Source organism: Corythoichthys intestinalis, chromosome 14 (genome assembly GCF_030265065.1).
Source record: "Corythoichthys intestinalis isolate RoL2023-P3 chromosome 14, ASM3026506v1, whole genome shotgun sequence".
NCBI lineage: Eukaryota > Metazoa > Chordata > Actinopteri > Syngnathiformes > Syngnathidae > Corythoichthys > Corythoichthys intestinalis.
This window is the reverse complement of record NC_080408.1, coordinates 44,360,499-44,473,916: the sequence shown is the minus strand read 5'-3', so window position 1 is coordinate 44,473,916 and position 113,418 is coordinate 44,360,499. Positions and strand designations below refer to the sequence as shown.

The following is a 113,418-nucleotide window of genomic DNA, read 5'->3' as shown; positions in this document are numbered from 1 at the left end:
ACACAATATTAACTGGTAAAGAGAGTGGTACAGTCCTTTACCTAGAAACAGAGGTTGCGCTAGACCTTTTCGTTGTCTGTCATTTTGACTGACAGGGTCATAAGAATCCGGTCATAATCTATTTTTACCCGTCACTTAAATTTTTTAAATGATGATAATGACATTGTGGTGACCCTTTGTTTGGCATAATTCACCTTCCGTACTTGTGTGTCCATTTGGCCGAGCGCGTTAGCGGCTACGACACAGTCACGTGACAGAGACACTTAAGAGCCGCGCGCGTTCCGGCTTGAATAGAGAGTTCACAGAGAGCAGCAGAGCAACAGCAGCTGGACACAGCAATTCCAGCTAACAAGACTCTTAACATTGCATCAGGGGTCGCGTTAACCGAATATTTTCCGTCTTTGACCGATTTTTTAAAACGGTGTCGGGAAAAACTGAAGTCCACCTGTCATTTTGACAGGTTGCAATTCACACCCCAGACCACAGGGTGGCGAGTGCGCATATTAATTAGCTATTGTCTCTCTTGATGCATGACGTCGTTGGCCTTACTCTGAAAAATGTCAAGGCAACTGAGTGTCCGAAGTTTCTTCAAAAAGCCCCAAAACGACGATGGTGTTGATAAAAGAGGTGAAAAAACAGGGACTGCACAAGCGCACACGCAATTCAAGTCCATGCGCACCAGGAGGAAGGTGTAAGACTCCGTTCAGGCCACAGCAGGTGAACTGTTAATTTCATTGTTCCATAATGTAGCCTACCTACTGGGGCCACAGTCAGCTGTTTTTGTCACTGCGGAGAAAAAGTTACATATTCATCTGCTTGATGTGTGATGGCACGGTGTGAATTCTCTGTTAAGCTTGTTCGGACAGAATATTAATTTAAAATGAATGAATGTTGAAGCGGTATGCAATGCAGAGGTTGCGCTAGACCTTTTCGTTGTCTGTCATTTTGACTGACAGGGTCATAAAAATCCGGTCATAATCTATTTTTAAAGCGACCCCTGCCTAGGAATCTAATTTGTTCTGTGACAAAGCCCGTATCTCACTTGAGTCAGACTTGAGCCAGTCAAATTTTCCCCTGAGAAATGAATTGAACTGCCAATTAACTCATACTAACCCAATAGTAATTTTTTTCAATTATCTTTTTTTTTTTTTTTTTTTTTAAGTTACACGCTTTTAGCAATAAAAATGCATTGCATTGTAATGTACAGGGTGACCCCAAAAAAAGTTTACACTGCCATAATACAACTTAAACGCAATGTTTATTCAGCTTAGAATTAGAATTGAATCACAAATTATACATTATTGTAAAGAACATGTACAGTACACTCTATTTTTCAATGTGTCCTCCCTTAAGTGTCACAACAGCCTCCAGGCGCCAGCGGAACGCTTGACAGGTCTTCTTTATGTAGGATGCTGTCATCTTTTCCCAAGATCTAACAATAGACCTCACCAAGGCTGCCACAGAAGTTTGTGGCTTCTTACAGGCACTGTCCTCCACAGTTGCCCATATGCTATAATCCAGGAGATTGAGATCTGGACTCTGGGGTGGCCACATATCACCTTGTCAATCAACTTTTGGTCCGCACAGATCGTCACTTCCAGACCCAGGTTTTCGTGAGGCTGTTCCAGTATCTTTCAGCTTCTTTTTAACTTTGTAGACTGCACATCTGGATATTTTCAGATTTGCTGAAATCTCAGTAGGTGTCAGACCGGCACGCAGCAATTCAGGTACAGCTAAAGTTTTCTTCATTTTCAGCAGAAGCACAGGAATTGTAGAGACGAGAGATTACCAGCTGCATTGAGTGACCTTAATGTATCACTTAACCATGACAACCTATTTAGATATGTTTCAATGGCTTTTAAACAAGCAGTCAACTCAGTGTAAACTTTTTTTTGGGTCACCCTGTATTGGTACCTCGAGATACGAAAGCTTCAGTACATAAAAAATTCATTTCACGAAAAGTTTTTCTATGCTTCTTTTTACTTCATAATACGAAAAAATTATTCATCATACAATATATACAATGTAATAATGTAACTACGTTTGACTATGAATATATATTAAATCAAGGGCGTAGGTTTGGTCCCAATTTTGGTAGGGACGATATAACAGCATAACCTGCATGTACACTTTTTGCTGGGGACGGGACATTAATAAGGTCAAACAGATTGGGTGAACAGGGGTCAGGGCTACATTTCTCACCACTATGAACCTAATTAATTGATAGGCTAAATCATTAATGCAGAATAAATCTGTATTGATTTATACAAACTTTCATACTGCAAATTTACAGTATGACATCTTATTCTGATATTTTTTCTTAAATCTAGTCGAATAAATTTCTCCATCTTGTTTTGAGTGTTAAAGGCTAGTTAACAGATTAATGCGTCAGATTCTTCCACTTACATTGAGTAAATATTACTATAGTATTTGTTCTTATTAACCACATACATCTAGAAGTTGATCATTTTTCACCTAAATCAAGAAAAAAATGCTTCCAAATAATGTTTTCAACACTATCTATTCTTGATTTAAGAACATTTCTGACATACAAGTTTTTTCAATTATTAAATCTACATACGTTTTGCTTAAAATAAGTCTGTTAAGCTTACTTTCAGCAAGCTATTTTATTTCAACAAATCTAAGTGAGTAAAAATTTTTGAAGCACTGGAAGATTGGGGGGGGGTTGCAGTGCGTATGTATTGTTTAGGTGGTACACCGTTCGATTCAAACCTTTGTTTTCAAAAACTACTGAAGAAACATTTTGAAAACTTCCAGAATAAGTGTCTGGATTTTATAAGTAAATTTAATACACAACTTACAAACTTGTTTATCATCTCTTAACTGTCCAGGAATTGAAAAAAAATAAGCGGTTCTGTACATGCGCATAATGTTAAAAAATGGCCGCGAATGCAGCAGCTCCAAAGCCGGCACTACAAACTTTTGATAAAGGAATATTTACTTAGGTTTGATCATGGATGGACATGTTGAAAATTCCTCAGACACATCCTGCCATGTGGCTGCACACAAGCCACCGGCACGTCGCTCTTTCACCGTTAACGTCTTCGTCGTGTCTTTAAGCATTTATTTCTGCCATATTCATGCTACACCTATATGTTTATGACGTAACTTGTGTATTTAGCACCTTTGGATAACATTGAGAATCCAAAGTCAAAGTCAAAAAGGGGTCAATATACTGGACTGTCTCAGAAAATTAGAATACACAATATTCTAATTTTTTGAGACAGTCCTGTGTATATATACAGGACTGTCTCAGGAAATTAGAATACACAATATTCTAATTTCCTGAGACAGTCAGGAAATTAGAATATTGTGTATTCTAATTTCCTGAGACAGTCAGGAAATTAGAATATTGTGTATTCTAATTTCCTGAGACAGTCCTGTACTGGACTGTCTCCGAAAATTAGAATACACAATATTCTAATTTTTTGAGACAGTCCTGTACAGTAAATGCAAACATGAAATTTGTCAAATTCTCGGATCGTCACCGTGTAAACGACCCCGTAGTTTGTCACTCACTAGACGAACACTACTGGTCTCCTACAATTCCTTCTACGCTGCGAGACGTCCAATGCATGAGCACATTGGTCAAAAGCAGCGAGTACTTTCTATTTGTGTTTTGATTGAGTCTTTTATTACCTTTTCATTGCGTCAAAATGCATTTTGCACGTGTTTCCCTCTAATATTGTGTTGTCTTGTGGTAGCTTTAAATCATATTGTTGATCTGTTGACTCTGTAAGCAGCAAAACAAAACAAGCTGAAAGCGCACGGCAGTACTTTGGATGTCAAATTCGCCTCTTGTAGGACATTTCGCCAGTATAGTGTGTGTGTTTTTTTTTCCTACTCTGGTCTCGTGACTCTCGTCCCATCCCGTCTTTCCTGTTCATTTTGCTTTTGCTCCTCGTTTTGTGAAATATCGACAGTGCTGTCATTCTCATTAACGTTCCTGTCGGGTTCAAATTTAAAGGGTTGAACAGATGAAATGTTGACGTCGCTAGAGTCAGACTCTGGAAGCCCGACAGCGTAACCATATGGCGTCACCACCCTGTGACATCAACAACAATGGCGACCTACTAGTTAAACTAATTTTACAAATTGTATAAGAAAACGAAAATATCAAGAGGGGTTTCCGTATCAAATTATTTTAACTCATAACGTTTATCTTTTAAGAACTACAAGTCTTTCTATCCGTGGATCTCTTTAAGACTACAAGTGCCGATCTTAAATAAAGTCTTAGAGGGAAAATAATAAATGTCACGGTTGTTTAAAAGCCTCAGCTCAATTCCTTTAGCGTACTATTTTCCAAATGCATAAATAAAGGTAATAGTACTCACGGTTTCATGGCGCCAGGGCTGCTGCCCAAATGTTCCTTTTTAAAACGCATCCACGTTGCTTCTAGGCATTGACACAGCCCTTGCTTCCAAGTCGTCCTTGTTTATAGAGCAAAAAAATAATAATTTCATGGTCTGATGGTCTGATAATAATGACTGCATAAAGTCAGACAATCATTCAGTATTGCACTTGTTTGTATCAGTGTAGCTAAAAATTTTGCAGCTGGGTTTTAAGAAGTGCTGTTGATGAAATCTGCTTTTCCTTAGTGTGTCAAAATGAATTTTATCGTGAAAAGGACGCTTGTGCAATACTCCAGTTTTTAAGCAAGCAAGAATAAGTCGTTCAAAGTCATTAAAAGCACATCATTTCAAATGAACATACCTCTGGAAAGGCACGTCATTCCAAATGAATAGACCTCTAGAAAGGAATGTCGTTTTACACTAAATAAATGTGTTAGTGCTGTGGGCCAAGAGCACGGTGAGACATCTTTATCTTCAGGTTTTATGTGAGTGTGTTAAATCTCTGACATTGGATTTTAAATGGGCCTTTGTTGGTTTCCACAGCAGCGGAGTGGAGCCACAGTGTGCTGCCAAATTCAGACCGCAACATACAGTATATGTACATAACGCATACAGTACATTCAAATGTGTGAGGCCACTTTTGGACACGTCGGTAATGTTGAACCTCACACACACATACACACACACCCCCACAAGTCACACTGTTGCTTCAGCTATGTACTCTGTCTGGGTGGTCTGTGCTGAAAATGTTTATGATCTAAAGAGAGCTAATCCAACTGGCTTGTTTCGCTGAATTGAGAATGATTTACTGGATGCTGCAGCTGAGGAGGAGCCCTAAGGAAATTTTAAGGCTCCATTTCAAGTCATTCTGCATCCAGACGTTCACACTTGTGACCCCCTCCCATTCCCCACCCACTTCTCACTGCAATGTGTTTTTGTATTTTGGTCTGGTGTTTGGACGGCCATCTTTAACTGTCAAATTAGCTGCACTTTGACAACAGACAAAAAGCTCCTTTTCCGCACTCATGGAAATGGGAAATCTACTAAAGATGTCCCGATCGATCGGCATGGATCGGGTCCGATCACGTCATTTTCAAAGTATCGGAATCGGCCAAAAAATATCGGACATGCCTTTTTTTAATATATATTTTTCATTTAAATCGTTTTGTAATTGTATTTAACGTTACAGAAAAAATGTAGGGTTATCAAGTTTATTGCATTAACGGCGTTAATTTTTTTTTTTTTTTTATTAATCACGTTAAATAATTAATGCATGCGCTGCACGACCCACTCACGCATTCTCGCATTCAATCTATAAAGGCGCCATTTTACCTATATATAGAACTAATGGGCGCAGCATAATGAGTAGAGACAATTTTGACAGCCTTTGGAGCCTTTTTTTATTTGGCTAAAGCCGTACAATCCCCCTCTTAGCAATTAAAAATATCATGGGAGGTAATGTGGGGAAGAAAGGTAGTAGTTGATCATTTTCTTAACACCCTATTTTCTTTTTCAACGCAGAAAAGATATATCAATTGGTGCCCCTACGCACAGTCATGGTTGCACTTCCCATCATGCATTTGGGCAGAACAGTTAAATGGCTGCAGTATAATTAACTGAAAGCTCAACAAATACACTAGATGGCAATATTTAGTCACAATATACAAAGTCACATTTATCCTATAAGAATTACAAGTCTTTCTATCTGTGGATCCCTCTCACAGAAAGAATGTTAATAATGTAATAATTTATTGTCATAATAAACAAATACAGTACTTACTGCACTGTACTGTATGTTGAATGTATATATTCGTCCGAGTTTTATTCATTTTTTTCTTAATGCATTGCCAAAATGTATATGATCGGGAAAAATTATCGGGAATGATTGGAATTGAATCGGAAGCAAAAAAAAAAAAGCAATCGGATCGGGAAATATCGGGATCGGCAGATACTCAAACTAAAACGATCAGGATCGAATCGGGAGCAAAAAACATGAACGGAACAACCCTAAAATCTACATCATGATATAAATCATGTTTTTCATACACTTTGCAATTCCAATGGCATTGAGTGTTGAAAGTTGTATTTTCAAAAATGTGTATCAGAAGCCCGAAGTTTTTAAATTCCAATGATCCATTATTTTCTATACTGCTTAACCTGATCAGGCTGATCAAGGACTATACCCTGGATTGGTTGCCAATCAACCAAAGAGTAACATTGCAAGTGCTGTGTGGTTGTAGTGAGCTCACATAAATTCAATTCAGAACAGCAACCTAGTTGACAAATTGTGAACAGTTATCAAAAAATTAAATTAAACTAGAAACAGCAATTTCTGGAGAAATTACGATGGGGCTTTGCTGTGGTACATACAGATCTATGAGGTCACTTCCTGTGGATTTGGGGACATTTCGGGGAAACTTCCTGTTGATGTAAGGTCACTCTTCCTGTTGACATTTTGACATACATGTCCGTCAATGGCATGGACATAGCATTTCTGTCAATGGCATCGACATAGTTGGGGGCCAGTTGAATGTCAGTGGGCTGTAATAGTCAGTGTATGGCCAAAAATCAAAACCACTCGTTTTTATGCCATTGAAAATGAGTGGGGAACTTGGACGTACATTGCTGTCAATGACCTGGATGTGCATGGCTGTTAGTGGCATCAACTTACTTGTGCGCCAGTTTAATGTCAATGGACTGTAATACTAAGTTTACAGTCAAAAATCAAAACCATACATGTTTTTCTGCCATTGAAAATGAATGGGAATTTTGGACGTACATGGCAGTCAATGGCATGGACATGCATTTCTGTCAATGGCATTGACATAGTTGGGGGCCAGTTGAATGTCAGTGGGCTGTAATAGTAAGTGTATGGCCAAAAATCAAAACCTTTCGTTTTTATGCCGTTGAAAATGAATGGGAAATTTGGATGTACATTGCTGTCAATGACATGGACATGCATGGCTGTTGGTGGCATTAACTTACTTGTGCGCCAGTTTAATGTCAATGGACTGTAATGGTAAGTGTACAGTCAAAAATCAAAACCTTCCATGTTTTTCTGCCATTTAAAATGAAAGGGAAATTTGGACGTACATGGCCGTCAATGGCATGGAAATGCATTTCTGTCAATGGCATCGACATAGTTGGGGACTAGTTGAATGTCAGTGGGCTGTAATAGTAAGAGTATGGCCAAAAATCAAAACCACTCGTTTTTATGCCGTTGAAAATGAATGGGAAATTTGGACGTACATTGCTGTCAATGACATGGACATGCATGGCTGTTGGTGGCATCAACTTACTTGTGCGCCAGTTTAATGTCAATGGACTGTAATGCTAAATGTACAGTCAAAAATCAAAATCATACATGTTTTTCTGCCATTGAAAATGAATGGGAAATTTGGACATACATGGCCATCAATGGCATGGACATGCATTTCTGTCAATGGCATCGACATAGTTGGGGACCAGTTGAATTTCAGTGGGCTGTAATAGTAAGTGTATGGCCAAAAATCTAAACCACTCGTTTTTATGTCATTGAAAATGAATGGGAAATTTGGACGTACATTGCTGTCAATGACATGGATGTGCCTGGCTGATGGTGGCATCAACTTACTTGTGCGCCAGTTTAATGTCAATGGACTGTAATGCTAAGTGTACAGTCAAAAATCAAAACCATACATGTTTTTCTGCCATTGAAAATGAATGGGAAATTTGGACGTACGTGGTCGTCATTAGCATGGACGTGCATGGCTGTGAATGGCATAGACTTACTCGGGCGCCAGTTAGATGCCAATGGGCTGTAATGGTAAGTTTTTGGTCAAAAATCACAACCACAAAGGTTTTTCTGCCATTGAAAATGAATGGTGAATTTGGACGTACTGTACATGGCCATCAATGGCATCCCCATTAGAAATGAATGGGCAAGTTTTTGGAAAAGTTTGGAAAATTGAGGGAACTGTAAATATTTGGCAAATTCTGTATACAACGATTATGCCCCTTACTGTCCTGGAATTTTTAATGTGTAAATTATGCGATTTGGTCAAAAATTTTAGGACTCGATATAGTATTTTGAAAGAATTTTTTTTTAAAAACGTGTGTACGGGCAAATGGAAAATTTTGAGGGGTCATTCAAAAAAATTCCCAGCATCACCCAAAAATTCTGGTCATCTTGATATTCGAACACTAAATGTCGGTCAAACGGTTTGTGCTGTGTGGCGTGCCGAAGAAACACCACTCAAAAAGAAAAAGGGATTTTTCTATGTGGACCTTTGCTTTGCAAAGCCCCATGTAATTAATAAATTTTTCATTGGGGGAAAAAGACTGTTGGAACAACTTGAACTTAAGTGTCATGCAATGAACGAAGAGAAATGCATGCTAAAAAGTTGAAGACTGCATAACAAACTCAACTTTTTTTTGGTTTATTTGTTTTCTGGGTTGTTTGTTAAAATTGCACCTTTTGGGGAAATGATATTTGTCCCTTAAAAGCCGCTATGTTTTTCAGTTTTGCATCATTGGGTGCTACTTTTGCAAGATTGCAAAATGTCTACAGACTCTGCGTTTGGGATAGTACATATTAGCAAAAAACATTAATTGTAATGTGTGTTTTCATTTATGTTATTAAATTACTTTTGACCTTGGGTCCAGATTCCAAAGGTGCAACACGACTTCCACGATGAGTAAAGACTTCCCAAGGAGAAACTTTGCACTACTAATAGGGTGTAATAATTGGACATGTGACCGAAAATTCGGCGCCCAAAAAATTGGCCGAAAATAGCTAAAATTGCATTTTCGGTTTTCGGTTAAATGACTGAAGGTTTACCACCGAATAGTGTGAAGAACTGTAATCCTCTTGTGATGATGCATTCACAGCACGGCGAGAAGCAATGTTGCTTTTTGTCCCGCATCACAACGAGTACTACAGTGCATTTGAACCCGTGTGTTAGTAGTTTGGATTTTAATCAAGCGAGCAGTATACAAGTAAAGTATTATTTGAATGCATACATGTGCGTCTGCAGTGGTTTAGTATAATCATTTTATGGCACGACAGCTTCCTCTTTTTGTCACATTTTTTCTGCGACTTCCAAACCCCCTCTGCCAGTCGCTGTTTAATCTGGCCAGGAGCGACTTCGCTCAGCTTCGTCGCCGTTAGGACTCGGCCCACTCTCAATGGATTCCACTTGCACAAGAAAACAGTGAATCTTATTTTAAGAAGTAAGAGAGATTGTAATAGCCTTGGAAAGAGCTGTACTAGTTTCGGCGAGAACAGATGTTTTTTGTTGTTGCTGTGAACTACAGTTCTACACAAACGTACATTGAGATCTCATTTAGCTTAGCAACTGGAGGCGTGAGACCCATTTTTCAAGTGTCTCAAACTTCCAAGAAAGCACATTTATCAAGGTTTCATCGGCTGTGAAGTCCACCGAACAGAACACTATGACGCCTTCTGCACCTCTGCTATAGGACTCATTCAGAGTTTGCCACAAAATGCTCACTGCCTCTGGGAATTCACCTTCCCAAAGGCACCTTTCCATCAAAATTTCTCGAGACTCGGGGGTCGTACAATATTTTGGAAGACGTTTGCGTACTTGTGAGAAGGGACCATGTTTTATTTCCCCCTGATTGTAGAAAAAAGAACTCCAAGGCAAAGGGCAATAATCAGAAAATAATTAAATAAAATGATATTAATTTTAAAAATGAACTAAAAAATGAATTGTAAACATATCTATTATTCGGCCTTTCAGGTTTTCGGTTTTTCGGCCAAGTGTTTCCAATACAGTATTCAGTTTCGGCCAAGGAATTTGCTTTCAGTACATCCCTAGCAAAAGGGCGTATGCTTGGTCTTAATATCGGTAGGGACGATATAACAGTATAACCTGCATGTACATTTTTTTGCTGGAGACGGGACATTAATAAGACCAAACATATTTGGTGAATGGGGGTCAGGGCTACATTTTTCACCAATATGAACCTAATTAATTGATAGGCTAAATTATTAATGCAAAATAAATCTGTATTGACCTATATTAACTTTCACACTACAAATTTATAACGTTTTAATCTGATAATTTTTGTTAAATCTAGTCAAATAATTTTCTCCATCTTTTTTGAGTGTTAAAGGCTAGTTAACAGATTAATGTGTTGGATTCTTCCACTTACTTTAAGTAATCATTACTATTTGTTCATATTAAGCCCATATATCTAAAAGTTGGTCATTTTTACCTAAATCATGAAAAAACATATTTTAAATAATGTTTTGAACAATATTCTTAATTAAGAACCGCTCTGACAAAAAAGTTTTTCTTTTAAGATTAAATATACAAACCTTTTGCTTAAAATAAGTCTGTTAAGCTTATTTTCAGCTAGCTGTTTTTCTTATTTCAAGAAATCAAACTGAGTAAAATCGACTTGAAGCACTGTAACAGTAGCAAAATTAGTGGAGTATCCCCCACCTCCACAACATTGAGGTCTTTTTACATTTCTTACAGTGGCTGCTGCTGGCGGAAAAAAAAACTTCTAATATCCCTAATCTTTGAAGGGCGGAAGGGAGGCGGCATCTGTCGGGCTGTGAATGCGTGTGTGTGTGTGCGGGGGGGGAGGGGGGGGTCAAGTCATCAGCCAATCAAACGTGCGTTTGAGGGGGGGGAAATGGACTGGCACATTCAGCGAGTGAAACGGGATCATTGTAAGTCTGAACATAATGAAAGTATTGTAATTCACTTAATAATAGTAGGATCAATTCTATCCTTACACCACATATAGGTCATTTAGATTGTCTTCCTGTAACTGAAGTCATTAAATATTGCAAATAAGGCTGCTTAAAAGTTGGTGGGGATAATTTGAATATCCTGAAAAGTTGCTAGTGTTATGTCCCTACCGTCCCTATACGTACAAACCTACGCCCTTGATCCCTAGTAATAATGCATCCTGGGCCTTGCAGTACGAATGGGCAACAATGCTGTACTCATACACTAAAACATTTTTGCAAGATAAAAGTGGCCCACACGTCATTCTTTAAGGGTACAAATATATTACTAATACTAATATAATAATATTAAAGTAAATATAATTAATATAAATTATGAATGAATTAATTCATTATAATCATGTTGTTCATTCATTGATGGAGCAGTCACCTTTTTCCCCTGGTAAGAGGAAACACAACTGAACGTCACATTCTCTCGAAATAGGAGTTGTCAAGCTTGATGTAAAGAGGAGCTGTGTTACTTGTGGCTGGCAAACTGTTCGCAAAGCTTTGTATGAATAAAGTGATAGTTAAGGAAGAAAGCAGAGTCATTTTTTAACAGAGTGGACACTAACAGAGGGGACATTTTGTGCCAAAGTTTGCCTTCAGCCTAGCTTTGCTAGCATAACAGCTAACTTTGGATACTTGATAAAAAAATCTATAATTTTACAGGTAAGCCTTTTAAAATGATTCATTTCAATTAATTTATTTGCTATATAGCTTTAATAGAGTGGACACGTTATGATTACCCACACTGAACATACTTTATAAAATTGTAAAATATGATTTGTAATTTAATTTTTTATTTTATAAAAAAAAATACAATTGCTTGCCACAGTTTAATTTCCCACCACTGGTTTTATGTTATCATAGAATTCTGATCTCATTAATAAATGTCGAATTTTCAGAAAGGGACAAACAGAAAACCTGTTTTTTTTTTTCTTCCCTTTTTTCAATGAAATAAAATATTTTCATGAATAAAAACACACTCACACATGTAGATAGTTTATCCAGGATAATAAAATCATAACAGTTGTTTAGATTTTTTTTTTTTTTTTTTTTTTTTTTTTTTTTGTATATTGGCAAAAAATAAATAAGTTGAATAAGTATTTGTCAAAGTTTAGTGAAAATACAGCTTAATTCATACTGGGGACACAAATGGTACCTTATTAAAAAAATGACCAAGCAATGAAAACATTTGGTAGCAGTGAAGTAACCAAAAGAAATTATTTTTGCTGTTGTTGAGTACAGTATTTTCAGCCGGAACGTTGTTTTCCGTGGGATTGTTTTCCGGTCGGACAAGTTACGGTGAGACACCTACAGCATCATGCAACACTTGTTGTGTTTTATCGCTTCATTGTTCTAATCATAAATCGGTTGTTTAAATACCCCAGGGTTAGTTTTTAACTGAGACAGTAACATCTCGCTTCTTGTCTAATTGCAACTGCTCGTCACTCGTCGACTAAGGAGCAGTCCCGTACATACATGCTATGTTTTAGCCGAGTGCTAACAACTTTGACAGCAGTCCATTCAACTTATGTGTCCACTAGGAAGAGCTCAACGGGGATTCAGGAGTCATTGAGAGGTATATGTTTGCAGAAATTACATTTCATTTGACTGGCTTGTCTTTTTGTGCTGTTCATGGATTAAACGTTCTGCCTGAGGTTGTCAGAAGTCTTGTTTTCCTGATTAAATGAAAATTTTATCATGTTAAATAATAATATTTAAAGGACCACAGTGCAGTAGTTGTGTTTAACACGTCTGTCTAACAAACAGGTGGTCCTGGATAACTGGTTATACAGTTTTGAGGTAATTGTAGTGGAAAAAATGTGGTCGTAAATGTCTTAACGTATTCTTTTTATACTCTTCATGTGATTTAAATAAGTTAATCTCTCTCGCAGTCATTGCTAGCAAACGACATGGAGCTGCAGGCGGTGTTGATGGCGGCCGGCGGGGGCTCTCGGATGACCGACCTGACGTACAACACCCCCAAAGCGATGCTGCCGGTTGGGAACCGACCCCTGATATGGTACCCTCTAAACCTGCTGGAGAGGGTGGGCTTTGATGGTGAGAAGTGGGTTCTTATATTGTACACTTGCTTGTATGAATATGATTTATCTTTGATATAATCTACATTTGTCATTGTCTAAATTAGGGCAAATTTATATCAGTATTTTTATAAATTGGTCAGTCGGCATGTATGTTCGTTTTAGGATGTTCCGATCGCGTGTTTTTGCACCCAAGTCCGAGTCACCTGATTTTGAGAATCTGCCGATACAGAGTCCTGATCCGATACCAAAAAAAGGGGTTTCTTGTTTTTATTCCGATCCTCTGAAAAATTAAGTGATCGGCCTGATTTCCGATCACGAGATCGGATCTGGACGTCCCTTTAAATAAATAATGGTGACCCTTTTTGGGTGATGCTTCAAATAAATTACACTCTGAATAATGAATTTAAACATAAATAAAATAATTGTTACAATTATAAAATCTTAAAATTATGAATAAACAAGCAAAACTGTAAGCTTTGAATCCTTTGCAGCAAGATCCTGAAAGTGAGAAATGTAATTCAAAAGTTTTTAAAAAAATTTACGAGCGAGATTTTCTGCAGAAAGCACATATTTAGTTGCAGATTTCTTGTGTGTAGATTCAACATTAATTGTTGGATTGTGCCGTATTAAGTGGGTTAAAATATCCGTGCAGCAGTGTCAATTTAACTTTGGATTTATTCACCTGCCTTTGTCCGTTGGTAAGTTTAAGCGGGAAGCCAAAAAGTATTGCTCGCTTTGCCACCAGTTGTAGCGCTTAACTTGCACTAATACTAAATTTTATGAAGAAAAAAAAATGCGTAAAACAAAACAGTTCAATACAGCAACGTAAACAGTTAGACACTTAATACATAAGGAGATAAAATAACATAAAATTCACTTATTATGCAGTAGGCATGTGCCAGTTACCGGTTTCACGGTTTACCATGGTGTGAAAACGTCGCGGTTTCAAAACCACAAAATTTTCCGTCAGACCGTAGTACGGTATTAGCTATTTTTAATGTTTTAAAAATGCAGCCAGAAGTGGCTTGGCGCGGCAGCGCTCACGCCCTCCCGTTTGTTGCTGTGTGTGAAAGTGACGCTATCAGCTAGACTGCCAGTGAACCCAAAAACAAATACTCCAAACATAAGGCGTACTTTTCTTCAATTTATTGAGCTCTCAAATTGTGGTAAGTGGAATATACAAAATGAATACATTTAAAACATTGTACAATTGTGTTTTTCCATGTGTGAGTAGCTTCAGCAGATTAGCACCATGAAAAAGTTCGCCAAAAACAAAACACACATTTTCCTTTCAAATTCAATATACAAACTAACTAAAAGCTTTCAAAGACGAATGTTAGCCTAGGCTTAGCTGGGAGAGCAACTTCGTCGAGTGTTACAGCCGCAAAGTGAGAAAACAAGCTTGATTCGCTTGAATGAAGGGGAAAAGGGGATAGCATCAAAGATCGCTAACTGCGAAAGATGCTCTTGCCCTAAGCACAAATCCACGTTTGCTGAATCAAGGAGAGGTCTCACTCCCAATGTTTTTTTTTTGTTTGCTTAGATGAAACCTTTCCACAACAATATTTACACTTTAAACTAACTTATACATTTTTAACTAACTTCTTAACTTATGAATTCTTTGTTTTTTAACACATAGGCATGACATCATGTAGACTAGAGCTGACACAGTGGCTGAAAATGGCGAAACTTCACTTGAGCTTTTCCACCCTCAAAAAAAGTCATACAGTAGAGTTTAAAAAAAAAAATTCAGAAGTGTTTTTACCTTTTTATAGAAATTATTTTGTTTTTGCTCTAATCTTGAGAAACTTGAGCTGTGGCTGTGGGTATAGTCTATAAGTTGTATTTATTTTAATTTTATTAAAATATATATATATATATATATATATTTTATTGATAATTTATTTTAACAATATATTCATGTTCCAATTTGCAAATATGTTCTGAAAAATAAAAAAAATCCTGTTCAATGAAAAAAAAAAATTTTTTTTTAACCCATACATCTCAAAATAACACATTTTGGAACTATAATTGCAATACCGTGAAACCGCGGTATTTTTGCCCACGGTTATCGTACAGTCAAAATCTCATACAGGCACATGCCTATTATGCAGTCACCAACCCTACAGGCCGAATATCTATCTACACTGCTGGTCAAAAGTATTGGCACCCCTGCAATTTTGTCAGATAATGCTCAATTTCTCCCAGAAAATGATTGCAATTACAAAGGCTTTGATAGTAATATCTTCATTTATTTTGCTTTCAATGAAAAAAACTCAAAAGAGAATGAAAAAAAAATTTAATCATTTTACACAAAACTCCAAAAATGGACCGGATATAAGTATTGGCACTCTCAGCCTCATACTTGATAGCACAACCTTTAGACAAAATAACTGCAAACAACCGGTTCCGGTATCCATCAATGAGTTTCCTACAATGCTCTGCTGGAATTTTAGACCAATCTTTTTTGGCCAACTGCTCCAGGTCTCTGAGATTTGAAGGGTGCCTTCTCCAAACTGCCATTTTCAGATCTATCCACAAGTGTTCTATGGGATTCAGGTCTGGACTCATTGCTGGCCACTAGAGCTGAAACGAATACTTGAGCAAATCGAGTTACTCGAGTTTAAAAACTTATCCGAGTAATTTTATTCACCTCGAGGAATCGTTTAATTTTGCCAGCTCTATGCATCACGTTTTGCCCGGACTACTTTTAATGTGGGACAACGCGCTGAGGTCACGTGCGTAGAGGAAGAAGCAATAAATTTAAAAAAAAAAAAACTTACTGCAGCCGACAGCCACTACAAACTACGCCGACGTTGCTAAAAACTACGCCCGCATGATGCTAGTGTGGTAGCAGGTAATATCCGAGGCGTCTCATAGATATAGAATGCATTTAGAACTAGATGCGAAATGACAGACTCGGCCGCGTCTGGGCAACGTTAGTAAACAGCCGCCATCTTTATGCTGTAGACTTCTCAACACTAATAAATATAACGTTACTGTCACTCGCTCACGTAACGTTAGCCCTTCGGAGGGCTAGGTTTCTACTGATTATGACCACTGTCGATGCGTGGCTAACGTGTCTTACATACAGGCTTTATTTAATCTGTAAAAACACTATACTTACAGTTTAGACTAATTTAAAACTTAACTAGAACTTAAAAAATAGCTTGACACAAATGGAAATTCAATTAACAGGTGGGAAAAACACGTAGCTTTCAAGTGATGTGTGTTATCAAGCGTAATTACATTATTAGGTAAGATATATGTTTGTTTTTTTATAAGATCTAGAAGTTTTTGGAGTGAAAGCAGTGATTTTTTTTTTTTCTAGTCACATCTGAGATGCAATTCTTGGCTGTTTTCGGCAATGTACATCGAAAATAAAGACGTTGATTGACTGAAAATGGTTCAATATTGGATTAAATGTCTTTTTTCTCATGTAAATTTATAATTGCTCTTTACCTAAGAAAAAAAATGTTTTATCCGATTACTCGATTAATTGAATTTTCAGTCGATTACTCGATTACTAAAATATTTGATAGCTGCAGCCCTACTGGCCACTCTAGAAGTCTCCATTGCTTTCTCTCAAACCATTTTGTAGTGCTTTTTGAGGTGTGTTTTGGGTCATTGTCCTGCTGGAAACCCATGACCTCTGAGGGAGACCCAGCTTTCTCACACTGGGCCCTACATTATGCTGCAAAATTTGTTGGTAGTCTTCAGACTTCATAATGCCATGCACACGGTTAAGCAGCCCAGTGCCACGGGTAGCAAAGCTACCCCAAAACATCAGGGAACCTCCGCCATGTTTGACTGTGGGGACCGTGTTCTTTCCTTTGAAGGCCTCTTATTTTTTCCCCCTGTAAACTCTGTTGATCCATTTTCCCAAAAAGCTCTTCTTTTGTCTTATCTGACCAGAGAACATGCTTCCAAAATGTTTTTGGCTTTCTCAAGTAAGTTTTGGCAAATTCAGCCTGGCTTTTTTTATGTCTCTGGGAAGTGGGTTCTCATAGAGTCCCTTTTCATTCAGACGCTGACTGATAGTACAGGTTGACACTTGTATCCTCGGACTGCAGGACAGCTTGAACTTGTTTGGATGTTAGTCAAGTTCTTTATCCACCATCCGCACAATCTTTCATTGAAATCGCTCGTCAAGTTATCTTTTCCGTCCACATCAAGGGAGGTTAGCCACAGTGCCATGGACTTTACACTTATTGATGACACTGCGCATGGTAGACACAGGAACATTCAAGTCTTTGGAGATGGACTTGCAGCCTTGAGATTTGCCCATGCTTCCTCACAATTTTGCTTCTCAAGTCCTGAGTCAGTTCTTTGGTCTTCTTTCTTTTCTCAATGCTCAATTTGGTTCACACAAGGACACAGGACAGAGGTTAAGTCAACATTAATCCATTTTAACCGACTGTAAGTGTGATTTAGTGTTTGCCACCACCTGTTCTGTGTCAGAGGTAAGAAACAGGTGCTGTTAATTCCCGGTACACAAATTAGAGAAGCATCACATGGGTTTTCAAAGGGTGCCAATACTTTTGTCCCGCCCATTTTCGTAGTTTTGTTTAAAATGATGATTAGAAAAAAAAAAATCCAATTTCTTTTGTGTTTTTTTTTTCCATTGCAAGCCAAATAAATGAAGGTATTACTACCAAAGCATTTGTAATTGCAATCGTTTTCTGTGAGATATTGAGCATTATCTGACAGAATCGCAGGGGTGCCAATACTTTTGGCCAGCAGTGTAGCTATACCAGTATCTACTTAGTAGCGTTATGTCATGTGTTCTGTCAGATTTTGCTGCCAAATCTTTTGTGGCGATGAATAAACAGTCTTTTACATTCAGTCGGATTTTCAATATTATCCAGATGTTCTAAAAAATAACTTGTATCATAAACATACATATGCAATATGAATTTGACATAAATAAATTGTCAACGCTGAGACAGCAGCGTGTATTCGAGTTGACCGCAGCCAAATGCTAGGTGTGTGCAGTGCGGTGTGAGGAGAACTTTCCTTCGTGTGCGTCCGTGACTTAAGTACATCTTCCTTTTTTATATGTATGTATATATATATATACACACAGGGGTGCACATAAGTGGCGCACATGCGTACTGGACGTAGACAAACGCGCTGGCCCTCGACGGCTTCCATACGCTTTTGCGTACCGATGGCTGATCACTGTATTTGCGGCGGACACGAGAAAATCACTTCTGAAAATGTCAGAGGCAGACCCCACTGAGTAATTATTTCCGTGTTCCCCCACCCCCGTCACAGACGACAGAGACGTCACCGGAGCTACCGAAAAAAAGGACTTTTGCTGAAAAGTGGCTGCAGGAGGTACCATGGCTAGAAGCTAATGATGCTCGCACGGAAATGTGGTACAAAATTTGTCGTGACAATCCCAATTTCGCTGATAAGAGCAGCGCATTTTATGTAGGGTCAAAGAATTTCAGCCATTCAAACTTTGAAAAGCACGAAAAAAAACAAAGAGTATTTGGCAATTAAGCAAACTATCGATGTCGGACAGGACTCCACTCGCCCTATGGACAAGTGGCGGAATAAAGTTTAATGAACAGCGCCATGCACTGACAAACGTGTTTTTGCTCGCATTTCACAAAGCTAAACATGCACGTTCAATGAGCTCTTATGAGGAGGACATCCCACTTTTACAAAGGCTTGGAGTTAATGTGGGAGCCGCATTCTGTCCTTTATGTTTATTTCTTTACATTTCACTTCAGAGTAATGGCAATTTTGTTGTGCCAGTTGATGTTAATCAAGCAATAATTGTTAATATAATTATTTAAAGGTAATTGGCTCTAAGTAAAGCTTGTCATAATTTTATCGCATCAGGTGGGTCGGCTCTCAAGCTCAATGAGGACCAAGTCACATCTCCAGGTCCTCTTCTGAGAACCTGGGCAAAAAAATTATGTGCACCCCTGTGTGTATATATATATATATATATATATACATAGAAGGCTTGTGGTGGTTACGTTGAACTTTCAGTGCTGGGGTCTTGACAGATTTGTTTTATTTTATATTATATTTATATTATATTTTATATTATATTTTATTCTTTTTGTGTTGTGACAGGCTCGTAAAGAAGTAGACAGTCAAATGTTCGCAAACTAATGTTAATAGTTAAGTCTAAGTTTTTACTGCATGCTATCAAATATATATATATTTTTTTCAAATTAATCATTAACTTACCTCTGAGCAAACATAAGTGTCCTTGGGTGACTGTCTTGACATTCAGTTATTTATGTGGTCGATGACAGAGCTTTATCCACAGTGTGCATTTGGCGAGCCTTCTTTTTAGGCTTTGAAAAAGGCACAAATAAAATTCCTTTCCCCAATCTTTCAGGGTAACTGGTGTCGGAATTACATGACCCCACACACAATATTAAACCATCGGGTTTTTACTATTTTAAAGTTCGAAAAAAGATGTTTTAAGTCATGACCACAAAGTATTCCTAAGCAACTCTATGGCTAGGTGTCTGGCTTTTGTGATTTGGGGGAATGGTTTTGCGATACGTCCATTCCACAAACTTGGGTATGCACTTCTTACAAAAATTTTGTGTTGTCTGTCTTTGCTTTATCTCATGTTTTTTTTTTTTTTTTTTTTTTGCTTGTTGAAGTACAGACTGGGCTACTACATTCTATCAGACTGCTTGTTTTGTATCGTGAGGTTTACAATGACGCTGATTTTCCAGTCATATTTTCACCAACATGTCAGTACTTCAACAGCAGTTGTCAGGTGTGTGTCCCAACTCATTTTACATTGCAGCGTTTTGGCCTCTCGTGCTTTCTACATGCGGTCAGTCCAGAAACGCTTGGCTTATAAAGGGATTTGTTGCAGTGTGCTGTTCTTGCCAGTAAACAGGGCTGTTCATTGTAAAAAAAGCCCGTTGCTCCTCACTGCCCTTAATAAAACTACATTTCTATATATAATCACCATGTGTGGCCGGCACTTTTTTTTACTGTTTGCAGCCAGCTAGCCAAAGGCCTGCAATTTACTTTTACTAGGCTGACACAGCGAGTGAGCCAATGCATTACACAAAGCATTTTATACAGATAAGGCAGCAATTCTCAGACACCGTAAAGAAGTCTGCTCATGTTATTATCTACTTAAAGGTAGGCTCAATTTTAGGGGTTGGAATGTGCCATTGTCAAGTGAACACCTAATGTGACTTTAGGAGTTGGTTTAGTGATTAAATTGAGACCTGTTACAGCTAAGCAGTGCGCTACGTTTTGTGTCAATCGCTTCAAAAAAACAATTAATTTACAGTCAATTCCACGTATTCATTAGTTATCAATTGATCAATTATCATACCTTATTATGTTAATATTTGAATAAAAGCAAAGACTCAAACACAGTGTGATTATATATATATTTGACATTTTTATTGTTACTTCAGTGGGATGCCAGAGGTACAATATATCATATAAACTGCAAGATTTACTGTTTTACCAGTTCAAGCATATCAACATGAACATAATTACGAAAACATGTTTTCCTTGTTTTGCTTTGACTTTCAGAGGTGATCGTGATAACCACTAAGGAGGTCCAAAAGATGATGAGCACAGACCTCAAACTGAAGATGGACGTGAAGATGAAACTCGACTTTGTTTGCATCCCGGAAGATGAAGACATGGGCACAGCCGACGCTCTACGACATATCCAGCCGAAGATCAAGGTGTGACCCACATTATAATGTGTTCTCATACAAACTCAAAACACTAGCGCAGCGTCCCTCATCACCTCATTATTCAAGAGATTACAATTTGAATGTTTGTGGTATGAAACCATCCACCCCCACCCTCTGTACAATTTCCTCCTGTCGCAGTCTCTGGTACAGCTTTTCAGCACCTGAGGTTGCCACTTCTTCCCAGCTGCTTAGTGTTAGTCATTTTAACAGAGGATAAAGAAAATAAGCCTGTGAATAATATGATCCTGCACCATCTTTGTTTAAACATCTATCCATTAGGTGGTAAAACACTTCAATAGCAAAAGCACTTTTGATAAGCCCCTCTTTGTCAATAACATTTTGTGTTAGCATTAAAGTGGGTCTCATGTTTTGTTATTATGATATACTGTATATATTTTTTACACTATCTTTATAACCTTAGATGCAGTGTTGTTTTCGGTAGCCCTTTTAATTTGTGTCTTAATATTATTCTTTTGCAAGATAATACTTATTAGCCTTAGTCATCTCAAAATGTGTTTGTCTTCAATGTTTTTGTTGACGAAGACTCAAGACTAATTTTGTCTAGTTTCAGTCGACGTTTACCAAAAACGTTTTCGTCTCTAAGATTGAAAAAAATTACTCCAAAAATGAATAAATAAATAAAGGTTTCCAACTATTTCGAATGAACATTGACAGACGAGCACATATTGTAGCGTCTACAAGGACAACGCCAACTTGGTGATAATACACACTCAGCATGAAAACAGTACATTATTTTTAATTCCTTATACCCAAGTGGAAGCCACAAACTAGATGTTAAAGTTGTCCGAAAGTTTAAGAGGACGTTTGCTGTTAGCATTAGCCTAATGCTACGCAAATGCTACGAGTTACAATTAGTGTGTGATTATCAGTCAGCACAGACCTTTAAAGTGCCTGTGACACGAAAAAGCATGTTTATTTCATAATACACGCGGTATTTTATGCTCCTGAATGATATGGACCGCTTGGACGTGTGTGGAAGCAATCGCTATATTTATTTAGTTTTTTGAATCCCGCGCCAGGAAAATGAGTGACTTCCGGCTTCGGTCTCGCATTGAGGAGGAGGGCGCTGTGACGTGTACGGTAGAAGACGTCGTCTTCACGCTACAGTGTACTGTTGTGTATGAGGACGAAGGATTCAGCTGATTTTGCGGATTAATACGTTTATTTTTCGCATCACGCCAGCCAAACGGCTGCAGAAAAATCATTCTGTATGAGGGAGAGGCGTATGCGCCTTTTTGGAGTTTCAAAAGGTTCCCATTCACCGTGGATATTTACTGTGGGACCATTGGACTTACGAGGAAGTGAGTAAACATCTTGTTTTGTATTATGTCAAATACGAATACAGCGATTACAAAGTAAACACTACAAACTTCCTTTAAATGAAGGACTACTTACGTTTGATCATTGATAGGCATGTAAAAAGCTCTCCTAATGCATTAGCAGCAGCACTGTTAGCTGCACAACAACTCCAGCCACCCTCCTCCGGGGAACGAACTGTAAATTGCTCTCTGCCGGGCGGTTTGCCGATCCGCTAAGACATTCGACAACCGGGTCGTCATGTCAAATAATCCAGGATAGCTATGTGTGATTTTCCGCTTTGAAGACTTTGAAACATCACTCGGTTCGGGTTAGCATGTCGGCTAGCTATCACGCCTTCTGGTTTGTTTACATTCTCCGAAGCCGGGGAAGGGAAATGACATATGTCCGATTTAGGTGTCATAAAATATCGTTCGGGAGGTGCGACAGTAAAGGTGAAGTCGACAGTTTTGACCATTATGGAGTAATTTTGCCATGTCGTCCTTAATAAATGCATTTTTATTATTTCATATTCCATTCAGCACAAGACTGTTATTTGTCATGACCATGCCATTTATTTAGCAATTGGGGAAATACTTGGATAAAAAGAGTATCCTGTAAAAATATTGAAGTAAAGAGACAGAAACAATGACATTTTGCCGCTCTCTTCGTCGCGTTTTCCTCGTTGTGAATAGTTCCCCCTCAACGGGCTGACTGGTCCTTCTCAAACCAATTATATAGCTAGTGGGGAAAAATACTTGGGTAAAAAGAATATCCTGTAAAAATATTGGAGTAGAGAGACTGAAACAATGACATTTTGCGGCTTTCTTCGTTCTGAATAATTTCCCCTCAATGGGCTGAATAGTAAAATCGATGAGCCAAGTCTACCGCTGACGTCATCCACCTGTTGGGGACGTTAAAGCCCTATTATGGTAGGCGTGGCTAACCGGCAGATTAAAAGACTAATTTCTCGTCATCTGTGCTTTGCTAAATTGTTGTATATAGTCGAATCGTCTCAAAATATGATTCTAATTCACATAATAATGCCATTTAAGACTTTTTTTTCTCGTGTCATATGCTCTTTAAAGGATAAAGCAATGTCTCATATTCTCTCTAGCCAAGATAGAAAACAAATCTTACCGTGTGTGACTGTGTCCAATCTTTGAGACTGGAGAGAAGCAGCACGTCATGTTGAGTGACACAACCAGACACTGCTACGATGCAGGCTATGATGCTAACTACACGTAAAATTTCACACATTGTGAACATGTGACGGAAACTTTTGCGCATTTTTGTCTCGTTCTCGTCACGTTAGACGAAAACTGGCATTAGGCTTGTTATGTTTTAGTCTCTCAAAACTCATCTTTAGCTCGTTATCATCTCTAAGGGCTTCACAGGTCCACAGTTGACAGACAATTCCGACATACACTGATCTGAACCTCTTATGGAAAACCCATAAATCCTGTGTTTTTTACCGGGTTTGCTTGACAATTTGCGTTGAAAGTGCCCGGAATGTCATTTTTCAAGTCAATTTAGTTGGCCATTTTTGAGCTCCTCTGCAGACATATGCAGCTTACTGGATCAAATTTGAATATTTAAATTACAATTCTTTGCACTGATTGGCAGTGGTGTGTGCTTGGGAAGCTCGTGGGCGTTGGCAATTTGCGTGGTGACTGTGGAGAGGCAGATTACATTCGTTACTAAATGACACCAAGCTTCGCTATTTCATTCATTCATTCATTTTCCATGCCGCTTTTCCTCACGAGGGTCACGGAGGTGCTGGAGCCTATCCCAGCTAACTACGGGCAGTAGGCAGGGGACACCCTGAACTGGTTGCCAGCCAATCGCAGGGCACAAGGAGACATACAACCATTCACGCACACACCTACGGACAATTTAGAGTGTTCAATCAGCCTACTGCATGTTTTTGGGATGTGGGAGGAAAACCGGAGTTCCCGGAGGAAACCCACGCAGGCACGGGAAGAACATGCAAACTCCACACAGGAAGGCCGAAGCCCGGGATTGAACCCTTGATCTCAGAACTGTGAGGCAGACGTGCTAACCACTCAGCCACCGTGCCGCCCGCTATTTCACTGTTATACAAAAATAACATTTTCATTCACTTGACACAGACTTATTTCAGTCAGGAGGCAAGCTTTTGCTTGGACTATCTTTTTTCCAAAATGTTTCGATCTTCCTTATTCTGACTAAAATAAAACATTCGCTCACTTGACACCAACACACACACGGTCAATCAGAGGCCAACTTTTGGTGGTGAGCAAGCCGAGCAAAGTGCCTCTCGACCAGCTGGATGGCTCGCGGAAAAAAAGGTCGTTTGAGAACCAGGCGAAGAGGTAGAATTTTGACACCGAGCAAGGCACACCATGTCCAATTTCAAAATCTGCGGTTTGCAGAAAGAATTCAATTGCAGTCGAATATAAACCCACACAGATAGCACACTTCAGCCAGGGCACACTCCCATCTTGTGCACGAAACATTTTAAAATTATTGGAAAATGGCTTTATTAGCAGGCATGCTACCAGACAGTATTTTGGTGTTTGCTTTTATACCTGTGATTCTTTTGATTTGAATCACTGTGGCGTGTTCCAACTTCTGCACTTGGTTTTCATCACCAAAATTAGAATGAAACTTTGTCATACAGTAAACCGAGGACATCCCTCTTCACACACATGCTGACATGTTATCCCTGACTACCGATCTCAGTTTCTAACCCAAGCACCATTGCATCCTGCCTGCTGATCCCTGTACCCATCACCTTATTCAATAGTTTTTGTTTTTTTCCCCAGACAAATGAGGTCACAGTTTAGACGTGCTGCTCTGCCAGCTCACCCATTATTCTCATGTTGTTGCACATCTGTGGACCACTTGGTAATGGCTACTTTGGGGCCTCCAGTGGCAATAGGTTTGTGATTGCATTGCTGAAGCAGATGAAATTTTCTTTGATGATTAGAAATATCTGAATGTCAGTTTTGTTTTAAATGCTACGAAAAGCACAAGTTTGCAGTTTTAGATGCATGTCTTCACAATCTTACCAACATTTAAGAGGTTTTTTTTTTTTTTTTTTGTGGGTGATTTAAAGAGTCTCTTAATAGCCAATAATCTTTATGTACACATATTTCTTGTCTTGACAAAATTAGCTCAGTTTCGTTTCAAGTGAACCAGCAGTCACCCTGCTCTCTAATCCTCTGAGCCCAAAGTGTGGAAGCAGCAACACCTTAAAAGCTTTAAAGTTGTGGAGATAGACCTTTTATTCAGTACCACTGTATTTTTCTGGCATATTGACACATCCCCAAATAAAAAGCCACCTGACCTAGCATCACTTTGACAACTTCACTGACTAATTAAGTAGGTGCCATTCATCGGTTCATTAAATCTCATCTATGGAGCCAATTAAATCCAACGCAACTCTTTATCCAGTGGGGCACATAAGTATTTAGTCAACCACTAATTCTGCAAGTTCTCCCACTTGAAAATATTAGAGAGGCCTATAATTGTCAACATGTGTAAACCACAACCATGAGAGACAGAATGTGGGAAAAAAACAAAATCACATTGTTTGATTTTTAAATAATTTATTTGCAAATCATGGTGGAAAATAAGTATTTGGTCAGTACCAATAGTTCATCTCAATACTTTGTTATGTACCCTTTGTTGGCAATATCGGAGGCCAAATGTTTTCTGTAACTCTTCACAAGCGTTTCACACACTGTTGCTGGTATTTTGGCCCATTCCTCCATGCAGATCTCCTCTGGAGCAGTGATGTTTTGGGGCTGTCGTTGGGCAACACGGACTTTCAACTCCCTCCCCACCCCGTGGCGTCAAAATGATAACAAGAACGGTGAGCAAAAATCCCAGAACCACACGGGGGGACCTAGTGAATGACCTACAGAGAGCTGGGACCACAGTAACAAAGGCTACTATCAGTAACACAATGCGCCGCCAGGGACTCAAATCCTGCACTGCCAGACGTTTCCCCCTGCTGAAGAAAGTACACGTTCAGGCCCTTCTGCGGTTCGCTAGAGAGCATTTGGATGATCCAGAAGAGGATTGGGAGAATGTGTTATGGTCAGATGAAACCAAAATAGAACATTTTGGTAGAAACACAGGTTCTCCTGTTTGGAGGAGAAAGAGTACTGAATTGCACCATAACCGGTAAAGGCGTGCGAAATTTCCGATTCTTAGATTATTCGCGATTCGGCCGTGGAAGATTCGAGAACGATTCACAAACATCCAAATTCCGACTATTGAATTATACCAGCTAAAGTGGAAATAAAACACAGGCAGCGCGGTCTTCAGGACGCAATGAGGAACGGACCGAGAGTAAATATCATGTTCAACTCATCCCGCTAAATAAAAAAAAAACAATAATACCTGACTGCGGCCGTCAGCCGTTACAGCTGCCCAGTTGCTAGTTGCTACAAACATACGGCAACATACGGCTATGGTAGATATCACATATATCTAGAACTACAGTAGATGTGAAATGACAGACTACGGCCATGTTAGATCATATACCAAGAACTAGATGCGAAATGACACTTTCCCGCGTTACTAAACAGGCGCCATCTTAAAGCAGTATACTTCTCTAGACGGCTCTGTTGTAGTGAACCAATTAACTTTTTATCTAAAATACTCCTAAATCGGCAAAATCTTGACTTGAATCTATCTTTAAATGATGAAACAGTTTTAAAACTTTCACGTCGAAAGTAGACAGAAGGGAAATTATGGAATAACGGGAGCAATTTTAACAACTTTAACGGTTGAGTCACAACATTAAATTAATTGAATGATTGAACAGAATGGGGGACTTGATGCAAAGGGACCCGGACGACTGATCTGTGTAAAGGAAAGAATGATTGGGGCCATGTATTGAGAGATTTTGAATGAAAATCTCCTTCCATCAGCAAGGGCATTGAAGATGAGACGTGGCTGGGTCTTTCAGCATGACAATGATCCCAAACACACAGCCAGGGCAACAAAGCAGTGGCTTCGTAAGAAGCATTTCAAGGTCCTGGAGTGGCCTAGACAGTCTCCAGATCTTAACCCCATAGAAAATCTGTGGAGGGAGTTGAAAGTCCGTGTTGCGCAACGACAGCCCCAAAACATCACTGCTCTAGAGGAGATCTGCATGGAGGAATGGGCCAAAATACCAGCAACAGTGTGTGACAAGCTTGTGAAGAGTTACAGAAAACGTTCGGCCTCCGTTATTGCCAACAAAGGGTACATAACAAAGTATTGAGATGAACTATTAGTATTGACCAAATACTTATTTTCCACCATGATTTGCAAATAAATTCTTTAAAACTCAAACAATGTGATTTTCTGTTTTTTTTTTTTTTCCACATTCTGTCTCTCATGGTTGAGGTTTACCCATGTTGACAATTACAGGCCTCTCTAATATTTTCAAGTGGGAGAACTTGCACAATTAGTGGTTGACTAAATACTTATTTGCCCCACTGTATAGCCTTGTAAGCAAGATGGTACTTCCTGATTCATTGGTTCATCATGCAGTACCATCTTGCCAATCTTAACTGTCCAACCACTTCCGCGTTCAGCTGATATTCGAACCAATCAAGAGAAAGAGGCGGAGCTGCAGATATGACCAGGAAGCAACTATCTGTTGCAAAGCGGTTCTTGTAGATAATTCAATTTCTGAAGTTTTGTCGGAGAAGCCTTTTGTCATGTAAAAAAATTAGGACACCCTATGGAAGCATGTGTGTTTTCTAACATATTTGGTGATACAGATATTATTATTTATTATAAATTTTAACAATCTTGAGGGATTCAAGTAATAGAACTAAACAAAACTGAAAAAAAGATTTTTTTTAAACTGTAAATTGTAATTTTAAATAAATGCAATTTCTGTTGAGGAATAAATTAGGACACCCCCACATTCAATTCCATTTAAAATGGCTAAATTCACACACATATGTATCACATCCGGTGCACATGATTAGAACATCATTACCCAGCTTTTTGAAGGAGGCTTACCTTATCTATACCTCACATTTGGTTTGGTGTGCCCCTGACTGTTTAAGTGAGACAAAACACAATGGTGAGATCAAAGGAGCTGAATGAGGCCTTCAGAAAGAAGACTGTAGACGCTTATGAGTCTGGTAAGGGATTTCAAAAGATCTCAAAAGAATATAAAATTAGCCATTCCACTGTCCGGAAAATACTCTACAAATGGAGGACATTCAAAACAACTGCCAACATGCCCAGGTCTGGCCGTCCAAGCAAGTTCACCCTGAGAGCAGACAGCAAGATGCTAAAAGAAGTCTCCAAAAACCCTAAAATGTCATCACAGGACCTACAGCAGACTCTTGCTACTGTTGGTGTGAAAGTGCATGCCTCTACAATCGGAAAGAGACTTCACAAGTTGAACCCTCACGGGAGGTGTGCAAGGAGGAAACCTTTGCTCTCCAAAAAGAACATGAAGGTCAGACTGAAGTTTGCCAGAGTGAATGTAGACAAAGACCAGAACTTCTGGAATAATGTTCTTTGGACAGATGAATCTAACATTGAATTATTTGGACACCAGAACAGAGGACATGTTTGGTGTAAACCCAATACAGCATTCCACGAAAAAAACCTCATACAAACTGTGAAGCATGGAGTTGAAACTGTCATGGTTCGGGGATGCTTTTCTGCAGCAGGACCTGGCCAGCTCACCATCATAGAATCCACCATGAATTCTATCGTGTATCAGAGGGTGCTTGAGGAGCGTGTGAGATCATCTGGGGAAAAATTCAAGCTCAAGCGAAACTGGACCCTGCAACATGACAATGACTTAAAACATATCAATAAATCCACCAAGGACTGGCTGAAATGGAGAGTCATGGAATGGCCGAGTCACAGCCCAGATCTTAATTCCATTAAGATGCTGTGGGGTGACTTGAAACGGACTGTACATGACAGAAACCCCTCAAACATCTCACAGCTAAAAGTATTCTTCGTTGAGGAGTGGGGCAAACTTTCTTCGGACCGATGTCAAACACTGGTAGATGGCTACAAAAAGAGTCTCACTGAAGTTATTATAGCCAAAGAGGATAAGACTAGCTCTTAGGTGGTAGGTGTCCTAACTTTTTCCTCAGTTAGAATATGCAATTTTGTTGATATTTCATTTAATGAGTAAAACAATGGTAATTTTTGTTGTGTACCTGCAATTAAATCACTTTCTTTTCCAGAGATAAAGAAAAACAAGATCAGACATTGATATGTGAACATTTGTTAATAAAGAACTGAATATTTAGTGGAGTGTCCTATTTTTTTCACATGACTGTTAGTGTAATTCCCCTCATTAAAAGAGGAGAAAAAACGTCACTAAAAACTTTTTTGACAGGAAACGATGTTTTCGCGAGTGTGACGAGAAGAGCCATCATCCAATCTGCAGCCGTTTTTTTTTTTAAGGTTCCTTCCATGATACTGGTCTGGATTGGATCTTTTCAAGATTGAACAATCAATCTGGCGAGCCAGGTTGCACCTTATTTTTTGCTGCAAAGGTAAAACAGGGCAATTTAAGTAGCAAGAGGATTGGAAATGAGTTCTTTGCGTCCTCTGCTGGTTACTATATGGCAGTGACAGTTTAACTACCTTGTCTGCACAACATAATCCCACTGGTACAAATTTGAGATCAGTCAAATTCTGTATGATTGACAAATTTTGTATTGAGAACTCTGTCTCGAGTAGTAACTGTCTCATAGCTGTCTTAGTTGTGCTGTGTATAAAGATGAGTTTTGACAGGTCTAATGTTTCCCCCCCCCTCTGGCATTTGTATGAAATCATATCGTTTCTTATTCCCGCTCACCCAGGTCTACTTTATTTAACCCGTAGTGTAACCGCACACAAGCACACTCCAATGGGACAAGTTCCCTCACGCTCCCGTTGAGGATATTGGAGTCCGTAATCCTTTGAGCAGCCAGCTAGATTAGAGGCATTGAGTTACACACACTCACACTGGAGGGTGATGAGTGAGGGACCATAACCATGGCCTGCCAAATCCCAGCAGCGGAATCATTCAAACTGTCAGTCTGGTACAAGAATACAGAATAGACATACACACTAGCCCATCTCTTTATACTTGAAGGTTGCTTCTATGAGGGGATTTTGTGTTACCGATCAAACAAAATACTTAGAATAATCTCTCGGGAAGTAGAGAAACCGTGCGGTCTGACAAGAGAGATTACAAGCGGCATATTTTATTTTGTTTAGTGAAGCTGCACAAAAGATGAATGCCTTTGCCCGATTGTTGCCAAAGTCTTTTCAATGAGTGAAATGTGTACTTAACATGCTTTGTTTTTTCTCAAGATTTTTTTTTTATCCCCCACTTTTATTCACCTGGCTGATCCAGGATGACTCAGCTTGTTGTTTGCAAAAGGCTTGTTGACCTTCAAGACACACACAAAAGGTGGAGAGAGAGTCAAAAGGTTGAGATGGAGAATGATGCCTCGATGTCTAGTCCCGAACAAACCTTGAGTGATTTCTTTGTCACAGGCCGCATTTTAGTTATGATTCCCCTCGAAGTACCATGATAACTAGGAAGTAATATAATTTATGATTCTCTATTACATATACTGTACACAAAAATTTAAATGTTTTGAACTGAGAAGCCAGTAAAAATCTTTTGGCAATAATTTACATTTTAAAGGGGTGGTGCATTCAATTTTAGTAATTTATGTAATAACTAGGGATGTCCCAATCCGATCACGAGATCGGAAATCAGACCTAACGCGCCATTTTTCCGAAGATTGAAATCGGGTGAAAATAATCAGGTTTTTATTTAAAAATATAAATTATGTTTTTCTGCTTCATGCTTGTACAACGCCACAGCCTCTCACCCTCCCTCCTGCTAAGCTATGCTCCAGCACCCCCGCGACACCTGTGAGGAAAAGCGGCATGGAAAAGGCGGCACGGTGACCCAGTAGTTAGCACGTCCGCCTCACAGTTCTGAGATCAAGGGTTCAATCCAGGGCTCTGGCCTTCCTGTGTGGAGTTTGCATGTTCTCCCCGTGCCTGCGTGGGTTTTCTCCGGGGAATCGGGTTTCCTCCCACACCCCAAAAACATGCGTGGTAGGCTGTATGTCTCATTGTGCCCTGTGATTGGCTAGCAAACAATTCAGGGTGTACCCTGCCTACTGCCCAGAGTTAACTGGGATAGGCTCCAGCACCCCGCGACCTTCGTGAGGAAAGCGGCATGGAAAATTAATGAATGAATTAGGGCTGTCAAAATTATGGCGTTAACAGGCGTTAATTAATTTTTTAATTAATCACGTTAAAATATTTGACGCAATTAACGCAGATGACCCGCTCAGACAGATTTAAATGACGGTACAGTGAAACGCTCACTTATTGTGTTTTATGGAGTTTTGCCGCCCTCTGCAGGCGCTTGGGTGCGACTGATTTTATAGGCTTCAGCACCCATGAGCATTGTGTAATAGGGTGTGTCAAGAAATAAAAAGTTGAGAAATGAGAGGGGGCCCTTTGTTTTCAAGTTGTCTTATGATATACTTGATCATAATCAAAAGCAAAAAAATAGTTTTGACTTTATTTACCTACCCCCTTTTTTGATTGAAAAAACAGCATTGTTTTGGCCGTTTTTGCATTTTGTGACCATTTCCGCCTAAACCCTGTTTTTTCAGATATGTAATTTTTTATGCAATATTTATCATCTCCATTTAAAACCAGATATTTACTACAGTTGAAAATGGTCCCTTTAAAAATAAAAAAATGGTCCTTTTAAAAATTAAACTTATTTAGTTTCCAATAAAACTTTTACTCTTCTAACATACCAAGACATGCTGCCAGCCATCACAGATCATTAAGAGAACACTTTGTACCCGAACATATTTGAATTGAACTGTTGAACCTTTTTATTGATAACTCCTATTGAGATGGGTCCCAAGACCAGGCATGAGGCTGGTACTAGTCTGGCTGATGCGACAGGTCCAGGAGAACCGATGATACAACCTGAGCTCCCTACCCTCCGAGGTGTCCTGAGGCATGGCATCTACCTGCAGTAAAAGAGGCTGTTGGAGGATGGGGTGGATAGGAGGAACTACAGCATCAACCAGCTGGTCAAGGATGTCAGTGTGGAGTTGGTGGGCTGTTGGCAGAGGGCAAATGCTCAATTCAGTCCCCCGGTCACCATAACAGACAAGTCCATAGAACGGAAAATCCAGGTGGCCTGGACTGCTCTGGAAAACTTCGCCTGGAACAGAGGGGGCATGAATTGGTCACCAGCATTGCCTCAGAGTGAGCAAACCATGCAGAGGACCGGACAGTCGGCATGACGGTCAACTGCACCACCTTGGGCTGGGTGCGGAGGCAGGACAGCTCAAACAGGACATTCCTTAGACCATCCACCCAGCTGTTGTTGACCTTTACTTTGAACCAGCAGGGGAAGTACACATTAATTATGAAGGAGACAATCTCCTTCAGTCTCGCCAGGAGCTTGCCCTAAAGGAGTAAAGGTTTTATTGGAAACTAAATAAGTTTAATTTTTAAAAGGACCATTTTTGTATTTTTAAAGGGACCATTTTCAACTGTAGTAAATATCTGTTTTTTAATGGAGATGATAAATATTGCATAAAAAATTACATATATGAAAAACAGGGTTTAGGCGGAAATGGTCAAAAAATGCAAAAACGGCCAAAAAATGCTGTTTTTTTTTCAATCAAAAAAGGGGGTAGGTAAATAAAGTAAAAACTATTTTTTTGCTTTTGATTATGATCAAGTATATCATAAGACAACTTGAAAACATAGGGCCCCCTCTCATTTCTCAACTTTTTATTTCTTGACACACCCTATTGTGTAAGTAATTATTGACATCAACAATGGCGGGCTACTAGTATAGTTTTTAATTGAAAATTTTACAAATTTTATTAAAACGAAAACATTAAGAGGGGTTTTAATATAAAATGTCTATAACTTGTACTAACATTTTTCTTTTAAGAACTACAAGTCTTTCTATCCATGGATCGCTTTAACAGAATGTTAATAATGTTAATGCCATCTTGTTGATTTATTGTTATAATAAACAAATACAGTCCTTATGTAACGTATGTTGAATGTATATATCCATCTTGTGTCTTATCTTTCCATTCCAACAATAATTTACAGAAAAGTATGGCATATTTTATAGATGGTTTGAATTGCGATTTATTACGATTAATTAATTTTTAAGCTGTAATTAACTCGATTAAAAATTTTAATCGTTTGACAGCCCTAGAATGAATCAATGCTTCATGCTCATACAACGCCACAGCCTCTCACCCTCCTTCCTGCTAAGCAGTGAAGCCAAACTGGCCAGCTTGTTTGGTACTTAAAGTTAACGATGACTGAAAGGTTTGTAACTTTGATCTTGCCAGAGAAGCTTGGTAGCTCTACGATCAAAGGCCCAAATTTGTCAATCATAGTTTAGCTTGTTAAACACTAGCGGTTGTGGGCTGTGGCAGTTCATTTTTTAAGTGAGAGGCTGTTCTCAGCAGCGTGAGCGGATTTGAGTGGACTCACTCAATGACGCAGTTAATAAAGGCAAGCATTTTTCTACCTTATTCTTGTTTAAAAATAATTCACATTATGTAGGCGGCAGAGGTTGCGCTAGACTTTTTCGTTGTATGTCATTTTGACTGACAGGGTCATAAAAATCCGGTCATAATCTATTTTTACCTGTCACTTAAATTTTTAAAATGATGATAATGACATTGTGGTGACCCTTTGTTTGGCATAATTCACCTTCCGTACTTGTGTGTCCATTTGGCCGAGCGCGTTACCGGCTACGACACAGTCACGTGACAGAGACACTTAAGGGCCGCGCGCGTTCCGGCTTGAATAGAGAGTCACAGAGAGCAGCAGAGCTACAGCGGCTGGACACAGCAATTCGAGCTAACAAGACTCTTAACATTGCATACCGCTTCAACATATTCAATAGTATTTAGTTTTCATTCATTTTAAATTAATATTCTGTCCGAACAAGCTTAACAGAGAATCCACACCGTGCCATCACACATCAAGCAGATGAATATGTAACTTTTTTCTCCGCAGTGACAAAAACAGCTGACTGTGGCCCCAGTTCACCTCTTTTATCAACACCATCGTCGTTTTGGGGCTTTTTGAAGAAACTTCGGACACTCAGTTGCCTTGACATTTTTCAGAGTAAGGCCAACGACGTCATGCATCAAGAGAGACAATAGCTAACTAATATGCTCACTCGCCACCCTGTGGTCTGGGGTGTGAATTGCAACCTGTTGGACTTCAGTTTTTTCCGTCACCGTTTTAAAAAATCGGTCAACGACGGAAAATATTCGGTTAACGCGACCCCTGGTAGGCGGCACGGTGGGGCAGTAACATGTTTGGTTTTGTTTTGGTTTTTAACAAAAAACTTTTTTCGGTATCGGATCGGGACTCTGTATGGGCAGATTCTTAAAATCAGGTGACCCAGACTCTGATGTAAAAATATGCGATCGAGACATATCGAGAAATAACGTTGAGGGCCGTTAGAAGTTAAAACAGTAGGAAGGTTGTTCATGTGTTTAAAACAGTAGGAAGATTGTTCATGTGTTTAAAGTGTTGTAAATGTTAATATACCAAAGGTACTGTGTGGTGAATGTAAAAACTGTTCATTTCTAGAGCAACTAAGTTTCGTATATCACTGTCAATGGTAGCCACAAATTAACAGTAGGCAGGTGTTCAATGCAATCGGCTAGGCCCACTGATGTACTGTATGTTCATTGTTTGACAGTCCTCACTTCCATGGGCACCATGAATAAATTGATCGAACACAAATCCAACCTGATCTCGAACAAGAGCATAATTCTGCTTTAGTGTTATTACACACACTTCAGCGCAATTGGTGGGCTCTACATCAGAATCTAGTAACCAAGCTCATAATTTTTGGTGTTTAAGAAAGGCTTTCCTAAAGGAAGCTAAAAAAAGAAAGACACTGTGACTGTGTGTGGTAGCATGTGTGTGGTCCTGACCTGTCCAGAGATTTTGGCTGTTGAAAGGCCAAAGTGTCTCTCTCTCCAGCTGACTCCACTCTGCCGTCGCCTTTGAGTGTCCATGTGTGTGTTCTGTCTAAGGGCATGTGTACCAGCCTTCGTATGCGTTTGTGTGTTAAGATGGAGAGGAGAGTTGAAAGGTCTTTGGGTCGCCGTGTCAGTAGATCTCCTGCAGACGCCGCAACCTCGCTGTGGCAGCTTCCTGTCGCCAAGTCCAGACCAGGCATTGCTATAAGTTGCCACCGGGTCAACTACATGACCCTTGAACCTAATCTTACACTCCCAATGCTTCAGTGCACATCAAAAAAGTATTTTGAGGGGGCTAAATTTGAGTGGCATTTCAGTTAACATTGATTAGCAATATTGTTTTGATGTCTGTGGAAATTGAGCTCAGTCACGGAACAAATTATACTTGCATGTAAAGGTGCCTCTGCAGTTAAAACTAGGGATGGGAATTGATAGGATTTTTACGATTCCGATTCCTTTATTGGTATTGCTTAACGACTCTATTCTCTTTTCTATTCTAATTTGGGGGGAAAAGAAGAACAAACATTTTGATTGGCATCTAGTTTGTTTAATCAGAAGTCAAAACCTTACAAACTCACAGCAAGGTCAAAAGAGGCCCAAAGCATCAGATGTTAACCGTGGCAATATGTAACTGTGGACAATAGACAAGAATGTGTAACATTTTATTGAAACATTTTTTTAATAGAAATAAAAAACCCTCCTTTTTAAAAGGACATATGAGCTGATAGCACTAAAAAATAATAGTAATAAAAACTGATACTGTCAAATACAACAGAACACTGCATAGTGCCAATGTGCAAAATTAACAGATTATCTCTTTTGTTGTCCAAAATATTAACAAGTTTATAATTAGGTTGGTGTAATTACATAAGGACAGTTGGCTCTCATACAGTATAAGAGGAATTTTAGCACAATCATCCTTTAACCTAGATTTGTTAACTTCCTAGACATAGTTGGCAGTGTTTCCCCTAGGATTTTTTGAAGCTGTGGTGGTGGGCTGCATCGGAGTCGGACAGCCTCACCATGTCGTGCCACAGCGAATTTTTTTTTCTTCATTTTTTCCCCCAAGAAGAACCATAACAAAGATATATTTGAAATATTTCATTGGCCAGGCTAATGTTGTACCTCTCAGCTACAGTACATGTATGTAAAATGCGTAGCTGATTACAGCTACGTTACCCGATGTACTAATGCAACTTTTTTTCTCGTGGCAATAGTACGACTTACATCTCGTAGTGACTCAGGGTTGGCAACCCAAACTGTTGAAAGAGCCATATTTGACCCCCAAAAAAACACACAAAAAAACTGATACAGTATGTCTGGAGCCACAACAAATTAAAAGCCTTTTACAAGCCTTATAATTATCGATACTAGCTATATTAGCCTACTATAGAAATACGTAATTAGCCTTCATGATTAAATGTTTGTTTTCCCTGCAGTGGATCCTATAGAGAATGACGCACCACGTGACTACTCTGTTGTACTATGCCACCACAAGTTTAACTTCATTACAATATTAATGAATTGAAAGAATGTTTGTGTCATGTTTGTCCTCCTAGAAATCCTATTAAAACAAAAAAATATATTTCCCTCCCCCATCTTTTTCCATTTAAAAAAAAAAAAAAAAGCTCCGAAGCATCGCTAAAGAGCCGCATGCGGCCCGAGAGCCGCGGGTTGCAGACCACCGTCGTAGTCCTCCTTTTTCCTTTTATTTGACCCTCATAAGTACTACATTACCACAACAATAACAGTCCTTCTGTCAACTGACCCATTTAGAGCACTGGGGGAATTCTAATAGCCGTGTAAAGAGTTTTACTTGATTCGGTGAGAAGGTGAATAGTTTTTTCCCCGTTGTTCGTAAACTAAATTTCCACACAAAGGCACGTCGAGGTACCATTAACTTAGCAAGGAGAGGTATGAGAGTCATTTTTCGAGTGTCCCAGAGCTCGCGAAATTTGGGTGGGGGGGCGCATTTATCAAAGTTTCGTCAGCCGTAATTGTCTGAAGTTGGCGCGCCGGTGTTGTGCCGAAAAATAGCCACTCCACGTGAAATGTCCCCCCTGACGGGAGCGCCCACACGTCACTCGTACAAACAGCCTTTTCTTACCAATCGATGGACACAGAAACGACGTTCTTGTACCGTGAATATGTATCATTTTACTCTGCTTGAACTGATAAATCGTTTACTGTGACCAACGCTCTGAAAATAGAGCAAGGCTTTATTTTGGGCCCTGCCTCTCCGCAGTCTCTCAGCGCAAGTTAGTCAAAGTTTGCTTTCCGTCCAAGACGGCCGTTCACCGCTCACTTTCGCCGAAAAGTCCGATCCAAATTATTGTAATGCCCCGGATATGGGCAAGAAGGAGAGAAGTCTGTATTTGCTTACCCACTTTATTGTGGTAACAATAATAAAGAAAAACAATAACAAAATAACAGCGGGCTGCTACAACATGCGACCGCTATCTCTCGCTATCTCGCTCGTTCTCCCATTCTTCCTACTCGTTCCCCTTGCGTCTCTTAAGGGGGGGCCTGCATAGTTACGAACATTAGGCTACAATACACAATGAATAGGTGTCCGCTGAACTCCTCCCACTCGGCTGCCGCTAGTTTGAAGCGGCCTTAAATTTTTTTTTTTATTTAAATAAATGAATAAAATACATCTCATTTGCCAGGCGTGGCGGCTTACATTTTAGTGTGGCGGTGCGCCACAATCTGTTGAATATAGGGGAATCCCTGGTTGGGGTACCCTATGGAAAGGCCTTCTGATACTGAGTAGAATAAAAGTGGTTTGGGACTAATGGGACCATCCTATTTCGAATTACGGGCGAAAATAAGCTAATGGCGTACCGCAAGCAACACGTCACTTCCGCTCATTAATATTCATGACATTAGCTACTGTTGCTAAGTAGGGAAAAGCCACCGTTTGTCCCTAATAGGAAATGAATGGAAATCGTGTACGAAAGAGATGTTTACAGAGCTAAACCTTCCAATTCTCTCCGAAAATGATGTGCCTGGTGCCAAACTCACTGGCAAAGATGTGGAAGAACATAAAAATGTTCAGTTAAAGAGCTCTAACTGAGAGCTTCAGTGTCCAAGGCTGAAAAAGCCGAAAAAAAACAAGCCGACTTAAGCATAGCCTTAGCTTTTTTATCGACGCAACTGACAATGACATTCTCCTGTTTCAACAAGCTATCCTTTACCATCAGCCCTTTCTTTCTTATATATCCTCTGGTTGTCCTACGTCTCTGACCGTTCTTGGGGGTAATTTAGTTAGCTTTGTGTAGCGATCGCAAATACTACTCTTTATTCTATAATTTTTTTACACTTCCCCCTTACTAAAGTTGTTTTATATAACAGAAACGGTAACAGTGGCAGTCAGATACCATTGTAATTCTTTTCAGGTCATTCATTGTCAGACAGAAGCAGTACGGCACAACGTTACGCTGAAAAAATAAGTAATAAAAATATAAAAATGGCTTACCTCTCTGTCCTCTGAAAGACCATGCCAACCCAACAAAATGTGTAATGCATATGAAATGTGAATGGATTCACCGAGTTGGTGTTAAAGTCCGCGCAAGTTGATCCATCCGACCGACCGACTGACCTAACCACCCACCCACCCACCCACCCACCGACCCACCTACCTACCTACCCACCTACCCACCTACCTACCCACCTACCCACCCACCCACCTACCTACCTACCCACCTACCTAAGCCCACACCCTCAAGACCCACAGCTTGTGACCATAGGTGAGGGTAGGAACGTAGATCGACCGGTAAATCGAGAGCTTCGCCTTTTGGCTCAGCTCCTTCATCACCACAACGGACCGGTGCAGAGTCCGCATCACTGCAGGAATACGATAGGCTTTTGGGGAGAAATCACCATTTCTTTAAGTAGTGATAATGAATAATGACCTGGCCTGTGAAATTTGACACAAAATCACTTGGGGATGACTCCTCAGATTAAAATTGGTGAGTGGTCACTCTTTGAATAATGATGTGGTTGTGCTTGCTTTATTGAGTGTATGTGACATGTGAAAATTACGTGATGTAATTCGTGCTGCTTGGAACCTATAAGAGAAGCATTAGATAAACTGCCAAACAATTCCATGGAAATGAAATGCAAGGAACCGCTCTAGGAACCGATTCTCGATTCTCATCTCTAGTTAAGATGTCCTCACTTACCTTCCTAGCCTCCCTCCGCGTTGCCCAATCAGAGATATCTCTGTCAATAAGGCGGCGGGTACTAATGGTAGGATTAGTCCTCATGCTGACAGCCCGCATCACTGAGCAGACAAATGGCTACTGTGAACGGAGGCACAAGTTAAAACGCATACACACATACCCACGCACATAAACACCAGTGATGTAAGTGAAGGCCTGTTAAAATGACTGATATTGCTTGTGCTCCTATGTGGTGTAAGTGATATCTTAATGGAGTTCACAAGCAGTGTATTGACTTGGGTGTTACTAAGTACCTGAGATCCAATAGTCAAAAATCCCCTTTCCTCATAGTCACTTTGGTCCGAAATAATTTTCAAACCTCTTTTGTGTTAGTTCATCTTTTTATTTGCGTAATTTAATACAATAATATCAGAAAAAACTGTTGCTTTTTCAGTGGATCAGAATAGGTCAATTTGTTAATACTGAGTGGGAACTTCATTTTTAGTGTGCTTTACATAAAAAAAAACAAAAAAAAACATAGCAGATCCCTTATTTTTTATTTTATATTTTATTTTTTTTACAAAAAGAAATTTTGTTGTTGTTCTCTCGTCTCTTTAGACGGACATCTTGATCTTGAGTTGTGATGTGATAACAGATGTAGCACTTCATGAGGTGGTCGATCTTTTCCGGGCCCATGATGCAACACTGGCCATGCTGATGAGCAAAGGCCATGAATTCACAGAGACGGTGCCAGGCCAAAAGGGCAAAAAGAAAACGGGTACGTAAAAAGGCATACCATTTTCTATATGATACTAGACATGTGTCTGTTAACTGTTTCAAGGTATACCCTGGTATGAAGGTATCACAGTTTCAAAAATTTTTCGTTTTGAATTTTTAAATTTCCGTTTTTAAATTTTCCGTCATACCGTTACTACGGTATTAGCTATTTTTGTGTCCAAAAGTGATAAATCCCTTGCTTGCAGCTGCAGGCCTTACCTCTCCCCCTCTGGTTGTCGGTCAATGACTCAGAGAGTCAGTTGTGCTACGTGATGGCTGGAGGAGGTGAAACACCTGAACTTTTCCCCCATCAAAGAAACCAAAGTCATTGGTATTTGTATTTGTATTTATTTTGATCTCCATTAGTTGTAACAGGTACATCTACTCTTCCTGGAGTCAATTCAGCCTGCTCCGTTCAAACATTTACACCAGTGCTTGCCTCACCAACCAAAATGCATACAGAAAAAAATAACAATAAATAAAAACCCACCCCCTCCCCTCCCTCCCTATCCATACACTCACACACACACTCCTACATATAAATGCACATATAGTACAGACATACACATTACATATATCTCTATACATATCTATATATTACATGCATGTACATGTACACATGTACATGTACAGAAAAGACCTAGTTTTTGTTTTCCTGACGTTCATTGAAATGATCTGGCTCATGGCGGTTAGTTATTTCGATTCAAAATTCATTACTAATAAAATGTCTCTTCAGAAGGAACTTAAACTGGTTTTTACTGTTTGCAGAAATAATTTCAATTGGCAAAGTGTTCCAGCCCAACATCGCTCTATACATGACTGAACTTTTTCCATGGTTTGTTTTGACATGAGGTTATATGAATCTACCCCCCATGGCATGACGGGTTTCATGTTTATGTTCATCAGAACTTTGACATAATTTATGGAAAAGTACCTTTGGAATTTTAGTCGTAACAATATTTCTAGTAAAAGTAAGCAATGAGGCCGTAAATATGTCTTTAACTTTTAGCCAAGACAATGTGTTGTGCATCCAGTTTACATTAGTTCTGAGTGGACAACGAAGCACACATCGAGCTGCTCTAGTTTGGACAGTTTGTAAAGTCTTTATATGTGTTATAGCAGCACATGACCAAATCTCAGAGCAGTAATCTAAGTGCGACAACACAAGTGTCTTTATCACATCTGCTGTCATGTTGAGAGGCAGCATCTGAGAACATCTTCTTACCATTGAGAGACTTTGACCCATTCTGCGAAGTACTTTACGAATATGTTCTGACCATGATAGTTTATTGTCAATCTCAACACCAAGAAGTTTTGTCACCTGTAACTGTTCAACACTAATGTTTTTGACAACCAGATGTAGTTTGGGTTAAGTTAACAGCATATGTTTGGTTCCAAAGACCGTACTTTTTGTCTTGTCAACATTTAGGACTAGTTTGTTATTCATAACCCAATCAGAAACAGATTTTAACTCTTCCATCAAAACATTTTGAATTTCTTCGACTGTAGCTTGTGATGAATAAATGGTTGAGTCATCAGTGTACATGGCTATTTTTGCTTTTTTTAACACCAATGGCAGGTCATATATAGAAAACAGGAGTGGTCCTAGGCAGCTTCCCTGTGGTATACCACAGTGAACATTTTTCCAATCCGATAAGCTCCCTTTAAAAAAGACAGCTTGCCTCCTGTTTTCAAGATAACTCTTAAGCCAGAGTAGTGCTGCTTGACCAAAGCCAAAACATTGCATTTTTTTAACAGGAGGTTGTGATCAATAAGATCAAAAGCTGAGCTAAAATCCAGCAGTACCGCTCCTGCCAGCCTTCTGTTATCTAATGCCGTCAGCCAATCATTTGTCATCTGTGCCAACGCTGTAGCAGTTGAATGCCCTGCTCTGTACGCATGTTGGAAATCTGTGTTTAAATTATTACCTGAGAAATATTCTTGAATTTGGTCAAAAACAATCCTTTCCATAATTTTACTCAGAGCAGGTAACAGACTGACCGGTCTACTGTTAGGACCACAGAAAGGTATGGCTGCACTTTTTGGTAATGGTAATTGGTAATACTTCGGGTACAGAAAAGTTAGAGATGGCCAAGGCTGAGAGGAAGAGGGCCAACAAACATGTAAAGCATATTTGCGGAGGGTGGCTGCCAGAGGAGGTAATACCTCCAATATGATTTTGCTTTATTCAAAATTAAAGGTCAGTATGAATGAATGAATGAATTTATTGTCATTTATGTCAGTAAATGCTGGTACGAACATTTCCCACCTGCTAAGACCGTTAACTCCAGCGTGTTTGGTGTGTCTAGCGGTGGTAAAACAAAAACAGAAATTGGACAATAATTCAATTATTTTGTTCTGATAATAATAATTTTGAGCTGTGGCTGAGGGTTTAGGCTCACCTGAAGGACTGCATTTATTTTATTTAGAATATTTCATTAAACTTATGTTCCAATTTGCTAATATGTTGTTTTGAAAAACAAACATCCTGATCAATGGTAAATAAGTTGTTTTTTTTTTTAATCCAGACATCTCAAATTAACACGTTAGAGCTGTAATTGCAATACCGTGATACCGTGATATTTTTGCTTAAGGTTATCATAACTTCAGAATGGCACATGCCAAAATGATACATTTTGTCTATTCGTATCGTAGTCGAATTCACTTTTTTCTAATTTGCAGGTGAGCAGCGAGATTTTGTAGGTGTGGACCAAACAGGCCAAAGGGTTTTGTTTATGGCCAATGAGGTGGATCTGGAGGACGGTCTATCAATTAGAAAGTCCATCTTGACCAGGTAAGTAACATAAATCATCTTAATGCTGTCAATTTAATACTGAAATTGGCGTCTACATTAATAGATAGGTGAACTTGTCCAGTATACAATATAAGCAGTTTAAAATTATTGCGCGCACACACACACGCACACACACACCTACACACACACACACACACAAACCTACATTACTGTATTCCTTTTTATTAGGAGACCAGATGTTTTGGTTTCTAATCAGGATTTCTGTAGCTGGTGTGTGGGATATTTGTTACAGGAAGGGAACGTGAGGTAGGCTTTCATTTCCTCGTCCTAAAATGCTCGAATGTGCAAGAGCGGCGTTTTGGGAGCTCGTAAATACTTCATGGAGCCAAAGCCACTGTAAATTCTGGAAAATGAGAGGAGGGTCTAGAGCAGCTGCTTTCAAGCGTTCCTTGCACAGGGAAGTCCTCAGCCACTGACCTCACACACACGCACGCATATTTTGCTCATGCACATGATCGTCGTAGAAGAATGCTTCTGAAGAACACATGAATATAACCAAGACATTCATATTATGATGGAAACTGATGGAAAGAGCATTCATTTGGTATGTTGTCATGTGTGTGATCCCACAGCTAAACTTTTTGGGCTTCCATTACAGGTCTTAAAACCTCCATCTATTATGCATAAATGTCAAAGAATTATAAAAGAGCAACATATAAAAATCAAACAGCACAAAGTATTTCTTTGTCAGGAAATCAGAGACTAATTTCCGGAGTTTGGGATTTCTACTAGCCACTTGTGGGTTGTTTAAATGTAGTGAGACTGTTTTACACATCAGTTCCCTTCCAGCACATACACGTTTTTATCATCCCCCACCTCCTTTTTTTAATGTTCACGTATAGTTTGTCTGACATTTGCAATGTTAATGAGTTTTAATTTTATGTCCTTGATTAAAATTAGACCTAATAGGATCAACAAACACAAAAAGTGTTATTGTGACATTAGTAAAAATACATTCATACATACATTACGTTCACTTCTCCAGGCATCCTTATTCCTATAAAAATAGCCCTACAATTAGACAGAAAAATAAGATATTTTTTATACTGTTTTTTTTTTTTTTTTTTTTTTTTTAATGTATTGTTTCATAAGCCCTAAATCTTGGTCCATTGATGTCTAATTAATACAATCTTAAATTATTTGCTCATGTTATTCTCATGATTAGAAATGGTTGGCTTTGTTTGAGAATATCATAGCATCATGGCAGTGACTGTTAAAAATGTTGGACCAGTTAGATTTTTTTTCATCTGTTTCCAATGATGGCACAAAAACTTAATTAACTCACAGCCTGCACCTTTCAGTAACGGAGCGATTGCGTCAGTGCAATAACTACATTCGTAGGCAACCTGTTATCTCAGTTATATATAGTGTTTGTTAGGTCACCTTTTTTGTATACAGTATGTATGTGTACAGTATATTCTGTGTAGTTTTGTGTATTTTAATCTTATCACCGAATTAAAAAAATTAAATTGGATAACATGGCATTTAGGAGATGTGATGGCTAAAATCTTAGATTTGGCAAACATGACGGCCCGGCTGCCATTTCTTATTTTCCTCACTTGGCACTGAACCTTTTTGTACATGTTTGTTTCATTATGTAACACAGGCAAGGATCTAGCTCAGTTTCCGGATCATCAGTTTGCCAGACTATGCTAGTTCCACCAGCAGTAGACCATGTGTGAGTTTAAGCGGATTCAAAATGAGAATAAAAATAAAATGCATTAGACTATCTCGGAATTAGGGGAATCATAGGCATTTTTATTAAGCAGGCTATGACCAAATATCCTAACTAAGCCCCTCAGCCGTGTTGGGGCAGCCAAGGAAACTTGACCAATGAAGGCATTTGCAGTCATTCTTCAACATCTGACTCACCGTGGAGGTCTTCTTGCGAATAAACTATACGACATACCGTACAATTTAGAGCAAGAAATGGCGACCTGTGGCTCTTCTCATCACCCGAGGTTCTTAGAAGAACTTCAGTAGTTGTCATCAGTCCAATAATTGTGTCATGCTTGCCTGCCGAGGGACAAAATATCTGTTTCTTCCCGCCAGCAACTTCAGTTGCACTTGATGCGACCACAAGACATGTAGGTGCTTGTTATAATGTGAAACCCCTATAATATTGCCCTTAGTTTACCCACCCGCTGTATCGCAACTGGAGTAATAGGTCTGGTTCCTTTGACCGTTTGGTATTTAGATATACAGTGTTGGTGATGTTTTTTTTTTTTAGTTTTACAGTAAAGTTCAGCCAGGAGCGACAGACGGTATAAAGCAAACACCCTTCGATACAACAGTTATTGATACACTGGTCAGGAAATCAATCTGCGATATTCTGCCATGCAGCTATTAAAGAGAGAACCAAGATATTTCGTAATGGAAAAATAACCATTTTTATTTTGAGCTAACTTTTGTCTTCCTCACAGACTAGGACAATATTTCAGTGCAAAATGTCTGTAAATGTATACAGCAACACTTTATTATTCCAACATTCTTGTATACAAACGAGTGTCTGTCTTACATCATCGCCTGCCATTGGCAACGATAGATGTCCAATTCATTTAAACTTGGAGGAATGACTGAATGCTCATTTTTGCGTGCCATGGTCGAAGTTAATTGGATGTCTAGCGTCTTAACTGACATCCAATGTGTTGAAATGGACACTTCTCTAGTGTAAAATTGTAGTAGCAACCTGTTGGTTCCTATATTAAACAATGACACATTTTGCATATCGATAACCTATTGGGATACACTGTATCATGTCAATAGATTGCCACACCCCTAGTCTAAACTGGGGTTCACTTATTATTTTACTTTATTTGAATCTTTATGTTGGACTGTCGGGAGTTTGTTATGAGCTTCATTCCCCCTCACTAATTTGGGTGTTAAAATTTAAAATTTAATTTTATACACATCCATTTCATGAGCCCTTTGTGTCAGCATATCGTCGTACAGAAGCACCTGTTCTTGGTATCATCCTCCACCTTTACTCCCACATGTCGGTGATGAACAGCGATATCACAAGCGCAGAGTCCAATTTCCAAGAGAAGCCCACAACACACCTGTGTAATATCTTATGAATAAATACATTGAAAACACACACAGAGCCGGCCTTTGTGTTTGCTCGCGCACATGTGGTTTAATGCTTTTGAAAATGGCATCACACAGAGAAGGAACGCACACAGTTTGATGGATGGCATTTGGTTGTAAACGTGTGTGACCAAGCAATCCTCTTGAGTCACACTTGTCAAACTGCATGGAAGTTCTGTTTTAATATCAATGTTAATTTCCCTGGACAAGTTATGATTAAGTTGTTCTTCTTCCATTGAACCAGTTCAACTTCCTCAATGATGATATTCCCTCAGAAATTGCATGCAAATGGAAGATTGATATTGTTAAGGTGAAATCTCAAAGTGAAGAATTAACAAAGAACTGTAAGGATGGTTAATCCATTAAAATATAGTATAACATAATAAATTTTGGATTTTTTTTGTGAGAACTATTATGAAAGGCGTACTCAGCCCAAGATCATGAAAAAAGTATTGATTCATGGAGTTGATTTTTGGTGTAAACTTTCCTAACAATAAAATTGCTTGGTTTTGTATAATTATGCCTGTAGTGAATGTAAATGCGTGTTAAACCGTATATTTATTTCCCATCTTAATCCAACCAGGCCATTTTCAGAGGTGTGTGTATTGACCCTCATGACACGACCATTTCACCTTATGTGTTTTTTACAATTAGAGCAAAATCCAGAAAAGCCTCTCTCTCTCTCGCTTGGCGTGTTCGAGTACTTCGGCATCCCGCAAGGGAGAATACGATCATCTCGCATCAGCAGAATCTCCGTTTGCCCACCTGCCTCTCATCCTCGTTGTCTAATTTTGTATCGAAATGCGTCCGAATCTCTTGTGCTTACAAGTGAACATTAACCATTTCCCCCAGGAAAGTGGCAACAAATTATTTATTATTTCTCTGTGGCACGGCAGCATATGCGCCACGGACTGGTACCGGTCCCCGACCCGATGGTTGGGAATCCCTGCTGATTGCTATTACAGGACTGTATTATGCTAAAAATATCCAAAAATCTTTGAATTTAGATCAGAACACTACGACCTATTACCCGTCCAAAAAGCATGAGTGCCCTCTAGTGGAGAAAAAAACATTGTTACCACTGTATGGTATAATGGAGTCATGTGCCGGCATCTCCGGCAAAAATAAAGTTAATATGTAGAATAAAGTAAAAAGTATTGTGTGGTAAAATTACTCTAAGAAGTACATTTTTCTCTAAAAGATACTCAAGTAAATGTAACGGAGTAAATGCAACGTGTTACTACCCCTTCCGCAAATAGTTGCAGACCTTCTGTCTCAATTAATAGTCATGCTCAGATCTCAGACAAGCAGTCAGGCTCACGGACATGGCGCATTAGTCATTTTAAAGTAGTGGGACTTGCCAGACATTCTTCGGTTCTGTTTTGGAAATGAAAATCAAGGTTTTCGTGTCAAAGCTTCACCGTGCATAGTGAACCGCCATGTCTGCTTTTCATTTTGTCAAAGCTGCGTGATTGTTCTGTGGTAATGAGACACAGACCTTTCAAATCAATAGCTTCCAACCAAATACAATCTAAATAACTAAATAGAGTGTGTGTTGGAAAATGTATTACAGCCGTGGTCTCTGTGTATAACAACAGTTTGCCGTCTTCTGTTTTTGGGAAGGGGGACCCCACCCTGCCGTTTTTTACGATCGAATAATAAACGGGGGGTGGAGGAGGAGTATGAGTGTGGCATAAAGGGGAGAGGGTGGATTTGTTTCTTGAAGCCTGAAGGATAACGTGGTTTTCTTTGGCTCTCGCTTCATAAATGTCACGTTTGTTTGTGTACGACTCCCCCACCTATATAAAGCTGTCTCCCCCCCCCCGGTTACAGCCTCTTGGAACCACGGCCAACCTCTAAGGTAGCCTACACAGGACAGTAGACAAATATGATCACCCTCTTGGCTTTAATGTCAGTCTCTAACTACGTCTGGCTTGCATCATGTAAGCCATCCTGTACTGTGACAGGGTTTGTAGTGGAGAAAGAACCATAAAAACGTGTATAGCAAGAGTGTCAAGAACATGTTATTTTGTTTGTCAACGCTTCAAATAAGTGATTGTGTCCTATCCTAATGTTGACTGTTCGAATGTCCGATGTGTCTGCAGACATCCAAGAATGCTCATCAAAACAGGCCTCATGGACGCTCACCTTTACTGCATGAAAAAAGCAGTGGTGGACTTTCTAACGGAAAACAAGTGAGTTCAGCCATTTCTTAATCAATCAGCAGCATGGTGTTCCCTGTATAACCTTGTGTTTTCTTCCCTAACATTCTGAAATGAAATTAATTTAACAAACATTGCCCAGACATGAGCGCACGATCACCGCTTAATCTGTAGCAAATGTTAAAGAGGGTTACAAATAGTGTGTGAGGCTTTGAAAGGTCCTGTTAGCAGGGTATTCTACCAAGGCGTTAATTTGTTTTACAACGTGTCACTGAGGCAGGCTGTAAGGCCTTTAGCCTCTAAAGTAGAGCGGTGTCACCTGGCTGCCCACCGCTTCACAGCAGTGGTTGGACCAATCCGAAATTATCAAAGATTTGGCCTCTGCCGTGGAAATATGTATTCACGAGGTGTCGTTATTGAATTGGAATCACCCATGGTTTTATGTTACTCCACAGTATAATGCATGAGTGATGCTGATTATAGAAATTTCTAGAGTTGTCCCCAAAACATTTTGCACCGGAGTTCAATTCATCTGATTTTGAGGATCTGCCAATACCACTGCAATTTATTATCTTTTTTACAAAACATAGCTTTTGGTCTCTGTTGGCAATATCCTTGTCCACCTTGATTATTTTGTTGCTTTGTAGCCATTAAAAAAAACTTCTTAGAAACACAATGTTTTTCACCCGATTCTAATATTCTAGAGATGATGGGCCCGATTTCCAATCACGTGAGCGGATCGGGGACATCCCTTATCCTTTTACCTCTGGATTATTTGGTAGCTTGTGACCCTTAACTCATTCACTACCATTGACGGTGATTGATGTTATATTTATTTGAACTGGAAATGCTGGCATTGAGACATCTATATTTCACTGCTATTGACGGACTCGGCTCTAACAAATCAGCATTAACGCAAGCCCTCCCAGTGAAAATGGATTGGATGTCTACCGCCACTAATGGCGGCCAATAAGTTAAAACTAAAACAAATACATTTTATAAACACGATCTTTTCCACCCGATTCTGGTCTTCTGAAAATGCTGTGATTTTTGATCAGGTCATCAAATCATGACATCCCTAAAAGATTCTGTATTTGTAGCCTATTTTATGTCAAAGCTGTCCAAATGATGTTTCTTAACGTTCCTGATTGTTTTCAGGATGTTGCTCAAATTCCGGTATTGTGAAATCTGCAATTCAGTATAGTAATTTCTAAAGAATTCTGATGTTAAAATGGAAATTAAAAAATAAATAAATGGATAACCACATCAGCAATGGATAGTAAGGGTGTAACGGTACATATAATAGTATTGAACCGTTTCGGTACGTGGTGCTCGGTTCGGAACGGACATGTACCGAACGAGTCTCTGACTTAATAAAACCCTTACTTTTCGAGGCTGTGAGTTGGGGGTACAGTTTCTTTATGTAGATTATATTTACTCCATCTTCTCTACTATAATGAGGACCAACACGGTAGGACAGTATAAACCAGAAACGTCAATGGCGCGACAACATGGCCGCAGCAAGAACGCAGTGAAACGCGGGCGTTAGAGTCAATCAGCCAATGCACACCAGTCGCAGTGCGGCCGCATGTTAGATGCGTCCCAGAAGCGGCTCAACGCGACGCACGCGAAAAGAACGGCAGAGTTTATTATTTGACGCGAGACGCGGCCCTCCTGCGTCAATACTACTACCAGTAGCTAGGATCGGGCCGGAAGTCACTCGTGTAAAAATACGGTGGATCCGGTCGATTTTCAAAAATAATATGCAATCGTAACCTACTTTTTGAGTCCATCGGATCTCTTGAGTGGTAGCTCGGGGCACAGTTGACTTGTCTTTGTTGATTTACTGCTGTCTTCTCTGCTATAATAATGACCAACACGGCCCCGTGTTCAATACAAAACCCTCCTACCACAACAAAACAAGTAGGAACTAATATTCACATAGGACCTAAAGTTATACAACATAAAATATACAATATAAATGAATACTACATCACATTTGTAAAATATAAACACATAATAAAATAAATAGCCCATTTAAATAAAATAAATTGAAATGAGCTAAAACACCTGTAATTAAATCATAAGAATAATACACACATCCAGCTTCCACAATTAAATTTATTAATTTCTGTGTGGCGCTTTAACTTGACAAAATCCACCAATAAAGCTTTTGAAAACCGTTCATAAGAAAAAAAAATGTTTCATTGAGGCATTTCAATCTTTGTTATTGGGATTGCTCTTCTCTTTAGCACAGGACTTTTTTTCTTCTTTCTTTCAGAAAGAAAGCTGACCAAAACGCGGGGTCTGAAATTGCTGTTGGATTATCTTTAAATACCTGCTACTTTTTAGCAGAATTCTAGCTTTGTATAGGCTAATGTTCCTATTGTTGAAAGCACAAAAGTGTGTAATAAACAACTAGCACATTTTTATTTTGCATTTTGTTTTCTTACTGTACCGAAAATGAACCGAACCGTGACTTCAAAACCGAGGTACGTACCGAACCGAGATTTTTGTGTACCGTTACACCCCTAATGGAGATTTACCAGATTTGGTAGCTGCTTGTAGTCACAGCAAACATCAGACGAGGAATTCATCCTTTGACTGCTTCGCCAAAAGACACTCATGCAGTAAAATTCCAGCAGCAAAACTTTTTTTTTTTTTTTGCAAGAACTCCACGAAAGAAAATCTGCTTGTCTTGCTCTGATGCCATTTCAAAACTCATCTCACATGGCCAAGTCATCTAAATGAAGCGATAATTTGCCAGGTTTTTACATCTTCATATGCAGTTGCTATAGATCGTTTAGTTATTTGACTCTCTCGTTCTCCCTTTCTCTTTCTCCACGTTCCTCCTCCTTTCCCTCCAGAAGACACGGACACAGTAACTGTTGTTTTTCTCCTGTCATTCACATGGAAATTCTAATCCCCCTTTAAAAGAAAGTAAAGGAGAGGAGAGAGGTGGGGTGCGGGGTGTTGGAGAGGAGCATTGAGCACAACACAGTGCTGTGCAGAGAAAAGATGTTCCTCCTGATTAATCATAACCTCCTCATAAAATCATGATAGGTTCGCTGACAGTTTTTTTCTAATTTTACTATTTTTTTTAAAAATCAACTCTAAAGAGGCAAATGTTTGAATGGTGATTTATAATACTTGAAGTATGTATGTTGAAGTAAGTATGTTGTTAAAATCACGTAAGGTTTACAAATTCACCAAATTGAACTTGGCAAAAGCTTTTTTCATAATTCTAAGAGTGGTAAAATAGTGACATGCCTGCTTTACATTATAGCTGATCTAGGCTTCCTCCTCCTCTTGACTGCAGATCTATTTCATCAGTCCGCGGTGAGCTTGTGCCATATCTGGTGCGCAAGCAGTTTTCCAAAGCAATGAGTCGTCCAAAATGTAAAGATGACACTGATGAGCAAAGCCAGAAGAAGAGTGACAACTCGACAAACAATGGTGGGCATTTCAAACACACAAGGAGTACTGTTTCCTATTAAAACAAACATTTGTTCTGAATTGCTTTTACTTTATTAGCAGATGTAGGGATTTATAAACATGCTTATTGAATTTATAGTCTGTCTTGATACCATATTTTGTCATTAGTAGTAGTGGTTATTTATTCTCTGCAGATTGAGGCAAGTGTCTATTAGGGCGGTGAGCTTTAATCGTGTAATGAAAAATTACTACAGAATGTGTATACTTTGTGTTTTTTGTTACGATTTAAATCATGTTTGTTAATGGTTAAAATATTTGTGTAGACATTCATCACCGATGTCACTTCTTGACGTTGTATGGGCCATTCATGCGGATAAGCATTCATACTCCAGAGGAATCGGCCGGACATCCGATTCTTATCCATATCCAAATCGCATTTGGACTGTTCATACTGCATGGACAAAATCAGACGTGTCACATATGGGCAAACAAATCGGAGTTGACCTGAAGTGTGAACATAGCTTTAGAGAAAAATGCAAAGATATGCAGCGAGCAACAAAAAATATGTTGGAATGCCAATAGCTAAAAAGATGCCATTTTCACAGAGCATCCGATCATCAAAATTGCAACATATCCAATATTCTAACGGTACCCCTTGTTACAGTATGTGTTTGTACAGTCATTTTCTAAATAATACCAATCGAATGTGACTAACCAAATTAATCCAGGTTTTCAGTATATTTTTTGTTGCTACATGGCAAACAAGTTACCCTGTAGGTGTAGTAGATTCCCAGAAAACCAACAAGACCCAGAATTCATGATACACACACTTGCGCCGATGCAATTGGGCAATTATTTGAAAAGTACGTGCCCTTTTAATGAGTGTTTCAACAAGACAATGACCCCAAACACAAATTCTTACAAAAACCTGAACATGCAAAGTCTTGGTCCCAAACCAACAAAATGAATGTTATAGAGTGGCCAGCCCAATCTCCAGACCTTCATCCAATCAAAAACTTGTGAGATGACATCAAAAATGCTGTTTCTGAAGCAAAACCAAGAAGTGTATGAATTGTGGAATGTCGTGAAAGAATCTTGTAGTGGAATAACAGCTAAAAGGTGCCATAAGTTAGTTGGCTCCATGCCACGCAGATGTGAAGCAGATATGAAAAAAATGTGGTTATACAACTAAATAGTAGTTTAATGATTCAAAGGATTGCTAAATCCTAAAAACAAAAAAATAGAAAATAGTTCTGAGTTTGTAAAGTCAACGGCAGACACTTTTTTTTTTTTCTTTTTTTTTTTTTACACACCCCTTTAAACTAGTTGCCCAATGGACCTATCACAAAGCCCTGCCCCGTTGTGAAACTGTTAACCCAAGGCTATGTCAAATTCTCTCAGTGACAGATTGAGTGAACGAACGATTTATGGATGATGGCGGGAGTTCAAATTTCTGAATTATGGCAGAGAGGAGACCCTTATTATAGACAAGTTTCCGAGGTACTTCCTCTTTACTTCCGTATTTCTACTTGCGACTTCCGTTTTACACTTTCTCTAACCAAAACAACAGTGGAGCTGGAGTGGCATTACTCATCAAAATCCTTCAAAAAAGACAATTTGGAAATGCCGCATCCATCTGCCATCATCACGACATGGGAGGACAACACGAAGAGATGGCTAAGAGTCGCCACAACCAAAATAGTTTTGTATTTTATTGATTTAATGTCAGTGGATGGAAATGCAATGAGGGACTTAAAAAGCTCCCAAGCATCAAGTTGAATGTGTCCTAATACATGAATATGGGATTAATTTTGTTCATGAATGCAGATGTGGAACCAAGACAGTGCCACCGCAAAGCAATAACAGGTACAGTTATGTTCAATTTGACTACAATTCTGTGTGTTTTGTCACAGCTGAGATATCATTAGCTTTGCATTAGCTTCAACGATAAAGAAATGGAAAACACACTCATCTACTACAAGCTTTTTACCCTAAATGCATAAATTCAAGAATTGCACGTTTTTGTTTTCAGGTGGAAAACGCTCTTAGGCAAGGGATGTCATGTCGATGTGCCCCACAACAACACTTACATGGATAGACATATATCGAGACTATGTGCATTCTACCTTGATGACGGCTGGCTCAATTTATGCTCCACCTTCAATAATATTCTTCTAATAATGTTATCAATTGTGATTTATTGACCTGTTTTTCACATGCACCAGTTATTTTAAGTAAAACAAGAAATGTAATCATGTTGTCTGAAAGTTTTATTGCGGTCAATATCTGCAACAGAAAGTCCCGGAGTCTCCTCTACGTCGTGCCGAATCCGTTTTTGGAGATTCAGTGGCTTCCTCTGGTTTGATTTTGCAGTTTAAAACTTTGTCTAGTTCGACATGGTGTTCTATCTAAACCAGAAGTCTGTACCAGAAAATGTCAAAGATGGCGCCCCCCCAATTTTCGCCAAGGAAACTTGCCTATAATCGAGGTGAAATGCTACCACTCGCATCTTAAAAACGATAAGACCCACGGGCCGAATAATTATCAAGCTATAAGGTTAGCTACTTAGTAAGTTATGTCATATGTTCTGTCAGATTTTTCTCCCGAAGCTTTTGTGGCGATTAATAAGCAGTCTTTTACATTCAGTAGGATTCTCAATATGAACTTGAATACGACGTAAATAGATACTCAACATTGAGAGAGTGGCATGCATTCGACTTGACCGCATCCAAATGCTGTGTGTGTGAGTGAGTAGAAATGTCCTTTGTGTGCGTCCGTGACCAAACGTAAGTACATCCTCATTTTTTTATATAGTATAGAAAGTTTGTGGTGTTTACTTTGGACTTTCATTGCTGGGGTCTTGACAACTTAGATTGGTTATGTTTTATTCTATGTACTAGTATAGTGATAGGCTAGTTAACAAGTAGGCAGTCAAATGTTAGCAAACTAAGTTCATAGTTAAGTCTATGTTTTTACTGCATGCTATCAAATATATATGTGGCTGGAAACCACTTAGGTGACTGAAGTTCCGCTCTGAGATCCCCAATTTGGCCAAATTTCCAAAATTGTCCTATATGCATGTGTGATACATCATTAGAAAGCTTAAAATCTCAATTTTCTGGGGGATGAAAATTTTTGAACAGGAGGGCATTTTAAAAGAAATTTAAAAAAAGAAAAAAAAGTTCATGCAGCAAAACCTTAACTGGAGGTGAGAGCATGAGAGAGCAGAATTAAAGACGACACGATTTTAACGAAATATTATCGCGTACCTACCTTTTTTTTTTGGATCCAAAAACTCCATGTAGCATATATCACCGAGTGTCAAGACACAGCTGTGAATGGCCACAGCCGGATTTTTGGGGGATTATATGGGTGAAACATGGTAATATAACATGAGTCGCGATGCAGGAATTGCAGACATCAAGGAGTGGTCGAGATTTTCTTTTTCAAATATTTACCCTTTTAAACATTTTTTTTTCTTTCATTTTTTCTTTGTTTGGATCAATTATTTATCATCTAAAATATTGGGGAAAATGTGACTAACAAAAAAAATGCAATTAAGTGATTGTTATGAGGTAGATATCTGTGACTTATTTACAGACACAATGTTTTTCATTGTGATGTAATTTGTTTAAAAGTTTAAAATATGCGAGTGAATAATTTTTTTAAGTCGTTTTTTTTTTAAACCAAATATTAGACATCAATTAATGATTTTAAGCTAAAAATGACGGCCATTTCGAATAATAAATATAATTCTTTTTATGGCTGGGTTGAAACAAAAGCGTTTGCGCGACGTCTGTAAACGGGGGTTTCCAGGGTAAAACGAACAAATTAAAAATAATTTGGGGGCTTTTTGCTCCATTAATCTGCTATGGCAGCATATAGATATGTTCTATCAAACTCAACAGTTCTTTTGGGTCAAAATACAGCAGTTTATTTTAAAGAGCAGAAACTGTTTTTTCAGCCTTGTCTGTGTTTTCCGCCATCTATATTTTTACAAATCAATCATTAACTTGTGAGCAAGAATAAGTGTCATTGGGTGACTTTCTTGAGATTCAGTTCTTTATGTGAATGACGATAGAGCCTTATCCATTGCGTGCATTTGGCGAGCCTTCTTTTGGGCTTTGAAAAAGTCACAAATTCCTCCCCCCAATCTTTCAGGGTATCTGGTGTCAAAGTTACAGGTACCCCAGGCACCGCAATAAACCATCGGGAGTTTGCTATTTTAAAGTTGGAAAAAAGATGTTTTAAGGCCCAACCACACATTTTCCCTGTGCAACTCTACGGCTAGGTGTCAAACTTTTGTGATTTGGGGGCGTGGTTCTGCAATAGAGTTTGTATATCATTAGTGCTGGGTCTTGTTGGTTTTCTGAGACCACTGCACCTACTGGTAACTTGTTTGCCATGTAGAAATAATGAAATGTACTGAAAACCTGGATTCATTGGGTTAGTGACATTGGACTACTATTATTTTGAACACTACTTTATGTGTATGGTGAATTGTCTGATGGTTGGCGCTAACTCGCAATTTTTTTCAAGACCTAGCAACTGCTTCAGCACTTGTTGATCATAACATTTACTCCATCAAATTCTTTAAATTGTTTTTCAACAATTAGCACTAATGGCTGATTCTCCTGTCCCTCTTCCTAGAGCTTCTAATTTCATCACGCGACAACTCTCTCCTCCAATTGGCTCTGGAGCGCTCCTGCTGGAATGACCATCAGGGGGACATGAACGAGGCATACCATGGGGGTAAGCTTCGCTGCTACGTTCACATCATGGAACAGGGCCTCTGTTTCCGCGTCAATACGCTTGCCGCCTACATCGAGGCGAATCGCCTGGTAAGGCTCTAGGCTCTCCAGTGATAAGATAACAATTTCTCATGTCCTTGATTAATCACTCTCATTTTTTTTTTTTTTTTGCAAGGTTCCCAAGCTTTTGTGCGAAGAGCCAGCAGTCCACCCATCTGCTGTCATTTCAGAAAGATGTCAGGTTTGTGTCAGCGGTTGTTTCAACATTTTGTCTCGTGTTGCCTGGTCAGTTGAAGTTGTGCTAATTGTCTCCATATGGTCAGATGATCTCAGATTTTATATTAGATGTTGATGAGGAGTTCACATGTGTGAGTGAGTGACTATGAGTAATGTCTCTGTGCTCTGTCATCTGCTCAGATGGGATCCGACAGCATGATTGGGGCTCTTTGTCAAATCGCGGATAAGACTTCAATAAAAAGGTCCACTATCGGAAGCTCCACCAGCGTAAAGGAGAAGGTCAGAGTGACCAACTCAATCATCATGCATGGCGTTACCATTGAAGAAGGGTGAGAATACAATTCATACTCTTTTTTTTTTTTTTTTTTTTTTTTTTACTTTGAAGTGAGCTCAAAAATACACGCGGAGAAAGAATTCTTCCTTCAAGGCATGTTTATGCTCATGTCTTAATAATAACCTCAAAGACTGCGCAAGATTTCGTTGGTACATGCTTACTTTGTTTAATACTGATTGCAAATGTTTTTTCTTCTTGTGAAGACACTGTTAACACCCAAAACGTTTAATTATGTGGTTGTTTTCCACGTGTGGTATTTTGATTCCCTTTTTGTCAGTCATTCCCTCTGTTTGTAGCTGTAAAATCGTGAATGCATACCAGCATTCTAATTAACATTTGTTAATGTCACTGTTACCAAGCTGTAATAATAAATTAATAATAGCAACACATTTATCTATAGTGTGTTTTCAGCTAAAGTACTGTAGAGCCCTATCAAACCAAGTACAGGTACATATACTGTAAACATCAAAAGTGATTCTAGCTAGAGATGTCGATCGATCGAGTCCGATCACGTCATTTTCAAAGTATCGGAATCGGCAAAAAAACATCGGCCATGCCTTTTTTTTAATATATATATATTTTTTTTTTATTAAATCTTTTTCTAATTGTATTTAACGTTACAGACATAATATGTTACACTCATCCAGAGTCTTTAGTTTAGGCTTAAGGTAGGGTTATCAAATTTATCCCGATAATGGCGGTAATTAATTTTTTAAAAAATGTATCACGTTAAAATCTTTAGCGCAATTAATGCATGCGTTGCACGACCCACTCACGCATTGTCGCGCTCAATCTGTAATGGCGCCGTTTTACCTATATAGAGAGATGAAAGGCAGCGTACAATGATTAGAGTGACCTTTGGAGCCTTTTTTTAATAGGCTAAAGCCTTACAATCCCTCTCCCTATGATTAGAAATATCATGGGAAACAATGTGGGGAAGCAAGGTAGCAATTGATTCTTTTTTTTAACACCTCATGTTGTTTCCCAACGCAGAGAAGATATATCAATTGGTAGCACTACGCACAGTCGTGGTTCCACTTCCCATCATGCATTTGGGTTGAATGGCTGCAGTATCATTTACTGAAAGCTCAACAAATACACTAGATGGCAATATTTAGTCACAATATACAAAGTCACAAGTCTTTCTATCCGTGGATCCCTCTTACAGAAAGAATGTTAATAATGTAAATGCCATCATGAGGATTTATTGTCATAATAAACAAATACAGTACTTATGTACTGTATGTTGAATCTATATATTCGAGTTTTATTCATTTTTTTCTTAATGCATTGCCAAAATGTATATGATCGGGAAAAATTATCGGGAATGAATGGAATTGAATCGGGAGCAAAAAAAAAAGCAATCGGATCGGGAAATATCGGGGTCGGCAGATACTCAAACTAAAACAATCGGGATCGGATCGGGAGCCAAAAAACATGATCGGAACAACCCTAATTCTAGCCCCAAATCAATTTGAATATGATTCCACATTCTTGGCACACATGTCTTGGGTTTCATAAGGTTGGATTGGGAGCATTGGTGCGTACCATTTTCATATCACTCCAGAGACTTTTGATCTGACAGGGCCACTAAAGGACATTCATAGTTTCCCTGAACTGTCATGTCTGTGTGCTTAGGTTTTTTGTCGTATTGGAAGGTGAGCCATTGCTTCAGTCTGAGGTCCTGAGAAATCTGGACCTGGCTTTCATCCAGGATGTCTCTGTATATTTCTTCATTTTCTTTCCCTCAACGCAATTTTTTTGTTTCAGTTTCTCCCATTGAAAGACAACTCTACATGTTGCTTTCACCACCCTGCTTTACTGTACGAATGGTATTTGTCAGGTGATGAACAGTGTCTGGGAAGCTTTCACGCAAGGGAGTTCATCTTAGTCTTGTCCAACCAGAGGATTTTATTTCTCTGTATGCTCTGAAAGCCCTTCAGATGGCTTTTACTAATGGATGGCTTTCTTTTTGCCACTCTACCATTAGGCCTGATTGGTGGGCTGCTGTAAAAAAGGTTGTTCTCCTCTCCCACAGCTGGATATCTTGGTCACATCCCTGACTGCCACCTCCTTACTGATTGCTCAGTTTAGATGGGAAACGAAACCACAAACCAACTCTCTAAAAAGTCCTGGTGTATCAGTAATTCTTCCATTTAGATATGATGGAGGCTACTGCACTCACTAGAACCTTCAAAGCAGCAAAAAATATCTGTACATTTTCATATGTGGTTTACATAGAGGGTTTACAGACATTTCCTTTTACTTCATACCTAGAACATTATAATGGGGTCACGAGTATGAAGATACCTAACACATGCACTTACAGTATCTACCACGAATGTCTGCGACCAAATGCTTGCGGACTAACGTTGCTGACTGACCTTAGAAGCGATTTGCGGACAAATCCGTTATGTTTTTAATGATTGACCAATCACCGAACCCCAATTGATCGGTGCACCCGATGCAACTACTGATTCAATGCTCTTGTCACCTTTCAATTGCTACATATCTTACCATTCAATGTAAAGAAATCAACTGTTTCCAATTCGAATATGTGTCAATGTTGTCTGGGTGTATGTGTGTGCGTTAAGTCAGATGCTTTGTAAATGGGAGGTGTCGCAGGTTTTGTTTTCCACGCTCCAAGGGGTCGAACAAGGCGCACTAGGCCCACAATGTGCCTATTGGTGTGCGACCAGCCAGAGGCCAGCTCCAAACAAACACAGAGCTGCTGAAGTGAAGCACACAACATCCCAATATCTCATTTGACCGCTAATTTACTTGGCCACACCAGGTTTCCCACTGCTTATGGAATTTGCAGAACACTATAAACCCTTGTTACTCTACACAGTAAAATCCTGCGCCATTTAGGAAATGAGGGGATGGAAGCCTGCCGAGCAAATCTGAAAACACTTTGGGCTTTAAGATACGAGAGGGTTTTATCTCTGCAGATGGGGGATGCATATCTTCAAAGATATGAACGCGCCTACATTTTAAAAGATTAAATAGATTAAAATTTCAATCGATATATCGGCTGGCTGATACATCGGGCGAATTTATGGACTTGTTTCAAGATCGGCCATCAGCCAAAATATAGCAAATATAATAGGATACCTGTTATGTCTACTTATTGGGTAAGGATTTTTCTTATAAAGGTAGGCAGATATACAGGTAGTACCCGGGTTACGAACGAGTTCCGTTCCTACGCTGGCAACGTAACCCGAATTTCCGCGTAGGTCGGAATTAATCCTTTAAATACCCCTAGATCTCAAAATAACTATCCAAAACCACGTATTATTCAACATATTGTTGTGTACTTTATTGTATTCGTCATATATGTTATATACAATAATTATTACATGTGTAATAGTTACTTATACATATTAGTACTGATATGTTGTGATTATTAGGATCACTGCAACTATTATTATTATCTATGTAATCATTATGATGAATATAGTTGTCCTATAAATGTTTTGTTGTCATCATTGATGCCATCACTGTTATCATGGCTGTTGTTGCCATCGTTGTCATTATTGTTGTGGCCATAACTGTCATTTTCATCGTTGGTGTTGTCACTATTGCTCTAATCTTTATGAACAATTCTTTGAGTAAAATAGAATGCCGGTGCTGATGGCGATAGTTAAATGGTTGTACATGTCTATATAGATGAAAACTAGCATGCAAACAAGTTTATATGTCTACACATTCAATAGAACTTGGAGTATAGGGCTGGCAAGGGTGAGTTCTGATGCTGGAGGCTAACCCCTTGGCACAGGTTCCCAAATCTTGTCTTTTAATCCACAGCTAGGACACGTAGCAATGAGTGGTCCTGTTACCTGGGGTTTTTTCCCTCTGGCAGCAGATCCATAAGTAACATTGGATAATGAATAATACACATTTCAACAATTACCACCATGAGCACCAGTAAAGCTGTTATTGCATATATTATGAATTTTGAATGTACAATCAATATATGGGGACGGCGGTGATGATGACCATGATGGCGGTGGTAGTGATGGCAGTGGTGATAGTGTGGTGATGATGACGTTATTGGGAAGTGACTGTATTCACATTGAATTTTTGGGGAGTGAATTGGGGGTGGAACCCAAAAAAGCTCGGCTTCTTCCCACTCCTTTTCGAGATACGTATGTATGTATTTATTATTTTTTGTTATAATCAACATTACTGTTATTATTGTTATTTGTTTCCCCCTACTCTTGTTGTTTTTGTTATTACTGCTCAAAGTAAATCAATCGCTCAATGTTCATTCAGTTTCCAAGCCGCTTACTCTCACGGGGGTCACGGGGATGCTGGAGCCTATCCCAGCTAACTATGGGAAGTAAGCGGGGTACTCACTGAATCGGTTGCCAGACTATCGCAGGGCACAAGGAGATGACCAACCATTCACGCATACACTCACACGTATGGACAATTTGGAGTTTTCAATCAGCCTGCCATGCATGTTTTTGGGATCTGCGAGGAAACCGGAGTACCCGGAGAAAACCCACGCAGGCACGGGGAGAACCCTTGATCTCAGAACTGTGAGGCGGACATGCTGACCACTCGACCACCGCGCCGCCATTATTTGTCATATTAATACTGTAAAAAAAAAAATAAGATAATGTACTTACCATCGATGCTGCGAGGTGTTACTGTTAAGCACCTTTTAGACATACGCTGATGACATGGACATTTACGGGGTCACATCCTAGTATAATATCCGGGATTTAACCGGGACGCGGCATGTATGAAAGCAGCCGATTAATTCCTGGATCACAGCGCGATGGCTGATGACGTAAATATCGTGGCGGGCCAAACGTCATTTTCTTTCTTCACATTAAGACGAAAATCTGTAAATAAACGTCGAAATTATCAAAATTAGATATCGACCGAAATCGGTTTTTCAGGACTGATACTGATTATTAGTAGTTAGAGGGGCCGATAACAGATTTTTGGAGCCGATATTCATTTGCAGTAAAAGTGTAAAAATTGGCATGAAAAAAATAATAATGCAAACACTGAACTTAATTGAAATGCCTAAAGCATGTTTGTTGAATTACACAAATAGGAAATGATAGCTCAGAAGTTCCTGAATTTCCTATACTCAGAAATATCTCCTGAAAAAGTCCTGATGACCGCGTCTAAGTATCCTTGAGCAAGATACTAAACCCTGGTGCGTCACCAATAGGTAGATGAGGATATAGTGTGAAGCGCTCTGAGGGCCTTAAAAGGTGGAAAGTTGCAATACAAGTGTAACTCCATTTACCATTACCATTTAACCAATTAGAGGACGGGTGAATAGTAGTGAAAAAGAGAGGTGCGGCTACATCTGAACCGAAATAACCCATTTTTAAATACATTTTTTCATTTCGGCCGGTCGGATTAAAAAAAAGAAAGAAAAGAAAATGGGCCGATACCGATATATGTCCAATCTGCAAATATTGGCGCCGATAATCGGCCCAGTCGATAATCTCTTATCAAAACGGCAACTGGAAAGATTGCAAAATTAATCTGAAAACATAAAGAAATTAAATTGCTACAGGGTCTTAGAGCAGAGGAAAAGACAGTCCATCGTCTATCGTTGGAAATGTGTTGTTTATTTTGTTGCAAATGCTGATTAAAAATGACATAAGGTCCAAGTTATAAAATCCCGTCCCCCACCCTCCCCGCACAGAAAGCGCTGAGTTGCCAACAGGGTACAGGTCTGAAAGTGTCCAACCCGAGTGAATCCCGGTACATCTCCCCATGTCTGAAAGCCATGACACGGGTAAATCCGGAGTCACATTACATGGGAGTTTAGTGGGATATATAAGTCCAAAAGGGGCATTAGGCGACATCAGGAAAAAAAAGGAAAAAAAAAAAACACTAGAGACAAAATGGCGGACGAGACTCCAGCATCGTAAAGTCAAAATCACGTAAGCCGGGTACGTCGTAACCCACGGACTCCCTGTATTTGGCTGGCTGATATATCGGCCGATAAATTGATTTTTTTCCATGATCGGCCAATATCAGCCAATATATAGCCGATATAACAGGATAACTGTTATGTTCACTGTTTGGGTGATGATCTTTGTTAATTTTGATTTTACCCCACCTATTGGCCAGTGTTACAAAAGGTAGTAGCAGAGTGTAAAGGTAGAAGAAGAAATATCAAATCTATACATTTATATAATGAGTGTTTCCTTTCATAATCATCTTGCTTTGAAACAAAAAGTTCATCGGCCTCAAATATCAGCTTTAGACATTGGGAATCGGCGAAGAAAAATAATAACATTTGTATCGGCCTTTGAAAACCCATATCTGTCAACCTCTAATGATGTTACAACTTAAATGAAACAGTTTTTTTCTCTATTGAGTATTTTGTTGTTGTTGTTGTTGTTTTATACCTTGTTGCTTGGAGCATTTAGACTTTATTTTCATATTTACACTTTTAATATTACCCCTTTATCATAACGTTTGCAACTTTTTCTTCACGATATTATGACTTTATTCTTGCTGCATTACAACTTTTCTCTGATACTTACCTTTTTTCCAGTTATCTAGTACTCAGAATTTCTTAAAAACAAATCCCAATAACATAGGTCCTTCATTCACACATCATTAAAAAAACGTCCTGCCATAATGTTCTGTCTCTTTCCAGCAATATTCACTTTATGGAAATATGCCTTAATATCATGACACTTTTATTGTACTACTAAAAAATCTTAATGAAAAATTATGACTTTTTTTTTAATTAATATTTGCTCTTTTCGGTCCAATAACTTTACTTTTAACCAAAACAGAAGGGAAAGAACCATGGCTCTTCACCTTTCTACAAAATTGGATTGGCTCTTTTTTGGCCTCTACAAACATTCGGTTCAGTAGTTTTTGCATAATCTTAATCGCAAACAACCAAGCACAACAAAAACCTTCTTTGCCGAGGTAATGAGTGAATCAAATCACGCTGGGATCATCTGCGATGCCGCACATATTTCACTGATGTCATCATGACGCCAAGTCACTCATTCGTGCAGCTGCAACAAGAAAGTGCTTGTACTGAAAGAAGCAAGAATCTACTGTAGAATTAACATGTAGATTAATCAGCTCTCCGTTCTGGTGGAAAGAGATTCATCTTGGCCTGGAGTCTGGATCTTTAATGCACTTATTCAAAGGGTCCGCTTCTTTTCTTTCTCTCTTTTCTCTTCACGAGGCCTCAACGCGATCTCCCTCGTGTCCCTCCATCTTTCTGCAGCGCTTCTTAAAACCTCTCGAGGACCCCAGCCAGCCAACGTGGGGACCCTCATCGAGGCCACGTAGGCACATGCACAAAGGCATGAATGAGCGCGAGAGAGAGCGAGATGAGAAAGAAAGTGCCAAAGCAAGCTCGACTCCGGGGAGAAAATTGCAATTCTTTCCTTTCTTTCGTTAGGGACATAAGAAGGAAGGAGAAAGAAGGAAAGAAAGGAAGAAAGAGCCAGTATGAGCGGATTAGCAGACCCTGGCCATGTCGGCGAAACCCCTCGCATTTCTGGTTTCTTTGTTTGGAGCTGACCAGAGCTTGTTGACAAAGCGCTGCGTGTTTGGGAAGGGGGATAGTAGGGGTCAACTTTACAGGGGGGTGGAACAGGAGGTGGGGGTTGATGTGTGTGTGTGTGTGTGTGTGTGTGTGTGTGTGTGTGTGTGTGTGTGTGTGTGTGTGTGTGTGTGTGTGTGTGTGTGTGTGTGTGTGTGTGTGTGTGTGTGTGTGAGAGAAAGAGGATGGGGTGGTCATGGCAAGGAGGAGCCCTGGTGTTCGTAATTAGTGGTGTTTCAGCTTTGAAACTTCTTTGGTGGTCTCTCGTTCCCCGTCTCTCGCTAGTGTTACAAAACTGGGATTCTTGTAATCTCCCATCACCAACTACCACCACCTCCATGGCAGTCACTGAAACGCACACTAACACACACGCTCTTGCGCTCTTTCCTGGCTTAACCACCTGAATGAAACGTGCCAATACAAACCTGTCTGTTTGGGAGCTACAGAGGGCCAAGTGTGTGTGCGTCACTGTGCCGGGCAAGACCAACATGTGTTCACCACTAGTCTCCCCAAGCTACTGAAGCACGTACACACACATTCTCCATCCCAAACGTTTCACACACACATAGACAGCCTCCATGTTCAGCCACACAAGACCGTCTGTATGTCCTCTCCCAAAAATTTTATGGCTATGGTTTGGCTGAAAGCAAGCATGCGCGCTGGGTCAGCAACGCCAACTTAGGTGGGAGCTACAGCCCCCGCTAGGTCCTAAAACACAGCAGCGCATATGCCCGCTCTTGTTGTTCTTTAATATAAATGCTAATGTCGTGTCATTAGACAGAGTAGGGATTCTTGATATTGAACCTTTCAGAGCAGGTGGACGGTGTGAACAGATCTGATGTTACACTCACCTCTGACATGGCACAATATCAATTTCGTTGCCTGGTGGAAAGCTGTGGTCGCACTGGACCGCTCCCAATGTGACTGCCTGGAACTCTGTGTACGTGGGCACGTGTACACACGTTTTTGGAGGAATTAACGAGAACAAATCTTCTTCGGGCGCTTAAGAGAGTAAAGTGAGGAAATCATGGTTTTGACATGACTGGACCCAAGTGAAAAAACCCTTTAACTCCTAACTTCGTTTGTCAAACTCAGTCTTCTGAGGAGTCCAAATGTTGGGAAATACATCAAACACCAATGAGCTCTACAGAAGGAACTTAATTCTTAATAGGGTGGTGTTACTATGGGTAATGGGTAATTGATTAGTTACTGTGGCGCCTCCAAGTACAAGTGATCCAACTAAGGGTTTTTCAAAATGCAAATTTCAAGACTTTTTTCTTTGCTTTGATTTGTGAGCAGAAATTCTACATTTAACGCACAGAAAAAGCATCAGTTAAGTAAAGAGTAAACAACACTTCAAAACCAAGGCTACGTGCTGTTTAATGCCACTCCTAGTTGAAGTTTACTGCCAAATTCAACACAAAACAAAGACAATTACATTTCTGTATTTTAAACAACCACATTTTTTGTGTTTTTGCCTTCCACTAGCTCAATGCTAAAACACTGTACATGGCTAACAGATAGCATTGATAGTTGCATCTTTATAAAACTCTAGCTAACCGATGTTTAAACCCAGTGAAACAACATGAACATATAATGACTCACATGCATGTTTTCTATACCTTCTTTGAATAACAATTAATAATTCTTGACTAAATCTTTTACAGTAGTTGTAAAAATGGTCTTTTGTTGCCATGACTGTATTATAGTGCCCCCAGTGGCCAAGTTGCACCACTCGCAGGACTCACAATGAATTAAACATGATGCACAAAATCTTTAACTGTTTACAGTCTTTTTAAATACTTAGTTTCTATACTAACATACAGTCATAATCATAGAGGACAACATGCAAACTCCACTCAGTAAATTCGGCGCCCGGGATTAAATCCTTGATCTCGGCATGCTAGCTAGTCAGGCACCGTGCCGTTGTTACCTGATGTTAAAAAAAACAAAAACACCTGAAAAAAGATATGAACATCTTAACTGCTGTTTTCCAGGTGCAACATTCAGGGCAGCGTGATCTGTAGCAACGCTGTGATTGGCCGTGGCTCGGACCTCAAATACTGCCTGGTGGGAAGCGGTCAACGAATTGAACCCGGAGGTGAGCAACCATTGTTAGATATTAAAAACACACATCCCACCAAAAAATGCAATGTTATTGTTCACAAAGTTTTAAATCAAAACAATTTCTGGCCTGTATTTTAACAGACAGTTTTTATTTTTAACAATGATTTAAAATGCTTAAATTTTTACCAACCTGTAGTAAATGGTTCTATTTTTCTTTTTTCTTTAAAGCACATTGTATCTGTAGTAGAGCTGTCCCGACTAGTCAATGTAGTCGACGTCATCGATGACGTGAATGCGTCGACGAGCACAACATCCCGTCGATGGTTAATGAAGGGTTGAAAAGAAAATATGCTTGGAAAGTTGAGAATGTCAGACGCTCGGTATCCAAGCAGGGAATGCGGCACAAAGCCAAAAAAGCGCACCAGTGTGGCCAAAACATTGACTTATTTCAATGAAACAAAGGAGGGTACACTGTGTGTGCTGTCTCTTCAATGCCAAGCTTGGCTGCACGTCGGCCGTGAATGACCACCTAAAGCGCCGTCACCCAGTTGTAATTTTGGAAGACGACAGCAGACAACAAGCTCGCAGATCCGAAGTCCATCTAACTAACGAACAACATGTTTTATTGAAGTTGCTAAGCCTGTCGCGATATGCAATGCGTCCATTTATCACACGGTAAATAAAAATGACGGCGGTAATTTTCACGGCTGTGTTTTATAGGCGTGTGCGTGCGTGCATACATAATTTTTGCGTGCTTGTTGATGGCATATGAGACTCCAGTTCCTTTCACAGATGCTTATTGGTCGTCAACATGCCGTAGAATTAAAGTTCAGACATACAAAATAAGGAAACACATCTACGTATATTAAACACTGTAAACGTTAGCATTGCTACGTTGAGGCTAATGAGGAAAAAAGACAACCTACTTTAGCCTGCTATAAAACATTGGCAGTCTTCTCCAAAACGCAAACTTGCGGTTAAAAGGTGACACTTCAAACATGAATGATCACTGGTTAACAGCATTTGCAAACGAAAAAATGAAAAAGAGAAAAAAAAAATCTATTACTGACACCACATGCAATGACGAAAGTGCTAATTTACGGAGTGTAAAGCTTACTGTTTAGCGAACGGTGAGCATTTCAAAATAAAAGCACGTCATGTTCGTAACATAAATAACGATTTCTGGAGTTAATCCCACACCCACATACTTCAGAATTCAAATTCTACAGTAAGAATAGCTTTATAATGACACCCTTTATGAAAAATCTGATTGGCAATGAGTAATTATTATAATTATTATATATAGTAGTTATTATAATAATAATGCTAGATTTTATTTTATTTTTTTTTAGATTTTTTTTAATCCTGTTGGAAAGGCGAAGTCAGTATTCTGAATGTTTACATTCCATTCTTTTGCACTAGTTAATGCTATGAGCATTTGACCTCAATGTTTATTTGTGATTTTTTTATTATTATTTATGTGTTTATTTATACTTTAATAAAGAATTTAAGTGTACCAAAATGTTTTGGTGAATTAATAAGCATCAACAAAAATTTCCTAAATTTGTTTAAAAAATAAAAAATAATTAAAAAAAAAATAAAAATTTGATTAGTCGACTAATCGTAAAAATAGTCTCCTGACTAATCGGGAGAAAATTTGTTGCTTGGGACAGCCCTAATCTATAGAGTTTCAGGTGAAGAGTCAGCGAGTGAAGGATTTACGGGTACTTTTTTCTGTATGACCAAGCGATTTTTTTTTTTTTTTTTTTTTTTTAATTTCTTAATCTTTTTGTAGCCAAAGCTATATAGGAGCTTGTGTGTGTGTGTGAGTTTCAGTGGGTGTATGTTTGTGTGCGTGTGTGTGTCACATTGATGGAGAGGTTAGAGAGCAGGGCCAAAACAGGACCACCCGGAATTCAACAGCAGCGCCCTCCAGCCACGTCCAGCGCGCACATGGACGTTTAGAGAAAGAGACGCACGCTCGGGCCACCAGACCGCCGAACCGCCTAATTGAATGAACAATGGAGCGCTTCGAGAAGCACCACTTTGACTCTTGCTGTAGTTATAATCTTCAACTAAATTTAATCTAGGTTTTGTCAATCTGTCGAAAACAATAAGGCCTTTATTACTGAGTTGAAGTAGCATTGAAAAAAAGAAATATCAGTATTCCAATATTAGTTAAACATATAAAAGTGTAACCTACTTATATACAAAGACTGGATTCCTTTGGGTGTTTTTAGAGCATCTGCAAAGTGTAGCAAATTAGATCGTGTATGTTTTGGCAGAGTTGTGACTACTGGCAAAGCACATGGTTTGCTAACATGATATCATCCAATGTTAGAAAACTGGCTTACATAATTGTAGTGCGTAAGAGGCGCTGCCAAAGTCCTGTCAGAGAAAGACAAAGCTTCATCTTTTGTCTCTTTAATGGACTGAACGTTGGTATATGCGATGAAATATTTGTTTTGGTTGCATCAAAATAGGCACACCGTGGTAAATCAAATCATTTTACACCCTAACGTTGGTCAAAATTCGTAAAGGAAAGATGGTAAGTGCTGGAGAAAGAAGCTGCTAGATCAGTCGGTGATATGGATGAAAAGAGGAAAGGTGAACTGGTTGGTTCTTGGAAAGAAAGGGCAAAGGATCAGAGGTTAAAGGAATAGGAACAGGCAATAAAAAGGAAGGACAAATCATGGTAACTTCAAAGAATGGTTGACAGTATTGAATGACTTGGTAGAGAAGAAGAATTGATGGTTACATTCATTAACATATAGAAAAGTTTAACTTTATGTGTTGCAGTAATGTCGTCAGACGAGTGAAGGCTGCTGAAGACATTACACTATCAGTACTTTTAAAGCTTTGAGAAGGAAAGGACCACCCATACTGTCTGACACACACACCTCTACACAAACACACAGACACACTGCTGTCAGTTGTTGATATTAATGCATACACAAGTCCTTCTATGCTGTGCGCTTTGAAAATGCACACAAATAGAAGATGTGTTTTGTATAAATCTACCTTGCCAGTAATGGCCATCAGTAAGCTGTATTTTGTGTGTCGATGTGTGGGGGTCCACCTGCTGTTTTGTGGAAAACTGAAAAATTGAAAAAACTTTAGGCCCAAAGCAAACATTGATATAGTTTATAGGTAGGCATGTGCTGGTATGAGATTCTGACGGTATGATAACCTTAAACCAAAATATCACGGTATTGCAATTACAGCTCTTAAAATATGTTACTTTGAGATATCTGGGTAAAAAAAAGAAAAACTTTTTTCCATTGAACAGGACTTTTAATTTTCAAAACATATTAGCAAATTGGAACATAAGTATAATGTTAAGTTAAAACAAATTTTAAAAAATTACAAAATACTCTAAGTCAAATTAAAATGAAATCCAGTCCATTTGGTGAGCCTAAGCGTACAGCCACAGCTCAACATGATTGCCATCAGAACAAAATTAATTGAATTATTTTCCATAAAAAGCACGTATGTATGACTCGTATCATGTTTACATTATACGCACACACACACACACACACACACACGCTTTCTCAACACAGACTGTTGCCAGAGAGAAACAAACACCACATGTTTGACCACCGCTAGACACACTAAACACGCTGGAGTTACAGTAACTCTCGTAAATGGTGGGAAACGTTCATGACAGTGTTTATTAACCTTAAATTTTGTATTAATCCGTAATCATATTGAAGGTATTGCCTCCTCGGCAGTCACCCTCCGCAAAAATGTTTTACATGTCCATTGGCCCTCCTCTAAGCCGCAGCCGTCTGTAACTTTTCTGGAAGTCGAAATATTCCCATACCAGCGATTTCGTTTTATTCGATGGGGGAAAAAGTTCAGGAGTTTCACCTCCTTCAACCATCGTGTAGCACAGCTGACTCACTGGCACTGAACAACAACCAATGGGGAAGGGTTGAGCCTTGCAGCTGCAAGCGAGGAATTTCTCCAAGCATTTTGGGGACATAAAAAATAGGTAATACTGTAGGGACAGTATGACGGAAAACTTTAGCGGAATTAGAAACCTTGACGTTTTCATACCACGGTATACCTTGAAACCGGTAATCGGCACATGTCTAGTTTGGGGTAAGCTTTGAACTATAGCTATAGTGGTGGCTTAAGATCCAAGTGTACTGATTTACCAGTTTTGATATACAAACCGCTGAGTTTTACCTTTTTATTTGCTTTGCGGCCGCATCTGTATTGTGGCATTGCCAGTTGAAGTTTTACTAATGGTGTTTTTGAAAATTTGTATTTTATTATTTTTTCCAAATTATTAATCAAGATAAGGTTGTGAAAATTAAATTTTCTGTTCAAATGTGAATATTTAAAAAATAAAAAATACTTTTTTTTTATAGTTTCCTTGAAAAGTGATTGTTTTTCAGATACATGGATTGACACGATTGATACATTTGCAAAATAACGTCTCATAATACTACAACTAAGTGAGTCTCTTATAGTAGTTGTGAAACTCTTTGTAGTTTCTGTCCGCATGACTATTACGCTCATAATAAAAATCATGATGAATAAACTGTAATTCTATATATTATTTAGATTTTTTATAGAGTACTATTCTCTTTATTACTAAACATATCACATTACTAAAAAAAAATCAACACTGACAAAAAAATTGTACTCACTACACATAATGCAAAGAATGGACCAACCAATGTCACAGAAAAAAAAAAAAAAAAAACTCTAAATGGAAGCACTGGTTTGTAAAGGTACCATTGCATATACAGTGTTGGCCAAAAGTATTGGCACCCCTGCAATTCTGTCAGATAATGCTCAATTTCTCCCAGAAAATGATTGCAATTACAAATGCTTCAGTAGTAATATCTTTTTATTTTGCTTGGAATGAAAAAACACAAAAGAGAATTAAAAAAAAAAAAAAACACACATTAAATCATTATCATTTTACACAAAACTCCAAAAATGGGTAGGACAAAAGTACTGGCACCCTCAGCCTAATACTTGGTCGCACAATCTTTCGACAAAATAACTGCAAACAGCCGCTTCCGGTATCCATCAATGAGTTTCCTACAATGCTCTGCTGGAATTTTAGACCATTTTTCTTTGGCCAACTGCTCCAGGTCTCCAGATTTGAAGGGTGCCTTCTCCAAACTGCCATTTTCAGATCTCTCCGCAGGTGTTCTCTGGGATTCAGGTCTGGACTCATTGCTGGCCACGTTAGAAGTCTCCAGTGCTTTCTGACAAACCATTTTCCAGTGTTTTTTTAAGTGCATTTTGGGTCATTGTCATGCTGGAAGACCCGTGACCTCTGAAGGAGACCCAGCTTTCTCACACTGGGCCCTTCATTATGCTGCAAAATTTGTTGGTAGTCTTCAGACTTCATAATGCCATGCACACAATCAAGCAGTCCAGTGCCAAAGCAACCCCAAAGCATTAGGGAACCACCGCCATGTTTGACTGTGGGGACCGTGTTCGTTTCTTTGAAGGCCTTGTTTTTTTTCATGTTAAATCTTTGTTAGTGCCTTTTCCGAAAAAGCTCTACTTTTGTCTTATCTGACCAGAGAACATTCTTCCAAAATGTTTTTGGCATTCTCAGGTAAGTTTTGGCAAACTACAGCCAGGCTTTTTTGTGTCTGGGTCAGAAGTGAGGTCTTCCTGGGTGTCCTACCATAGAGTCCCCTTTCATTCAGACGCCGACGGATAATACGGGTTGACACTGTTGTACCCTCGGACTGCAGAACAGCTTAAACTTGTTTGGATGTTAGTCAAGGTTTTTTTCCACCATCCGCACAAGCTTTCGTTAAAATCTCTCGTCAGTTTTTCTTTACACTTATTGATGACACTGCGCACGGTAGAAACAGGAACATTCAGGTTTTTGGAGATGGGCTTGTAGCTTTGAGATTGCCCATGCTTCCTCACAATTTTGCTTCTCAAGTCCTCAGACAGTTCTTTGGCCTTCTCTCTTTTCTCCATGTTCAATGTGGTACAACTTAATCCATTTTAACTGGCTGCAATTGTGATTTAGTTATTGCCACCACCTGTTGTGTGCCACAGGTAAGTAACAGGTGATGTTAATTACTCAAATTAGAGAAGCATCACATGATTTTTTAAAGGGTGCCAATACTTTTGTCCGAGTTTTATGTACTGTAAAATGATAACGATTTTTGCCATTCTCTTGTGTGTTTTTTAATTGCAAGCAAAATAAATGAAGCTATAATTACCAAAGCATGTGTAATGGCGTACCGCAAACAACACGTCACTTCCGCTCATTAATATTCATGACATTAGCTACTGTTGCTAAGTAAGGACAAGCCACCGTTTGTCCCTAATAGGAAATGAATGGAAATCGTGAACGAAGGAGATGTTTACAGAGTTAAACCTACCAATTCTCTCTGAAAATGATGTGCCTGGTGCCAAATTCACTGGCAAAGATGTGGGAGAACATAAAAATGTTCAGTTAAAGAGATGGCTTTAGTGTCGAAGGCTGAAAAAGACGAAAAAAACGAGCCGACCTAAGCATAGCTTTAGCTTTTTTATCGACGCGACTGACAATGACATTCTCCTGTTTCAACAAGCTATCCTTTACCATCAGCCCTGTCTTTCTTATATATCCTCTGGTTGTCCTACGTCTCTTACTGTTCTTGGGGGTAATTTAGTTAGCTTTGTGTAGCGATCGCAAATACTTCTCAGTGACAGCCAATGAACACTTTTAATTTTTTCATTGATAACACATCTTAATCCTATAATTTATTTACACTTCCCCCTTACTAAAGTTGTTTTATATATATATATAACAGAAACGGTAACAGTGGCAGTCAGATACCATTGTAATTCTTTTCAGGTCATTCATTGTCAGACAGAAGCAGTACGGCACAACGTTACGCAAAAAAAAAAAAAGTTAAAAATATAAAAATGGCTAACCTCTTTGTCCTCTGAAAGACCATGCCAACCCAACATATTGTTTACTGCATATGAAACGTGAATGGATTCGCCGAGCTGGTGTTAAAGTCCACGCAAGTTGATTTGGTCTTCACATTTTTTCCTCTCGAGTTTTTGGTTTCCGGAAACGTATGAAGAAAACATCCTTCATGTGTCGTAATGTCTAGAGTCTTTTCTACAAGTTCCAAAAAAGCAATGCGTGATCGGCATGTTCGTTTTTGAAAGATTACCGGAGAAAAGTAGCACTTTTTACGTTGGGTCTATGCGAGGGCGGGTCTATAATGTCCCACTTTGGCTTTACTTCCGCTTTACGATGCAACTTCACGGTCTAAAAATAGCCTGCGTGCGGTACGCCATTGCAATCAGGGAGAAATTGAGCATTATCTGACAGAATTGCGGGGTGCTAATACTTTTGGCCAGCACTGTAGGTTACAGACTAGTCATTGCAATCTCGATGTCCTACGGCCCATTTGCCTTCCCATTCACACAGCTGAGGAAAAACCCATTTGTCATGAGATTCCTTCACACTTGAAGCCGTTTGGCGTGAATGGAACATTATTCTCGTCCACCATTTGCTTTGGATCAGTCCAGATGTTGGGGCTTGGATGGAGGCGTGTACAGCAGCCGCATACAGACATACTTTAAGGCATCATCTGTTTCCTTTGCGAGGTTCAGGTAGCAGGCAGCATGAGCTAAGATGTGCCACTCAGCATCTGCTTCTGGGACTGATCTCAGATGTAGAAAGCATCTGTAGCAACAAATTAGACTTTGTATTGCATTGATGTCAGTATGATTTAAAAAATTTGTGAAGCTGGAAAACTCCCCAGTTGTCTTAGCATCATGAACATCCATGCACAGTACAATTGCTGAGCGATACTTGTATGGCCCTAAAAATTTCAACACTTGCATTAAATGCCGCTTATCCAATCGAGAAAAAAAAAATCATTTTTTTTTAGCTTGGATACCAGCATATTATTTTCAAGAGTGATTTTGGGCTGTGTATTATAAGGCAGAGCACATTAAATTTGAAATTATGGTGATGGTCATAATTCTTAGTTCACCCATGTAGGGTTTCCAACATATACAGTGCCCTCCATAATTATTGGATTTATAATAGTTTTTTTTAGCTTCTAATATATTTTTTTCTAAATAATATGGGACCTCAATGGAAAAAAAGAGAAAAATCCAACCTTCAATACAAGTGCATTTATTCAGTGGGGAAAAATACCCACATAAAGAAATAATTATTTGACATCAACTAATGTGTGTCACAATTATTAGCACCCCTGGTGTTAATACTTTGTACAACCTGCTTTTGCCAACAAAACAGCACCTAATCTTCTCCTATAATGTTTCACAAGATGGGAAAAGACAGAAAGAGGGATCTTCAGCCATTCCTCTTTGCAGAATCTCTCTAGATCATCCAGAGACCTGGGTCCTCTCCTCTGTACTCTCCTCTTCAGCTAACCCCACAGGTTTTCAATGGGGTTGAGGTCTGGGGACTGAGATGGCCATGGAAGGAACTTGATTTTGTGTCTGGTGAACCATTTCTGTGTAGATTTGGCCATATGTTTGGGGTCATTGTCTTGCTGAAAGACCCAGTGACGACCCATCTTCAGCTTTCGGGCAGAGGGCAACAGATTTTTATTTAAAATGTCTTGGTATTTCAAAACATTCATGATGCCATGCACCCTAACAAGGTTCCCAGGGCCTTTTGGAAGCGAAACAGCCCCACAGCATCACAGGATTTTTTTTCCCCCCACTGAATAAATGCACTTGTATTGAAGGTTGGATTTTTCTCTTTTTTTTTTTTTCATTAAGATCCCATATTATTTAGAAAAAAAAATATTAGAAGCTAAAAAACACATAACTATTATAAATCCAATAATTATGGAGGGCACTGTATATATGGCGGAAAACACTCAGGTGACTTGAAGTTGCACTCTGAGACCTCCAATATGGCCAAATTTCAAAATCGTCCGATATGCATGTGTGACACATCATTGGAAAGCTTAAAATCTCAATTTTCTGGGGGAAGAAATTTTTTGAACTAGAGGGCATTCTTAAAAAAATGTTTTTTAAACCGCAAAACCCTATCTGGAGGCCAGAGCATGCGAGAACAGAATTACAGACGCCATGACTTTAACGAGATATCGCGTACTTACCTTGTTTCGATCCAAAAACTCCATGTAGCATGTATCACTGAGTGTCAAGACACAGTTGTGAATGCCCAGCTTGATTTTTGGGGGGTTTAATGGGTGAAACATGGCAATATAACAAGGGTCGCGATGAAGAAATCGCAAACATCAAGGAGTGGTAGAGATTTTCTTTTTCATATATTTACTCCTTTAAATGTTTTTTTTTTTCCTTTCTTTCTTTGGATCAATTATTTATCATCTAAGATATCGGACAAAATGCGACAGTAACAAAAAAAGTACAATTAAGCGATAGTTATGAGGACGATGTCAGTGACTTTTTTACAGACGTAATTTTTTTCATTGTGACGTCATTTGTTTAAAAGTTATAAATATGCGAGAATAATTTTTTAAAGTTTTTTTTTTTTTTTTTAACGAAATATTAGACATCAATTATGATCCTAAGCTAAAAATGACAGACATTTAGAATAATAAATATAATTAATTACCTTAGTTTTATGGTTGGGTTAAAACAAAAGTGGTTGCGCGACGTCTGTAAACTTGGGTTTTCAGGGTAAAACGGACAAATTAAAAATAGTTCAAGGGCTTAATGCGCCATGAATCTGCTATGGCAGCATATAGACATATTGTTCTATCACACAAAACAGTTGTTTTGGCTTAAGATACAGCAGTTTCTTTTAAAGAGGAGTGCAAGAGCAGAAACTGCTCTTTCAGTCTTGTCTGTGTTTTCCGTCATATATATTTAATGATTTAAATGAAGTTCATGCTTTTAATTATAGTAATAACTAAGGGTGTAACGGTACATGTATTTGTATTGAACCGTTTCGGTTCGGGGTCCTCGGTTCGGAACAGAGGTGTACCGAACGAGTTTCTAACGTAATGTAACCCTTACTTTATGAGGCTGTGAGTCGATCGGGTTACAGTTTCTTTGTGTAGATTATATTTACTCTGTCTTCTCTACTATAATGAGGACAAACACGGTAGGACATTTAAGAAACATCAACGGCGCGACAACGTGGCCGCCGCGAGAACGCAGTGAAACGAGGGCGTTAAAGTCAATCAGCCAATGCACACCAGTCGCAGTGCGGCCACGTGTTAGACGCATCACCGAAGCGGCTCAACGCGATGCACGAGAACGGCAGAGTTGATTATTTGACGTGAGACGCGGCCCTCCTGCGTCAATACTACTACCGGTAGCTAGGACCGGGCTGGAAGTCACTCGTGTAAAAATACGGTGGATTCGGTCGATTTTCAAACTAATATGCAATCGTAACCTACTTTTTGAATCCATCAGATCTCTTGAGTGGTAGATCGGGGCACAGTTAACTTTGTTGATTTACTGCTGTCTTCTCTGCTATAACAATAACCAACACGGGTCTGTGTTCACTGTTCAATACAAAATCCTCCTACCACAACAAAACAAGTAGGAACTAATATTCACATAGGAACTAAAGTTATACAACATAAAATATACAATATAAATGAATACTACATCACATTTGTAAAATATAAACACATAATAAAATAAATAATGGCCCATTTAAATAAAATAAATTGAAGTGAGCTAAAACATCTGTAATTAAATAATAAATATAATCACACATCCTGCGTACACAATTAAATTTATTAATTTCTGTGTGGCGCTTTAACTTGAGAAAATCCACCAATAAAGCTTTTGAAAACCGTTCGTAAGAAAAAAAATGTTTCATTGAGGCATTGCATTTGTAAAATACATGTTAAAATCTTTGTCATTGGGATTGCGTTTCTCTTTAGCACAGGACTTCTTTTTTCTTCTTTCTTTCAGAAAGAAAGCTGACCAATATGCGGGGTCTGAAAGGCAAATTGTTGTTGGATTATCTTTAAATACCCACGACTTTTTGAGCAGAATTCTAGCTTTGTATAGGCTAATGTTCCTATTATTGAAAGCACAAAAGTGTGTAATAAACAACTAGCACATTTATATTTTTCATTTTGTTTTCTTACTGTACCGAAAATGAACCGAACCGTGACCTCAAAACCGAGGTACGTACTGAACCGAGATTTTGTGGACCGTTATACCCCTAGTAATAACAATTGCTATGCTATGTCTTTGGGTTATGAACTCCTCCAGTTTCGCTCCTATGCTGGCGACGTAACCTGAGTTTACGCATAAGTCGGATTAAACTGTAAAGGCGAAATTTACGTTAAAATACTTCATTTTAGGGATGTCCCGATCCACGTTTTTGCACTTCCGATCCGATACCGATATTGTTTTGCACTTCTGATCCGATACCGAACTATCTGAGCATGTGTTAAAGTTTAAAGTTATTTAGCCCCCTTACTTAGTTGTCAGACTCATGTTGAAAAAGGTTTTAGTACTCTTGATAACAACTAGCCAGCTGAATTAGGTGAGTTTGAATAACACACAATGGTTGGTAACAAGAAACTGACCTGTTTATTCAGTGACAAACACAAAACATTATAAATAACAAACAGAAATGGCATAGTCAGTCAGTAAAACGTGCAAATAATATTGTAAACAGTCTTAAAAAAGCAAAACACACCAACAACCTCAGTGGAAAATCCCACAAATCCCCCAAGCTATTAGATGCTTTTAATGTTTCGTGTATTAGTTACAAAAATTGTATAAAAAGCCTCTCAGGTTTAAATAAACGACTATTTCAGTATCAAGTTAACATTTTAAAACAGTAAATAAATTACTCAAGTCCCAATTCTGTATCAGCAGCTTTAAACTACATTCAAATCATTTAATTTTGCCAATCAACTGTTAAAGTTGTTAAAATTGCTCCCGTTATTCCATAATTTCCCTTCTGTCTACTTTCGACATGTGAAAGTTTTAAAACTGTTTTGAAGATAGATTCAAGTCAAGATTTTGCCGATCTAGGAGTATTTTAGATAAAAAGTTAATTAGCTTCGCTTGGAAGGTTCACAACAGCCTACTAGGGAAGTGTCCTGCTTTAAGATGGCGCTATTTACTAACGCATCTGGTTTTCAATACTTCAGTGTTGCTAACGCAGTCGAGTCTGTCATGTAGCATCTAGTTCTACATACATATGATATCTATTATCTCCAGTAAAACGACGTTGACGGAGTTTGTAGCGGGTGTCAGCAGCTGTCAGGTATTCTTGTGTTTTTTATTCAGCGGCATGAGTTGAGCTAAAGCCGTGAGTTGAGCATTGGCATTACCCGGGTCTATGACAAGTATTATGTATACTTTCGGGACGCAATGCGGTCCCGAAAGTACCGCATTGCACCGAAAGTACCGAAAGTAAATGAGAAACTGACGGCATTGCGTCCTGATGACCGCGCTGTGTATTAGTTCCGCTTTACTTGACATATTTCAATAATCGGAATTTGGATGTTTGTGAATCGTTCTCGAATCTTCCACGGCCGAATCGCTAAGGATGTAATGACGGCTGGGCATGTTGTACCGTGGTTCTAAGTGTTGGATGGTGCGTCTTTACTTACGTCAGATAATGGCTCGTCATCGAGAATGAATTCTTCGGCAATGACTCTTGTTATTCCCTGGGCTTTGGGACTGTCGAGTGCAAGTTTGTCACGCATAGCAAAAGTTTCTGCCAGTGTTAGTTGCGTAGTACCTTTCTTTTTGTCTTCAGTTTTCTTAACATACTCCCCATATTGTTTGTGGTGGTATGTCGGTTGTATTAAAACTTCTTACAGCTTTACCACTATGCTTGACTTTATTGTGGCATATGTTGCACTCTGCCTCTTCTTCTTTGTCGTCCTTTAAGGTGAAATGATCCCACACAGCTGACATTTTTACCGATGAAGTCTGTCGGTAAATTGGGAGACGGTAGTGTAAATGTAGTGTGTTGAAGGTGTGCCGTAAAATGCGGACCGGATTTTAGGGAAACCGAAGCAAAAACTGAAATGGATTATGTAAATCGGTAGGCTGGAAAACCCGGACCGGACTTTAAAAAAAAAAAAAACTGGACTGGAAGTCTGAATCGGAATTTTTCCGTGTTCCGATCCGATACCGATGCGCATTTTTTTGCCCATATCGGCATCCAATCTGATCCAAATATCGGATCGGGACATCTCTACTTCATTTTAAAAAATGTAAAATGCATTAAATAACATGCTGTACTTACCAGTATTGGTTGGAGGTTGATAGGGATTTAGGATTTCCAATTGTTTATTTGCAACCGGAAAACACAGAACACAACTATTGTAGGTCGTAGCCGACACCAATAAAACCACAACAAAATCAACTCATCCACCCCCTCTCTCACATTAATCAGACCCGTGTTGTGTTTAGTGACAGCCCAGAAAAAACAACACTCAACACAACAACGTAGCAACCTAGTACATACATGCAACCGATTTACATTACGTGAACCGGAAGTTTTTTGGTTTCGCGGACATGGACTGTTGACGACGTAAAGTCTGTGTGAACACAAAACTGCAAATGGTGACAAGCAAGGCATTTTCATTTCCATAGTAACTGATTTTCTTTTGAATGTATCGATGTGAAAAAACTGTCGACTTCACCTTTACTGTCGCACCTCCCGAACTATATTTTATGACACCTAAATCGGACATATGTCATTTCCCTTCCCCGGCTTCGGAGAATGTAAACAAACCAGAAGGCGTGACAGCTAGCCGACAGGCTAACCCAAACTGAGTGATGTTTCAAAATCTTCAAAGCGGAAAATCACACATAACTATCCTGGATTATTTGACATGACGACCCGGTTGTCTATTGTCGTCGCGGATCGGCAAACCGCCCGGCGGAGAGCAATTTACAGTTCGTTCCCCGGAGGAGGGTGGCTGGAGTTGTTGTGCAGCTAACGCTGCTGCTAATGAGCATTAGGACAGCTTTTTACATGCCTATCAATGATCAAACGTAAGTAGTCCTTCATTTAAAGGAAGTTTGTACTGTTCACTTTGTAATCGCTGGATTCGTATTTGACATAATACAAAACAAGATGTTTACTCACTTCCTCGTAAGTCCAATGGTCCCACAGTAAATATCCACGGTGAATGGGATCCTTTTGAAACTCCAAAAAGGCGCATACGCCTCTCCCTCATACAGAATGATTTTTCTGCAGCCGTTTGGCTGGCGTGATGCGAAAAATAAACGTATTAATCCGCAAAATCAGCTGAATCCTTCGTCCCCATACACAACAGTACGCTGTATAGTGAAGAGGACGTCTTCTACCGTACACGTCACAGCGCCCTCCTCCTCAAAGCAAGACCGAAGCCGGAAGTCACTCATTTTCCTGGCGCGGGATTCAAAAAACTAAATAAATATAGCGATCGCTTCCACACACATCCAAGCGGTCCATATCATTCAGGAGCATAAAATACCGCGTGTATTATGAAATAAACATGCTTTTTCATGTCACAGGCACTTTAAGGATGTGTCTAAAGTAGAGATAGACCGATATGGTTTTTTTTTAGAACCGATACCAACTATTAGTAGTTAGAAGAGTCTATAACCAATATTCATTTGCGGTAAAAGTGTAAAAATTGGCGTAAAAAAAAATTGAATAATGCAAGCACTGAACTTCATTGAAATCCTTAAAGCAGGGGTATCCAACTCAGGTCCTTACGAGCCCCTATCCAGCTTGTTTTCCATGTCTCCCTCCTTTAACACACCTGAATCAAATGATCAGCTCATCAGCAAGCTCTGCAGCAGCCTCATAACAATCCTGATTATTTGAGTGTTTAGTGAGTCACCCAAAAAATAATAGCTAATAATAAGGGGTGGCATGGTTCAGTTGTAGAGTAGTCCTTTTCCAACCTGAAACATGTACTTGTCTGTCTATGTTTTAGGGGTGTGATATATCGTGATACTTTGTATCCCAAAAGGTTATCAGTACGCTCATGCGTCATGCCAAGTATCGAGATATTGTTTTAAAAAGGTGTCACTGTTAAAGGGAATCAACAATTTGCTATCAAAATCTTCCACCATAATAGTATCTCAGTTAACTCTATGGCTGCCATTGACGGCGCTCATTTCCATTAAGACTGGGAAGGGCGAAAGAACGTTCGTTAATTCAAAACCAAAGCATTCGCAGTCATTTTTTCCAATTTTAGGGCATTTACTATTCTTTCTGTTCATTTTAGGACATTTACAGGTCACTCCCTGTTGAGTTTGAGTCACTGCCAATTCGTTTTTGGGTCACTTCTTGTTCTGTAACCCAAAATCAACAGGAATTGAACCATAAAATGCCCCAAAATCAACAGGAGGTGACCCTCAAAATGCCCCAAAATCAAAAAGAGGTGACTGAAAATCAACAGGTGATGACCTAAAATGGCCTGAAATTACCTTGTTGCCTGGCATCGGCTGCCACTGAAGGCAATAAAAATGGGAGGGGTTCATTTGCTGCCACCTTCCCAGTCTGCCACCTTCCCAGTTCAAATGAATTGGACGTCTCCTAGAGATGAATTTACAACAGAAGGATGAAGATAGCTTGTTTTGCTGTTTATTAGTTGTTTTGTAGAATACCCCAGATTGATTTCCTGACCGAGTAATCGATAATCGATGTATCGCCTTATCGTGAGATCATTATCGTGAGCTTTGAATCACAAATCGTCTCGCATTGTGAGGTAGCAAGAGGTTTCCACCTCTAATCGAAATTGTTGGAAACATTTATTTTTGGAGTGGAAATTAGATGAAATTTGTATGAGATTTCGTCTAGACGAATACAAATACATTTTTGTCCAAACCAAAAGACTAAGACTAAAACAAAAATTAAAAGGGTTGCCAAAAACAACACTGCTGGGGATACATGTAACACATGATCTTTGAGTCAGTTGAGATTCTGTGGCATAACTTAAAAATAGACACACCAGGGATTGCTGGAATCTTCTTTGGATTCTTTTTGTTTTGATTAGAGGAAGGGTCCAAAATTCATCCTAATGGTCGTGAATGTCCCATCTACAACTACGAAAAAGGTTTGGTTGAGGGTAATACTGTCAAAGGAGTTTTTGAATCCAAGAGTTCACTTACTTTTTCCTTTACATGTTAACATGGTATCTTGAATAGTAATATGAAAACATAAGTTGGTTGTCCACCTTAACATTCCCCAGCAAATATTCATTTTAGTTTTGTGTTTGTGTCTTTAGCTGAGAGGATCAATGAGGTCATTGTTGGCACAGACCAGCTGATGGAGATCTAAGTGGCCTCAACTGACCATCACAACCTGGATACTGGTGACACACTTTACAGTCCTTGTAGGTTGTGTTTCAATAAAAACTGCAATCCAATCAAGTCTCATTGTTTTGACATGGTGCATTTATTATTGCTCCTCGCTTCTAATCGCCCTACTGAATGATGGGGCTCTACTGATAGGGTTCACGCCTCCCTTCTGTGTTCCCAGCGTGTATGTGCGCGTGTTCGGGATTGCACGCTGCGCAGCTGTGAAAACCAGAGATGTCGAGTCAAAGCAGTGGGAGTGGTGACCACAATGGAGTGGGGGGTTCCGTTTATTTGTACACAAAAATGGTGTATGTGTCTTTTCTGGACCACCCAGCTTGATCTTGTATCAGTTAACACCAACACCCCGCCCTCGCGCACACTACACTCCTCGGAAGAGGAAGCGTGCTCGCAGCCTACGCCTTTATTCTTTCTTTTCACCCCCCCCCCCCCCCCCCCCCCCCCCCCCGCACCTCATCTTTTTTACCCTCTTTGCTGCCGCAAGATTTATTGCATCCCTTCGGCTGAGCGTTTCTTAAATTACAGGTTGGAAGTTCTTTAGTCACGAAGGGAGACGACGCGGACAAAGTTGTCTGTGTGGAAGCTTTGTATTTGCGTGTGATTTACAACGGCCTTGCTTTCCTTTTGTGTCTGAGGCTTTGCAGGAATATAAAAAAAATGTTTGTTTTTTTTTTTTTATGTGTCAGTCGTGGTCTGAGGATAGCCTCACTAGTGAGAGATGAGTAAAACCCTTACATGGAGTTTGCTTTTAAAGCCCAACTTTGCGATGTTACTGTAAAGTTACGTCGATGGTAGTAGCCAATCATGTGGTTCATCAAAACCTTACTAACCGCAAGATGCTTTTCACAAGACTTGACTACAAATGTAATGTCACAAACACAATAAAAATCGTGTGCGTTGACTCACTGTCTAAGGCACTAGTTAAGGCACTCGATTATCGAGCCTTTTCTACCTGCTTATTTAATATGATGTGATTTTGCATTTAAAAGGTCAGGTGCGCTCTAAAAAGGTGTTCACAACAAATTCGTAACACATTTATGATGTATGTACTGTAGTTGTATTACAATTGGTATTCAAACAGTCATCGTCATAAGACCAAGACAACATCAAATCGTACTGTACCTTTAGTAGTCTTCCTAAAGAATGTTCTCAAATGGAAGTAATCACTGGCTACATTTCTATGGACACATTTATGCATTCATATGAAAGCCTGATCGAAATGAAAATGCTCCCTGTACACACCCCATTTTGAATATTCTGAGCCAATCAAATACATTCTAATCAAGATTTCATTCCGAACAAGAGGGGTGTTTTATGTCAGTTTCTAATTTGTTCGCTGCACATGAAAACTTATTCCAAAATTTCGGAACAAACCATCGCATGTGTGTGACGTCAGTAGTGCAAGAGTCCTATTGGTTTTGTGTTGAATTTTTCAAAAAGGCCTATTAGGTTTTTTCAACATAGAGCGATGACATTTGAGGAGCCGATACCTTGTGCAAAACTGCTCCAAAAATTCTGATGGACCCATATTCCAGGCCCAACAGGAAATCAGGTATTTTGGATTGAATATGAAATTTAGATCAAATTACAGGGTGCTTATTTATCTGACATTGGCACCTAGGGAGTTAGTTGTATCCTTCTCAAAATTGGTGAGACTGTTTATGAGACGTATTAGATCTAAATTTATCAAAATGACGAGTTTTCATTCACAGGCCTGGCCTGGTTGGGGTGCTAAAGTTGGCCATTTTTTTGGCAATACACCAAATTCAGTAAATGACAAATAACTCCCCACAGGTAAGTAACCGATCTGTTAATTACACAAATTAGAGAAGCATCACATGATTTTTCAAAGGGTGCCAATACTTTTGTCCGGCCCATTTTTGGAGTTTTGTGTTTTTTCATTGCAAGCAAAATAAATGAAGATATTACTACCAAAGCATTTGTAATTGCAATCATTTTCTGGGAGAAATTGAGCATTATCTGACAGAATTGCAGCTGTGCCGATACTTTTGGCGAGCACTGTAAATGGCCCCGTAGTGTTAGTGTCACTGAGTATCATGAGTAGTAGAGAGACTGGAAAAGTCACAAAAAGACATAGAAGTGGACATCCTGGGTAATTTTCAATGATCAAAAATGTGTTGTGTATTTTACCATTCAGCTTCATTAGAGAACAGCAGTTACTGAAACATTGAGCAGCTCAACTGTCAAAAGTTTAGCTCAAATTCACCTGAAAGGTTCATAATGCATTTTATCTTATTTAGAGGTTATGAATCAAAACTGCATTTTTTAATTTTGTTTTTTACTGACTACTGTAATCCTGCAAGTTAGCACGTTAACTTATGCAAAAATACACCTGAACGTGTGAATATACAAGTACGTGCAAACCACATATTAAAGATCTCACACGGCGCACTCTTTGTTAACATTTTTCAGCAATCTGACTCTGACCTCTCTCTCCCGGCTCATGATGAGACGTGGCAGCTGCCAGTGTTTGCATAAAGCTTTTGTATATTTATACAAAGACCCCGGAGTGCCCTCAAGACAACGCCACCTTGGCTAGGGGCCGCCCTCCCGTCCGTTCGCGCGTTTGCTCGTGTGAATGTGAGTATGTTCACACATTAATGCCTACACTTACCTGTGTGTGGCCATTGTTAATCTGCCGAGTAACAAACTCATCGCCCCATTGATTATGTGTGCATGTGTGGCAGAGTAGTTGTGGACTAGAAGTCATTGACAAGAGGCCGGTAGAGGGGCCAAAAGATGTACTGAAATTAAAGTACTGTTAGTTCAAAATTCTCCAATAAAAGAAAATGGTCTTCCAAATAATTACATTTATATAGACATACATCAAGTTGCAAATGAGTTCCCTTTCTACGCTGGCAACATAACCGGATTTTCCGCACAACACAGATTTTACTGTTAAAGTTGAAATTCATATCAAAATACTTACCGGTACAATAAAATTACTACTATGAAAAAAGGAAAATACATTAAAATGAAAAAATAAGATGGTGTACTTACCAATGCTATTGCTAATACTCAGCCTAAGTGTTATAAGTTTGTTCTTGTTTTATTATTCAACTTTTCAGTAGTGTCATTCTGTTTTTATGATAATTTTCCTACATGCAATTCAATTATTATTATTTTTTTTGTATAACAATGTGACTTTTACACATATTGCAATTACTTCATCATGGAATACTACACCTGAAATATGGACATTTAATTTATTTTTATTAGCGCCACCATTGGAGGTTCCACACCATTGTGTCTGGTAGCCAAAACGCACTATAATACTGTACAAACGTGAATAATAGGGATGGGACAATACTATACACTTAAACTCACGATGTGATGCGCCTCGATATGCAAGGGTCACACGATACAATATCAATACACGATACAATATCAAAAAATGTTTAAAAAAAAAAAATACAATGTAATTATTTTTGTTTTAGTTGTACATGCAAATGCAGCACACACATTATAAAGCAGCTGCAAAACGCAATAGCAATCGACTGTCATCTCACATTTTGCGGATTTCGGGCTGTGAAAGAATGTTATCTAGACACAGTAGTGAAATTATCCTAAATTAAATGGCTAAACTATGAAACGACTTGAAGATTTCTTAACAGAAACAATACATATGGCAGAAAACACTCCGGTGACTTGAAGTTCCGCTCTGAGACCCCCAATTTGGCCAAATTTCAAAATTGTCCTATATTCCTGTGTGATACATCATTGGAAAGCTTAAAATCTCTATTTTCGGGGGGAAGAAAAATTTAGATTTTTAGCACCTTAAAAGTAGGTTAAATCAGGTGAGTGAAAAATAAACAAGTTTCACATTTTAAAAAATGTTTTGGACACCCATCCTGGTATATAATAAATAACAAACACTTCAAGATGATCCCTTTTTGTCTATTCAAGTCTTTGATAATCAATATGCATGCCCTAAGACAGACATGTCCAAAGTTTGGCCCGGGGGCCAAATGCGGCCCGTGGTCAACTTTCATCCGGCCCCCAGCCTCTGTCATAAGATCACGAACGTCTGGCCCGCACACAGACTTAATAAATTGGTCAGCAGTACTGCTACCAGCATATGAAGTAGCTTACACATTAAATGCTGCTCCTCATTTACCCACTAAAAGGCAGCAGCACTCTAAGCAACGTTGCCCCGTGTGATGCTTGACTTCCAATTTTCTAAAATGGCAACAATCAACAACAACAAAAAGTTGACTGCGACGGCCGACGCTTCAAGGATAGGTGGAAATTGGACTATTCACTAAAATACACAACTGTGTCTGCCTCATTTGCAAAGAGACAGTCGCTGTTTTTAAAGAGTTCAATGTGAGGCGATATTACCAAACAAGACACGCTGACATGTACGACAAGATTACAGGGAAGATACGCAGCTAGAAACTGAAGCAACTTGAAGCTAGTTTAATTTCACAGCAGCAATATCCTGAGAGTCGAACGCCACAAAGGCTAGTTGCGAGAATCTTGAAATTATTAAATGAAAAAATAATAATAAAGCAAATGTGACACAAAGAATGGCTTGCTAAAATTTGCTTGAATATATTGTTCTACGTAAATGACGTCAGCCAAGGTCGGCCCCCCACATCCTTACCACATCAAATCTGGCCCCCTTTGCAAAAAGTTTGGATACCCCTGCCCTAAGACGTGGGTGGATGTTCAATAATAAAGGAAATTGGTGCGTGAGTAAATGTTTAATTTAGCCCTGTTTTATTTTGTAAATAAACATGACTAAACGGGGAGTTAGCTTTATAGTTAATGATAACTTTACTGCATAAATTTTTTTATTTGGCTAGATTTGAATATGTGCAAATCCTTTCCAGTGGAATTCTAGGTGGTTAAATTCCAATACCATAAAAATTTTAATTTTTTGCAGTGGGCTTTTAAAATATTTGTTCAATGATGATTAAAGAATGTGAATGCGAGATACTGAGAATAAAAGGCTCCATATGCATAAAGGGAACATAAAAAGGTGACTACATAACACCATCTATTTATTGTATTTGACCTTGAAGCCTAGGACCTAGGCTTCATGATTTAAGCATCTAATGTATCCAATACATCAATATCATCCCATAATAAGCAATCCTAACGGCATCAAGGGTCGAAAAGATAATGGATAGCACGCTAGTCAGTTAGCCTGCTGTATCCATAATTCTCAAGCTAGAGTTCTACTGAATGTAGGTCTTTTTGAGGCTCTCCGGTAACCCGATGAGCGAGTATCATTAAAGACGCAATGATTTTAACGAGATATCATCGCGTACTTACCTTGTTTCGATCCAAATACTCCGTGTAGCATGTATCACCGAGTGTCAAGACACAGCTGTGAATGGCCACAGCCGGACTTTGTGGGGATTTTATAGGTGAAACACAGTAATATAACGAGGGGCGCGATGCAGAAGTCAGCGACAAAAAGGAGTGGTCGAGATTTTTTTTTTTTTTTTCTTTTTTTTTTTAAATTTCTTTGTTTAGATCGATTATTTATCATCTAAAATACCGGGATAAATGCGACAGTAATAAAAAAAACTAGCGATAGTTATGAGGTTGATATCCGTGACCTATTTACAGACACTATATTTTTTCATTATGACGTAATTTGACGTATTATGTTTGATATTTAAAGTTTAAAATAGTGAATAATATTTTAAAGTTGTTTTTTTAAGTAAATATTAGACATTAATAATGATTCTAAGCTAAAAATGATAGCAATTTCGAATGATAAATGTAATTGCAGACCATCTTTTTATTTCTGGGTTGAAACAAATGCGGTTGCACAGTGTCAGTAAACGGGGGTATCCAGGCTAAAACGGACACATTAAAAATAGTCCGGGGGCATAATGCACGATGAAACTGCTGTGGTATCATATAGACGTTTAGGCTAGGTTCATACTACAGGTCTTAATGCACTAATCTGATTTTTTCGTGTTTTTCCGACTCGAGTGAGGCATTAACTTGACGGTCTGAATGTGACAAGTCGCATAGAACTGGACCATTTTAAATCCGATCTGGGTCACTTTCGTACATGGTTAAAATCTGATCTGGGCCACATTTTTCCAGAATGTTGCAGCGGTCTGTACTGTCAAGTCTCCCAAATCGGAATTCATGCAGCAATTATGTTGTCAAAGAGCGAGAGAGACGCTACGGTAGCGGTGCAGCTGTGCGTTATTAGCGCCTAGCTTGCATTGAACACGGCTTTTGGGGAAGGGCCAGGCTTGACAACGGTCACAAAAAAATTAAAATGGGTTGAGGATAAGCCTGAGAACGATCGGTTTTCTCTCTGCTCTATATGAGCAATATTTTAACATTGCTTACACGGCCGAGAGTCGGGGCAAACTGCCCTTATGTGTGTTTGACATGCACGGACAGTGCGTGCATGCTATCGATCCATATAAACTTTGAATATAAGCCTAAACAAGGGATTATTTATGTCTGTTATTTGTGTCCTTTTTGAAAATCAAAATATGATATCCCTGGAATGACGGATGACAGCCAGCATATGTGGCCATTTGTTTTTATGCTTCTGCGCATGCGGGTCTTGTTGCTCAGCGCGTGTCAGACTGCGAGTTAGTGCGCATGCGTAATACTTGAATGGTCTCAATGGACAAAGGCAGTCTGAATGGGCACGCCAAAAAACCCGATATGACAAAAATCGGATTTGTGCATTAACACCTGTAGTATGAACCTAGCCATAGTTCGATCAAACACAACAGTTCTCTTGGTTTTAAATACAGCAGTTTATTTTAAAGAGGGGTGCAAGAGCAGAAACTGTTTTTCAGCCTTGTCTGTGTTTTCCGCCATATAAATTATACAACTAGGTCAAATATTCAAGTAACAAAAAAATAATAATAATCTTTGCACATTAAAAATCAAAGTCAACCCTAGGTGAGTGACACTTTTAACTGGTCCAATCCCCGCCCCCACCTCCTTCTCCTTTTGGGGTTGCATGCAGGCAGTAACTGCTGTCTGTGGGGGGCGTCATTGCAATGCTCAAGGCGCCAATTATAATAGTAGTCAATCACTTGCATGCATGAGCCTCTCGCAATTTGCCGCCCGGGTGACCGCCCAACCTGAACGTGCCAGGAACCGCCATTGACATTTTTAGTGGAAACCGATCGTCCCTGCCTCTTGAACGATACAAAATGGTTAGTGGCTACTCATGGTAAACTTGGAGAAGCAGTTCAGCGTTTTGACTAAAATATTTATGTGCTAACTTTATGTGGCAGTGGATCTTGTCGCTATATTGTGATCCATTAAATCAAAACTCGACATGTATTGTGGCGCCTTGTATCGCGATACATCGTCAAACGATATTTTGTCCCAAATTTTGTGACTTATAGTATCCATTTAAGGCAGTACTTCTCAAATAGTGGCGATGTCAAGGGTGGCGCGTGTGACCTCGGGGAACATGCTTTTTTTTTTTGCGCCGTACTAGTATAAAGTGTACTTGCACATCCACTCAGTGGGTGGCAGTGGCGCTCTCATTTTCAAAGTATTTTTGAAGTAAGCAAGAGCACACGGAAGAGACTCATGAAGAGCTGGAGAGCTGTGCGCCGTTTTCAAAAGCCGTTTTCCGGCCAGACTCACACAGCGACCCACTGTCTTCTCCGGTTCTCACGTGTCCGCCCGAGAAGTGCCATTTTCGGCTTGGGATCGTCGCGACGACCGCCCTCACCTACGGTTCTCCCACGGCCGGCGAGAATGCGCTTTTTTCGGGCCGTTTGCCTTTTGGCTTTGACATTTAATACAGTGGTAGATTAGGAAAGACCACTGTTTACTGTGTCTAAAAATGATAATAGCGGACAGCCGGAAGCCAAATCAATTAAGACGCCACTTAAAGACATTAGACCCCAATCTCATTGATAAGCCGCTTGGTTGTTTTTTTTTATAGCGAAAACGTGCCGAATATTGCCAACATGTGTTTTGTGTGGGGTTTTTTTTCCATGTGTGTTTTTTTTTCTATTCAGTTTTGTTTTTTCGGTCATTTTTTTTTGCCATATTGTCCTCATGAGTTAATGTTTCTAATCAATTTGAATTTATTATTTACTGATTTTTCAGTATCAAATGGTCAAAAATGTACCTTGAGTGTATTTTTACAGTTTGGATGTGACTTTTTTTTTTAGTTCAGGCAAATTGATGCGCGTTAAGTCTTTTCTGTTACAAACAAAACAATGTTAATAAAGTTATACTTTATAAGCTGATCTCTGTTATTTTCTTTAATAGAAAAAAAAGGATACAATGTGAGGCAGAGGCGTACTTATAATAGTAATATTATAGACAAATGATACTATTTACAGTGGCGGCAGAGTTTGGGGGGGCGCCAAACATTTATGTCTTCCTTGGGGGGAGGGGGGGGGGGGGGCGTAACAGAAAATAATTGAGAAGCACTGATTTAAGGTCACATTTTTTAGGTATAGCCACTAAAGTCTGTTGCACTGATGTGTGCCAAAGCACATTTCATGTCATGCAACGGCATCCTACATCAGTTGTTGCAGACAAAAAGATCATCTGGCATCAATGTCCTGCTTTGAATAGAGGGAATTTCAACAGGAATGTTGACATTGCCATTGTTTTCAATGTGGTGTGGTCGCCTCAGTCTTCCAAATGGGTGTTGACAGTTGATCGTCCAATTGTGATGTTGACACCCTCAAATGTCTCACGTGTCCTTCCAAAATAATATACAGCTGTTGTTTCTGGTTGGTTACTTCAGCCACGCTAACCCTTCACACTCGTCACGACACGCAGTACGTGTGGTCATGAAGAATCGGCTCTCGGCAGCCAAGTTTTTCCCTGTATCAGCCTTTGCCTTTTGTTTTCTTTTCAAAGTAATGAAAATGATGTCTGGAAATGAAAGTGTAGAGTTGCAATGAATCACCCCAATAAGAAAAATAGTGCATTCGGTGAAGAATATCAGTGGTAGAGGGAATGTGACCTTCCCCACATCAAATTCATGAGGTGAGACATGAACCTTGAACGTAAGAGAACATATCTAAATGTCAGATGTTTTACTTGGAAGCTTTTCATTAAAAAGAAGCACCAAGCATGAAGCATGGTAAACGCATACCCATTTTTATCATCTTTCCTGATTTTAAATTGTGAGTCCCCACACACGTCAAGGAAAAAACTGTGTGTGGTCTTCTCAAGATGGGCAACACAATTGCTATACAACCATTCATAGTGTGTATATTCACAGTTTACTAGTCCTTCTAAAAAGAATAATTAGCATATTGTGATAAAGTTCATTATTTTCTGTAATGTACTGATAAACATTAGACTATCATATATTTTAGATTCATTACAAACAAATGAAGTAGTTCAAGCCTTTTATTGTTTTAATATTGATGATATTGATGATCTAAAACCCAAAAATCCCTATCTCAAAAAATTAGCATATCATGAAAAGGTACTCTAAAGAAGCTACTAACCTAATCATCTGAATCAACGAATTAACTCAAAACCCCTGCGAAAGATTCCTGAGGCTTTTAAAAACTCCCAGCCTGGTTCATGATTCAAAACCGCAATCATGGGCAGGACTGCCGACCTGACTGCTGTCCAGAAGGCCATCATTGACACCCTCAGGCAAAAGGCTAAGACACAGAAAGACATTTCTGAGCAAATAGGCTTTTCCCAGAGTGCTGTATCAAGGCACCTCTGTGGGAAGGAAAAAGTGTGGCAGGAAACGCTGCACAACCAGAAGAGGTGACCACACCCTGAGAAAGATTTTGGAAAAGGGCCGATTCCAGACCTTGGGGGACCTGCAGAAACCTGGAAATGGGCTACAGAGACGCAGCACTGGACTGTTGCTCAGTGGTCCAAAGTACTTTTTTCAGATGAAAGCAAATTTTGCATGTCGTTCGGAAATCAAGGTGCCAGAGTTTGGAGGAAGACTGGGGAGAATGAAATGCCAAAATGGCAGAAGCCCAGTGTCAAGTACCCACAGTCAGTGATGGTCTGGGGTGGCATGTCAGCTGCTGGTGTTGGTCTACTGTGTTTTATCAAGGGCAGGGTCAATGCAGCAGGCTATCAGGAGATTTTGGAGCACTTCACGCTTCCATCTGCTGAAAAGCTTTATGGAGATGAAGATTTCATTTTTCAGCACAACCTGGCACTTGCTCACAGTGCCAAAACCACTGGTAAATGGTTTACTGACCATGGCATTACTGTGCTCAATTGGCTTGCTAACTCTCCTGACCTGAACCCCATAGAGAATTTTTGGGGTTCAGGTCAGGAGAGTTGGAGAGACACTGCTATCGAAGCATCCTGGGCCTCCATAACACCTCAGCTGTGCCACAGGTTGATTGCCTCCATGCCACGCCGCATTGAAGCAGTCATTTCTGCAAAAGGATTCCCGATCAAGTATTGAGTGCATAGCTGATATAATTAATTGAAGGTTGACTTTTTTTTGTATTGAAAAACACTTTTTTGTATTGGTCAGATGTAATATGCTAATATTTTTGAGATAGAGATTTTTTGTTTTTCTTGACTTTTTTGCCAAAATCATCAATATTAAAACAATAAAAGGCTTGAACTACTTCAGTTGTGTGTAATGAATCTAAAATATATGAAAGTCTCATGTTTATTAGTACATTGCAGAAAATAATGAACTTTATCACAAAATGCTATTTTTTTTTAGAAGGACTAGTATATAGTTGTTGATTCAAAAGTAACTACTTATTTTAAGATAGTTATAATCTATTCATATGTCGAAATATTTTTCTCAGTTTTGTGAATGTTCCATATGTGTGGGAATTAAATGTATGTTTGTTTTTTCCGAGATTGATGATTTTGTTCGGTTCCCAGAAGGCTTGGGAAACTAGTTGCTAACGCTGACACCCATATTGAGTTATAGAGGTGGGAATCTTTGGGCACCTCACGATTTCATTACGATTCAGAGGCTACGATTCGATTATAAATTGATTATTGATGCACAACCCACCCTCCAGCTATTAACTGCTTTTAATTTTTCGTACATTAGTTACAAAAGTAGTACAAAAATCCTCTCAGGCTTAAATAACCTACTATTGCAGTATCAAGTTAACAGTTCAAAACAGTAAATAAAAAACTGAAGTCCCCATTCTGTATCAGTAGCTTTAAACCATATATATATATATCTTCAACAAAACAAATCCTAGCATTTTGCAGAAATATATTTTTATCCAACTAAACGTGAACTCAGGTATAAATGGAAGACTGTGTACTACTACTTCCATACAAATGGCTCCAAAAAGTGCTTTTCTGCTTTAAGTTATGTAAACATGAACATGTAAACATTAACGGGTTTCCCTGAAGTAGAAATTCAAAAAATTAAATAAATAAAAACGTGTGGGCGTAGCATGTCATGGCTTGGCTAAAGTTACCCAGCTGGGCAGCGACAACCATGATAGCTGTCTGTAACAACAGAAACATCTTTTTTTTTTTGCGATGTTCCATTCATTTACAGCACCGCTTATCAGCTCAACCATATTAGCAACCTTGTTCATTGCTCTTTTTATGAAGCACGTGTGCTTCCAGCTTCCACTCATTGGTTTTGAAATGGGCTGTTACTGTAACAAACAATTCGGGGGCTACAGATCTCCACACATCAAACGTATCGGCGACTCTGTCTACATTGAACAGCGATGACATGATTTCTACTTTCGTCTGCTTGTAGAGAGCCGGGACTGCTGTGTCAGTGATACGGCGTCGGGATGGGATGACGTACTTTGGCTTGTTTTCAATATTCTTCAAATCCCCTATTTTCTAGAACAAGATTTTCTCGTAGAATCCAAAATATTTCCACATGTCTGGTTTTAAAATTTTGGGAGGAGGTCTAACCCTAACCCATGCGATACACTTTACATGTTCATTTCTTGTAAGAACTAAAGTTTCGAAAAAATTACAAGTACTTAAAAATAGGGAGTTACTTTTCAGTCACCCCGCATACAGTTAAACATCGATTTAACAGACTTACAGGGGCGGGGCTATTAGTAAAAGGTGAGTGTCTTATATTGAAGCACCTAATAAAACACACAATTGCAAATAATTGTCAAAAAGTTTGAAAGTGTTTAGTAACCGAAAACTTAATTATTTAGAAATGTATATTACGACCGGCCCAAACATCAGGCCGGGCCACCGAGAAGTGTCCCAATCCTTCCGATTACCTACCGGTCTTAAGTCATATTTTAGTCATTTCAAAATGTGTTTGTCTTCGTCTAGTTTTAGTCAACGTTTTCTCAATGTTTTTGTCTGTAAAATTCTAAAGTTTCACTCGAAAAATAAATCAATAAAGAAAGGTTTCCGATTATTTTGAATGAGCATTGACAAACAAACACATATTGTAGCATCTACAAATCTATCACATGATAATACACACTCAGCATAAAAACAGTACATTATTTTCAATTAATTATACCCACCTGGATGCCATGAACTGTATAAAAAGAATTTTTTGAAAAAAGTTGTCAAGCCTAATACTAATGCTAACGTGAATGTGAATGCTATGCTAATGCTACAAGTTACAGTTAGTGCGAGAAGATCACTAAGTACAGACCTTTAAACGCTAAGTAACACTGCATATTCTCTCTGGCCGAGATAAGAAGACAAATATTAGTTTGTGTTTCAAAACAAGCAACAGGGAGACTGGAGAGGACACTAGTGGGATAGTTGTGGATCGTAGCACGTCTCATGAGTGACACAATTAGACACTGCTACGGAGCAGGCTAACGACACACATATTGTGAACATGTGACATTTTCATCTCGTCAGATGAAAATTTGCATTCGTGTCGTTATGTTTTAGTCCCCCAAGACACGCTTTTAAGCTCGTTATCGTCTTGTCATTGTCTTGTAAAAAATTTTTCGTCGACAAAATATTTTCGTTATAGTCATCGTTGACGAAAACAACACTGATATCAATCAGACGTAACAATACAGTAACATGACCGGAAGTCCTATGGTCACGCCAGCCTGTTTAATCATGTGGTGTCTTTAAAGCACTGTAAGAAATAAACTATTTAACATACAGCGCTGATGTCAAAATTAAATTGGATTTGGTGGGATGGTAGGAAATGTGTTTTCTCCACTAGAGGACACTCATGCTTTTTAACAGGAGATCATTTCTGTAGATTTTTCCAATCATGTAATCGGTTAAAGTACAGTATAATAATAACAACAGCTCAGAAAGATGATGTTGTGTTGAGAAGAAAATACAGTGGTACCTCTACATACGAAGTTAATTCGTTCCAGGACCTTGTTTGTAAGTCAAAATACAAGTATGTCGAGCTGGATTTTCCCATAACAATACATTATAATTCCATTAATTTGTTCCACAGCATGAAAACATACACCAAATCCTTAATAGATACTGCTAGTACGATTACAAATTACAATTACACAGAGCAAAACAAATTCTGAAAATTTGAATAATAATATTATAATATTAATAATAATAATACTTGTAATAATGGAACGAATGGGGTTCTAATATGGCGGATGTGTTTTGCGTGGTGTACCTGAACGCACCGCGTGGTGGACTTGACAGAGTGAGGGAGGACTTTTTACTTTCACTTTGTTCAGCTAAGGCGGACAGTAGGCATGTTGTGCTGCACAAGTTCTGAAATAAATGATTAAAAACCTGACGAAGCTGGCGAATTCTTTGGCGACGTTACCACAACAATAATTGTCACCTTAACTTATAAAGACTGGCGAACCGAGGTTGGAGGTGGACCGTCGAGATTGTAGACATTCTACGGTCGTATTGTCGAGCCAATTCACCTACGCGCACAACAGGCTCAAATTTTTCTGCCATTTCTATCTTCATTTCAATGCTAAGCCTCACCTTTTTTTCCTTTTTTTTCCACCACCTGCACTAGCATTCTTGAAACCCATGTTGATCTCTCTCACAAGAAAATCTGCCGTGAACCCGTTTTAAGGGAAAACAAAGAAACTGTGGCAATGTCATAAATCGTCGCATTTCATGTAAGTCGTCGGATGTAGAAACAAATGGCGAGCCAAATTTTACATCGGATGTCAAAAAAATCTTGTGTCGAAATAATCGGATGTCGATGTACCACTGTATACCATTGTTTTTTGTTTTATTGAAAAAACGACATTCTAAGCAGTGACTACTCATTACTTGAGTATTTTTCCACCTAATACTTTTTGACTTACTTTACTTTTTTGGATGACTACTTTTACATGAGTAATTTTATTTTGAAATAACACTACTCTTACTTGAGTAAAGCTTTTGGCCACTCTACCCACCTGTAGTAATTAACTTTTTGGGGATAAATTTTATGTTTGCAGTTATGTCCGTGTTATACGGTTAGTCTCCCAGTCAAAATGGATTGGATGTCTAGCACCATCAATGACAGCCAGTGATTTAATATGGTCTCTATATAGTTCTATTTTCCTTTACTTCTTGGGTCTGCAGCAAATTTTCAGCCGGCGTAGCTGTCAAATCGCAGTTGGAAAATTGTCAAAAAGGCTCACTGATACGTTTTTACAACGAGATGGGATAAAAGTTACTGGGTTGTTTAGCTTGACAACTAATGGTTAGTCAGGCAAGCAATGAAAAATCCAATTTTCCATAATATGTCCCTTTTTTGTTCTTGCAGAAATTAAGCTTAAAGAGACATTAACAGTGGATGTGACAGGACACGACATAAGGTGGAGACAAATTTGGACACAGAGGTAGGAAGGGTGGAGTTTAGCTCTGAGTAAGGGGTAGTGGCAGGGAGCGAGGAGGGTTACAGCTAGTGGTGGTGTTGCGGCAGCAGTGTTGGTGGGGGGTTGGCCGAGTAGCTGGGTGGCTTCATGGCTTGAGGGCTGATCATGGGTGAGCAAGAAGACACAGCGAGGGAGCGGCCCACCCAAGTGGCAGTCAGTCAGAAACTTGTGTGTGTATGCCTGTGTGTGTGTGTTTGCTGCTGACCCTGACATATTAGCACAACACTTCCTCAATTTGTCTTCTGTGTTCTCCGGCCACAAATGAATTTCCTCCCTCCCACTTTTTTTTTCTTCCACACGCTACCTTTCAAGATGACACCCCCAACACACACACAAGCAGCCCACCTCTGACTAACATATAGCAACACCACCCCAACCCTGCGCACTCCGTCTGTAACGTAAACATCTGAATACATGCAGCCTTTTTATAAGCTTTGTAGTCGCAAAACTCGCTTATGTTGCTTAAGTATGTGTGCGTTGAGACAAAGTACCATGTATGGCATCACACACACAAAGCCAGACGTCCCTGCCTGTCACAGTAGAGCCCCCCCCCCCCCCCCCAAACTAATTAGCTAAACATTGGCTGGGTGGTTGATTTGGATCACATCTTAAATAGCGTTGCCTGTAAAGCCACAGGAAGAAACACACCACCACCGACTTGATTTACACTCTCAGGTGGCCTTTTATCTCCTGTCTGACAGTTTATGGCATCGCCATACATAGAAATTACACATCAGCATCGGGGATTTTCCTCTTGCTACTCAGACCATGTAGGTTTTAAAAAGAAAAAAACAATAAAAAACTGATGCGTTAAAAGCGCCTGTGACATCATAAAAAAATCTTGAATAGCATTATTATGTGAATTAGAATCATATTTTTGAGATGATTCGACTATATACAACAATTTGACAAAGCGCAGATCACAATAAATAAGTTTTTTAATCTGCCGTTTAGCCCCACCTGTCATTATAGTGCTCTTGCGTTCCCAGCTGTATGATGATAATGGCAGGGTAACAATTTAATCTGATTTAGATTTCAACCCATAGAGGTTGAAGATTCAGAATGAGGCAAATGCCACAGACAGAGAGCAGCAAAATGTCATGATTGTTTCAATCCCTACTCCAATATTATTACAGGATATTCTTTTTATCTAAGTATTTTTCCCCAATTGCTAAATAGGTATGGTCATGACAAATAGCAGTCTTGTGCTGAATGGAATATGAATATTAAAAATGCATTTTTTTCAGTAAGACAGAACAAAATGACTGCATAATGGTCAAAACTGCCCGACTTCCTCCTCTCCCGAATGGTATTTTATGCCACCGGAGTTGGTCCGGCTTTTGTCATATTCCTGCCCCGGCTTCGGAGATGGAGGAAAGAGCATAAACAGGAGGCGTGACAACTAGCCGACATGCTAACCCGAACCGAGCAGCTTTTCCAAGTCTTATTCTCGCTTTTCGAAAACGAGAAATCACGCAAAACCACACCGACTCATGTCACACACGGCGGTGGGGTTGATCGTCATCACCGATCGGCCAGCACCCGATGGCAAGCAAGTTAAAGCTCGTCGTTCTGCTCTGGTGGGCAGGCAGAGAGGGGAGAGAGGGGAATGAACGTCGAAAATAGCTCGATGGACAAATCGGCCGACGTCGAAGCAGGGGGCTGCCTAAGCCGAGGATAGTTTTCTTTTGGCGGCCACATGAAGAGGACAGAGGGGGTGGAAGTGACAATGGTTAATGACAAACAGACAGTCGTCGGCCGAGTGGCCTTCTCGGTGGACAGGGAGCATTGTCACCCACAAAATGCAAGTCATCTCCTTATTTAAACGTGTGCCATGATCCCAGTATTTGACATAATATAAAACACATAGCTTACTCACTTCCTTGGTTTAATGGTCCCACAGTTGTCAGACATGTTTTGGCCATTATCTGCGTGAACAGGAACTTTCTGAAACCCAAAAAGGGTCACACGCCTCTCCCTGGTGCAGCAACAAAACCCTGCAGCACATTGGGCTGGCATGATGCGAAAAATAAATGACATAATTCGCAAAATCAGCTGAATTCCCAGTGGTTCTGCATACTGTAGTTTTGGCTGTATGATGATTAGCCCGCTGACGTCACATTCGCATGCTTCGTCAATCCAGGAAGTCACTCATTTTCATGGCGTGGGATTAAAAATATTGAATAAATATATCGATCGCTTCCATACACACCTAAGTGGTCCATTTCATTCAGGAGCATAAAATACCACGTGAAATATGAACCAAACATGCTTTTTACTTTCATAGGCACTTTAAAGGGTGACACTGGTCTTAAGAGATTTTTTTTTTTTTTTTCAAATGTGACGTATACAGTATTTTAATAACCTTGCATGCCAGATTTACTGTATTGTTCCATATATCTGCTATGAATTTATTTCCCACATCAAACTGGGACAAATCAAATTGAGACCTGTGTCATGGGAACAGTGTTGTTTTTGGCAGCCCTTTTAATTTTCGTCTTAGTCGTAGTCTTTTGGACAATAATTCTTATTAGTCTTAGTCAAATATTAGTCATCTCAAAATATGTTTGTCTTCGTCTAGTTTTTGATGACGAAAACTCAAGACTAATTTTGCCTAGTTTTAGTCAAAGTTTACTAGTTTCTTCTGTAAAACTAAAAGAATGCCCTCAAAAAAAAAAAAAATACATAAAGGTTTCCAACCATTTCGAATGAACATTGACAGACGAGCACATACAGTGGTACCTCTACTTATGAATAATTAATTGGTTCTGTGAGTAGTTCCGTAACTTGAAAATTCTGTAAGGAGAGACACATTTTCCATGTAAATGGCCTAATCCATCCCAAGCCCACGAAAATTCAGATATAAATCTTTTATAATGCATAAAAATGCATTAAATCACGTAACAAATACGTTACAATTAGATTATTGCACAAGAATCATGAAATCAGAATTGTGCCTAATGTAAAAAAACAAGACTAGAGTAAAGAATATAAGCAGGGGTGCACATAAGTGGTCCGCATGCGCGCATGCGTACTGGACGTAGACAAACGCGCTGGCCCTCAACGGCTTCCACACGCGTTTGCGTACCGATGGCTGACCACTGTATTTGCGGAGGACACGAGAAAATAACTTCTCAAAATGTCGAAGAGGCAGGCCACACTGAGTAATTACTTCCGTGTTCCCCCGTCAAAAGACAGACAGACGACAGAGACGTCACCGGAGCTACCGAAAAAAAGGACTTTTGCTGGCAAGAAGCAAATGATGCTCGCACGGAAATGCGGTACAAAATGAAATGCGGTACAAAATGTGCCGTGAGAATCCCAATGTCGCCGATAAGAGCAGCGCATTTTATGTAGGGTCAAAGAATTTCAGCCATCCAAACTTTGAAAACCCACGGAAAAAACAGAGAGCATGTGGCAATTAAGCAAACTATCGATGTCAAACAGGACCCCACTCACCCTATGGACAAGTGGCGGAATAAAGGTAATGAACAACGACATGCACTGACAAACGTGTTTTTGCTCGCATTTTACAAAGCTAAATATGCACGTTCAATGAGGTCTTATGAGGAGGACATCCCACTTTTAAAAAGGCTTGGAGTTAATGTGGGAGCCGCATAATGCCCTTTATTTTGAATTGGTGCTTTTTATTTCTTTGCATTTCACTTCAAAGTAATGGCAATTTTGTTGTTCCATTTGATGTTAATCAAGCGTTAATTGTTAATATAATTAATTAAAGTTAATTGGCTCTAAGTAAAGCTTGTCATAAATTTATCGCGTCAGGCGGGTTGGCTCTCAAGCTCAATGAGGACCAAGTCACATCTCCAGGTCCTCCTCTGAGAACCTGGGCAAAAAAATTATGTGCACCCCTGAATACAAGTCAATACAATCATGTAAAGCTTTTGGAACAAGGGGGGAGGAAGAGAACGCTGGGATACACACACACACACACATACTGTACATACAGTAGAGGTCCCTCTTAGCCAATTAGATGCCAGGAATGCTAGGCAATAGCCAATGGTAGAGCAGCTATAAGTATGTTACATTCAGTAAACTCTGGGAGCTGCCAGTACCAGCCATACTGTATTTTTGCCTTTCTTATCCTGAAATTTCTTTCATATCAAGAGGCAATATTTTCCATTGAGGCGTGTCTTAACCTGAAAATTCTGTATGTAGAGATGTTTGTAAGTAGAGGTACCACTGTATTATAGCGTCTACAAGGACAACGCCAACTTGTTAATAATACACACTCAAAAGGAAAACAGTACATTATTTTTAATTAATCATACTCACCTGGACGACACGAATTGTATGTTAAAAAAAAAAAAAAACGTTCGAGAGTTTGAGGACGCGCGTCGTTAGCATTAGCCTAATGCTAACGCAAATGCTATGCTAACACTACAAGTTACATTTAGTGTGTATTAGGGTGTGCTAGGAAGTGGACCCCAAAGCAGACAAAGGAGAATAACTGTGCTGGTATGCAATGTTTATTTAAATGCGCATGACGGTTGCAGCAGCACACGTGCACGCCGAGTCTGAGCTGGACAGAGTTTACTGGCGGTCTATCCTGCGACAGTACAGCTCAGGGATCAGGCACGGGGGATCCTGGGACGGAACTAGAAGTCAAGTTAGCCGGGTGTAATACAATATGAGAAATACCTGAATGCTGATGTGACTGACGGGATGCTAAAAGTGTTGGTCTGGCGACGAGCAGCAACGACGAGCCGGCTTCTGAAGGCGGCCGATTGTGATGGGTCACAGCTGTTGTCGTTCCCCCGTCTGGCTTCCAGCCTGCAATCAGGGAGCCCTAAAAGTGTGTGATGATCACTCTGCACAGACCTTCAAAGCAAGGGCGTAGGTTTGGTCTCAACATTGGTAGGGACGATATAACAGCTTAACCTGCATGTACACATTTGCTGGGGACGGGACATTAACAGATTGGGTGAACGGGGGGGTCAGGGATTTAATGAATATGAACCGACTGTAATTAATTGATAGGCTAAAAGATCAATGCAAAATAAATCTGTATTGACTTATACCAACTTTCATGTTTGTTGGTTCAGGTGATACGCCTTTCGATTCAAATCTTTGTTTCAAAAATCAACTAAATAAACATTTTTGAAAACTTCCAAAATAAATGTTTGGCTTTTATTAGCAACTTTAAATTGCAATATATGAACATAAATTAACATACACAATAAATACAAACTTGTTAACAATCTCTTAACTATTCAGGAATGCAAAAAAAAAAAAACATTTGTCTTAAGATCACTCAACATTGTTTAAATAAATAAATATAACTGAAAAAGTTCCTAGTCAGTGTATAACAAACATAAATAAAAATGGAGTCTTCCTTCAGGTTAAACACTACCGCTTTTGTCCACAAGCACAGCTAAACTCAACAGCAACAACAAAAAAAGACATCTTTTACATAGACTATGATTAATGTATGATTATCTGAAAAAATATCTGGATAGGCTGCATATATAAACATTTTTAAAGAAATAATGTAGAAAATAAATAATACATTTTAAATGAAAGCAAGTCATCAGCCAATCAAACGTGCTTTTAAGGGGGTGGAAATGGACCGGTGTTCGGCCATTCCTTACTACGCGGCCAAACGTCTACACCAGGGGTGTCCAAACTTTCTGCAAAAGGGGACAGATTTGGTGTGGTAAAAATGTGGGGGGGCGACCTTGGCTGACGTCCTTTACGTAGAATAGAACAATATATTTAAGCAAATTTTAGCAAGCCATTCAGTGTGTCGCATTTGCTTTATTATTTTTTTAATGAATAATTTCAACAATCTCACAACTAGCCTTTGTGGCGCTCTCTTTTGACTCTCGGGCTCTTGCGAAATACTGCTGCTGTGAAATTAAACTAGCTTCAAGATGCTTCAATTTCTCGCTGCGTTTCTTCCCTGTAATCTTGTCGTACATGTCAGCGTGTCTTGTTTGGTAATATCGCCTCACATTGAACTCTTTAAAAACAGCGACTGTCTCTTTGCAAATGAGGCAGACACAGTTGTTGCGTATTTTAGTGAAGAAATAGTCCAATTTCCACCTATCCTTGAAGCATCGGCCGTCACAGTCAACTTTCTTTTTTTTGTTGATTGTCGCCATTTTAGAAAATGGAAGTAATGGGTCACGCGGTTGCTTAGCCCTTAAATACCTGCAACATGAAGCAATTATCAGAGACTCCCAAAATTTGAATAATAGGGTCCTAATGAAACCTTCTTTTCAAATTTGTAAAAAGAAAAGTCAAAATGAATATGTGTAATAATCGCTCTAATATCTATAACCCATGCTAAATCATGTTTTTTCTCTCATGGAACCTGCAGATGCACGTGTTGACTTGTATCCATCTTTTTTTTTTCAAAAAGAAATGTCAAAATTCAAAATTAGTCTCAAAATCATAAAATTTTAGGTGTGTCAAATGTGATACATTTGGCATGAAAGGTTTAAAGTGCTGCTGCCTTTTAGTGGGTAAATGAGGAGCAGCATTTCGTGTGTAAGCTACTTCATATGCTGGTTGCAGTACTGCTGACCAATTTTTTAAGTCTGTGTGCGGGCGAGACGGTATTGATTTTATGACAGAGGCTGGGGACCGGATGAAATTTGACCACGGGCCGCATTTGGCCTCCGGGCCGGACTTAAGACATGCCTGGTCTACACAATGCTCAGCGCGCTTGCGCAAGCATCCGTACGCGTGCGCACACCGGTTAGCAGCCGCGAGTACTCACTATTTTTGTTTTTATTTAGTTTTTTAGAACCTTGTCATTGCCTCAAAGATAGTTTTTGCATGTATTACTACTTTTAATCTTTGTGGGGTTTTTTATGTTAGCTTTGAAGTTGACCACATTAGTCACGTAGCGTATTTAAACTGTCCTTATTTGATATGAATACATTAAAGTATTTTCTTATCGCATTTTTGTAGTACGCTCTGCCTGTATGCATCCAAACAAAACCAGTTTAGAGCGCACGGTAGTACTTTGGGTGTCAAATTTGACTAATGTAGGATGTTTCGCCGATGTAGAAGATTTTGGCAGAACACCAGCACATTCAGCAAGTGAAAAAGGGTAAATATAAGTTTGAACATAATGAAAATAATTCACTCAATAATAGTAGGGTCAATTCTATCCTGACAACTTATGGGAAGACAATCTAAATTACCTATAAATGTGTAACTGAACTCATTATATAATGCAAATAAGGATGCTTAAAAGTTGAAGAATCTGAGCATCCTGAAAACTTGGTAGTGTTATGTCCATATGCAAACCTACGCCCTTGCTCCAAAAGCTAAAGCAACATTGCATATCCTCTCATGCCACGAAACAAATCTTACCGTGTGTGCAAGCCTGCATGGAGATTAGAGACGACACACTGGTGAGTCGGGAATGCAGCACGTCATGAGTAACCCAACCAGACACTGCAACAATGCAGGCGAACTACACATAAAATGTCACACATTGTGAACATGTGACGGAAACTTGCACATTTGCGAAAACTGGTGTTGGTCTTGTTAGAGCTTGAGCAACAACTGGTGTGAAAGCCCTATTGGAATGAATTATTATTCTTTTTTCAGGGCAAATGTAAATGGCCAATTTGGAGGCCTGAACATGCTCGAAAACTCACCAAAATTTCCACATACATGCAACTTCGCGTAAATATCTATAGTAGCGCCCTCTTGAATTTTTAAAAAAGGCCTCTCCTATTCGTTTTTTTCCAACGTAGACCGCTAAAATTCGGGGAGTCGATACGTTGTGCAAAACTCCTCCAAAAAGTCTCTTGCACCCATAGCCCAAACCAAACAGGAAATCAGGTATTTTGGATCAAATGTGAATTTTTTATCGATTTACAGGGTGCACATTTCAGACCTTGTTGCCTCAGGAGTTAGTTGGATCCTCCTCAAATTGGCGAGACTGTTCAAGAGACCTATGAGATCTTAAGTTATCAAAATGGTGAGTTTTCATTTAAGGGCCTGACCTGGGCAGGGTGCCAAAGTCGTCCATTTTTTTGGCAACAAGCCAAATTCCGTAAATGACTAATAACTTCCTGATACAAGGTTCAATCATTTTCAAATCTGGCATGTCGAAGAGGTATCCCGGGCGTTCACCATTATAAGGAAGTAGATTTCTGCAGGGACTTGGGCAGCTTATAGAGGCACGAAATTTGGCACACTTGGTCGAATTAATCCAATTAGAAGATTCATTATGGTTTTGAGTAAGGGCGTTGCTGCACAGCTCAGTAGCGCCTCCTTTTTTGTAGGACCCTCTTCAATAGGGTTTTTTTTTTCTCCTTGGTGTGTGAATTTATTTCTAATACCAAAAAAATAGGCGAGTTTCAAGCATGTTAGGTTCTCATGTGATGATTAGAGGGGGACAATCTACCAGCACCCTGACCTGCATACCGTCCGAGTTTGCGTGACGTCAGAGTTGTGCCAAACTGCGAGGGCCAGTTCAGTCCTGCTTCCAGGCCTAGTTATGTTTTATTCACTCAAAACACGTTTTTAGCTCGTTATCGTCTCGTCATCATCATGAAAAAAGTGTTATCTCAGGAAATGTTTTCGTTGTCAACACGGTTTGGAATTAAAACTTTTAAAGGTATTAATAATACGAGGAAAAAGGCTGCTGTTTTACGAAAATAAAAGTCATAAACCAGATTTTATGAGCGGAAATTAAACATGAGACGGGACATAATGTTGCGATATGAAACTGGAAAAAAATGATACTGTTTCAACAAAAAGTAACATTAAGAAGGGAAAAGTAATTTAAAATTTTAAAATGTATTTTTCAGTCATTTTTTCCAATTATTATTCTTTTTAAAAAATAATAGCTATATTTTCTTTCGCCTTTTTTTTTCTTGAATTAAAACGAAACCTCGATTCAATTTTGTGTCAATTTCCCTGATAATACATGAATACGGGTGTACAATGTGGTCTTGATCCAATTTAGGGTTGTTAGTGCCTTGGCGGAGGTCTGAGCTCAACTGGTCACCATTCTAGAATTGTTCTCTTTAATCAGACATGAGTGAATGTTGTGAATGGGTTTTCTCTCAAAATATTTTCCCTTCTGTTTGCTCACATTGTGTCACAAACACTGAGAGACTTGTGAGGTTTGTTTTAAGAGTCCAGGTCCGGGTCGGCGTCACCACCTGCTCCGCTCCCCCGACAATACCTCTGTTACAAGCGCACATACAAAGACTTGACAAAAAGTGTGTTTCTGTGGTTTTGTGTGTTTTTGGCCCCCAGAAAGGCGACCATTCATTAGGGCGACAAAAGGCGCCAAAGAAATGCATTATCATAATTAATCTTGTACTGAGACTGTGGGTGGCAGCTCGGGCTCTTCCCTGAGACTGACAAGAGGCGTTTTAATGCAGGAAAAGTGTCGCTCTGGGTAACTTGTTGCCTTTTCATTGATATTGGGCTAATTATAGAAAAGTACTGTGAAGACTTGTATGTTCAAATATATGTGAAGGGAGCTGTGGATGGAAATGAAGCAGAACACCCAAGATGGAATTTTATGTCACAGTTATGTCACAGCAAAAAGAGTAAACTTTTTATTCCATTTCTAGTTTCTAGACTCTGATGGTAGCGATTTTAAAATGCCTTAAAAGTGTAGACGAAAATACTTATTTAGTCATATTTTAGTCATTTCAAAATGTGTTCGTTGACGAAAACGCAAAATTTCATCCAGTTTAAGACAAGATACTCAAAATGTTTTGTGAAATTCAAAAGTTTTTGTACAAAAATAAATTCATGAATAAAAGCTTTCCAACAATTTTGAATGGACATTGACAAATGAAAGCATATTACAAAGAGAATGCCAACTCTTTGACGATAATACACACTCAGCTAGAAGAAAAGTTAATTATTTTCAATTTATTAGAAGCCTACCGACCTGGACGCCGCAGACTGTAAACTTTAAAGAAGAAGTTCAAAATTTTTAACGTGAGGCTTAATTTTCAAGTTATCCGGGGTTTAATTAGTCGGTGGAGTTAATTTCAACAAATTAGTTATTTGTTAGTTTCAAGGCTCTGGAGTGGCGAAGCTAGCGTGAGTCAATGGTGCCTGCTTAGCATGCCAATAAAAAAACGATATTACCAGATGTAACATAGTCAAATACATTCAAAATGCAAATCATTGTTCGAAAAACTCCTGCGGCCAAAAAAAAAAAATGTCCCACTAAACTGCCATAATTAATTTCGTTCTAAAGCAGGACTATTTTTTTTTTAGATGCGTAATGCAACAGCAATACAGATTGCTCTGAGAGCAATGAAAAAAAATAATGTGACATCACTCCAATGTTGCTGTTCATGCTACAATTATTGACATGCAATGGCAAATTCTAATAACTTTATCCTGAAAACAGAGCCAACACTATTGATTGCATGTCGTCTGTGATTCTCATGCGTGCATATGTCATTTTTTATTAGCATGCTAAGCAGGCACCATTGACTCGCGCTAGCTTAGCCGCTCCGGAGCCAGAAAACTAACAAATAACTGACTAACTGCACAGATTTTGTTGAAACTTGTTGAAACTCCACCGACTAATTAAACCATCGCTAACTTAAGATTAAGCCTCATGGCAAAAATTTGCTAACGCAAGCAATACTATGAACAAAACTATGAGTTAAATTGAGTGTGTGATGATTACTCCTCACCAGTGGTGGATGAAGTACAGTGATCCCTCATTTTTTGCGGTTAATATATATAATATACATATATATACAGTGGGGCAAATAGGTATTTAGTCAACCACTAATTGTGCAAGTTCTCCCACTTAAAAATATTAGAGAGGCCTGTAATTGTCAACATGGGTAAACCTCAACCATGAGAGACAGAATGTGGGGAAAAAAACAGATAATCACATTTTTTTATTTTTAAAGAATTTATTTGCAAATCATGGTGGAAAAATCATGGTGGTGTTATGTACCCTTTGTTGGCAATAACGGAGGCCAAACATTTTCTGTAACTCTTCACAAACTTTTCACACACTTTTGCTGGTATTTTGGCCCATTCCTCCATGCAGATCTCCCCTAGAGCAGTGATGTTTTGGGGCTGTCATTGGGCAACACAGACTTTCAACTTCCTCCACAGATTTTCTATGGGGTTGAGATCTGCAGACTGGCTAGGCCGCTCCAGGACCTTGAAATGCTTCTTACGAAGCCACTCCTTTGTTGCCCTGGCTGTGTGTTTGGAATCATTGTCATGCTGAAAGACCCAGCCACGTCTCATCTTCAATGCCCTTGCTGATGGAAGGAGATTTTCACTCAAAATCTCTCGATACATGGCCCCATTCATTCTTTCCTTTACACAGATCAGTCGTCCTGGTCCCTTTGCAGAAAAACAGCCCCAAAGCATGATATTTACACCCCCCATGCTTCACAGTGGGTATGGTGTTCTTCAGATGCAATTCAGTATTATTTCTCCTCCAAACACGAGAACCTGTGTTTCTACCCAAAAGTTCTATTTTGGTTTCATCTGACCATAACACATTCTCCTAGTCCTCTTCTAGATCATCCAAATGCTCTCTAGCGAACCGCAGACGGCCCTGGACGTGTACTGGCTTCAGCAGGGGGACACATCTGGCAGTGCATGATTTGAGTCCCTGGCGGCGCATTGTGTTACTGATAGTAGCCTTTGTTACTGTGGTCCCAGCTCTCTGTAGGTCAATCACTAGATCACCCCTTGTGGTTCTGGGATTTTTGCCCACCGTTCTTGTTATCATTTTGACGCCACGAGGTGAGATCTTGCATGGAGCCCCGGATCGAGGGAGATTATCAGTGGTCTTGTATGTTTTCTATTTTCTAATAATTGCTCCCACAGTTGATTTCTTTACACCAAGCATTTTACCTATTGCAGATTCAGTCTTCCCAGCCTGGTGCAGGTCTACAATTTTGTCTCTGGTGTCCTTCGACAGCTCTTTGGTCTTGGCTATAGACCCTACTCACCTACGTCACAAAATGACGTGTCGCTGTATCCGGCCGCCATATTGTCCGTCATTTTTTAGCCCTCTTCTCAGTGGTTTCAATTAGTCATGCAATTTATAGAGCAATTCATGGAAGCCCCGGTGTTATCTGACGCTGTAAACTCATTTGATGCGTTGCATAACAGGCGTTATGTGGAAAAGCTTCAGTTTATCCATTTGCCAGATCCATACAGTGCCTTGCAAAAGTATTCGGCCCCCTTGAATCTTGCAACCTTTCGCCACATTTCAGGCTTCAAACATAAAGATATGAAATTTAATTTTTTTGTCAAGAATCAACAACAAGTGGGACACAATTGTGAAGTGGAACAACATTTATTGGATAATTAAAACTTTTTTAACAAATAAAAAAACTGAAAAGTGGGGCGTGCAATATTATTCGGCCCCTTTACTTTCAGTGCAGCAAACTCACTCCAGAAGTTCAGTGAGGATCTCTGAATGATCCAATGTTGTCCTAAATGACCGATGATGATAAATAGAATCCACCTGTGTGTAATCAAGTCTCCGTATAAATGCACCTGCTCTGTGATAGTCTCAGGGTTCTGTTTAAAGTGCAGAGAGCATTATGAAAACCAAGGAACACACCAGGCAGGTCCGAGATACTGTTGTGGAGAAGTTTAAAGCCGGATTTGGATACAAAAAGATTTCCCAAGCTTTAAACATCTCAAGGAGCACTGTGCAAGCCATCATATTGAAATGGAAGGAGCATCAGACCACTGCAAATCTACCAAGACCCGGCCGTCCTTCCAAACTTTCTTCTCAAACAAGGAGAAAACTGATCAGAGATGCAGCCAAGAGGCCCATGATCACTCTGGATGAACTGCAGAGATCTACAGCTGAGGTGGGAGAGTCTGTCCATAGGACAACAATCAGTCGTACACTGCACAAATCTGGCCTTTATTGAAGAGTGGCAAGAAGAAAGCCATTTCTCAAAGATATCCATAAAAAGTCTCCTTTAAAGTTTGCCACAAGCCACCTGGGAGACACACCAAACATGTGGAAGAAGGTGCTCTGGTTAGATGAAACCAAAATTGAACTTTTTGGCCACAATGCAAAACGATATGTTTGGCGTAAAAGCAACACAGCTCATCACCCTGAACACACCATCCCCACTGTCAAACATGGTGGTGGCAGCATCATGGTTTGGGCCTGCTTTTCTTCAGCAGGGACAGGGAAGATGGTTAAAATTGACGGGAAGATGGATGCAGCCAAATACAGGAACATTCTGGAAGAAAACCTGTTGGTATCTGCACAAGACCTGAGACTGGGACGGAGATTTATCTTCCAACAGGACAATGATCCAAAACATAAAGCCAAATCTACAATGGAAAGGTTCAAAAATAAACGTATCCAGGTGTTAGAATGGCCAAGTCAGAGTCCAGACCTGAATCCAATCGAGAATCTGTGGAAAGAGCTGAAGACTGCTGTTCACAAACACTCTCCATCCAACCTCACTGAGCTCGAGCTGTTTTGCAAGGAAGAATGGGCAAGAATGTCAGTCTCTCCATGTGCAAAACTGATAGAAACATACCCCAAGCGACTTGCAGCTGTAATTGGAGCAAAAGGTGGCGCTACAAAATATTAACGCAATGGGGCCGAGTAATATTGCACGCCCCACTTTTCAGTTTTTTATTTGTTAAAAAAGTTTAAATTATCCAATAAATGTTGTTCCACTTCACGATTGTGTCCCACTTGTTGTTGATTCTTGACAAAAAATTAGAATTTTATATCTTTATGTTTGAAGCCTGAAATGTGGCGAAAGGTTATAAGGTTCAAGGGGGCCGAATACTTTTGCAAGGCACTGTATTTGATACCTAAATCGATGTTTTTTGACCCGCTGTCTTCGCCGTCTCTGCCTGACATCTGCTACCCTGATATTTACAACTATCTTGTCCACATAAAATCAGCCTATTCTCACGAAAGTTTGAAAAACTTTAAGAGCTTGGAGGCTTATAAATACAGTGGTACCTCGACATACGATCGCTTCGACACACGATCTTTTCGACATCCGACGTAAAATTTGACTCGCCATTTGTTTCTACATCCGACGAAAAGCTCGAAATACGACGACATGGCAGCACCGCAGACGAATGCACGACGGATTTTCTTGTGTGACAAATCGACACAGGTTTCAAAAAAAGGTTGGTACAGGTGGTGAAACAAGGAAAAAGTTGACGCTTACCTTCTAAATGAAAATGCAAATGATTGAAAAATATGAGCGTGGGCTGGGCATCCGTGAAATGGCTAAACAATAAATCTCCACAGTCCTCCTCCGACCATCGTTCGCCAGTCTTTATAAATTAAGCTGACAATTCTTATTGTGGTAACATCTCCATATAAATTGCCAGATTCGCCACGTTTTTATCATTTATTTCACAACTTATTCAAGACAAAACACCTACTGTGTGCTGCAATTGATGGGGTTCTCAAGAAAACATTAAAAGTGAAAGTGAAACTCTCAAGCTCACCGCTCTCTGTCTCTGGCACGTCAGCCCCGCGGTGCATTCAGGTAGCACATAAAACGTCCGCCACATTATAACCCGATTCATTACATTAATACAGGAATTATTTTTATTAATTTTATTATATTATTCCGATTTTTATTTATAATTTATTTGTTTTGCTATGTGTAATTGCAATTTGTAATAGTACCAGCAGTATTTATTAGGGATTTAATGTAGGTTTTTGAGCTGTGGAACGAATTAATGGAATTATAATGTATTCCTATTGGAAAATCCTGCTCGACATACGACCATTTCGACTTACAAACAAGGTCCTGGAACGGATTAACTTCGTATGTAGAGGTACCACGGTACTTCGTTGCTGGTTGGGTGAAACAGGTCCTCGTCCACGAAAATTCGGCAGGAATCTATCTTGTGCTCGGGAAGGTGAGTTACGAAATTTTCAATTCAAAATCTTTTGTTCTTGCTAACATCCACTGTCAAGTCTAATGTATTTCATGTCATTTGTCAATGGAGCTAGGGCTTTTAATGTTTATATGGTTTAGCGATAGCACTCTCACTACATACATATATAATATGTAATAAATATGAAGTGCGATAGCACTACTCCAGATTGTCCCTAGTTGAATTTATTTTTTGGCTTTTGACCTCAATAGCGAAATTGTAAATTAATTGTATGACAACTGTCTTATTATCCCCTTATAATTATATATTTTCAGGTAGTTCATTCACAACGTCTGAGCATATGTTGTCGGCGATTATCCTAGCAATGATCTTAATTGTGGTTGTCAGCCCAAAACCCTCTAAATATATATTAAATGCATCTTACCAGATATACTACTACATAATCTGTGGTAATCGTTTGGAGCCCAGTTTTCTCGTCGAATTGCAGCAGCCTATCTCGCTCTCCTCTCCGGGTCTCTCGGAATCCGGTAGAACTTCAAGTCTCTCTGTCTATCTTCTCTGTTATTGCAACCGACCGCCACACACGCCTTCACCATTTTGATTATTAATGTTAACGAGCAGAAAAACACGCCATAATAGGAGGAATTTACGTAGCGGTAATGCATCAACAGTGACGAGTTGACGGACAATATGGCGCGGGGGCGTGGTTGTGACTTCATGTGAGTAGGGTCTATAGTGGAGTTTGGAGTGTGACTGACTGAGTTTGTGGAAAGGTGTCTTTTATAGCGATAATTAGAACAGGTGCCATTAATACAGGTAACGAGTGGAGCCTCATTAGACCTCATTAGAAGAAGTTAGACCTCTGACAGCCACAAAACTTGCTTGTTTGTAGGTGACCAAATACTTATTTTCCACTCTAATTTGGAAATAAATT

General features: G+C 39.3%; 1 protein-coding gene across 4 annotated transcripts; it reads left to right on the top strand.

Moving 5' to 3' along the window:
• Positions 1-12,391: 12,391 nt before the first annotated feature.
• On the top strand, positions 12,392-82,951 carry eif2b3 (eukaryotic translation initiation factor 2B, subunit 3 gamma). Of its 4 annotated transcripts, XM_057858257.1 has the most exons (14): positions 12,392-12,423; positions 12,666-12,700; positions 12,892-12,924; positions 13,017-13,182; positions 20,706-20,863; positions 40,020-40,179; positions 42,861-42,972; positions 48,186-48,275; positions 51,562-51,698; positions 56,328-56,518; positions 56,604-56,669; positions 56,846-56,994; positions 66,552-66,655; positions 82,806-82,951. In XM_057858257.1, exons 4-14 carry the CDS (start codon positions 13,035-13,037, stop codon positions 82,856-82,858), a joined length of 1,368 nt encoding a protein of 455 aa, XP_057714240.1. In that variant the 5' UTR covers positions 12,392-12,423; positions 12,666-12,700; positions 12,892-12,924; positions 13,017-13,034; the 3' UTR covers positions 82,859-82,951. The 4 variants fall into 4 exon arrangements, with proteins under 4 accessions (XP_057714240.1, XP_057714241.1, XP_057714238.1 ...); XM_057858258.1 differs by lacking the exon at positions 12,892-12,924 and having other exon boundaries at positions 12,407-12,423; XM_057858255.1 differs by lacking the exon at positions 12,392-12,423 and having other exon boundaries at positions 12,430-12,700.
• The last annotated feature ends 30,467 nt before the right edge of the window (positions 82,952-113,418 follow it).

Bases quoted from the DNA above. Each gene is read 5' to 3' on its own strand.
- eif2b3 (XM_057858257.1), top strand. From the start codon at position 13,035: ATGGAGCTGCAGGCGGTGTTGATGGCGGCCGGCGGGGGCTCTCGGATG. The intron at 48,276-51,561 runs GTGAGTTCAGCC...TCTTGACTGCAG, and splicing joins GACTTTCTAACGGAAAACAA to ATCTATTTCATCAGTCCGCG. The intron at 66,656-82,805 runs GTGAGCAACCAT...TTGTGTCTTTAG, and splicing joins TCAACGAATTGAACCCGGAG to CTGAGAGGATCAATGAGGTC.